Source organism: Arvicanthis niloticus, chromosome 21 (genome assembly GCF_011762505.2).
Source record: "Arvicanthis niloticus isolate mArvNil1 chromosome 21, mArvNil1.pat.X, whole genome shotgun sequence".
NCBI lineage: Eukaryota > Metazoa > Chordata > Mammalia > Rodentia > Muridae > Arvicanthis > Arvicanthis niloticus.
In genome coordinates, this window is record NC_047678.1 from 42576616 (window position 1) to 42720794 (window position 144179).

Genomic DNA, 144179 nt, shown 5'->3' on the forward strand with positions numbered 1-144179 from the left:
AGTAATGTATAGAGGGCTTACTGAGCTACAGAGTCACCTGCAGGCACCTTGTCAGGTGCACAAAGAGCTAGGCTACTTCATATCACTTTCTCCTGACCTGATGGACCCGCCCCCAGCCAAAGGAAACATCCCTTACGTAACACAGCAGCACGCCTCTATTTGTTCAATCACAGTGAGTGTCATGGTTCTGGATTCTATTTTTAAAATGCAGCCTTGGACTTACTTGCTAGCTACTGACTTCTATTTGCCTGTACTGAGGCTCACTCTTTATCGAATTTACTCACTTGATGTCCCTTAGCCAGAAAAAAAAAAAATTAAAATAATCCCATGTGAGGGGGTTGGTTTATGGTTTTAAAAAGATTTAATTTTTAAAATTGTGTGTGTGTGTGTGTGTGTGTGTGTGTGTGTGCCTACTTGCCTGTATGTGCACCGTATACATTAAGGTGATCTAAGGCCAGAAGAGGGGGTTGCTTCCCTGGAACTAGAGTTACAAGCATTTGTGGGACTGCACATGGATGCTGGAAAACAAACCCATTCTCTATAAGGACAGTATGCACTCTTAACCACTGAGCCATCCCTCGAGCCCTCTCCCCTTTAAATTTATTTATTTTAAAGACAGGGTCTCACTGTGTAGTTCTGCCTGGCCCGGAACTCTATAGATCAGGCTAGACCAACTCACAGGAATGTTTTTGCCTCCGACTCCCAAGTGTTGTTATGAAGGGCATGTACCATATCCAGCTCATGAGAATATATTTTTATGAACCCTCGGCCCTCTATGATTTCAGAATGGATTCTAGAAGCTCTCTATTCTCTGTCTCTCTCAGCCTTCCAGTGTCTAGAGTCTGGCAGGGTGGAGTGCAGGTTCCCAGTGGCCACCACCTGAAAGGAAGGGCTGGAGGGGCCACCGCCAGGCAGAGGATGCGCACCGCTGCCCTGTGTCTCAGACTGAGAATATCTCTCGCTGGGATCTCACTTCAGGATGCCGACGGCTTGCCTGGAGCCCCGTCCAGGGCAGTCCAACCCCGGCGGAATGACGCATTAATGGTCATTATTCCGATGGATGACTACCTAAGCTCCCGCGGCGTCGGGCTGACCTTCCTAACCAGTGTCCCCGCCTCCGCGCGACAGGCGAGCGGCGCATGCGTCTCCGCGAGGCCGGGCTGCGGGGGACACCGAGCCTGTGGTGGCGCGACCGCGCCCTCGGATCGTCCCAGCGGGAGGACGACGCATGCGCGGGCGGCGCGGTCTTAAGGGCGGCCGCGGCCCGGGGCCGCCCAGTCGGCCTGTCAGCCGGCTTCGAGGTGCGTTCCTGCGCTTGCGCGGCGGCGGTGATGAAAGCGATGGCGGCGGAGGAGGAGGTGGACTCGGCAGACGCCGGTGGAGGGTGAGGATCACCCGGGAAGGGGGACGGCGTGGGTCTCGTGCGCTCTGGCGACCCCGGGCGGCCAGCCGAGGGAAGGCGCGGGCGCCCGCTCTCCCGTCCCGTCGGGGCTGACAGGCCGCGCCGGGGCCGCGGGGCTGCGGGGAGGGAGAGCGGCCGCTGTTGACTGCCGTCCCGTCCCGGCGATCGGAAGCGCGGCGGAGCTCGGAACTCCGCGCCGGAACCCGGTTGTCTTCCCTGGACGCGGGAGCCGGGCGTCGCCAGGGTGGGAGAAGGCGTCGCACTCGGGGTCCCGCGGGCCGGCCGACCGTCGGCGGTGCGGGAGCGCGGGGCCTGGGGCGCTCGCGTCCCTCCTCCCGCTGCCCCGTGCGCTCCCGTGACTGGGCGGGCTGGCTTCACTAGAGGAGTCTGCACGAACAAACTTTGTAAAAGTTTGAAGGGCAGATGCCTAACGGGAAGGAAGCCCTTAAGTTGTTTTGTTTTGTTTTGTTTTGTTTTGTTTTGTTTGAAAACCCGGATCGCTCTGTGCAGCCCTGACTGTCCTGGAAATCTGTTGTAGACCAGGCTAGTTTCAGATCTGCAGAGACCCAATCCTTTTGCCTCAGCCGCCCAGTGCTGAGATCACAGGTGTAAACCACCACACCCAACTTCTTGATAGACATATTAAGTTATTCTTTTCTGTCTTGCTGGGAAAATTAAATTACTAAGCAAGTTATTTCACTGCTTCTCAAAAGGCTACTTACTTTGAATGGACAGGACTATACATCTCCTTTATAAATTAAATATTTTGACAGTCCTACTTGAGCTGTTTGGAGACATTTGCATAGGAAAGATAGCCATAGGAAAAATAGATTATGGTAATGTGAAAGCAAGTATTTTGGAAAGATGTTAGGGGAGGAATACTTTGAAACATTAGAAACTACAGTCTCCAAGTTTTAAGTGGCACTTAACAACCGGAGCTCACTGTTTTGGATCTGTTGTCGAACTTTCTAATTACATTGATCTGAAGTGCACAGTGTCACGTGGCACAGCTAGGACCTGGTAGCTTGCGTTTCCATTACACTTGTCAGGACATTTTCTGGCTCTGAGAATGCTAATTTGTGAACCCTGATATTTGGTCTTGATACTGTGAGACTCAGGAATCCAGAGCACAACGGTGAGGGTGACGTGGCTTTTGGGTGATGGCTGGAGGTCACTGAGGGCAAGACTGGCCACAGTCCCTAGACAGAGGTAGACCTCCCTGGTATTTTTGGCAGGACCCTTGAACAGTGCTGGACAACCAAGCAAGCAGAGAGAAGGCTAGGTTCCTGCTGGGTGCTTTCCCCCCCACCCCCCAGTGTGTCATGGTAATCCTGGCATCTCCCCTGTGTGTAGATCTGACCACTCCCATTTTCATTTGGAACTACCACTACCAAGTAGCAGAGCTAATTGGAACCCGCTCCATTCAGCTTAAGGCATTTCCCTGATATTTCTGCTACTTCTCAATGGGATTGGGACTCATGGGATATTTGCCTACTGTTTTGAGTTAAGTTCTTCAAGATATTTGGGCTTAGATGATGCCATCATTTGGGTCTGGTTTGAATGTTCTAAGAGGCTTCACATGTTGACATTTAATCTTCATTGGGAGGAACTGAGTGAACTTCAGTGTGATGATAGTTCATAGAGGTAAGGCTTTAGGATCAGTCAGTCAGTAGAACGGAGGGAATCCCAGTTATTGAACCCTTGTGGTTTTCTGAGAAGAGGAGGAGAATTCAGTCTATGTACAATATTCCCAGATCCCCGTGTCTTGCCATGCTATGCTACCCTGGGGTTTTACCAGGAAAAATCTGACACTAGAAGTAATCCTATTTTGTATCTCCAGAACTATGAAAACACCTCATTTCTTTACAGATGGGGAGATGATATTATTAAAGCCAGTGATTATAAGCTGTCATCTTACAACGTTTTGGAGTATATAATTCTTTCCCTCTGTGGCTCTTTGTGGAGACAAGTTTACTGGGGAGCTTTCAAAATCCCATCCCTTTCAGTTGCAATGCAGTTGAGAAAGTCAAATGCAATAACAATAGGGTAGATTGCTGTGGATTGCTTTAATGATAACCCAGAGAATTACTTACTGGTGGAGTCTAGGGGAAAGCCATCACAGAAATTCACCATTGCAGGTGGTTTGTAGGGCATGCTGGGGTTGATCTGTACTGGCAGCCCATTGCTGAATTTTCAGCAATTTTACAGCACCAGCATCCTGAAACCAGCCACAGTGGGAGTATTTACATCATAGAAAACCATCAGATTCTATTAAATAAGACCAGATTTCTCTCTGCTGCCTCAGTTGATTTGCCAGCATCCTGCTGGGTGTATGTTAAAGTCTCTGTGCCATAATGTGCTTTGGAGATGAAAGAGTGAACTTCTTTATCTTATCTCCTAAAAAAAAAAAAAAACCCTGCTAAGATCTGTACATTCCTTTCTGCTGCCACTGCTCTTCAGAATTGTGAAATTCTTCAATGCTGATTCCAGTGCCAAGGCCAGTACTTATTCACACCATATACCACACACGCACAGGCACACACTGACCTCAAGACCTCATGTGAGCACTGCGCCACTGAACTACATTCCCCAGCCCTCTTGAGTCCTCTTCAGTGTTCAATGCTGTAGAGAAACTCTTATTAGACAGCTAACTCATATTTACTCTCTTAACTGAGACCAGTAGTTAGTTTTATTAGGATCTGTTCTTTTAACTATTTTCTAAATACAAGAATTCCCTAAGAGTTTATTATAGTCTTTATTTTTTTTAATTTATGGACAGCTCTTGAACTATCTTTTCTTTAAAGGACTGAGATCTCATTCTCTTCTGAACTGGAGTATAATCGTACTGTTGGTTTTTGCCAGTTGTTTGCATCTACGTTTTTATATTTAATGTTTAGCATGTTTAGACTGTACCTTACTTATGTCTTCCTTCCTTTAAACGGTGTAAGTGCATAGCTCTTTCCTCCACTCTTCTCATTTTTTGAAGACAGTTGCATTCTTCTGGTTATCTACACTCTTATAACTGGCCTCTATCAAATCTGTTCCCTTTATTGTCTCTGGATAACAAATCAATTATCAAGTCCCCATAGAGTCTAACAACCCTGCCCTTTCTTGTCCCGCTGTCACCCCGAGCCACATAGTTGAAAATAGTCATATTCTTTCTTAGGGTTTTTGTGAGGTTGGTAACACACAGTGTACATAACTCATCTTGTTACTCCCTTTATCAAGAGGAATGCTCTTCTTCACACACAGTGGCTTTGTAGTTATGGTTTGTCCCCAGTCAGACTGCAAAGCCATTTGGCACCTGAGTGACCTCCACTTAGCTTTGAGGTTTTATTTCTTTTCTGTGCACCCAACTCGAACTCTGGAAAGCCATATTTTTATGCTTCCTAAACACATTCCTTGCTTCCCTGCAATTCATCATGGTTTGTTTCCCTTTGTTTTCTGTAACCTGAAATTGATTGTTACTTTCTTTCTCTAAGGTAATGGTATTTTGTATGTTGGTGTGGTGCATGCATATGTGTGTTTATGTGTGTATATGTTGCATGTGGAAGCCAGACGAAGAAGGATATCTAGTACCCTCCTCTGTTATTCTCTGTCGTACTCCTGAGACACAGGGTTTCTCACTTAACCTAAAGCTTGCTGTTCTGGCTAGTCAGGCTCCTGGGATCTGCTCCAGTCTTTGGTTGCAGGCATGCTAGGACATGTTTCCTCACATTGGCACTAGGATCTGAACTCAGGTCCTCATGTTTGCACAGCAGGTATTTTACCCATTGAGTGATCTCCTCAGCTCCCATGGTATTTCTTATAAAAATGTTTTGAAGTTGTAGCCTTAAACTTTGGAAACTTTCTGCCTCTACTTCCTAAATGCCAGGATCGCAAGCATGCGCCACCACAATCAGGCCAGGATCGCAGGCACGTGCCACCACAATCAGCTCTACTTCCTAAATGCCAGGATCGCAGGCATGCACCACCACAATCAGCTCTAAAGGTCTTTTGTCTCAGGATCACAGGCACACACCACCACAATCAGGCCAGGATTGCAGGCATGCACCACCACAATCAGCTCTAAAGGTCTTTTGTCTCAGGATCACAGGCACACACCACCACAATCAGGCCAGGATTGCAGGCATGCACCACCACAATCAGCTCTAAAGGTCTTTTGTCTCAGTTAGATACTGTTTAATAATATACATATTTATACATTTATTTTGTCAGCTCAGAGCAAGGCTTTTGTTTACTCAAATGTTTGACAGAGTCCAAAGAGGCTTTATAAATGGTAATCTTCAATAATTTCTTACTAAATCTTTAGCTATTATAAACATGTGCTGACATGAACACTGAGCTTACATAGTAGTTAATTATCCACACCTTAGGGGTGTGGCTTGTTTTCATAATATTCAGAAATGTTTGTATTCAAATAGGACAACAATATCCCACACCTACATTTTCCTGGGATATTGGAAACAGGATTCTACTTCTTGACCTTAGATGAACCAACCCGTGCCCCTCTGTTCCTGCAGCCCAGAATAGGTCTGCAACCACAGGCCAGCAAATGCAGTTGTCAATCCTGTGACAGAAAACAAAGCTTATAAAATCAGGGTGGGGCGCACAATCAAAACACTTGTGTGCTTCAGTACTCAAAGAGGTGAACCATACTATTTAACACGTGTCCTGAAACTTTATGTGCTTTAAAGCAGCCTTGAGTAATTGTTAAGTTTTTAGTTAAACTTAATGCTCTTGACTGAGTTACAGAAAACGTGGATAAGCTCTTTTCAGATCTGACTTAGGAGATGTTGCTGTAGATGTGACTGTAGAGCACTGAGTATGAGAGCTCACATGGAACCACTTCCGGTGTGCTTGACTCTTCTGTGAGGGATGGTGGGAAATGCCATAGAGAGGACGTATGTGTGTGTGTGTGTGTGTGTGTGTGTGTGTGTGTGTGTGTGTGTGTGTGTGTGATTGTGAGGACATGTGTGTATGTGGTGGGTGCTTGTGGGTATGCAAACTCTTGCTTTTATAAGAGAGTGTATTTCTATATAGCCTAGACTGGTATCAAAATCTCAAATTTTCTGCTTCAGCCTCCTGAGTGCTGGCATCACAGGCCTGAGTCACCCCATTCAGCTTTTAAGAGATTCTAAATTAACATATATGTGTACTAGAGGGCAGGTGCTGTCATGGATGTAATGGCCAGTGATAACCTGAATTGTTTAATTCATGTATCTAAAAATGTATTCATTACTTAAATTGTACTTACATGTGACATATTCTTTCCTTCTCTTTCACAACAATAGGGTTTTAAATTTCTGTTTCCAAGAAAGGAGGCCTTTAGTTGTGTTGCTGTCCCAATTTGGAAGTGTTTAATTCTTCTTAGATTGAAGAATTACTTTAGAGGGATGTGTATGTATATCACCTCTAATTTGTATATTTATTTTTAAAAAACCCCAAAGCTTCATGGTTTCTTTAAATAAGATATAATTCTTTGTTTAGACTACTTAACAGAGAACAATAGTAAGCCCAGTTTCTGTTCTTCATTCTATCAGTAGAGGGATGGTGGCTATTTTAAGCAAAATTGTAACATAATGAAATCCTCTTTACTTATAACCTAATTAGAAATGTTACGTCGAGTGGCCCGAAGAGTGTGTGGAAATTGGCCAGGCCTCTGTATATTTTCTTCAGGATACTTTGAAATCTCTTTCACCATTTCACAATATTTATAGATTGTGCAATTCAGGTTTAGTAACACTATAGATAGTCAAATGGCTCAGAGAACAAAACAGGAATTACCAGGAACTTAAGTTCTCATGGCATGAGGAACAAATACATTGTTAGTGATAGTTACACAAAATTAGGTAGAAAGTTCAGGGGGAAATGCAGGATAATTAAAATAAAACTTTTTTTTTGTAAATATACTCTAATATGTTAATCACAACTACTTGGCTTTCCTAAGATTTATCATTTTTAGTGTGGTTTTGTAAAACTTTCCTTATTAATTTTTTGTTTGCACTTGAGTGGTTATAGATATAGATCGAGAATCTTAATTATTTTCTTTTTAAAATGAGATGTTTCGGGACTTGTATCTTCGTTACTAAGAAGGTCAGTGCCCAGGTCACAAGGCTTTTAAAGAAAGTCTTTTGGCACACACTGGCAAGCCTTCCTGGTGTTGTGTGTGTTTACTTTGGGAAAGTTACAATCTTCACAGTGAATGGACACACTGCAAGCCTTCCCAGTGTTGTGTGTGTTTACTTTGGGAACGTTACAATCTTTGCAGTGAATGGCTTTTCTTTGTATTGCAGATGATGTTTCCATCTCTGACATCAGGCCTTGGCGATGGATTACAGTGCTTATTGATTATTGCTTAAGTAGGTCATATTTTTCTTTTTTTCCCAAAGCTGTGTGGAGACAGCTATCTCTGTCTACAGAGGGACCTTGTAGATTTTTACGTTGAATCTATGCCCTCAGAAGAATGGCTGAGTCTGACAGGCTTAGTTCCAGTCTCCACATGCTAAACCCAGGGAATGCCAGACAACTGGATGGTCTCAGAGACCTAGTGGAAAGACATAGCCTCCTTGGAGATGTAGTTAAGTTACCCTGCAGACAGAAGAGAGGATTAGCCAAGGAATGACAGAGGTAGCAGGAAAGTGTGAGGGCTCCTGAAGGGTAGACCGACATTGCTCTTCCTCTTTAACTTTCATCTGGAATTGATCACTTTTCAAATTCATTCTTCATTCCTCAGGAATGTCTCACTACCATTACTGAATCCTTGCCAGCTGCAGATGGCTGCTGAAGTTGTGTATTGCACCAAATTACTGCAGTAAGGTTTTGGTCTGCTGGCTGGCCTAAAGCTGAAAGTTCACACACCTTGTAGTTGACTCCTAGCCTCTCCACAGCATCTGTTGTCTCAGACCTGCTCTCTTTGTTCGCTTGGTGCTGCTGTTTTCAGACAGGTGCTGTGTCATTCTTCTCAGGTGCTGTTTATGGGTGCCAAGGATGGCCTGCCAGTTAGTTAGCCAGCTTCTCTCAGCAGGTTGTGCATAGGCCAGCAGCTCTGTGCGCTTTTTCATGATGTCTAAAACTTTGTTCTTTTTTTTTTTTAATGAGAATTTTTAATAGAAGTTTTCTTATCACTTTAAGCCTGCTGTTGAAGTGAGGTGAACGTACTCATACATAGTCTTTAACTTTTTGCCCTTCTACCTGTTAAGAGATGGCCTTACTTTGGGAGTCGTGTCCCTCTCCCCCTTCTTTCCTCTCTTTCTCCCTCCCTTCTTTTCTCCATTTCTTCCTTCCTCATGTTTAGCCTTTCTGTGATTATTTGGAAATTGACTCTCCTAGAGGATAAGGTAGCCTTTGTTACTTACCTGTAGGTACCCAGTACCTGTGTCCCATTGACCTATGCCACTTGTGGCTTGTCCTCACTTAGGTGGTGGGAGTTCCCTGAGGCTTTTCCAGGATGTAGTAGCTGAGAGTTGGCAAGAGCATGACCTTACTCATTTGCATTTTGTTTTTGGTGTTTTAGGTCAGGATGGCTGACAGGGTGGCTTCCTACCTGGTGTCCCACGTCTACATCACACCTTAAAGAAGCTGAAGAGAAAATGTTAAAATGTAAGGTTTTCCTCTTGTAAGTTTCTTCAGCTATTTACTAAAATAGACCTACCAAGGTGCATTGTCCTGAAATGAAGATAGGATCCTGTGCTGAGTTAGCTGCTGGCAGAGAGCCATCTTGCTCTTCTGTTTCAGCATGTGGCATGGGGTGAGGGTGGGCCAGTAATTGTCAGGTTTGGTTTTTTTTTTGTTTGTTTGTTTGGGTTTTTTAGATCCCTGTTAAACTCTAAAAGTAGTAAGGATCCCAAGGAGTGTTTATGAACTATAATTATTGAGATTTATTAGTAGAATTAAATCTGAATTGAAAATTTTTGTTAATTGTTCTGAAAATAATAGTAACAAACTATTTCGTGTTAAAGTAATATGTTTGTAAAACCATTGCCTACTTCCCAAAAAATGTAATTAGAGGAGTGGCATTGTTTTCAGGAGCACAGATCACTGCAATGAGCTGGATTCGTACCTTTGTTTCTGTGTACTCACTTGTCATTCGACTTGGAAACTGCCACTGTAACACTCAAGAATGAGAGTAGAAGGGCATAGGGGGGAAGGGGACAGGGGAGGGAGGTCTGATGGCTCAGACCATGTGTTGTGATGGCTCACACCTTGTGTTGTGATGGCTCACACCATGTGTTGTGATGGCTCACACCTTGTGTTGTGATGGCTCAGACCATGTGTTGTGATGGCTCAGACCTTGTGTTGTGATGGCTCACATCATGTGTTGTGATGGCTCACACCATGTGTTGTGATGGCTCACACCTTGTGTTGTGATGGCTCACACCTTGTGTTGTGATGGCTCACACCACATAGTACTTTTTCAGAGGACCAGAGTTCAGCCTCAGCACTCATGTCAGGTACATCACAACCACTTGTGACTTCAGCTCCAAAGGATCTGGTACTTCTGTCCTCCCTGGGCACCTGCATTCATGTGTGCACAAGTGTGCACGTTTACCCACACAATTAAAAAATAAAATATTTTTAAAAGAGTGGCAAATAAAGCTTTAATACTTTCAGAGACCCTCCTGATGTGCCCAAACCATACGCTTGAGAGCAGATTCTTAGTGTTCCAAAGTCTTATTAATAGAATGTATTCTAGACTGGAACCAGGTCTGGTCCGGACTGATGTGAAGGGTTACCAGCTCTTGGGCAAGTTACCTCGCTCAGCTTCCCCTTCCTTAACTGTGACGTGAGGGAGGGTGCTCCTTAACTGTGATGTGAGGGAGGGTGCTCCTTAGCTGTGACGTGAGGGAGGGTGCCCCTTTGCATTCCTTCTGATTGTGCTGGTCTTTAAATCCACATTCACACTGGCACAGGAGCCTGTTGTTTTCTCTTCTGAGCACTGAAATTGATCCAAACTTCTGGTATTTATTGTACAGTTTTATTCTGCTGACAGAATCTACAGGAGTCGGTAAAGCAAAGGCTTCCTCTATGCGATTGTTTGATATGTTTATCCTGACGTCTGTCTACGCTTGTTTATTGCCCTCTTTATCTTTTGTACATTTGGCAATTCCAGAGTAATTAACTATAACTGGTTCCGTTATTAGGAATGCGTAGTTAGTTCTTTATGTAGGTTTTAACTAAAAATAATGAATTTCTATTCCATGTACCTGGATAATGTTGCTATAAACAAAACTATTGGAATTTTCACTGTGGTTTGCCTAACAAAAAACTTTTGATAGGTTTATTAAAATTGCCAGATGCCCAATGGTGTGCTAATATCTGACTGAGAATTGGCCTTGCTCTGATGTCAGACATGAGCATAAGTGACTGAACATTGGGATAATCTCTCTACTAGGTGGTACAGGCAATTTTTAAGGGAATTTCTCAGACCCGTTTCAAAAACTGAAGAGATTTGGCTTCTTGCAAATCCTGGATCACCTCCTCTTCTAAGTGAGGAATTTCTTCCCAGTTAAGGGCAGGGCATCTGTTAAAACTCAAATGAATGCTGCTTTTCTGTGTACACAGTGTACATGGATGTACAATGTCACCATATACATAGAACCTAAGATTAGTTCTTGGACTAAAGGGAAGAAGTGTATGACTGTCCATATTCTGTCTGTTGCACAAGAATATGCACAGATAATTAAGGCCATTTCTAGAGTAGGTATTCAGTTGATAACTTAATATAAATCAACTTTAGTTTTATCTTTGGTCAAGTTGTGGATTTTAAAGTATTTAGTTATCTGGGATTTTGAACAGAAAGGTTTTGATCTACAGAACTGTATTATTTTTATTTTCTGGCCAATTGCTTGAACTCAGATTGCCTCATGATGAGGTGCTCGTGTCATGTCCTGTGATCTCTCTTTTCCACTAAGCTTTAAAATGGCCTAACTCTCCAGGTGTGTGTTTACTGTAGATACGATTAATCCTCCAAGTTCCTGATAACTTTCCATGATGCTTTCAAATTTGACCTCAGTCTCAGATGCTAATCTGTCAAGTGCTCTGCAAATTCAAGATGGCATTCTTTTGTTATTGTCTGCAAAGCTAGAGCCCTTAAAAGAATGGGTTCAGTGACCACTCCGTTCTTCTCCAGGTGTAGGCTGTAGTACCCTCAGGATGCTAGAGTAGAAGTCAGGAGGTCACATGACTTCCAAAGACTCTGACCGCAGATACTTGAGGCTTATCTAAAATAAGTCTTTCCCATGTAATTACAAAACATAGTTATTTAGGTTTGCCTGCTTCAGTCAGGCATAGACTATTTTAGGGGTTGGTATAATAGCTAAAATAACAGGACTAATGGTTACAGGACTTACGGTTACGCACTGGTTTTGCTCTGAGGGCACTCGAGCGGTGGAACTGAGCAGAGTCCCTGTGTCTTCACCAGGTGTCCCCTGCACTTACAAGAAGGAGCCCGTGCGCATCTCCAATGGGAACAGAATATGGACGCTGATGTTCTCTCACAACATTTCTAGTAAGACACCACTCGTCCTCCTTCATGGTTTTGGAGGAGGCCTTGGACTTTGGGCCCTGAATTTTGAAGATCTAAGCACTGATAGGCCTGTCTATGCCTTTGACCTACTGGGCTTCGGAAGAAGTAGCAGACCTAGGTTTGACAGTGACGCGGAGGAAGTGGAGAATCAGTTTGTGGAATCCATTGAAGAGTGGAGATGTGCCCTCAGGTTGGACAAAATGATCTTGCTCGGACACAACCTGGGAGGCTTCCTGGCTGCTGCTTACTCGCTGAAGTACCCGGCAAGGTGAGTGTGAGCAGCAGAAGGGAGGGCCACCCAAGTGTTCATCCATGGCTCCGTACCTGGTGGCTGTGATAAGAGCCTCACAGAGTAGACACATTCTCTTAAAAGACCCCAATGCCACAACTGGTAAACACTTTTGTAGAATGAAAAAGAATGAAATCAGATTTTCTCATTAAATACACTATATGTTGATAAGCTTGACAAAGAATATTATATTTGTTCTTCATAATTATACAAAATCTAATATATAAGCTTTTTTGAGACAGTCTCACTGCGTAGCTCTGACTGGCTTAGAACTCAGTGTGTAGACCATGATGGCCTCCAATTCACAGAGATCTGCCTGCCTCTCTTTCCCTAGTGCTGGGATTAAGGGCATGTATATCTCACTTGGCCTAATGTATAACTTTAAACCAGCAGTAAAAGCACCATGGTGTTATTGCTTAGTTTCACTGTTACAATTAAAACTTTGGCTCCACCAGGCCTTTCTAGATGTTTCACTAAGCTGTAGTTAAGTTATAATGGGAAGCAGGCTAGATCTCTGTGACTGAACAAATCTATAAGCTCTGAACTTTAGTTATTTTCATAGTACACCTTCCATGGGTTTTGACTCTATCATTCCCTAAACTTTTTCATTACAGACCTTTTAAAGAAATAATTATTCTTGAGACAGGATCTTGCTGGATACTAGGCTGACCTCTAACTCACTGTGTAACCCATGTTGACCTCAAGCTTGACCCTCCTGCCCTTTTCTCCCTGAGTGGGATTGTAGACTTACCCCATTGTACTCAGACAGAACTATTTCTCAGTCCTTGAATTAGTGGGTGTTTTGCTTTAGAATCTTTTTTACTATTTTTTCTACTGTTTCCTATGATATTGCTGTTTTATCAGGAGTCACATGTAAGTCAAAAAAAAAAAAAAAAGAAAAAGTTAGCTTTATTTTGAGTCTTCTTTATACAGAAGAGAAGCATATCAGTGTTTGTGTGTTGCTGATGTATTTTTTTTCCTTTGAACTGTGTTTTAAATCTAGAATTACAGAGCTCATGGATGTTGAGGATTGTGGGTGAGGCATGAGATGGTCATTTTCAGAGTGTCTGAACCTGCCATGAGGCCACTCTGTTGTACAGCTGCAGGCATGTGGTCTGCACAGCATTGCACGTGTGGTACAGTATGCTGTGTTTTATCTCTGCCACAGCTCCTCAGAGTGAGAATTTGGGTTTCTTTAAAAAAAATACAAATATTAAGAATGTGTCTTTCCATCTTAATGCTGTGTGTGATGTGGGGCTGCTTCAGACTGTCCACAGCAGCTGATTATGATTTGTCTCATGCTCAAGTAGGGGTGTGATTTTGACAGCTGCAGATAGTTTCTGTGAGTGTGATGTTGGAATTCTGGGGACATTGCAGAGGGCCTGAAATGCTAGGGCCTGAGAGGTGTGGGGGTTGTTGGTTGGTTATTAGTTGGTTTGTAGTTGTGCAAAAAGAAGAAACAAGAAATTGGATATCCTGACTGCAGAGATAAAAGTTGCCCCAAGGAACTCAACGCCCCTGATCAGCAGGAAGCAGTCTAACAACAACAGTGGCCCATCTGACCCCTCACTTTATCCAGGGATCTCTTTCCTTTCCTCCCTGTCCCTTTTTCTCTCTTATCTGAGTAAGGGTAGAGAAGGGTGGAAGAAAGAAGAGCTGACAAAAGTAGCGAAGGCTTTTCTCCAAGATTTGGTGTGCAGACTTCAGCCTTTGTACCAGAGTCTTCTGGTGGATTCAAAGTTCCTTAAACGTTTGACAGTGATAGTCTTGTCAACCAGACCTGTTCACAAAACAAAACAAAACCAAACAAACAAACAAACAAACAAAAAAAACAATAAAAGCCACTACACTTTCATTTCTTAGTGGGCGTTTTAGGGCTAGTCTGTGACTGCATCATACATATAGTGACAAAACTTAGTGATATTTGTGGGAAAGAGAAGAAAGCCATAGTTAAGACAACAGAACTGTTTGTAGGATTGACTCCCTTGGTCTTTTTAGCCAGCTGTCATTATGTGTGTCACGGTGTCTCTGGATGAGGCTGTAGCTCGACAGTGATCATCAAGCCACACTGTAAACTCCTAACCCTTTATGGCTGGCTGCTGATAAGAAGAGTTGGTAAAGTTTCATTTGCATAGTGAAATGCTCTGAAGAAGTAGAGCTTGGTGAATGCTTAAGGACCATCTGTGGGAGAGGAGAGCAGCGACTGACCCCATGGAGCTGTTGAGCAATGTTGTTATGAGTGTTTGTGCCTAGTGCTGGTGACGAAGCACTGTGGGAGCCGAGAACTAATGGTGGTCACAAGTGGATGCGAGGCTGTGTACACTGCCTAGGACGCCTAGATCCTCCTCTTCCTGTCAGAAGACTGTTCTCCAGTGTTGAGTACTCAAGAGTGTAGCCTAGATCCTCCCCTTCCTGTCAGAAGACTGTACTCCAGTGTTGAGTACTGAAGACTGTATTCTTTTGTACTTTTTTCTTTTTCCTTTCTAGCTTTATGCTATTTATTTGGGTTTGGGTTGGGTTTAATTTTGAGATGGGGTCTGTATATAGTTCTGGCTGTCCTGGAACTCACTCTGTAGGCCAGACTGGCTTCGAACTCACAGAGATCCACCTGCCTTGGCCTCTGAGTGCTGGGATTAAAGGCCTTTTCTTTGCCTGTTTAGGTATGACAAATACAGTCTTTTAAAAAATTTTAAGTAAAAGAGTGTAATTTTTAAAAATTTTAAGTAAAGGCGTGGGAGGGAGTAGCAGTGAACACAGCATTTCATCTGAGTGGCTGAGTGGCCCAGTCCCACCTGTTCCTGTCTGAGTCTGATATGGGCTGTCTTCATTCCTTATTTTTGAGGTACAGTTTGAAAAGAGTGAAACCCCAAGTTAAATGTGTCTACTTAAGGAGCACTCTTAGAGAAAACAAAATCTGTTTGTTTGGTTGGTTTTGGTGCTTTAGGTCAGTATAAGTGGTGCATTTCTAAGGGTCCTGTCTTGTCAGAGTCATTTCACAGCCTGACTTGTGGTAGTGGTCTGTGTCCCCCACACTCTGCCAGTTGATAAAAGCTGTGTGCTATGACTATGCACTTGCTTCCTCACGGTGAAGCCGGGTCTTCCACTGAAATACTGATGATGTGCTAGGTGGTCAGTGGTGCACACCTTTAATTCCGGCACTCTCAAGGCAGAGGCAGGAGGATTTCTGTGAGTTCCTGAGTTCCAGGATGGCCAGAGCTACATAGAGAAACTTGTCTGGAAAAAACAAATAATCAAAAAAAGGTGATGAATGAAATGTTGCAGTAGTGCATTCTGGGAGATTGGTTGTTTACTGACATTTATTGACTGCGTTTGGTTGGGGGGGGCATATTTTGCTTAAATCTTCCTCTCTAAGACCTCTGAAGAGGATTTGAGTCACAGCTGCATTTTTCTTAGATGGTATTAATCGTACACTGTCTAAAGGAATGCTTCAAAACTCATCACACCTTGTTGGTATGTCAGATACGTGCCCAGATGTGCTGTGCACAGGAGGGAACATGACTCAGGACCGTGCATGCATGAGGCTTTGGTCTATCGGGAATGGCTCAGCAGCTGGGATGAGTGCTCTGGTGAGGAGGTGGGGAGCGCTGTGAGAACCTGATCTTCTCGGGTCCAGTGATGGTCTAAAGAAACATATCTCTTGAGCTGAGATCTAAAAGAGGAAACTGGGGCTGGAGATTATTATAGGCAATGAGGCCTACAGCACCAAGGCCCTGTGCTAGGCAGGCACCTGGGCTGTTTAGGACACAGACGAGAAGTTGGGAACTGGTTGATAGATGACTCCAAATGAAACCACAGCTCCTGTTCCTTCCCACACAGCAATCGCAGTTTTCTCAGTGTTTTACTACAGTGTGCTGAGTGGAAATGCCTCCTATAATTTCATTAGTAGATTATTATTCAGTGTCACAAATCGTAGAACTGCTTGCTGCTTGCAGAGTCTTGAGCTGCTTTCCCATATGGAGAGCAAAGCAAGCCGATGTTGGTAGCCAAGATACTTGCCCCTTCCTCTCAGCTGGATTTTCCTTTTATATTTCCTTCCTTTGCAAAGAAATATCTGTGTTCTAGGTATTTGCCATACTAAAGCACGTATGATGAAAACTTAGAAGGTGGTTCATGACCTATTTACTGTGGTACAAACCTGCTGTCCCAGCACTTGGGGACAGAGGCAGGGAGGACAAAACTTGGAGGTCACTTTGGAACACTCAGATCCTCTCTCAGAAAAGAAGCAGCAAGAAGAGAATCCATCCTAGGTTATGGCAGAGAGGGTTATAACTTGTCTCTACTAATAAGAGATTGGGGATAATATTATCTCTCGTTCCCACTGCCCTTGCCTGACTGCTTCCTGACAGTGCAGAGCTGGGCTAGCAGCCCCTGGATGCTCTTAAAAACAGCTTTTGTACTTGCCCTGGAACTGGAAGTGCTTTGGTGATTTCAGGCCCTGCCTTTCTCTCCAGTGGTGTGGCACTAACAGGAAATGCCAGGCTGCCTGCAGTCTGAGAATGCTCCTCTGTATAGACTGGAGGTCTTCCTGCTCATCTTCCTTGTTCCTTCCTTGCTTGAAGGAGGCCTTAGGGATTTCCTGGTACATTTTAGTTCTGGGGTTGATCTGGTTATGTCATTCCAACTGGCAGCTAACTGAGTCTTATAAAAGTCAAGTGTGTATAGTCATCTGCTCATTTAGACAAAGCACCATCCACCCCAGTCTGTCACTGAGGATGGGACCCATTGCTTCGCCTTTAAAGGTGTAAGCTGTTTATTGCTGCAGACTCAGGCAAACTCTGGTGACTCCTGTTGAGAAGAATGCCTGTGTCAAGACTGACAGGCTGTCCTCTTATTTCTGCTCTTCTGACTCTGTGCTGTTCCTGTAGTTTAGTCGCTCTCTGGTTCTTGAGAAAGATGTCTAACAGGATGGCTCCGTATGCCATCTCCTCAGATGCATTCCTTCCGTACATGTGAGCCGACAGTCCTGTCAGGGTGGGGCTAGCATACTAGCTCATGTCTGTTATCTTAGCTCTCAGGAGGCAGAAAGGCAGGGGAGCACTACAAATCTGTAACATAGTGTCTCCAAAAGAAAATAACTAAGATAAAAATGTAAAACCCTTCCGTGTATCCTCTGTGGAGCAGATAATGCTATGACAGCTGTGCTTAGTGGATACTTAACCTTGGTGGCCACCAAGTGCTTTGCATGGTCTGTTGTATTCAAAAGGCTTACAATGAAAACCAAGGAAATTATTTTGTGAGGTCTTTTACGTGTAGCTAAAGTGGATGCAATCTAGCTGCATTTCTGATGTTGGAGGCTTTGGAAATTTATTTTCAAACTTTTTGCTATATATCTCATGAAGAATTTATGTATGTGTGGGCAATGCTCATGCTTGTGTTTTCAGTTCCAAATAATACATTTTATTGGAAATAAATCACATTGGCTTTCGACCCTCTGTAGCGACTCAAGTTCTATGAGAAGCAGCGTGACCCAGGGCCGTCTGGGGGACCACTGCACCCCTCACTAGACTAAGACTGTACTGTGAGAAGCAGCGTGACCCAGGGCCATCCGGGGGACTACTGCACCCCTCACTAGACTAAGACTGTACTGTCAAACATTTGCATATTTTTACTTAGGGCCAACACCAGACCTGCATCTGCCACTTTTGCCACCTTGGGTCCCAAAGGCAGGCTTGTACACCACTGGGTCAATTTACTACTTTTCAAAAACAACAACAAAAAAGAGGTTCTTCTTCCTAGTTTAAAATACTTTGCACAGTATATTAAGCTGACATTTTCCAGAGGGATGATATTTTGAAAATTAAGCAAGGCAAGTAAAACCAACTTACCTCAAGCACAGTGGGGTGTTTAGATAGAGTTCATTTTCTTTGTTTAGGAGGTATGTCAGTAATGAATATTGCCAGCTGCTTCCTTCCATGACTGCTCTGTTTTCAATAAGGTGGCCATTCTATCAATTCTACCCCTACCTCAGGCATGTCTTTCCCACTCCCTGAATTTAAAGGAGTCTTCCATTTTGTTTTGAGGAAAAAAAATATGTATTTCTGATCTTTTTCTTATACATTAAAAATATTTTTTAACTCTTAGGGTTGAAAACACACTAAGTAAGCACATCTGTCCTGTGTCATTTAACTCTCTCACATCTGTAGTTCTGTCCCCAGATGGTCTCAGGGCTACAGTCTAGAGGACAGTGTTGAGTTGGCAAACTAAAGTGCACTGTTGAACTGCTGTGGTGCTTTCAGGACTGAAGCCTGCCCTGGAGGTGGTTGTCCTTTGTGCGCACACTAGAGTGGGAAAGGAGGTTCAGCCTTACTCTGCACCAACAACCATTGCACACTGGTTCACGTCTGCTGTCTCAGCATCCTTCCATCTGTAATGAGAAGCTAGACTGAGTTTTCTCCATGGTCCTGAGCTCTGTTCTCTGGGACTGTGTTTTAAAGCTTTTTGTTTGAAAAACAAATACTAAATAAGACTTATTACTCATCCTTACATGTGCTGACAAAAATAATAAAGCATTTTTATGTAAGGCATAAAACCATGTAGACAGTTTTCAGTTGCTTTGCCACTGTTTTAGTTATGACTGGGAAGGCCATCAGAAACGTCGTCATCTCATTCCCGGGGTTAGCCTGGCATTGGGTGACTGCATTGCTTACAGTTGAAAATGCCTTTGTGTTAGGGGTGGTGTTTGTTCTTTGATGATAGTCTTTATGATGAATGGAAGAAATTACACCAGTCACATGGTAGCAATTCACAGTTCTGAGTTTTATTAGGATAAGTTTCATAAGACAGAATTACACCCATTAATGGTATAATGAGTCTGTTTGTATGAAATTGGAATGAAGAGGTTGGCTAGTAAGGAAGTTGTCTGGGAATGGATTAGGAAGAAAGTGTATGGCTAGTATATTATGATGTCACGGCTATATGGAAGAGGGCGTGTGGCTAGTGTATCATGATGTCACAGGTGTATAGAAGAGAGTGTGTGGCTAGTATATCATGATGTCACGGGTGTATGGAAGAGAGCATGTAGCTAGTGTATCATGATGTCACGGGTATATGGAAGAGAGCGTGTGGCTAGTGTATCATGATGTCACAGGTGTATGGAAGAGAGCGTGTGGCTAGTATATCATGATGTCACAGGTGTATGGAAGAGAGCATGTGGCTAGTGTATCATGGGGTCACGGGTGTATGGAAGAGAATGTGTGGCTAGTTTATCATGATGTCACGGGTGTATGGAAGAGAGCATATGGCTAGTGTATCATGGGGTCACGGGTATATGGAAGAGAGTGTGTGGCTAGTATATCATGATGTCACAGGTGTATGGAAGAGGGCGTGTGGCTAGTGTATCATGATGTCACAGGTGTATGGAAGAGAGCGTGTGGCTAGTGTATCATGATGTCACAGGTATATGAAAGAGAGCATGTAGCTAGTGTATCATGGGGTCACGGGTGTATGGAAGAGAATGTGTGGCTAGTTTATCATGATGTCACGGGTGTATGGAAGAGAGTGTATGGCTAGTGTATCATGGGGTCACGGGTATATGGAAGAGAGTGTGTGGCTAGTATATCATGATGTCACAGGTGTATGGAAGAGGGCGTGTGGCTAGTGTATCATGATGTCACAGGTGTATGGAAGAGAGCGTGTGGCTAGTGTATCATGATGTCACAGGTATATGGAAGAGAGCATGTAGCTAGTGTATCATGGGGTCACGGGTGTATGGAAGAGAGCGTATGGCTAGTGTATCATGGGGTCACGGGTGTATGGAAGAGAGCGTATGGCTAGTGTATCATGGGGTCACGGGTGGAGTAGATAGACATGTTCTCTTTACCAATTCCATTCTCCTAAACTAAAACATATTTTCTTAGCCCAGGTTATATTATTGTCATAGTTGTGGGGAAATCCTACTTGCCTTACAATTTTAGAATTTTCATATGAAATTAACTGCCATGGTATTTGAGGCCATTTCCTGAGTTTAAAGTTGATCTCTCATCTTTCCTGTCAGCTTTGAGATGTGTAGAGCCATTGCATTCTCATGAGAGGTTTGTGGTGGGTGTCACCTGCAGAGTACTCCTTCTTCCTCTCCTTTCTCTTTTCAGGAAACATAGTTACATATTTTATTTTGGTGTCTCTTTTGCCATCAAAGTTTACATATAAGCAAAGCCTTCTTTTTAACACAAACCCTTCAGATCCTGCCGGTCTTAAGAGTTGACACAGCAAAAGCATGACTTGGCCTGATTGACAGCTTGTCTTCCTTTAAGGGTTCAGTCTACCCTGAGTCTGTTTACTGTCAGCCCTGTACAGATAGAGAGTGAATTTGCCAAGTGAACGTACATCTGTTTTTTCCTTTACAGAGTTAGTCACCTCATTTTAGTAGAGCCTTGGGGTTTTCCTGAGCGACCAGACCTTGCCGATCAAGAGAGACCAATTCCAGTCTGGATCAGAGCCCTAGGGGCGGCACTGACTCCCTTTAACCCCTTGGCTGGCCTCAGGATTGCAGGACCTTTTGGTGAGTGTGCACGTCTGGGGATAAAACAGTGTTCATAGACACTAGAGGAGTTAGTGCTTTCTCCACTTAGGCTCGAACAGGGCTGCACCCCCCACCAGAGTCATTGTCAGCTCAAACTGCCTCCCTGACATCACAGAGCAACAGTGTCCTATACTGTAGAGCCTGTGTGCCTGGCTGCCCAAGTGGGTCACTGTTACTTCCTATTAGCGCAAGAGAGTCTGGCTCCACTTGTCAGCTCAGGAAACCATCAAGATTCAAAATACAGTGTTTACTGAACACCTATTGCCTCTCTGCTGTGCTAAGTGGAAGCAGTGTGAAGTTGGGGTCATCCGTGTTTCCTGTTCACCATTGTTAGTTGGAGTCCTAACAGAGCAAAGCTCTTCCTTGACTTCATGTCAAGCTGAATAACAGCATGGAGCCGGTCACTGTCCCTGAGAGGGAGCTTTTGTATTATAAAACATTACAGATAATTAGCAGTAGAGACAGAGGCAAATGGATACTAATGAGAGTTCAGCAGAAGATCCCAAAACCTATGGTGGACTGTGGAGCTGACTCATGTCCCTGTCCTCAGATTTCTTCTTTCCTCCTCTATGTCAGCATGATGGAAAGGAAAACCACCCTTTGCATGAACACTGTGGGACTCCGGATTATTTATTTACTCGGAGTAGTTACTTATTTTGAGTGTTAGTGTTTAGACTCTCAGCTCCAGTGTCTTCCCCACAGCCACAGGCATTTCCTTCTCTTATGGACTGAGAAGATGAAGATCTGAGCTCCCACTTTGTCTCCATACAACATGTATAAGTTGGGAGTGTTTTTAGCAATACATAACTGAATACCTGATAAATGTCTTAAACCAAGGGTCCCCTTACTAATTCCCTAGTGCAAAGTCTGGGGTAGAAGAGGCCGTAGCATGTCTGGTAACTTTCTTGGTGATCCTGATTCCTGTTTCTGTGCCTCTGATGATGGTAATTCTCAGCTTGACACAGGGTCTCACTATGTAGCCCCAACTGTTCTGGAACCCAAAATGTAGATCAGGTCAACCTCAAATTCACAGAAATCCACCTATCTGTGTCTTCTGAGTAGTAGGATTAAAGGTGTATATCACCATCCTGGCCTATGTCTGTGATCGTGTTAATAGTCTGGAGTCCTAGAACAAACACTTGGGCCTACAAGAGGCCTCTGCTCTTCTTCCTGTTTCTCTGAGGCCTTGTTCCCATCAGTGTGAGTTTCCTAAACACAAGTTCCGAGTTTATTTTATCTTAGAGGGAAAAAAAATTATATATTCCGTATATATCCTAGTGTGCTTGCTTAGACTTTAACATATTGTTATTATGTTATCATGGAGGGAAAAAGAATACAAGCTAGTGAGATGATTTTACGTATAAGGTGCTGTATTCAGTGACCTCACTTAAAGATGTATCTTACAATAACAGGTCTAGAAAATTAACACATTTTGAGCTTGTAAAGCACAGCCTTCAATTCTTTCATCTCTTCTCAGGGAACTTAAAAGCAATGCCCAAGTTGTATACTTTTTCCATCCTAATATATATGTTTAAGACGTGTATAGATATATGTACATAGTGCTTACTGTATAAACAAACACTATTTCTTATTTTGTGAGTAAATCATAACTTAGAAGATATGTTTGTATTTCTGTCAATAGGGTTAAGTCTAGTGCAGCGTTTGAGGCCTGATTTCAAGCGAAAGTACTCCTCTATGTTTGAAGATGACACGGTGACAGAGTACATCTACCACTGTAATGTACAAACCCCAAGGTAAGGGCTATGCTTCTGAATCTTTTTTTTTTTCTCATTTTTATTAGTTCTTTGAAAACTTTGTACAAACTATTTTGATCATATTTCCTTTGCCCCAACTATCCCAAAGCTGTCATGCTTCCCACTTACCCAGCTTCGTACAAGGTAAGAGTAGATAGAGAGCCAGATCTGAAGATATGGGCACTGGAGAGCAAAGGCCTGGGGTTCCTAGGAGGAACCTCAAGCAGAGAGTATGATTCAGGGGGACTTTTGCTTCTTAGGGAGCTTGGAGCCAGCAAGCACGGTGACTCCTAAGCTCAGTTTAAGGCTCTGCCTCAGTGGTTGTAGCCTGCATCACTGACAAGTACTGAGACAGTCCTAGCTTAGCCAGGCCAGGGATGGTGCTGTGATGCTGCAGCCCTGCTTCCCTAGAGGCAGACCCAGGGCAAGGCCAGAGGCACACAGCTGCTCCTGTGCTCACTGGTGGGCGGACCTGCAGCAGCAGTCTGTCAGCCAGGCAGACTCACTGCAGGAGTAGACGGGCTGCAGACTGGGTCTTAAGAGCCTGCAGTTTTGTCAGTGGCTGGCTGGTCACTTAGATCTCTGTGTTCATCGACTTGTTCAGCAGCCTCCGGTGCCCGTGCAGAGCATCCATTATTCCAGCTTCAGTTCTTAGTTTAAATTAGAAGAAAACTGATTTGGTTACATTATACTACAGCCCTGTTTACCTAACAGCAGTAATGTGTGCATCCCCCATACATTATCTAGTAAATAGTTTAAAGTTTAAACAGGTTCTTTTTTTAATCCTGGGAAAGCCAAGTCTGAGTCTGTTTTAACAGGTCAGACTGTAGTGAAGATTCACCCCAAGGTCACTCAGTGTGGCTCTCTCCTCTTTGTAGTGGTGAGACAGCTTTCAAAAACATGACGATTCCTTACGGGTGGGCCAAGCGGCCAATGCTTCAGCGGATAGGTGGCTTGCACCCTGACATTCCAGTTTCAGTGATCTTTGGTGCCCGATCCTGCATAGATGGCAACTCTGGCACCAGCATCCAGTCACTGCGACCGAAGTCATATGTGAAGACAATAGTGAGTATGGAGCTGGCTTTGGTTTTCATTCAGGGAAGTGTGTTTGATTACTCCCTTGAGGTTTCCAGTCTGGGCTCCACTCACAGCCCCATTCAGAGACCTAATGTCATTGGGCTTTGGGCAGGGTTTGAGCCATGCACACTTTGACGTCCCAGTAGTGAATCGCCTTTCTGAGGCCTTCCCGGTCTCCCTAGAGACACTGAAAGACTGGCTCAGAATCAGATAGGCTCACATTCACTTCCAGTGCAGTACACGCAGTTGTGGTTTTTACTGGGCCCTTCAGTTTAGAGTGTATTTCTGTTGGCTCTTGCATAGTGGAATTGATTAAGATTCAGGAGATTTTCCTGTTTATCTCAAAGCCTTTTGATAGAAATCCTGTCATTTTCAGATGGGTCTGGACTGTTCTTTTAAGAGTTCAGTGGCTCTCTGCTTCTGAGGATGGCTGTGTTTTAGTACTGCTGTCTCACCTGCCATGGCGGCTCTTCCTTTCCCAGGCTATCCTCGGGGCAGGGCATTATGTGTATGCAGATCAGCCAGAAGAGTTCAACCAGAAGGTCAAGGAGATCTGCCACACAGTGGACTGAGCCGTGCAGGAGCACTGTGACTGACGTGGTTCTTGAACAACACCCACAACCACAGGAAGAGTGAGAAGTACAACCCAAGAACCAGGAAGTCTCCTGGACTGGACTCTGCAGTTTTCCACATTTAAACCAATTAGTGCCTTCTAGAAGAATGGCTTTCCTTTCTCCTACACAAAATTAAAATACACAAGAGTCTCCCAATTTAATAGTAGCCTTAAATAAAGGCCGTCCTTCTGATGTACTGAAAAATTGTGATTTTTCAGCTGAGACTTTTCTTGTTTTCACCTAACTGCTTTGTTAGGTGCTTTTCGTACTGCAGTCTGTGTGCCGGTTTGACTAGTGACTTCTGGGCCTGTGGTGGTAGACGCTGTGAAGCTACACTGTATTTTCTTTGCATGTATTTACCATCTCTAACAACTAACGTAGTTAACCCAAGTCTTTTTATGTAAAACGATTTCAACTTAGAGTACTTCATTTTTGAGATGGAGTTTAGAATATTTCATTTTGAAATGGAATGAAAGGATCGGTTTTGATGTAAAAGATGGGAGTCGATCACTAGCGTTAGCTTTCCTTGTCTTCCTGTTTTATGATCAAGGCTGCAAAGCTGTGTTCAGCATTTTAAATGTGTTCCATGGTGACATACAGCTTACATCAGCACAGTTCCTGGGAACCTTCTGTGTGTAATCCATAGGGTTCTATGAGAACATATGCGTAGACTCGGCAATTCAAGTACTGAGAAGCCTGAACTGGAGGCCTGTCCCTTTTCCTTCCCACTGTTCCCAGGAACCAGGATCTAGTGAATGAACAACAGGTCTCCTCACTTACAGGGATTTTTGACTGTTGCCTCTCCGTAAACTAAGTCACACTGTGTTCTCACAAACAGCCAACTAATATGGTGCTTAATTACATTTTACCACTAACACTTAAAAATATGTGGTGCTGTTATGTCTCCTGGTACCGGAAATGAGGTAGAACTAGTGTTTATTTTCTATTGAATATTATGTTAATCTAATCACTTATATACTTGAAGTAAAATTATGAAAAAATCTATAATGTTGTTTGAACTGTTTGGCAGAAACCATTGAATTTGTAACTTCTGACAATTTTAAAATGAGAAAATGTGAAAGTATGAAGAAGCTCCATGTAGCGGCTGGATGCTGAGAAAGCCTTCTGCACAGAGAACAAAGAACAGAGAGCATTGTTACCAACATTGCTTGTCCAGGAGAAACGCAGATTGCACAAATAAAAACTAGACCTCGCAAGTCATGACTTGATGATTAGGGCTATTACGTTTCTAGTGGCTAGTCAGTGATTTTTTTTTTTTTTTGAAAATGTAAAATTATATCACAATTAACTGCCAGGAAGATTAGCTCCACACTCTAGGAGAGTGTGTAAGTCATATTGAAGCAGGACAAGCAGCTTCCCAGGGACCCTTCATCTGACTCATTAAATGCATTAGGTCAGTACAGAAAGCCACCGTGGGACTAAAGTGCTTGCTTTCGCCATCTTGAGAATAAAAATAGCCTTTTCCCTTTATAGTTAGTGTTGCGATGGCCAGATTCACACTTGAGAGTGATGTGAAGTTTGGGCAGGACTCTTGTTTGGCATTCACCAGCCTCGGTCAGTCTTTGTTCACTGAAGAAAAAAGATTCTGCACAAGAAACTGGTCCACCCAAAGAAACTGACTTCCTACTGACTTGCTTTGCTTTGTTGGGAACATGTTGTGAAGCTTCTTAAACATTAAATTTTCCTTGGTGTATGTGATTCTTGTAAAGGTTGAAGTAATGAAATTTATAATCTGCGAATTTTTGAGAACAGTGCTTGCTAAATATCTTTTCGTGTAAAAGGTCTCTTAACTATCTTTGGTCTTTGCTAAGTTATTTTACAGAATAAACTCAACAGTGCTAGCACCAGTGGGTGAGCTGTGTGTTTTCTTGAGTCTTTGGCAAGGACCCATCTGTGGGAATGGCTACGGCAGTCCCATGATCCAGTGAGTGTTCCATAAACACTGGTTCCTTCCGAAGGATGGCTGCTCTGTCCGGTGTGAGTTTTGTGGCAGCCGTGCACGGCTTCATCGCAGCCATGCTTCCTGTCATCTTCACGATAGGGCTCGGCTCACGCTGTCAGAACTCTTTATTCACGGGTGTCTTTGATTGAACAGCCATGCCGGGTCCCAGCACACTTGTACCAAGTATAGGAGGCCTGGAGAGTAGTGGGGAGAAGGGGAGATAGACTCGCTAACAGCTACAAGCAGCAAATCCAGAGAGTCCATAAAGGAGGCATCTCACTGATGGGGAAACGGTACAAGTACTGATGGGGGAAGTGGTATAAGTGTGGATGGTCATGTGAGAAGTAAAGCCAGAAGTATTGCCCTGTGTACAGGAGTAAACTGTGAATGCATCAACAACCCCAGCAGAGGGGTGAAGCAACTAAGCACTGTGACGTTAAGTCTGGAACTAAACATGGTGGTCCAGCTATATCACAATCATTGAATTAATTTCCTGTTGCTGGGACAAAGTATGGGACAGAAGCAGCTGGAAGAAGGAATTGCATCCTTAGCTTTGTAGTAGGGAGGCATGGTGACATTTAGGTATCAGGGGTGGCAGGAGCAGCAGGCTACTTTTTCACTGGACGACCAGGAAGCTTTGGGCAGGAATCTGGGCCGACTCTCATCTCTTACCCCTGGACCCTCATTTGCCAGCCTAGACCCCAAGTTCAAATGCTTGCATGACCTTGCAAAACAGCTACCAGCTGGGGACCAAGATGACATCTGTATCAATAACAGCCATACACTGGACTATTACAGTCTTACAAATGAGGTAGTAGATCTGCAATGTTTTGATTTTCCAAAACATATTTTGGAAACCAGAAAAATGCAGAGTATCCCATGTATATGTATGCAGGCACACAGAAATATGTGGACGCATACAGAATAGTGTGTGCCTGAAGTTTTTTAAAGTTATGCTTAACACACATATGCTCATAGATATGCATAGATAGTTTTTGGAAGGAAAACTTGAGTTTGTTAACAGTGGTGAGCTTTGAAGAGGGACGCTTCTGTTTATACATATAAATGTTGGGGCCTTGTATACTCATTGCATCTTAATGAAAGCCACAGAAAATACAGGGAAGAAATCTTGGTTACTATAAGGTAGGTGAGAAAGCAACTGTAGGATTGGACTGGCTGCACTGACTTCTGTGTGGCCATGTAGATCCACACTGGGGCCGAGGGTCAGACTCAGTGTGTGGAAAACTGTATGCCACTTATTAGAACTTGAGCTATAAAGTCTAATTGGAAGCACAGAAACTTAATTTTTTAAAACAGGATCTTGTTATATCACCCAGGCTAAACTCAAACTCATGATCCCTCTGCCTCTACCTCCCAGATGTTGGGATTGTAAGCATGTGCTAACACACCTGGCCCTCTTTCTTGACTTAAACTTGTTGAAAGGGCCGCTGGCACTAGAATATACATTTCTCTATTTTGTAATTTATTTCTTGAGCTAGGGATGTAGCATACGTTAGGTAGAATACTTGCCTACCGTATTCATATTTCCAGCACCACATCAAATCAGACACCATGGCAGATGTCAATACTCCCGGCACTCAGGAGGTGGAGGGAGGAGGATCAGAATTTCAGGATCATTCTTAGCTGTGTAGTAAGTCTGAGATCAGCCAGGGCTGCATGAGAACATGTCTCAGAAAATAAAAACCACATTTCTTTCTGTGCCACATGTAAGCTAGCGTATCTTTCATGCTTTTTTTTTTTTTTTTACCTAAAAATTCTCCTTAATAGTTTTTTTTTTTTTTTTAATGTTACATTAATTTAGAACTGGCTGAGTTTATTTTCCCAGTTTCATGCAGTGGCCTGGCTTTATGGTCACTTAAATTTTAAATCTGGGAGCTAAGTTAATTTAAGAATTTTCTTATCCTTTTTTTTTTCCTAAGTGATTTAGATCAGTTTTATCACTGAAGGCTCTTAATCCTTAAAGACTTGTGTATTCACTTAGGAGTTACAATGTTTCCATGAAGTGCCTATTAATTGAAGATTTAGAATAAATCAGGCCTACGTTTTTTTCTTTGGATATATTGTATTCATTTTTTCAGGAAGAGTCCCTTGGCTGGCAGGATAAGAAGGCAGAACAGTTGTTGTCACATTGTCTGATCCTGGGTGTGAAAGGTCAGACGAGCAGTCTGTTTCTTCCATAGAGGGAGGAAGGGGGGTGGGGAGTTACAGTGCTCATGATGAAACTGTTTGCCAGTTTTCGCAGATGTTACAGCAACAAAAACAAGTGGGTGTTGAGTCTAGGATGCCAGATACCAGTGACTAAAGTTATTTCCCTCTCAGGTACTAACCAGCTCAACACCATTCTGCTGCCTAAAGTCCCAGTGAATCATTCACAGATACCTACCTGTTCAAGACTTGACAGTGCTGGTGAGGCTAGGGCATGTGGAGAGTTAGCCAGGACAACATGAAAGCGTTACATTCTGATTAACTATAGGAGATAGCTGGGGGATAACTGTCCGGCCCCTGTGTGGCCCTTCCATATTACAGTGTTTCGGTGGCAGCTGATACCAGAGTCTCTCATTCCCTGGTAGAAGTCTGTGCAGGTGTGGAGACTATGCCTACTCTCAGAGCAAGTGTGAACTCAGGCACCTCAGAGTCCTCATAGCTGTCTGCTACAGATGCAAAGCCAGGGTGCTGCTCCCAAGAGGGTGTCATTCTGAAGCTGGTGGGCAATGCCTGGGAACCTGCATTGTAGCAGGCATACTCCCCAGGCCATGGGACATGGGAATACTCTCATTTCAGTCAGACAGTTCATTTGGCTAAACTCAAAAGTGGAGTTTTTCAGCATGTTCATCCTTAGCCCAGTACCCCACGGACATAGGTAGGAATTTTATCAAGACCCCAGACTTCCCTCATGCTCTATGACCCCACTTCATTTCACTGTGAGCTTCCCCTTACTGTGTCCTTTGGCTCCTGAAGTCAGAAGGGTTTCTGGTTTATGTCTAGAGTTTGGGGCTCCTCCTTGCTTCACAGAGTTGTGGATAAAAGGTGTGTGTAAAAATGCCCTTCTCTGTTCCAAGTGTTGGCCCTTCCCTGAATGCCTTGCTTTGTCCATTTTCCAGTATGTGTCTTTTCCTGATTCTGTTATGGGTGGGTGGTTTGGTCCCAGTAGGGATCTCATTTACTGTCTTGGAAGACAAATTCCTGAGTCTTGCTTTGCTAGTGTCCCATAAGTCCTAACTGAGACATACATATTGAAAAACATGCTTGTCCCCTGTGTCTGCACTTACCTCCTGCCAGCCTGCTGTGACACAGCTGTCCAGCTGTGGCTACTCCAACTACGCTCTAGGCATGGAACCAAGAACTAGCCAGCACAGGGAGAATTGTGGGTTTGCCCTGCTTTTTGAGAATAGGTTGATGTTACTGGTGGTTTTCGGTCCTTGTCGTGTCTGGAAACCACCATTTCTGTTTCATCCCAAAGCAGCATCCATTTGAGGCTTTGTCCTCTCATACCTCCACAGGCATCTGTTGGCCTGATGTCCATGGAGTTCCGTTCACCTTGGCATGACCTGTGGCCAGAGCTCTGTCTCATTGTTATCTGACAGTCCTTGTACTGTGGGTTAAAATATGCAAACAAAGGCAAATGAAATCTTGGAAAACGCTAAATTCTTGCAAATGGGGGGAAATCTGGATGCTCCTAACAACTTTAGATTACAAGGTACCTCAATGCTTTACTTAAAACCCCAGAGGTGACTGCGATCGTGAACATGGCAGGAAGTCAGCAATGTTGACCAATGAGTGTTTTTTAAAATTTCTGCATTGCTGATGAAAAAAAAAAATTAAGACAGTCAGGACAACATGAGAGTAAAGGGACATGGAAGAGAAACAATCTGGAATGTAGCTTACATTTCTGACCGAGTCAGAACTTCCACACAGCTGACAAGATCACAATTGACTACAGAGATCTCAGAGTTATGCTAAACCAGCAAATCATGTTGACTGGGGCTGGAACAGATATACAAACCTTGTGTTTATCAGAGTCAATGGCTTCTTTACCCCCAATGTGAACAATGTGCCTCACAGTTCATTTCCAAAACAGAATTATCTGAGAGAGGTAGTAAGCCAGCTCATATATTTTTATTTAATTTTTGAACTTTGCACAGTCTTTGAACCTAATTGTAAAGTATGCATCCTCTGAGTATTTTAAGCCACAAGTCCTATAGACACCACAGGATCGTATAGACCAGACTCTCATAGGGGCCCTTCCCCCATATTCTGAAGGATGATCTGTCTCATTACTATTTCATGAGTCTAGGTCTGCTTCACTCTGAAATTCTTTTCTGTAGTAAAACCAAGTTCCCAGTTTGACGTGAGTTGTAGTCTCTGACGGGGAGAGTCCTCAGGCTACAGGTAGCTGCCATTTTACCAGTCCCAGTTCCCTGAACCCTTCCCCTCACTCACAAAACCAAGAGATGACACTCCTGAAAGGATTCCTCCACACCTAAACCAAAAGGGACTGGTGCCAGGTTTCCTTGATGCTTAGAAGTGGGTGAAGTGGGATCTGTAATCTGAGAGTCAGCACCTTGTGACCCACTAACTGCCACCTCATCATTCCTTTCTGACCTACGGCTCCAGAAGCCAGTCATTAAGTCATCCACATACCACATGCAGACCTGTCCATCAGCTTTGGCCCATAGACTGAATCTGGGAACTGAGGAAGTAAGAAGAAAGGAACTTCAGGGCCCAGTGTAGGCTCAACAGCCATCCAGTAAGAACCTGTATCCATAGTGAGCCAGGAGACCTCACGCCAGCCTGTGATGACCTGTATTCTCCTTGCACTTCTGAAATGCTTTTTAATCTGCATGGTGGGTTAGAATCCCTTTGCTAAGGACATGGGGCTCTTGACTGGGAAACAGTGGAGAAAACACTGGTTGCTTTCAGATGTGCGTTTTTGAAGTTTACACCACAACTGCCCCTATCAGGAGGGGTACACATAATAGCAGCGTCCTCAGAATGACCTCAGAATGAGAGAAGCCTAGAATACATGGCTGGGATGTGAGGAGTGGTCAGGTCATCCGAGATGATGAGGGACCATCCTCACGATGAAGGAAAGGGTACCATATCGACCTCTCTTCTTACCATCCATCTTGAGAACTCATAAATTTTGGATTTCATCCTAGGCATAACATGCATTTGTGGATAAAGTAAGATAGGAGACCTCCTCCTCCAGACAGCACCTCCATATCTCAGATGGAGATGAAACCCACAGCACATAGCTAGGGTCTGGGAAACGAAAATCTTCTCACTCCCTTTATAATTCCTTCCTGTGTAGTATCACCAGATATTACAGATAACAGGGTCAGGTTGGTGTGCCGTGGGTTACAGCGGGCAGGAAATTACGGACATGACAAAGCTTCACGGTTGAGCCAAGTTTTGATCAAGATCTTACAGAACTGCCAGTACCATGGCAAGATGGAACTCATGGCAAGAATGAGTGCAGAGGCGCTGCATTCAAAACCATAACGACAGCACAGCCAGTACTGCAGTCTATGCCACAGACTTAACTCAAGAGCGTGAATAAGATGTGGACGCTTTCCTGCAGGATCGCAGCCTATTTACAAGCAAACAGCTGCCCCTAATTCCCTTATGTCCTTTCCCGTCAGCTACAAGACAAATGTCACTGTGGATGAGCTAAGATTGCATCTGACCTGGCGATTACCAAAACTGAGGCAAGAGGTGTCATCAAGACAGAAGGAGCTGGTGATTAGACTCTACTCACAGTGAGTCATGGGAGACTCACCTCCAAACCTCCCACGTTGTTTCCTTTAACCCTTGGAGCAACCTGGAGGGAAAGGTAAGCTTATTTCAGTAGAGGACCCAGAGGCAGAGCATTTGTTGGGAGCAGATGTTGGTGGAGGTGGGTGGGGTCAGATGGTCTTTCCTGGGCCAGCTCCTGCCGGAGCTCACCTGCAGATGTAATCTGGAAGACAACAAACATCAAGGAAACTGCCTCCCTGACAGAGGCAGAAGGTGAAAAGCAACCGACAACAGACAATGTTAATTCCAAAGACTGGAGGAGAGAGACTACTGATCCAAATTATCACGGCCATATTAATTAATTAAAGTTAGCTCTTTCTTATTTGTGTAAGCTGGCTGCCTCCCTCTAAAGGTGGGGTTCAAGAGGTCAGCATTGGACCTGAGGAAGATAAACTCAGGAAAAGGAGCTTTCAAGTTGGAGGGGGTTGAGAAACAAATAGGTAAGGTCACAGAAGCAGACCACAAGCACAAGTTAGTCATGACGAGTTGGTCATAGAGTAGTTAGAACAACCTTTTGAAACAAAGATAGGGTTGCAAGATGGTCATAGTGTTTTGAAACAAAGACGTGGCTTTCTGAACAGGCAGTACCGAACCATTTGTAGTTAAGTTTACAGCTGAGGCAGAGCCCAATCCTTGAGACAGAGGTTTAATCATAAACAGGAATGAACCTAGTCTGTCTTTACTATAAGATGACTTTTAAGCCTAAGATGGAAGCAGGCTGGTTCATCAACAAGTGACAAGAGTACTGGCAGCCCTTTGGTGGTAGACATTCAGAATAGAGAGGCTGCACATGTTTTTTAATTTAAGTGGGACATAGAAACCCATCCATTTTAAAAACAAATTACTTTGAGTGGCAAGCAGTAATAGTAGAGGGACTCTCCCAGTGAGACTACCACCTAGTAAGGACGCCAGGGTCTTTGATTAGAGCTGATGGAACTCTCTAGAGATTTCCAAAAAGGACAGGCCACACGCTTTTAGCAGTCGGAATGGGAAGCCGGGCAGTTCATCTATAAAACAGGGATTATCTACAAAGTTCATCTTTAAAACAGGGATCATCTACAAAGTTTGAAATTCTTTTCAAGGAGGACAATTTGAACTTAGAATTTCACACGGAGTTTTCTACATGTGATAATTTGAAACCGAACTGTCCACCACAGGTTCATGTCTTAAGTGCTTAGTCTCCAGTGGGTAGTGTGATTTGGGGGTGCCGTGGAACTGCTGTGAGGGGACCTAGCTGGCAGACATGGGTCATGATTGTAGCCAGGCTTCTATGCTTTCTGTTCATCATGTGAGAAGTTCTGTCTCGCACTTGCGCTGCCATGGAGAAGGATGGTCCACCCAGCCATTCCCCTCAGTGGCAGATTGAAGGAACCAAAATAAGCCTTTCCTCCCATTAACTGTCTATGAAAAGTGTTTGGTTACAAAGCAAAATAACTAATACATAAGAGGGGAACCAAAGACATATAAAAACTCAGTGTGGCAATGAGGTGCACCAGCTGAGTGTGGAGCCCTCCTGAGAGTGCTTCAGTGGTATAGGCATGCACGGGTCATATGCCTAGGAAGCCGACCCCAAACCATAAAAGACATTGTATTACAGTTCATCTCTGGCCATGTAAATGGTACCCCTGTCTCCTTATTGTGCAGTGTACAATCTGTGTGCTGGTCTTAAGACTACCATGACAAAAAGAAAGAAAAGGAAGGAGAAGGAGGAGAAGGAGGAGAAGGAGGAGGAGGAGGAGAAGAAGGAGAAGGAAGGAGAAGGAGAAAATGAGGAGGAGGAGGAGGAGGAGGAGGAAGAGGAGGAGGAGAAGGAGAAGGAGGAGGAGGGAGGAGAAGGAGAAGAAGGAAGGAGAAAGGAGGAGAAAGGAGAAGGATAAAGGAGAAGGAGAAAAGGAGAAGGAGAAGACTTTATACTTTATAATCTAGAATGTTCTACCTGAGAATAGGGTTAACCTGGGATCCAGAAAAGATCCTGATTGTAAACAAGCCTCAGAAAAGAAAGTGGGAGGAATACTTACTTCCTGGACAATCAGGCTTCTGTGGTCATCAGAAGATTACAGGGTCTTGTGATGTCCTATTTTCCAGAAGGGGAGGGACGTGGGCCCACCATCTGGTGATCTGCCTCTCTGGAATTTGTCCACCTTATCTCATGGTACTTAGCCAAGTCAGTATTACATCACAAGCCCTCCTGGGGCAAAGGAAGAATGGTCCATTTAAGAATGGACCTGGCAAATAGGCCTTGTCTGCTTAAAACTCCATTCCTGTGTTCCCTCAGCTGCTGGGAGTGCAAATCCGCGATAAAGTCAGTTAACCTTTGACCACTGTCTCACCTTAGGCTACTTCAACAGATCAAGGACTGAACAAAAGGTAGATGAGAATTGACTTCTGCACCAACTATCAGCATTAGATAAGTCAGAAACCCCGGTCCCCAGATGTGCCTAAACTATTGGCAGAGACTGTCTACGGAGGGTCTACTCCAGGCAGGGGGATCTTGTTCAGCGAAGGCTCAGAAGCAGAATCCTCTGCACGTGAACCAGGAGATAAAAGGAGACAAAGCTGGATAAATACAGACTTGGAAACACAAAGGGACAGGCCAGGGAGAGCCCAAAGAGGTGCCAACCAGAGACAGAAAAGGTGTTTCCGGGGCCAGGGCTGGGGAGATGACTCAGTAAAATGCTTACCATACACTTCTGAGGGCCTGAGTTCAATTCCTTACCCCCACCCCCACCCCCACCACCCATAAAACCCATCTTCTGGGAATAGGATCAGAGACATTCAGATGCCTAGAGCACGTTGGTCAGCTAGCCTAGTTTGTTTAGTGGGCTCTGCATTCAGTGAGAGATCCTGTCTCAAAAAGATAAGGTGAAGAGGAGCCAGAGAGATGGTTCAGAGGTTAAGAAATTCATTGCTCTTACAGAAGACTCAGATTTAGTTTCCAGCACCCCACATGATGACTCACTCACAGGAAGAGGAGGAGGAAGAGGAAGAAGAAGAGGAGGAGGGGTTGGAGGGGGAGGAAGAGAAGCAGAAGGAGGAGGAAGAGGAAGAGGAGGAGGAGGAGAAGGAGGAAGAGGAGAAGGAAGGAGGAGGAGGAGGAGGAAGAGGAGAGAAGGAGAAAGAAGGAGAAGGAGAAGAAGAAGGAGAAGGAGAAGGAGGAGAAGGAGAAGGAGGGAGAAGGAGGGAGAAGGAAGGAGAAGGAGAGAAGGAGAGAAGGAGAAGGAGAAGGAGAAAGAAGAAGAAGAAGAAGAAGAAGAAGAAGAAGAAGAAGAAGAAGAAGAAGAAGAAGAAGAAGAAGAAGAAGAAGAAGAAGAAGAAACAGCAGCAGCCTTCCCATGGCTCTTAGAGTTGTCTTAGTAATCCTATTCTGGGAGACCAAGGGAGACCCCAGATTATAGGGTTCCATGTAGGAGCATGACCTGGCCCCAACCTCATAAATTAGACTCCCCTGGGATGCAGGAGAACATCTCCTGGGTGTTGTGGATTTGCAGTCTGAGCTGAGAGCATTGCCCTTGGATCCACCAGAGACTTCTGTCCTAGAGCAAAGTTGCTGTGGCTGCCCTGAGCTGCATCCAGAGCTGCATCCAGAGCTGCATCCAGAGCTGCATCCAGAGCTGCATCCAGCCCTCTGCCTGGCTCTGAGGAAAACCAGGCGTTCAGATGTTAAGGATAGTTCCCACCCCACACTCTTGATGCAAAGTTAATGTCTTCTCCAGCCTTGTGGGGAACCTTGGTGGGGGTAAACATGATTTGAGTGTGTGTGTGTGTGTGTGTGTGTGTGTGTGAGAGAGAGAGAGAGAGAGAGAGAGAGAGAGAGAGAGAGAGAGAGAGAGAGAGAGCGCTCAGTGGGTAAAGACGACCAGCATGGTGGAAGGAGAGAGCTGACCCCCACAAGCTGTCCTCTGACTTCTGCATGTGCCCCGTGGCGCAACACACCCACAATAACCACCAACTACTGAACAAAAGTATACTAAAAAGTATTAAAAGTTGTCCTACCTGTCTCTTTTCTTTCGCATTAGGTAAAATGAGATTCGTCACCTCCGTCTGTTCTTGAACCCACTGTGTATCACAAGCTGGCCTCGAGTTCTCAATCCTCCTGCCTCTCTCTGCCTTTTCCTGTGCCAGGATTACAAAGTATGCCGCCCATGCCAGCCTACTCTACTCTCTTGACTTCATTTAGTGTTGATGTTGGTAGAAATCTGATGTACCATGCCATGCGATTCTCAGAGGCAGTTGGTAAAGAGGACTGTCTGCTTCTTATCTTCATGCTTTCAATTCCATCCACAAGGCCACTGTGAGGGGAGAGAGAGGATGAAGGGTGAGGTAGCATCCAGGTAGAACTATAAGAAAATAAGTTGATATAAGAAGTGAGGACTGTAACTGTTTGAGAAGCATACACGCCTAGAATATTGTAAAGTTCAGTACCGACCACAAAAATATATAGACGCACAGATGGGAGTACATTTTATGCTACAATGTCAAAGGAAAGAGGATTACGCTTTGAATTCATCCAGATGAATGTTTAATACATATCAAGGCTTTTGGTAAAATCCTTCGGTATCCTGCCTGGACCCAGAAGTTTTCTTCTTTGAGAGACTTTAATTGCAAATCCAACCTCCTTGTTGGTTGGTAGTCCTATAAACATTAAGTAAACTGAATGCATATTTTTTTAAAACTTCCTGAAAAGTATTTTTAAAAAAACACTTTATGTGGTAGTTTGAATATGCTTGGCCCATGGAAAGTGGGGCCTTATTGGAGGAAGTGTAGCCATGCTAGAGGAAGTATGTCCCTTGGTGGGCTTTGGAGGTCTCTTCCTCTGCTCAAGCTCCGCCCAGCATGGAAGAGAGAGTTTCCTCCTGGCTTCCTTTGAATCAAGACATAGAACTCTCAGCTCTTTCTCCAGCCCCATGTCTGCCTGTGTGCTGCCAGGCTTTCTGCCATGATGATACTGGACTGAACCTCTGAAACTGTAAGCCAGCCTCAATTAAACATTGTTCTTTCTAAGAGTCGCCTTGGTCATGGCGTCTGTTCACAGCAATGGGAGTCACCTTGGTCATGGTGTCTCTGCACAGCAGTGGAAACCCTAAGACATTTTAGATCTGACATTTAAAAGCTGGAAAGCATCTCTCTTACTCTCAGAGGAGAAAAAAAAACAAAAATAATTGAAAAACAGTAGCTTTTCTTGACCTCGATGGGGAACTGAGGTCATAGGGTAAACAGCGCCCACCAAAATCTGGAGAGAAAAGCAGCCCCAGTGTTAGGCTGGAGCCCCTGATCATCCCTGACAAAGGTAGGAAACTCCCTCTGCCCTCCTCCTGCTCAACCCGGCCCTCAGAGAAAACACTGGGCTAAAATGTCATCACTCCGTGTCTCCCTGTTTCCAGCAACCCACCTAAGAGTGCCCACCCAGGGGCTCAGTTTTTGACCTTGTATGGACACAATCCTCACTCCTAGCTCGCATGTCATCACTCCTTGGCTAAGATCCACAAAACTCCCTTGATTTAACCCAGATGTGGGACTTCTCTGACTTCCACCTGTGAGATCCATGAACTCACCCAAGACCTGCCTTCAGATAAAGCTGTCTTTATCTACTTTTAATCTGGTCTAATCTGGCCTATACCTGCATCACTGGGAGGGGAAAATCGGATCACGAAGAATCACCCTTAAACTGGCTGGCATTAGGCCCTGAGTTTGATCCCCAGCGCTGCCAAATAGATAAATAAAATGCAGGCTGGGGAGACAGCATCTATGCCATAGGAGCTGTGGTGAGATGGGTGGTTTGTCCAGCTTCGGAATGATGGGTTTTGAGATCTATCTTCACACAGGCCCTTGGGAGGCAGGTGATCTAAAGCTGAGGTTGAAAGGGTGGGCTGAATGTAAAGACTTGGGAAGTGGTCTGGGAGCGGAGGCCAGTGACAGAAGGCTTGCCTACTGTGTTGTAAGCCTTTGGGTTCAAACCCCAGCACAACCAAAATAAAAAAAAAACAGATCTGTTGAGAAGAGGGAGACAGTTACAAATCAGGCAGTGAGGCTGTCAGTAAGGGAAGTGGGTGGAGGGAATCCAGACCTAGGCTAGAGCCTTGGGAAGCTCACACATCCCACAGGCAGCTTTGCAAAATGTCGACTCACACAGACAGGACTGGGCCATTCCTTCCTGAGAATCAGGGAAGAGGGACTCTTAGGCATAGGATTTTGAGAGTGGAAATGCTTTCCATGATTTGAAGGAGAAATGTCCCACAGGCACATATTACACTTGAGCACTTGGTCCCTAGCTGGTAGCACTGTTTGGGAAGGTTGTGAAACTCTTAGGAGACAGAGCCTCACTGATGGAAAAGTATCACCAGGGGTGGGCCAGGAGGCTTTGTAGCCTGGTCCACTTTCCACTCCTCCTGGCTTCTGGAGTGTGAATGCAATGTGACCAGCCAGCTTCCTGCTCCTGCCACCATGCCTACCATGCCTGTTGCCTTCTCTCCCCAGCCATGATGGACTGTATTCCTCTAGAGCACTAAGTCAATATAAGCCCTTTCTTTCTTAGGTTCCTTTTGTCAGGTATTCTATCACAGTGACTGGAAAGAAATCCAGACTCTTGCTAAGACAGTTTTAACACACGGCAGAAGGTAATCCATGCAAAGCTGAGCACGTGTCAGATGCCCACTCCTCATAGAATAAAGGCTGTATAATAAAGAGCACAATGTAGCTCCAACAATTCTGCTAAAAAAGAAAAATAGGCTTGGAACAAATTTGTGATCGAGGAAAAACATTCATTCTAGGTCGGGTCCAAGGATGAAGCCACAGGTGTGCACTAAGATAAAGTAAGGCCATGTGAGACTGTTGCTTCGAACTTATAATGAGCTTATAGAATAAACACTGCTTTGAACTGACTGTCAACATTCTTCTGTAACTCCCTTTTGTGTAATATTTTATCTGTGACATAATTTTCTAAAGAACTTTTGTCTAAGAAGGTATAAGAAATGCCAGGGAGATGAGATAAAGTGTGGCATCTGAGGCTCAGCCCCATCCACCAAGAGTGTGTGGTTTGTGTGTGTGTCTATACATACATGTGTATGTATATATGTATGTGTGTAAATATGCATGAACATTTGTGTGTCTTATAAGACGGTTGGGCCAGACTAGAATGTATGTGTGTATAAATGTGTGTGTGTGTGTGTGTGTGTGTGTGTGTGTGTATGCATCTGGTCTGTGTAAATGATTTTCTTTTTCTTCTTTTCTTTTCTCTCTGGTTCACAAAGAGTTAACAAGCTTTAAACCACCTTCAAACCTGGCCAACAAGAGGTCCTTGAACCAGAGAGAAGGGAGCCCTAATAATTAAGCTTTTTTTTTTTTTTTTTAAATCTCCTTGCTAACAAAAATAGTTTATTACCAGAAGCCATTGGCTTTTGGCCTTAGAACAGTAAAGTTATAGACAGAAGAATTGCCAAAGATAAATAAACTTTGGCCTCAACCACTGACCCCATATCCCTTGCTGCCTTCCTCAAAGAACTGGTTGCCAGGCTAGTCTCTGACACACATCAATGTGACAATGAAGATCACTACTGCTGGGATTTTTTTAAAAGCTATTTAAGAAGAAAAGCCCCAGGAAGAGCTGCACTTGCAGCTGGATGTCTGAACACTTTCCAGAGAAATCAGAGTAAAATGCTCACTGGCACCTTCCTGTGCTCTACCCTTTTCCCTGAAGCCTTGATTCGTGGTTTCTATATTGATCTTTGTTGTTTGGCTCATTTAAAAGGAAAAGATAGAAACTACTTGTTTGGCTCATTTAAAAGGAAAAGATAGAAACTACTGTCCACTTACCAAAAACTTCATAAGCCAAAGTAAGAGGCCCAGAATCAATGACAGAGAAATGTTTGTCAAAGATTTAACAGACACCCATAGAGATGGCTCTGTGGTTAAGAGCACTGGCTGCTCTTACGGAGGATGCAGGTTCGATTCCCAGCACCCACATGTGCATGTATGTGGAGTGCTTACATATACTCTCACACACATAAGCGCTAAAATTAAATAAATAAATAAAAGATTAAAGTTGTAACAGATGAAAGGGTGCCTAGTAACTGCTGAACAGGTCCCCACTGCTCAGGTAAGCAGGGTTATGCCAAAGCTCACAGCCAGTATGGGGACAGACCATCAACACAATTAACACAGCTGGGGAAGGATGTTCAGATTTCCAAAAGAAGCAAAGAAATGAAGCCTTCACACAGCAGACCCACGTGTGGCCACCGTGGTGGCTACTGTACTCTTCCATCCTCTTTGCAAGGCAACTTAGCAACTTATCAAGAAACTCCAAAAACGTGAGCCCGTGCCCTTTTACCCAGGAACCTCCATTCTAAGAAGCTGCCAGAGAAAATAGTCGCATGGGGGTCAAAGGTTCACACAGTCGTGTTTGTCTCTGTGCCCCAAAGATAATGAAGGAACAGAATATGCTAAATGTTGGCAAGTTAGGCTTTGCCTAAATAACTCACAAAATATGAAAATGCATGCTGAGGACCCATTAAAATTACACTCAGGATTTTTAATGGTATTGTAAAATATTCCTGATGTCAGGGCAGAAAAAGGATATGAATTTGCATAAATCACAAAAAGAAATACACAAAATATTAAGAGATCGACATGTGGGTGGTGGCTGGCGTCCTGATCGGAAAATGCAGATGTCTTTTTTTTTTTTTTTTACAGCTCAAACCTCAATAACAAACACACTCATTTTGTATTATTGACTTTAAAAAACAGTTTTCTTGAGCTTAAAAACCCTTTGTGACTCCAAAATTAAATCAACTCTGAAAAGTTAATTAACTTGAACAATGTGTTGAAATAATTAAATTGATAAGAAAAGTCATTGAATTTTTAAAAAGCACTAAGATTACTATGACTGTTCTGTATGCAGAGAAAAGTATTAGTTTTAATGAGAGGAAAAGCAATGGGGGTGGAGAATTAACCCATGTAGAACCTGTGTGAGTGTGTGTGTGTATGAGTATGTAAGTGTATGTGTTTGTGAGTATATGAATGTGAGTGAGTGTGTGCGAGTGAGTGTGAGTGTGTGTGAGTGTGAAAGAATATGTGTAAGTATGAGTATGTAAGTGAGTTTACATGAGTGTGTGAGTTAGTGTGGGAGTGCATGTGAGTGTATCTGAGTGTATCTGAGTGTGTGTGAGTGTGTGTATACAGAGAGATAGAGACAGATGGACAGAGACAAAGACAGAGGAGGATTTTTTAAAGATGTATTTATTTTCATTTTATGAGTGTTTGCATATATTCATGTGCACTATGTGTGTATGGTGCCTGCAGAGGTCACAAGAGGGCATCCGATCTGCTAAAACTGGACACACAGGTGGTTGTGAGCCACCATGTGGGTTCTGGGAACCAAACTTGGGTCCTCTGTAAGAGTAGCCAGTATTCTAAAGAGCTTTTAAAAAACCATCTTTCCAGCCCCAGACAAGGGTCAGGGCATCTTCAGGAAGTGGTGTTCACTCCCACAGTCAGCATCATCACTGATTGCTTGAATAGGGGAGTCTTCATCTCAAACCCGCCTTCCTGGCTGTGTCCAGGGTGCTGCAGAGGAGGCTGTTGTGCTAGGGTCTCAGAATGGAGCTTAGTTCTCACGTTGTGCTACTTTGTAGGGTTCATGACTCCCTTGCAAATGCCCTATTTTTTTTTTTTTTTTTTTTTTTTTTTACCAAAACACATGTTGAGGACCAGCTTTGGCCTGTCCACCACAGGGCTGCAGAGAGGCTGGGCCTGTGGTGTTGGTGTTGGCAGATAAATCAGATACCCTTGGTTCTACCCTTGTGCCTCCGAGATGGTCAGTACCTTGCCAGCTCCCAGGATTTGTTCCTCCTCATTCTCATGACCACTTCTACCCCCAGGTCTGGGGCAGAGCAGCCAAACAGTCACTCCCTGCTATCTCCAGAACTTCTACTGTGACAGCTAAACTTTCCTCCTATGAGAGAAAGGTCTGAGGAGACTGGAGCTGTGGTGTGAAGAGCCTGGCTCAGGGGAAGCCAGAACTGAACAGGAGCCCTGAGGGAGCCCACGCCATATTAGCAAGGACTCTTGAGTAAACAACTTGCCTTTGCCTTGGTTTCCTCATCTGTCAGGAAGAAAGGATGACCCTGGCATCACTGCCTCCTCTTAGGGATATCAAGAGATGGAATAGGAGAATCCTATAGATATGCCTTGAACACACCACCCAGGGCAGACTCTGCGTTCAATCAGTGAGAATCGAGGGATCCTGTTACTTCTAATATGCCCAGGGTTTATGGTTCCCCCAGAGCAGAATCCTCTCATATTCTAAGTGTCAAAGGTCAAAGTGCTATTGGTTCTACTAAAATGTGCAAACGTGTGAGAAAGAATTATTCAAGTGATGCGGACACGCACATGTGTGAGTGAGTGTGCATGTGTGTGCTCCCAGGACGGATAACCCTGTGGGAGATCGTGGGAGGTGACCCACCCAGAAGTGTCAGTTCAGCCTGGATGGAGGAACACTTTCTTCACCTGTCATCTGTGGTCTGGGAGACAGAACAGGCTAGATTCAGGAAGACCATGCTTAACAGTGGGGTGAGAGGCTAGAGAAGCAAGGATAGAGGGGCTCCCTTTACTCACCCTTCCAGATGGCCAGAGACACAGTGGAGGGTGTCTCTGTCAGCCACTGTCACCCTCTCTGTCCACTTCCTCTTTCTCTCGTATGTCAAGTTAATGGCAAACATAATTCTGAGCCTACTTAGGGGATGAAGGCAAGCGGTGGAGCATGCCATCTGTGGACTCTGAATCCCTGAGAAATGGGGTGGAGCATGCCATCTGTGGACTCTGAATCCCTGAGAAATGAGAAGCGGCTGGGTCTGGAATATGCAGACTCAGGATGCTGAGAAGATCCGAGTGAGTAAGGAACCTGGATGGATACTCCAGGTAGGAATGGATTGGATAAAGAACCTTGGGCCTTAATAGCTCAGAATTCCGCTCTGGCACTGCAGGGAGTCCTCAGCAACTCGGAGATGGCCCCTCTTGGTGGAGCCATCTTGTCTCTGGAAAGCTCCAGCTTCCAGGTTAGCAAGCTCAGATCAGCCCAGCTTTGGCTCAGCAGAGGGAACAAGGATTGTTCCAAACCCTTCTCCTTGTTAGCCAGGTTGTTGTAGTCTCTCTCCCACTCCCCACCCCCCATCCCTGGATCCCTGGGTCCTTCTCATCCACACACCCAGGGCAAAAGTAAAATCCTCCCCACTGACCCTCTCCCGCTGTGTGTGGGGTCGTTATGAAGGCTGGGCTGGGGAGGATGCAGGCTGGAGAAGAGCTGGGGCTGGGGCTGGGGTTCAGCCTTGCAGGGGAACACAAAGCAGTGTGCTGCTTCCTGTTTCCAAAAGGCTGCATATTAATGAGGATGCTATTTTGCTTTACCTATTCTGGGATGAATTCCCCAAAATAGTGGAAGAGGAGGAAAGCTCTCCTCCTGCTCTCTCCTCCCGCTCTCCACTCCGGCCTGCACCCAGGCAGCTCTTCTCACTGAAAGTGCTGTGTGGCAGCTGGGGGGAGGAGCCAAAGAAGGTGTTAATTCACACACATCAAAGATGCACACTTTCATCTGACTGCAGAAAGAGAACAAGGGAACTCACACAGCTTTCATATGATCAATTAACTTACTTCCTTCTCAGAGGGGTTTGAAAAGAAGAAAGAAAAAAAAAAATCACCAGGGTTAAGAAAACCTTCCCAGTAGCTTCTACAACTCAAAGGCCTTTCTCTGTCATATTGGCAGGCTGGGCTTCCTGTGGCCATAGTGGTGTCTGCTGGGCTTTAGGAAGGTTCCTGAAACTCTTGGTGGTCAGTCAGCAGATGTCAGAGCCAGACCGTGCTTGGGCCTGAGCTCCTGAGCCCCTAGCAGGAGTGGGAGAGAGTGGTAGGTTGGGGGTGGACAGAAGGGGCCAGTTCAGGCCAGGTCTCCTGTCTATCCTTCTGCTGTCACTGCTGGAGTAGTGCAGGGGCTGTGCAGCTCTGGAGGACATTGATACTGCAAATGATTGACCTTGAATTTGAACACAGATCCTGCTGCTGACAACCAAGTGATGCTTTGGGTCTGGGAACCGGAAGTAGTCCTGGAGAGCCTTATTATTTACATAAAGGTATTTCAGCAGGGCCAGAAAGATGGCTCAGTGGGTAAAGGCTCTTAGTTATGCCAATCAACAAAGATCCTGGGTCTGCTTGACTCCTGGGCTCCTCTGTCAGTCTTGGAATTCAGGTGGTGGGTGTGAGTCCCTTCCTCCCTCCTGTCCCGTGGAGTGGATCTTTGTGTTGAAGGATCCTTACCCTCCTTACCCTGTCAGTGTGAAATCTTGGCATCTGTGCTCAGCCATCTTGGGCTGTGTGGGTGGTGACATTGTTTTCTGGCTTTAAAGAGACAGAAACCCCTCCAAGGCAAGGCAGATCCTCTCTGAGTGCTCCCTCCAAGGCAAGGCGGGTCCTCTCCGAGTGCCCCCGTGCCTCTCCTGCCTACAAATGTGACTCTTTTTGGATGCTCTAAGCTGAGAGGCCAGTTGCTTGCTTTGAAGATGTGGACACTGCTCAAAAGATTTCTGAGGGTCTGGAGAGATGGCTCAGTGGTTAAGAGCACCAACTGTTCTTCCAGAGGTCCTGAGTTCAATTCCCAGCAACCACATGGTGGCTCACAACCATCTGTAATGGGATCTGATGACCTCTTCTGGTGTGTCTGAAGACAGCTACAGTGTACTCATCTACATAAAATAAATAAATCTTAAAAAAGAAAAAAGATAGAAAAGAAAATATTTTTGAGCTGGGCAAGGTGGTATACACCTCTAATTCCAGCATCCAAGAGGCAGAGGCTGGTTGGATAACTGTGAGTCCAAGGCAACCAGAGCTTCACAGTGAGACCCTGTGTTAAACAACCATTTTTGAAAATCTTCTTGTTTTCCTTCTAAACCCACTTAGCTTGTGAGTACCCATAGTCTACCCATTGCTTATTGAGCATGTACTATGTGTCACGCATTCTGCTAAGGGCTTGACAGGCATTAATTACTTAATGTTCGTAGCAGTGTGTGAGCCAGGAACCATTACCACCATTTAAACATTCTAGCAGAGTGAGAACCTGTTTCAAAAAACAAAACAAAACAAAATATTTTTAGCATGTACCACTATCTTAGCAAGCATCCTGACAAGGTGAGGGTAACGGATACACAGGTCTTGCCCACCTGTGAGCTGTCTTTGCTCCCAGTCCTTGGATTCCTAGTGATATTTATTCATGGGCTCCTCTGGGCCTGTCCCGCTGCTGGATTCATGAAAGCTCTCCCTTTGGAGGCAGCACAGCCATTGTATGGAATTGCTACACTCCCTCTGGGTCACATTGCTCAAGTCTAGCTTTATCTGGTCTGTCTTTTCCCAAGGGCAAACTGCCTTAGATTTGTCCCCTCCATATGCATTTCGCTGTGCTTAAGGGGTTGTGGAGAACCGAGGCCTCAGTGGGAGACGGTAACGGCTTGCTTGACTGAAGCTGAGGAGACACAGACCTCACCAAGGACTATGGATTCAGAGAAATGGCTGAGGAGAAGGGTGTGCTGTCACCTGGGCGCTTCTCACTGGTGTGCTGAGTTGGCGAGCATTTGCATGTCCGCCATATTGGCCATTTTAGATCTTGATCAGTGGAAGAGCTTTTAAAAGCTTTCAGATGAAAAGAAGGACATGGTGCCTGGCAGCAAAAGCAGAGGAAGAGAATCCACAGGTTTTCGGACTTGTCTCGGCCATTTCTAATGCAAGCCTCCTCACCCACTGAACAAGAATATGTCAGTCAGTCAAGACTGAGCCAAGGATGGGTGGCCAGTGTGAGGGGACAGCAGAGTCAGGCCAGCCTGCAGAGCCGATGGGAGAGGGAGACACCACAGGCAGCTGGCCTTGTATCTCCACAAGCCACTGAAGCTCCTGATCACCCCACACCCTACACCCTACATCTTCCTTGTTGGCAGCTCCAGGGGAAAGGTGAGCCAGGTCAGAACATATCACTCCACCTGTGACTCAGCTGCTGCCACCTGAGCAGAGTCCAGGGCAGTCCTGCCTGACATCCAGAGCAATCTGGGGTGTGTGTGTGTGTGTGTGAGTGACTGTGTGTGTGGTGTTAATGGGTCTATGTGCGTGGTTTGTGGGGTGTCTGTGTGTGTGGTATGGGTATATGTGTGTTTATATGGTGGGGGATTTTGTAGTAGTGGTGTATGTATATGTTTGTTAGTGTGTAGGGGTTGTGTGTGGGATATACGTATGTGTATGGTATGTATGTACATGTGTGGGTATGTGTGACATGTGGGATGTGTGTTTATGGTATGTATGCATATGGTATATGTGTGTGTGTGGTATGTGTGTGTATGTGTTATGTGAGTGGTGTGTGTAGGTGTGTGTGTATCGTGACACCTGCTGTCTTTTAAAGCCTGTAGTGCCCCCTGTTGTCTACATGCAGAGTTCATGATTACTGAACAAATCAAAACATGGGCCCCCTTGTATGTAAGATCTGGGCCAGAGATCATTAGACACAGACCCACTGTAAGGAGCATGGATGCCTGAGTTCAGAGAGCAAGGCAGCATAGGGGCCTGTCTGCACCACAGAGCAACGCTGCACTGAAGGAGGCAGGTCTCCACCACCGTTGTGGTTCACTGCCATGTTAAAATGGAGGCGAACAGACTTCTGCCCTCATATTTTCACAAATTCTCAAGGTTCTGGGCGGCTTTCATATTAAGAAAAAAGGGAGCCAGGCATTGTGGCATAAGCTTGTCCTCCCAGGACTTGAGAGACAGAGGCAGGAGGGTCAGAAGTGCTAGGCCATCTTCAGCTACATAGTGAGTTCAAGGCTAGCTTGGGCTACAAGAGCTGCCCCCCCCCCCTTACAAAGGCACGCATGCTCATGTACGCACAAACACGCGCGCGCGCGCACACACACACACACACACACACACACACACGTGCATGCACACACTCATGCACGCGCACGCACACACTACAGAAATGGGGGTAATGAGCTGGGCTGAGAGGTGCCACAGGAGGCCCAGAATGTGAGCCAGGCTTCCAATCCCACTGTGTGGCCTCTCTGGCCTTTCAACCACTCCAATGTTCAATTTCTTTATCTGCAAAATAAGACTCATAACACCTACCCAGAGGTTCATGTACCATTACGAGGCCAGGTCTCTACTACACAGGACCTGCTGTTGATTAACAACTTCAAAACATTTAGACAAACATTTGCTGTTAAATACTGCTGTGGCAGGCTGTGAGCCACACCTGGAGGAAACTGAGGAACAATGTGGACTGGGATTTTGGCTTCCCTCAGAGTTCAGGCGTGTAGCAAAAGAGACAAGGGAGGAAAGGCGACAGCTTCTGAGTGTCAGGACACTAGAGCAGAGTGTGACTCAGTGACCAATGAGAGGGCCCTGTTGATCTACCTTGTGACTCAGTGACTGACCAATGACAGGCCCCTGTGCATGACTCAGTGACCAATGAAAGGGCACTGCAGACCCACCACGTGACTGACAGTGACCAATGAGAGGCCCCTGCAGACCGGCCACCAGGCAATGTTTTTATCATCGCTTTAAAGTTAATCTGTACACGCGACAAGCCTTCAGCCGTGGTTGACCTTTGCTTGCCCTCCTCGAATATTCACTGGTTTTCAGAGATGACTCCTTTTCATTCGTGGAACCTCTCAAGGGTTTCCCCAGTCGCTGGTTTATCTTTTCTTTTCATTTTCACTTTTCCTTTTTTTTTTTTAATTTTACAAATGTTTTATGTTCCAACATCAGATTAGTGAGTCTTTTCCTTTAAGAGTTGTGCTTTATGTGTTTTTAAATCATTATAAAGATATTATGTATTGTATAGTTATTTTATTATATATATATATATATATATGATTTGGGCTCCGTTACCTGTCCCTCAATATGCTAGGGTTTGAACCCAAGGCTTTGCACGTGCCACACACTCGCTCTGTCCGTGAGCGACACCCCTGTTGGCTTTGCTTTTCGTTAAGAAATCTTTCCCATCCAGTGGTTATTCATTTCTGCTAATCACGTTTTCCGAGAAGCTCTAAGTGTCCTTGTAAATAGACCTGGCAGCAATGAAGATATTCTAACGACAATTCTAACGACACCGTCAGACTACTGAAACAATGGATCCCCCCCCCCCACCACCACCACTAGTGAGAATTTTCCCAGGAATCTCATGCTGGGAGGAGAGTGTGCTATCTTGTCCCCTGGAGACACTTCACACAGTGACAGGCAGGTCTGTGTGGGTGGGACTGCACCATGACCAGGTGAGCTGACCTGATTTGGGACCCTGTTTGTAAATCCCGTAAGCTCTACGACATCCTCCCACCCCACTGCCCACAGCTCTTTCAAATCGTTTGCTCTACATCCTCTCTCAAGGCTCTGCCTTGTGTCTGTTTTTACTTTACATAATGGGATTTTTCTGTAAATCTCATTCTGGCTCCAGCTCCTGTTTTTCCCACTCTGCATCTTGTGTCCTGGACTCTGTTTTATTTCCCCGTGTTGCGTGTCATTCAGACGGCACCATCTCAGCTTCCCCATCTACATCCTAGGGAAGCACACCAATGTAGCTTCCCAGGATAAAACCACAAAGTGAACCCCTGGTGCTTTGTGGGTATTTGTGTGGGCAGTCAGGGACAGTGGCTTCTGAATACAGCTTAATGCCACCAGGAGCTTCCCCAGAGGCTTGGCTCCGGCTTACACCCTACAGCAGTGCATGGGTCCCATTCCCTCGCACTTCTCCTGTTGTCCTCTGGAGGGTAGGCATCTGAAAGTGGAGTCCTTAGGAAGACCAACAGAGTCAACTAACCTGGACCCCTCTGGCCTCTCTGAGACGGATCCACCAAACAAAGAGTGAGCATGGGCTGGACCTAGGCCCCACATATATGTAACAGATGGGTAGCTTGATCTTCATACAGGTCTCATAACAACTGGAGCTGGGCGTATCCTGGGATCGGTTGCCTACCTGTGGATCTCATTCCCCTAACTGGACCACCTTGTCTGGCCTCAGTAAGAGAGGATGCTCCTAGTCCTGAAATGACTGTGGTGTGTGTGTGTGCGTGTGTGTGTGTGTGTGTGTGTGTTATGTGGTATGTGTGTGTGTGTGGTGTGGTGTGTGTGTGTGTGTGTGTGGTGTGGTGTGTGTGGTGTGTGGTGTGGTGTGTGTGTGTGGTGTGTGTGGTGTGTGTGTGTGGTATGTGGTGTGTGTGTGTGGTGTGTGTATGTGTGTGGTGGTGTGTGTGTGTGTGGTGTGTGGTGTGTGTGTGTGTATGTGATATGGGGGGCTCCCCCTTCTCAGAGGAGAAGTGGGGTGGGAACTGGGAATGGAGTTGTGGGGAGGGACTGGGAGGAGAGGGGGCTGGTGTTGAGATGTCAAGTAAAATAAATAAATTAATTTTTTTAAAAAGAAAGAAAGAAGATCCCAGTGTCTACTTTTGTCCATGCACTTGACTGGTTGGCCTCTTCCTCTGCACATTGCCTCATGACTACCTTGTACTTACTTCCTGTTGGAAATGGTTAATTTGATAGATTTACCTATTGAGAACAGAAACAGTCATCCTTGGGTTTTTTGATTCCATAAATGCCTTCTCCCAGGAGGTTTGTACTTTTCCCTGTAGCCTTTACTAAAGCAAGCTGGTGCCCATGTGCACTCATGCGCATGCACACACCATGTAAATGTTAGCTGAAAACACGCATTTCCTCCCTCTGGTTGGCTTGTTCCGCCCCCATCAGGTCAGTGTCTGAGTGAAGGCTAGAATGCTGCAGGCTGTTGGCGCCCATTCTGCTTTCCTGGAGAACTTCCTTTGCCTTGGCCTACGTGAGAAGTGCTATTTAAACCCCTCCTCTGCCTGGCATCCCGGAGAGTGTGTCTCTGAGTACAAGCTCCATGGTAGTTCCCAGAATTCCCTGCAAGGTTACAGAATTAAGGTTCACCTAACAAGGTACCTTGTTTGATTGATAACAAAACATTCATTAGCTTGACCCCCTTCCTCAGGTCACTTCCCCAGGACCCAAAATATTACTTTCACTAACCAAATAAACCGCTTGTTCTGATATCCTAGTGTCAGGATCAGCTTCAGGGGAAGCCACACCTAGACAACTAGAGGCAGGGAATGCATGGATGCTTTCTTGCTTTTGTGCATGTTATTGTAAATCCAGAAGTCAAATAAAATAAAACCCTTACAAGAAGGTGATGTGATACCATCTTAATAGACAACTTGGTTGGGCTTGAAATCACCTAGGAGACAGACCTCTGGGTGTGCATGTGGCATTTCCAGAAAAGTTTAACTGAGAAGGGAATACCCTCCCTGGATGTGGATGGTGCCACCGCATGAGCTGGGCCTCCCTTCCTCCCCCACTGAATAGAGAGAGAAAAAGGAGAAAGGACACCAAGTGTCAGCATTCACTTCTCTCTCTGCTTTCTGGTTCTGTTCAGATGTGAGGCATCCCGGTCACACCCTTCGACTGCCATGAATCCTGGTTAGCCTTTCATCAGCTTGGCATAAGCTAGAGTTATCTGAGAACTGAAGCTGAGAAAATGTCTCCATTGAATTGCCTGTTGGTAAGCCTGTGAGACCAATTCCTGGTTAATGATTCACAAGGGAGGGCCCAGCTCACTGTGGGTGTTGCCACTGATGGGCTGGCAGTCCTGAGAGCTATATGAAAGCAGGTGGAGCAAGCCATGGAGAGCAGCATTCCTCCATGGCCTCTGCTTCAGTTCCTGCCTTGGGTTTTGATTGTGACCCTGAGTATGTAAGCAAACAAACTATTTCCTTTCTAAGTTGCTTTTGGTCATGGTGTTTGTTACAGCAATGGAAACCTAACTAGGACACAGGTCTCCTCATAGTGGTGAATTGTGAACATTAAAACCATGAGCTAAAATGAGTTTTCCTTTCCTTTGAGTCTCTTCTGTCTAGTATTTAGTCACGGCAATGAGAAGCATAATGGTCCATACAGGTGCGTCCATTTCAAAGGGCCATGTCATAGTAGTAACGCAGGGATTCAGAAATAAAAAGAGCATGGCTGAACTGCCTGGGGGACGGGAGACTTTAACAGCCCAGCACAGGTCTGAAGGAGACCCTGAGACTTGCATTTTTTTTTAACCAAACATGTTTTTTTTTTTTTTAAAGATTTTTATCTTTATTTTGTATATCTGTGCCTGTGCCTGTGTGTGCTGGTACCCCCAGAAGCTCGAAGTGGTGCCAGATTCCCTGGAGTTGGAATTAACAGGCAGCTGTGAGCCACCTGATGTAGATTCTGAGACCTAAACTCCGATCATCCAGAAGGGCAGAAACACCCTTAACCAGCAAGACATCTCTCCAAACCAGAAACACCCTGGACCAGTGACCCATCTCTCCAAACCAGAAACACCCTTGACCAGTGAGTCGTCTCTCCAAACAAGATATCTGCTTTTTTTTTTTTTTCCAAGGGCTTGAAAAAGGCACAGCTTGGACACCCCATATCTGAAAGTCCAAAAGGGTCCAAAGCTGATAAACACTACCCTGGTATCATAAGTGGAAAATTCCATCCCCGATCTCATGAGACAAGTCAAGATGCAAACACATTCAGAATATGAGACAAAGCCGCTTGTAGGCCACATGCACAGGTTACATCTGAAACACGAATGAGTGGATAGACTTGAGGCTCATCCCCAAATACCTCCTTATACAAATGTTTCAGTGCTGGGGCTGGAGAAACAGCTCAGCAGCTAAACACACTGGCTGTTCTTCCAGAACACCAAAGTTTGGGTCCCAGAACCCACGAAGCAGCTCACAGCTGTTTTTAACTCTCGTTTCTGGGAATCTGATGTTTTCTTCTGGTCTGTGTGGGCACTGCATGCACACAGTTCACACACAAACATGGAAGCAAAACACTCATACACATTAAACAAAACAAACAGACCCTCCAGGGCCCTGACAGATGGCTCAGCAGTTAAGAATACTGGCTGCTCTTCCAGAAGACTGGGGTTCAATTCCCAGCACCCATGTGGCAGCTCACAACCATCTATAACTCTAAACACCCTCTGTTGACCTCCAACAGTCACAAGACACACATATGACACACAGACATACATTCAGACAAAAACACAGATACAAAAATATAAAATATTCACATATATTAGCTTAAAACAGAAATTAATATTTCACATAGCAAGTGAAGGTCAGAAATCACATGGTTGCCCAATCCATTTTCAGGCTCCTGTGTAACTTCCTCCGCTACTGTTAGTGATGAAACTGCAGAGTGGTTGACTGTGGTGAGGCCGTGTGACCCTGTACAGATGACAGAAAGAAAAGAATTCAACACACACTCACACACACGGATACACATACTCACACACTCACACACATACACTCACACACACTCACACACACTCACACACAGATACACACACAGTGAAAGGGAAATCTGAGGAGCACTTGTCGTCCATGTCCACACAGACTCTCTGTGTAATATTTTACTATAGTTTTGTAAGATGTTCCATTTAAGGGGACTGTGTGTGCACAGCATATCCATGCCTTTCTCCACAATCGCAGAACAGTTATCTCAGAATTAAAAGTTTAAGCTTTAAAAAGGGTTGGAACATGACTGTTCACAATAGCTCTATTCACAATTACCTTAGTAAAAGCACCTCTGGGCCCGTAAAGCAGACGCATGGATAAGGAATCTCGGTATGCTTGCACAGTTCACACTGAGAGTGGGGAGAGAGCACAGCTACACACACTGTGAAGGAATCTCACGTGTGTGATAGTGGGTGAAAGCCAGGCACAAGAGTGTGCCTGTGAACACCAAGCAGTAGGCCCAGCAGCTGGAAGGCTGACAGTAGTTGCTACCTGTGCACAGGCACTTTGGAGCCCTGGTTAGGTGCCCCCTTAGTCTTGCTTAAGAGAGGTGTGTCCTGGTCAGGAACTTTATCAAGTGCACTGTGATGGTGTGAGCACTTTTGTACACAGGGGCTCAATAAAAGCTTTGTATGTGTGTATGTACGTTCACGTGTGCACCAGTGTGAGTACACTTATGTGTGTGTGCTCAGTATTGAGGGTCTCCATCTTGTTTATTCACTTTCATCGATGGGTTTGTGTGTGTGTGTGTGCATTATATGTGTGTGGGTGCCCTTAAGGTTAGAAGAGGGTATCAGATTCCTGAACTGGCATTTCAGGATGTTGTGAGTGCCAAAGTCAGGCCCTCTGAAAGAGTAACACACGCTCCTACCACTGAGCCATTTCTTCAGCACTCCACTTTATTTTTGAGACAGGGGCTCTCACAGAATCAAAACTCACCCACTTGGCTAGTCTGGCTGACCAGCAAACCTCAGGGACACTCTTGTCTCTGCGTGCCCAGAAGTGGAACTTCATGCATGGACTACCACCCCTACTTTTTTGTTTTTTAGGTGGATCTGGGATATCAGACACGTTCCATCTTGCTGGCTGAGCCTTGAGCCCAGCTCTGTAAGTCTTTCTCAAAGTGTCTAGTGCATGTATAGTTCTGAGTATTACAGACTGGGCTCCCAAGGCACTTCACATGCAGTGTGTCCTTTGTTTTGTTTTGTTTTTTGTTTGTTTGTTTGTTTGAGCTTGAGACTTCTGATATTGTGCAATCGAGAAAGCTGAAGGTGTGAGGCATTTTATAGGGTTACCCAGCTGCCTTGATTGAAACCTGGAAATCATGGACAAATGGTCTTTATTACCTTGAGGTTGGGTCTAAGCCATTAGCAGCACTCACAAAAATGGGCCTGTCCATTCTGCAGCAGGCAGAGCATGGGGTGCTGCCACACATACCTTCAAATCCGATTCAGTGTTGTCAGAGAGGGAGGAGCACCCCTGCACGAAGCAAGAGTGTTGCCTGGGTCTAACTGCTCCGCTGACACCAGATATGATTATCTTGTTCACACCAAGCGAGGCTCTGGCCCGAGCTAAAGACCCCTGCAGGGAACTCTTGCGGAATCCAAGCCCTTTGTCTTTTATTGAAAGCCAGGGATGGGCCTTGGTAACTGATGAACTGTTAATTGCTAAACACTGTAATTAAGTGGGGAGGCCTCCCTTTAAACCACCAGGATTGTGGAAGTGTGAAAAGGCCCATGATTAATGAACTTGCTAACCGTCTGTCCCGTTAATGGCGTTCTTTTATGTCTTGGGCGGGAGCTTGCACAATGATGGCAAACTAGTGCAGTGGAGGTATGGGGCCCTTCCTCTCTGGGTCTCATCTCTGTCCTGGAGTCCCACTCTGCTTGATGGCAGAAAGTCCAGCTCCAGTTAGCTATAGGTTTTATTCTTTCCCCATGTCTGTAGAAAAGAGGATGTTCAGGATCCAGGTCTCAGTGGTGCTTAGTGGGGCATCTGGTTCCCGTTGCCTCTGCTCATACTTGCCTTCTGATGGGTTTGCTGGCATCCTGCCAATCTGTCTTTGTACTTTACAGTATCTTGCCACTTCCTCCATTGCCTTAGGGGGCAAAGGGCACAGGATGCATGCCCCCCCCACCAATACCCTTTCTCTGGGCCAGTATATGTAGCTTGCCCTGTCAACAACTGTTCTGGCCCATGGGAGATGCCCACTTTCCATGGGAGGAAGAAGGCAAGTCAATCTTTTTCCCTAGGGTTGCCATGGCTAACAGCTGGTTTGGATAGTATATAAAGACCATTCCTTTGCTTTACAGTGAGCAATTGTGTTTCCCCTACACATGGCAGCAGCCTTGAAAGGCCTGGATGCTCCAGTGGGGACTGTACGGTCCCTTGGCTCTCCTTTCTTGCTACCTTATATTTTTATAGGTGGTAGGGAGGTGCTTACAGAACACACATGGAAGCACTCCTTCATAGCACCCCCCCCCCATCTCAGTCCCAGCTGCTAGGGACCTGCCCCAAGCCAGTGCTGTATCCCAGGAGGCAGAGCATGGTGGGATGTCTCTGAGGAGTGAGTCATCACTGCAGGGATGTGCAGAGCCCTCAGCTGCTTCCTCCCTGCCTCTTCCTCCCCTAGCAACACCTCTGCCCCAAAGCTGCTTGTTTGTCCCCGGGCCTTCCCACTACTTTGACTCATCCTCAAAGAATAAGGTGCCTCAAATAGTGGACTGAGAGCCCAAATGTTGGGTGGCTTTGGGGCCAAATTAGATAGCAGCCATGCTCTGTTTCCCCAGCAGCCTCTCCACTTTATGGTCTCCCAGGTATTAGCGCCATCTTCTGTCAAAGCAGGCAAGGCTTAGGTGTTGTCCCACACCCAGCTGCAGCGCTGCTGCAAGGGAATGAACAGAGTGTTTCTATATGAGCTTCTAGGCAGAGTGGAGCAAGCTGTAAAACCTGCTGGGTCCGACTTCACTGACCAGTTGCCTGGGGTGGGGAACACACAGCGACTTCTGCAGGACTTGAGTTCATTGTCATCAATATCAAGTTGCCCTTGTCTCACACCATCAGGATATAGCTGCCAATCAAAATTTGTTTTACATATATTCATTTTATTTTATGTGCATGAGGGTTTTGCCTATGTGTATGCCAAAGCACCATATGCATGCCTGACCTCATGGAGGTCAGAAGACGGTGTCAGATCACCTGAAACTGGAGTTAGAGACGGTCGTGAGCCACCATGTGGGTGCTGGGAACTGAATCCCGGTCCTCTAGAAGAGTAACAAGTGCTCTTAACAGCTGAGCCGTCTCTTCAACCCTTAACTGCCAATTTTTATGGAGTGTCACCTACTCATTACTCTCTAATATCTAGATACTAGAATGATACAATTTTTTTTTTCATAAAAGGGTACATAGTAACTATTGTAGGCTTTGTGGGTCTGTATCACAGCCCTGCAGCTTTGCAGAGGCAGCACAGACATGAATGCATGCCATTGTGATCCAATAAAATGTTATTTATAAAGACAAAGAACTGGGTTTGTCCCTGGGCCCTGCCATCTGCCCTTATTCTACACAGTAATCTCTTGCTTAACGCAATGTAAAGTAGTCTGTCTGAGCTCGCACAATGGATCTATTTGTCAACAACAGTATATATTGGCCAAAATCCTTCATTTCAATGTAACACAATTCATCCAACTTTTATCTGAGATTGTGGTTTGTGGCTTTCAGATGATGTGATGATCTTTTTCTCTTCTCTCTTCTTTTTATTTTTTTTTTCTGATTAGCTCCTGATTTCTGTTGGCCTTCATGCTGTGAGGTCTTGGATCTTTCCACTCGTCTGTGATATGAGGTGCAGCTTGCTTCTTTTCCCTGTAGTGAGCTATTTTTCTCACCCCAGCAACCAACCAAACCTTTCCTCCCAGGCCTGTAGCTAACAGAACCTTTCATTCTAGAAAAATAATCTGTTGGAAGGTTTGCTTCAGCAACCCGTGCTGCGGAGGCTTCCTGTCCGTCCACCTGTCTGGGCATGCCCCTGCCGTCTCACCTCCGTTCCCTCGAGCATCAAGCCTTACCTCAACAGCCACTCCTCCCAAATGACTTGCCTGATCCCTTTTCCCTATTACTTCACACAACTGAGGATTTTGTTACTTAGTTTCCCTGTCTTTTTCTTTGCCCACTTCCTCTCCCCCTACAGGATGTGAGTTTCACGGTAAACTCCATTACTGGACAGCCTCCATTTTCTTGGCGCCTGGCACACAGCGTTTCCAGGAGGGCTGGGGATGTAGTTCACTTGCTAGAGTTCATGAAGTCCTGCGTAAACCTGGGTGTTAGGATGCACACCCTGAAATCCCAGTATTAGAGAGAGAGGTGGATGTAGGATTGAAAGTGCAAGGTCATCCTTGGCCACATGGGCTCAGGACCAGCCTGGCATGCAGGAGACATATCTTTTTTTAAAAATCCTAGAAAAATAGACAGACCCAGGTGAGTTTGTTGCACCTGTGTTTGTTCGTAGTTCAATCTGAGAGCCCTCGTTAGCTCCCTTAAAATATCTGATTGACTTTCATGTGAAAGCGAGTGCCACAGATTAAATATATGTTGTGCTAAGAAGTTTCCCGATTTACCACAGCCTGTGCACTGCCAGAAAAGCATTCTGCATGTTAATTACGATGGATGGCTGGGGGTTTCTTAAGTCTCCTTGTTCTCCTGTTAACTTTCTAATGCATGCAGGGACGGGAACAAGGGAGCAATGCAGAAAAGCTGTGAAGATCAGTGTCACTTTGGGTGGCTTGTGGAGTCCCAGTGAGCTCTGCTGACAGGCCAGGCCGTGTTGGCAGCAAGCTGTCTGTGAAGGCTGTGAAGGAACGGGAACACAGGGAGGCTGCGAGGGAGGAGGCTCTGACTTCTGGCGTCACTAGGAGCTGTGCCCTTTTGGCTAAGACTAAAATTTCATCTAGGGAACAGTTAAGCAAGAGGCAGGCAGGGGTGAGGAGAGATCAGATCCCAGAATACAAATGCACAAGATGAACCGGAATACTGAGAATGTGGAAAATTCTGACCTTGCTCCCCATTTGAGCGCCAGAGGAGCCAAGGCAGTGTAGCAAGACTGTGGGGGCGCCACCTACTTTGGCTTCAGGTAAAAGATGCTAGGACCACACCCCTCGCACACAATGGGCTCAGACTCAGAGGTAGCCAGGTGACATGAATAAAGCACGGTCTTTAGACGCTGGTTAAAATCCTGACTCAGAACTTGCTTTGACAGATCACTCCCCGAGACTCTATTTCCTCATCTGTCAAGTGAACTCACGGTCATTGCTTAGTGTAGAAGCTATGGGTGACCCCCCCACACACACACAAATGGCCACCCTACTGGATGTGTCACTTGCTGCTATGATGTAAGAGTCTATGGCTGAGACTCTGGGCACTGCCCCTCACCTCCACCTCTCCACTCCCCGCTCTTGTCTTGGCTCACAGCTGGTGCCTTGGAGGCAGGGAAGATATTGGTGACACTACTTCTGAACATTTGCACAATTTGTAAACTTTGCTTAGGAAATCCCCCCCTTCCTTTGCCCCACCCCACCCCACCCCCGCCCCCCAGTTTCAGAGTAACACTGTTGTTTGTCTGGAACTCCCTGGACCATAGTTTGTGAATTATGCAGGATCACACAGAATCATGCAGCTGGGTGACTCTCAAAGCAGCAAGCAGATGTCTGCCTATAACCACTGCAATCCCTCTCCCTCCCTTGATGCCCTACCTGGAATAGGATTATCGATATGCCTTTCCCAGCTCTGACCACCAGGGGGAGACCTCCTCTTGTGTCCATTTCCATAATACTGACAAGGCTCCTTGGCTTCCCACCCTGTCAGACCTTCCAAACCTGGAGCTAAGGTCCAGTTTCTTTCTCTTTCCATTGGTCAAGGTTTTAGGTACATGCAAGAAGCCATTATGGCCAAGAGCAGGGCAAGGTCTCCTTCTAGGCGGGGGAACAAGGGTCCTAGTGTCCTTGGCTGTGTGATGGCTAGTGTGACAGTTACGTAGTTGTGGTTCAGTGGTAGGTAACATGTTCCACAGAGGTGACCTGGCTCACCAAGGCAACACGCTCCACAGAGTCTACGAGCTACAGCGATAACATACACTCACAGAGGCATTATGCTTCACAGAGGTGGCATCTGAATCGAGGCTCAGTTCTGCCCAGCCTTCTGGTGTCAAGCATGCCTTGCAGCACCTACCTTCAAGCCACTGAATTAGTTCCAAGACCTTGCTGAAAGCAGCCTAGCTCTTGTGCTCTGCCACTCCTCAGAAAAGGGCCTCTTAAGCCCCTGTACTTTTCCATGGTAGTCTATTGCTTGTTCAAGTCCAGTAGATAAAGATAACATTTTGAGAGGGAGAGAGAGCATCGTTTATGGTCCTGGGTTTCTCGTGTGTCTCCCGTTTAGTAATTTGTTCCATTTCTTAATGACTCAAGTTGTTCATCAGACTGTGACTGAGGGATGGAGCGAGTCATCCCCAGGGATTCGAGGCGGAGGCGGGGGCGTGGCGGGGGCGTGGCGGGGGCGTGGCGTGGGTGTGGCCTATATATCAGGACCGGGAAAACGGTGAGCTCCACCTCCCACGCCTTTCCACAGCCACATCACCAGGTTGGTGCAGCTCCTGTTTCTGAATCCAGGCAGAGGAAAAGGAGCCGGCTGGGGTGGTCATTCAGAGAAGCATGGTGTATTCTCTGAAGCTGTGTGAAACACTCTGCTGTTACTTGGACTGGATGCTGGGAGAGGAAATGTGATCGGCTCTCTGGTATCCTCACATGGCCTCTGTTCACCCCACACTGAGAGAGACAAGACTTTGGGGTCAGGCTATTTGGGTCAAATCCTGGACACTATGCTCTGTCTCTGTGACTCTGGCAGTATCACTTCACCCCCAGAGCTGGAAAAGATGCCCCCAGCATGGAACCTCTTGTCTCTGTCTTCACTCTAGTGCCTGCTCTCCTGAATCTGTTGCTTTTAATTCCACACACAAGAGTGGGAAGGCTTGGGGGGAAAAAAACACCTTAATAAAGAAAGAGAGGGATCTGTGACTCTAGACAAGGAGAGACTAGAGTCTTGGGAAGGCTGGACCCAGGACCCCAGATGGACCCTCAAAGTCCAAGGGTGCTTTGCTGTCTCCCCTAGGTCTTGCTCAGCTTCAAGGCACAATCATTAGTGTGGGCAAGCAGACTCCAGCCCAGTCCTCAGGGCACAGGCCATGGGATTGGCTAGATTCGGGGCCGTGGGTGGGGGGCAACATTCACAGATCTGGCATTTATGACAGACGGCACAGTTAGCACCTTGTGGGCATTTACCAGGTGAAGTGAAATCACTGTGCCTACCTTGTAAGTAGATAAACTTGGGATGAAGATAATTGTCTCAGTGGCCCAGCTGGTGTGGAGTGGAAACGCCTTCTTCCAGAATCTTCTCGGAACGCTGTCACACTGCCTTTGCCAGCCCCAGTTCTGATGGTGTGGGTGGATGCGGCTGACGGTTCCATGGTGATGGCTGTCCTCTCCTGACACACAGCGGCTTAGAGATCGTTCTCAAGGCTATCAGCCCATTGGACGCCTGCAGCACCCTGAGGCAAAGTCAGATCTGAACAAGGGTTAACTTCATGGATTGGGGGGGGGGGGGGGGGGGGGAGAAAAATTAAGACTTAATATCTTAATTCTTTTTCATTTCTAGAGATGGACACTTGGGCTCTGTATATGTCAGGCAAGTAAGTGCTCTTCCACTGAGTCATGCCCCAGTCTCAAGAATGAGCTTCTTAAAGCTTAATATCAGAGCTTAATTAAGGCTTAATACCCTTCTGCAGAGGACCCTAAGCTGTCCACATCAGCCTGCAACTCCAACGCTGGGGAATCCAGCACCCTCTTCTGGCCTCTTCAGGTACTGCATTCCTATGTACTTACTCATACATATACATGTAATGAAAACTAAAAATGAAACATTTAAATAAAGTATAATACACAAGCAGAGAAGTGTTCCCATTGTAGGTACACAGCTTCCTGGGTATCCATAAGGTCTGCTGCCTGAAGCACTTTTACTAAAAGAAACCTGGGATTTAGGGAATGTGACCTCTCCAGGTCGGCTCAGGTATTAAGCAGCAAGGACAGTCTGCACCTCATAATGTCCACACTTTGAAAGGATCCCTCCTTTTCATGTGTGTGATGTGTATGTATATGCCTTTCCACCTGTGTGTGTGCATGTATGTGCACATATGTGCACGTGCATGTGGAACCCTGGGCTGGTGTCAGGGGTCATTAATATATATCTCTCTTCTTGTTCTTTGAGGCAGGGTCTCTCAGTCAAACCCAGGGCTTTGTTGACAGAGCTGGTCTATAGAGAGAGCTTGCTCTGGGGATCCCCTGCCTCCATCCTCAGAGGCTGGAATTACAGGTGGGCTACCACACCAACCAGCATTTACATGGGCTCTGGGGATGCAGATTCTTGTTGTGACAGCTGTGCAAGCGCCTGGGTTTTCCATTCTTAAGGTTTGGACTTTTGAGAACAATCTGCTTCAATGGAGGATAGCAGCACTTTTCATCTGACTAGCTTCATTACCACAAATAGCTCCAGGAGAGCGAAGCTGGGTGCTGGGTGGCTTACGTCACTCTTCTGTATTAAAGCTCTTTATCTGGGGGATGAGAGTTTCTTCTGTGGAGTAGTTGTTACAGCCTCAGAAGAGAGGCTAGGGGATGTGTCTCAGTTGGGAGAATCGTATGCATGAGTCCTGGATTCCACCCTGTACGCCGCATAAGCTGGCTGTAGGGGCATGCACTGAACCTATAACCCAAGCTCGAGGGGGACAGAGGCAGGAGGATTAGGAGTTCAAGGCCATCCTGGGCTACATAGCAAGTTGGAGACCAGCCTGGACTACATGGGATCTTATCCCAAATACAATAACAGAACAAAAATGGTAGTAGGGTAAACCCCATGGTGTGCAGATTTAGAAAGACTGGAAGAAGGCACGCGGTATAAATTGTTCCTTCCTGAGGCATTGACTTTAGCAGCCATTTATACCAACCCTTTGTGGAATCAACAAAGCCTTCTTAAAAGCCTCTTGAGCCTCGATTACAAGTCTTTTTTTTTTTTCTTTTTTAAGTTTTAAACTGTGAAATGGCCTTTATAATCCACATTCTAAAAGAAGGAAACTATGCCTGTTAATGTTGGTTAAATGAAGGAAGATGGGGTGCCTCCCATTTGTGGTTACTGAAGAGACCCTGCATCTAGGAGGCTCTCTCTCAGGGTGGAGAGAGAAGGGGCCTTTCCTTGATGTTGGGAGACCTGCTCATCTGGATGATCTCATGAGGGGGGTCCTGAGCGAGGACAGGGTGAAGCACGCACCGAAGCCCCTTCCAGTTCTTCAGGAGTTTAATTTAGGATAGAGTGAAGGCTGCCCACCTGGGTCATCTTTCCCTTCAAAGACAAGCTGAGGACTTTCCCGACAGGCTTTGGAGCCGGTGCAACAAAAACCCAATCGATGGACCAATATCTGTCACAGAGACAGACTGTATTTCCAGCTGGGGTTGTTGGGGAAGGAGAGACTGGGAAGAGGTCTGTCTGACATGAGGGACTGCGGGGAGATCCACCCTAAGTATGGGAGAGCTGGACCCATAGCCCTGTGCATAGCCAGACCAGACAACCCTCCTCCCCAATCATCACCACAGGGCTTCTGCAGCTTGTTTAAATTAACGGTGGCTAGGGACGCTGTTCTCTGACCCAAGCAGGCTAGGAGAGAAATGGCTGTTCCGGAAAATCAGGCAGGTCACCCTGCCTCTGCTTCTGGCCTTAGGAGATCCAGCCTTGGCAAAAGAGGAGTGTACAGAGAAGGGTTGCCTGTTACAGCATTTTGCTTTGAGAGGGAACTTTCTGGCAAAATTTCAAAAACAGTTTTATTCACCAGTTAACTCTGTGCTGCATGCTGTTCCCCAAAGGCTGTAACCACCCTGAGCAGGCAACTCACTCATCTCTCCGCTCAAATACTAAAGAGCGCCCCCTTGTGTAGGCAAGGGAACGTACGGAGAATGGGTGTACTTTGAGGGACAATTGGCTGAATGATCTCGTGAGTTTGATGAAACTGGTCCCAATCTCTGAATTCTGGACAATTCATACACAAGTTCAGCAGATCTGGTGACACCCACGTCCCCACCATGATGGCCTGTAGCGGGAAACTGTGAGCCAAAATAACCCCTCCCTTAAGTCGGATTTGTTGGGTATTTTGTCTCAGCCCTAGGCCAAGGGTTTGAAGAGGCGGTGTGCAAGATGTGTCTAGGACTTGCTCAAGCATCTGGGATGATACATGGGTCTTAGCAGTCCCAGACATGACCTGGGCAGGGTGATGGCCCAAGGATTTATCAAAGTCCCACTTTAGTGTGGTCAGTCCTGCTGCTTGGCTCGTTTTGCCTGTATGGCTACCCAAGACTTACGGTGCTTCTCCTTCTAGAAGAGATGAGAAACACTCCCCTGGGATAAATATTCTCCCAGTCAAATTCCAGCAACCTTTTACAATATATTTTTTTTTCTCTTTGCTTCTCCCATAAAGGACTATGACTCAAGAAGTCAAGGGCCCACATTGCCTAGTGAATTAGAGCAGATGTCAAACAGCGTGACACAGATTACTGAGGAAAAAAAAAAAAAATCCCCCCGCAGATGCTGTAAAAAGATCCCTTGATATCAAAGTCCTCTTCTCTCTCTCTCTCTCTCCCTTTCCACTTAAAAAGTATTAATTTTATTTACATGTGTGCACGCACTTGGAGGTGCCTGTGGAGGCCAAGTGAGGGTCGGCATTATTGAGCTGCCCAGCCATCATGGGTGCTGAGAACCAAGCCGGGACCTCTGCAAAATCAACAAGTGCTCCTAACTACTGAACTATTTCTCCATACCCTCCTTCACGTTTTATACCCAGGCTGGCTCTTTGGTTCAGGCTAACCTGGAGCTCTTGACCCTCTGGCTTTGGCGTTAGAACAGTGCTGCTGGGATTATAGACTGTGTATCTTCATGCCCACCCCACTCTTTCCAGGAGCCTGTGGTACCATGATTCAAAAAAAAAAAAAAAAAAAAAAAGGACAGAAACTTGCCAAGACTGGGTGACTTGCTCCTGCAGATCTGTGGATGCGTGCCTTGATTTGGGTTTTTATTGCTGCAATGAAACACCATGACCAAGAAGCAAGTTGGGGAGGAAAGGGTTTATTCAGCTTACACTTCCACATTGCTGTTCATCACCAAAGGAAGTCAGGACTGGAATTCACACAGGGCAGGAACTTGGAGGCAGGAGCTGATGCAGAGGCCATGGAGGGTGTTGCTTACTGGCTTGCTTCCCCTGGCTTGCTCAGCTTGCTTTCTTATAGAACCCAGAACTACCAGCCCAGGGATGGCACCACCCACACAATGGGCCCTCCCACTCTTGATCACTAATTGAGAAAATGCCTTAGAGCTGGATCTCATGGAGGCATTTCCTCAAGGGAGGCTCCTTTCTCTGTGATAACTCCAGCTTGTGTTGACACACAAAATCATCCAGTACAATGAAGAAAATTACCTGTTGGATTTCAGTCCTTGCTGAAACTCATAGGTAACCCATAGCTGGGTAACACTCTAGTCTTTCCTCCCTGCTTGGAGTTGGAGGGAGAATCTGCAGCAGAAAGAGAAGGGGCTTTGTATTGGGAACACTTACAGATGGTCCCAGAGGAGCGTGCCCAGAGAATATACCAAATCTACAGCAAGGCCAGGCCAGGTGCTGGGAGCAGAGTGATGGAATCCTCACTGCCTTACGGTCCTAAAACAAGACCAGCAGAAAGGTTTGTTGTTTGGATCGTTGTGAGGATTCAGAGGCAAGTCAGGGTCGGGAATCCTGTCCTTCATACAAGCTCTTGTGTAATGTCAAGGATCTGTGGGCCAGTTTACACGGTGTGGAGTTAAACACAATCTCATTGTACATTACCAAAGCAGAGAGACCGGAACGGTCTCACCCGAAGAACCACGGCTCAGACCTCCCAAGGAAAGTCATCTCCACTCATCCTAGACATATTTATTTATTGGATACCTACTATAAGCCAGACCCACCTCCAACTCCTAGAGATTCAGACGGAACAAAATAGCCCCGACCCTGTGGGAATTTGTGGTGGGGGGTTCTGTGATAATTGAGTCAGGCACACAGGTCACTAGTAGAGAGTAGTCAAGGTGGTAGTACACATCACCAGAGCCCAGAGAAACCTGCTTAGCCTGGGTGTGAGCTTCTGGAGTATGCATGGGCAGTAGAGGGCACTCAGCTCAACCTTAAGGGAGGAGTTGGCCAGACGAAGACGAAGACGGCCTGGTGGTGGGAGGAGGGAGGCAGAACCAAGGGAAGTGAGATATTTTTGAGCCTAAGAAAAAATGTCAAGTCTCCTAGTTAAGTGGATCCTGAGGCCTACAGAGGCATGGTAGGCAGGTGGCCATGACACCATCCTCTTAGGGTTCACCCTGTGATCAGAGTTACTCCATGGAGGTTTGCAGAGGGAGAGTTGTACTGGACAGATTATGATGGGTAAGTGGGAGCCATCTTGACTTAGTAGCTGAGGGAAGCTGGGACTTTGGTCCTCAGCTGCATCTCAGTGTTTTCTGTCATTAACAGGTGTGGGCTTGGAACCTGAGTGAGATCAAAACCCAACCTGATTGTACTCCAACCTCAACCTGGTGAGACCCTATACAGAGATTCCCAGCTCAGTGGTGACTGGACTCTGGCCCTACAGACCCTTGAGATAACCAGTGGGTGTTGCTTTAAACTGTGGGCTGTGGCGGTTTGTGTTACGACATGAAAGATGAGCTCTGGAGGTGAGCTTGGTCAGATAAGGGCTGAGACATAAAAGGTAAACGGACAGAGTGGGTTTGATGAGCTTTGGGGAAGAGGGGGGCATTGGAGGATCCATTGCTGGGAGACGCCAGGCTTAGGTTAGTGGAGACAGGATGAGGGGCATAGTGAGATTGGTAGAAAGGTTGAAAGCAGTGCTAGCCTGGCCAGTGGGAGGACAGGGGCAAGATCAGATGCCAAGTTCAGGAGGTGAGATTGGTAGGTCTGGGGACTAAATGGGTGCTATCTTTGCCAGGGGCAAGAAAGAAGGGGAGACGTGACTCTTCATTAAGTGGCAAAAGTTCCACCCTTCACCAAACGACCCGTGTGCCTGACTCCGTTATCACACAACCCCCACCACAAGTCCCCACAGGGTCAGAGCTATTTTGTTCTGTTGGACAGAACTGGCTCCCTAATGCTGGGTCTGAAGTTAGGCACACGTTTCCTCCCAGCCTGGCCCACAGCTCCTCATGGGGAAGGGCCACAGTTACACAGTAAGATCTAAACAAAGCACCACGTAACTTCTTGTCCCAACCTCTCTATGGTCTACCGTCTTTAGCTTCTTCCCGGCAGCTAAGGGTGGCCGTCCACACAACTAAGCCTGTCTGGTAGGAAGCGAGTTCTGCCCGTGCCTTTGGGTCATGTCACTAAATGAAGAGTGACACCTCCCCTTCTTATTTGCTCCTGGCAGAGATAGCTGTGTTCAGGAAGCTATCTTTGAGAGGAGAATGAATTAGTGGAGACAGGATGAGGTGGAGGGGCGCGGTGGGTTTGGTAGAAAGATTGAAAGTGATGCTAGCCTGGCCAGTGGGAAGACTGGGCAAGGTCAGATGCCAAGTTCAGGAGGTGAGAACTTGGAAGTTCTCTTTGAGGAACTATCTTTGAGAGGTGACAGGAGGAGCCAAGGTTTTGCTGGGCACTTTGCTCTAAGTATGGCTTCAAAGCCTGTGGTGCGACATTACTGAAATCCTCACTGAGGCTCGCCCATTACTCCTGTCCTGTGGTCCCCTCCCCTTGCTTGTGGTTGGAGGGATGACTGCAAAGCATGGCCTTCTCCACTGTGCAGAGGCAGTGAGAAGGTGCCAATGCGTGTGGGGCCCTGGGTAGAGTAACCCCGTGCTCTCTGTCATCAGCCTGGCGTGGAACCCGAGCAAGCTCCACAAACATGCTGACCCGCATATTTCCCTCACAACCCCACCCCAGCCTCAGTCCCCACGGCAATGTACACGTGCCAAGCCCATAAATATCTTATTTTGTGTTCCTGCCAGCCCCCACTAATAGGGCTAATGCTTCCGGAGGAGCAGCCCAAGGCTGCATTAGGCACAGATGTTGGATTGATTTAAAACAAAGAGCCTGACCACCAAGCTCTCTCCATGGTTTCTCTTCCGGCCACTTTGCTTACAGGGTTATCTCTAAAATGCAATTAAGGCATTTAAAAGTACATTTTCAGGAAGATGCAGAATTGATGAGCAGAGCTGGTCCTATGGGTACCTCCGGATCATTCCAGTCCAGGGGAAGGGAGCTGGTCCTACCCTGAGTGTTCGCATCCACAAGAAGTTTTGGGTCTTCAAGATGGGGAGCTGCTTTAGGAGGGTAGGTGGGAGGGTCTGTCTGTTTGTAGCCAGCTCTCCTCCTTGTGTCTGGATCCCTCTGAGAGACCCCTGGGAGGGGACATTCTTGTTTCCTGAATGTAGAGAGTCTAGCACCAAGAACAATGAGCTGGGGCTCCTGTTGAGTCTGCCACTGCTGGGTTTCACCTTGACAGAGCCCTCTACCAGAAGCCCAGGTGTGGCTGTCCCAATGGGCACTGTGGGCTAGCATGCTGGATCCAGGACCATGCTTCTCAGGCTCCTAAAACCCCAGTATTCCCCTCTCTCTTCCTGCAGTGTCAGCTCCGAAGGTCCTTCCATATCAGTAGAGTGATCCCCACTTGGGTAGGGGCAAGAGGAAGGGGCAGCTGGAGAAGCCACATTTTGTCATCCACATACTCAAGTGACCGTCATACAGACACATAAAGAAAATAAAAGACGGGCACTTTTCTCTGGGAAACCTGACAGGTACCCATGATTCTCCCTTCACCCTTCATACATCTGGACCTTTGTCCCGTTTCAGATCACACATAGGGATGACACCATCCTCTCACCCTCTCCCTCACACCCTGGCACTGTTCAGCCCATCCCTGAGACTGGATGAAATTACTGCCTACTGCTTTTCCATGTTGGCTCTGACTGTCTCTGTTACCCACACGGGTCTAAGACACCGTCATCTTGTCTTGGATGCTACCTTCTCTACACTCGTGTCCTGTCTGGGTCCCCCCAGTCCTCTCAGCCATTCACATCATGTTAGGGAAGGTGACAACAGCAGACTGGATTATGTTCTATGTCTGCTTGCTGACCCCACCGTCATCGCACTGCTATCCTGACATGGACTGGGAGACCTTGAAGGGTTCAGAGTCCACCTGCCTTCAATTGCGTTCGATGTGAGCTTCCCTTCCCTCTGTGACCTCATGGCTGCATGCGGCAACCAGCACTGAATCTTTACGCATGCTGAATCCTCTGCCTGGAATGCTTTTCCCTGTGAGCTCTGACTTAGCTCTTTGAAGACAACTTCCTGAAGGTCTCACTTCCAGAGATGAACTCTCAGGATGTCCTAAACACAATTTTAGTTCTGATTCATGCTTATTCCTGCCATCAACAATGAGTAAGGGTGACATCTGGGTCGGATGACCACTGGATCCTTGTTTCATACAGTATCTGGTCACCACAGATGCTAAATCAAAGCCCATTCTGTGAGTGCAGATGTGAGTAATACGGTCCTATGACGCTTGGGGTCGGGTCAGTGTCAGCTCACCAGAAAGATGATGGCTCTTAACAGGAGCAGGGGTGGGGGTACAGACATAAGCAGCACTGCAAGGAGACCTTTGACCACTTCAGCTAGATCCCTGATTTATTCATGGAGGAAGAATTTTGTATTTCTCCCTTCGTAGGAAAACCAAATTCAAAACCGTTTGATTGATCGCAAGACCACAGTTTGAGCAGCAGACTGTTCTAGTTTCACGCCCCTGGCTTTGACACTTACCAGTCTTCCTGAGTCTTCATCTCCTGCTATGTTATCAGAAATGGAACTGTAAGGGGTAAGGAGGCCCTAACAAGCAGCTTGCTCTCAGGGTTGCTGGAGACACTGAGGAGATGTGGGGCAGGGACTCCTTAGGGACAGCAGGAGAAAGCTGGGCATCTGGGGTGGGGGTGGGGGTGCTGGGTGGAGGCTGGGAAGCTGCCTGATTCACCCTGACTTGAGGTCAGAAGTGAGAAAGCCATTTGTCATAGTGCCCTGCTTTTGGATTCCTAGTCTCCTGGCTACTCCTTCATCTCAGAGCCCCAACTTGTTTCTTGGGTCTTGTGTTGACTCCCACCTGCCATTTGTAGGGCTGGCAAGGCAGAAGGTTTTAAAATAGGGTTATGTCATTGCTAGAGGGTTTGGCTGGGATTTTTTCCCCCCCACTAACTATACAACTGGGCTTTCAGTAGAATGATTCATGGGCATGCATTTACAGCTGAAGTTGTAGATCTGTTTTTAGAAATTATTATCAGGCATTAAACAAAAAACAGGCCTTATTAATAATTCACCAGGAAAAGATACGGTGCAAGATCTTACAATAATAATCGTTAATGCTGGAATAAGTATTCTGCTTTTTAAAAAATTCCTTCACCCTAACTCCATGATCTGTAACCTGAAATAAAGCAGAACTAAGAAGGGATATTTATCATCTGAGCTGGGCTTGGTTCCATTTCTAGGGTCCCTCCAAATTCAGGACAGATTCTTGGTGTGAGCATTGAGAAGCAGAATAGAAGCATTTGAAGGTGAAATGAAATGCAAAGATGAAGCTGCCAAGGAAAAGCCAGCCCCTGCCTTCCAGGCCTCGTCTTAGCTCCAGTGTCACGGCTCCAGAAACCCATGGATGCATCTGACCCCGTTGGCACTGTGCCCACACCTGGTAGGCAACACTACACCGTGGATGGTGCTGTAGACAGTTTCTACTTGTCTTTATCTCCAGGGTTTCACCAAGCATCGAGTAGACTTGGGAGGTAGCAGGAACATAGTGTTCCCATCCAGAGGCACCTCCACCAACAAGGGAAGGGAAGGGTCAGAGGGTACCTCTGCTTCCTTGACTCTCCACAGGGTTGTACTGACTGTGCTCAACACATCTCCCCAACATCTCTGCCTCCCTAATTGCTCATTGGTGTATCCTTCGGCACATTCCTCTCTTCCTTTCCTAGCTTCTCCACAGATAACCCAACTGTACCCGAGTCTCATCTCTGGGTTTTGCGGGGACAGTGGAGTGGGACTAAGGATGAAGAAATAAGCAAAAATGTGTTAAGCAGCCAGCAGGTTCCTGGGACATGTACAAGGAACCTGGGGACCCATAGCCGCATTGACAGGATGCTGCCTAGGAACCTCCCTCCCTGGAGAAGAGAGAGGCTGAGCCTTTACCCACCAGCTTCTGTTCCTAACTGGTTGAAGGTTGACCCACCCATAGCCCCGAGTCCTTCTGCCATCTGCATCCATTCCTAGGACCAAATCCCCATGTTGGAGCACGTTCCTAAGCATGAGGGATAGACACACGTTGGTAGAGCTGAGAAGGTATCAGCATGTTGGGTATATCTCTTGTGCTGCTATGAATTTAGGCAGCCCGACATGAGAACATGGATGAGTGAGTCAGAAGAGGTGGAGGGGGAGGGATGACAAGCAGAGTGAAGGTGCAGTCTGGGTAGGATTTGTTAGGCCCATGTCCCCTGCAGGGGAAGCTATGGCTATAGCTGGACACTGAGTACCAGAGTGGGGACACGGGCAGCTTTCGTTAACTAGTATCTCCCTGAACAGTGACTGAGGCCCCGTGTCTTTGTTTCTCTTCCTCCTTGAGATGTCCTTTAGACTAGAGCTCTCCTGCCTCATTGAACTCATTCCTATTGCCGTTATAAAACACTCCCCAGAAGCAACACAGGAGGAAGGGGTTTACAGTTTCAGGCTACAGTCTGCTTCTGAGGGGTCAGTTAAGGCAGGAAATCCAGCAGCTTGTGGCACATCCACAGTCAAGAGCAGGGAGAAGACACCATACTGCCTGCTTGCTCAGTACTCAGCTATTTCTACTCTTATATACATGGGCTGGGTCCTAGACTGTAGAATTGGGAGATTCTAGGTTGTGACAGTTGACAAAGCTAACCACCATATCCCACACCTTTCTAGAGCCTTCTGCCCAGAGCCTCAATGCCCAGGGTGCTGCAGAGCTTCCACAGTTAAGTTATCTCTCTCTCTCTCTCTCTCTCTCTCTCTCTCTCCCACCCCCAAAGACATTTCCTGTTCTTCAGACCTGATATTCAGAGAAAGGCCATCTATAGGATGGAAGCTGGGTTGGTGACCTCGCCAAACTCTATTCTGAGGGGCGTGGCTCACCCAAAAGAGAGTATCTTGCAAAGAACTGGTACAGTAAAATACATAAACATAAAAGGTCGTTTAGTGTGGGTATGTGTGTCCGTATGTACACCAGCACACACACATGTGTGTGCAGGCACAAGGGCAAGCCTAGGTGTTATTCCTCAGGAGCTGTCCATCTTGGGTTTTTTGCTTTTTTGTTTTTGAGACAGGATCCCTCACTGGGACCTGAGGCTGACTGATTGGCTCCATTCCCTAGTGCTGAGATTACAAGTGCACATTACCACACAAGGCTTTTTACTTGGGTCTATGGATCAAACTCAGGATCTTCTGCTCGTATGGCTGGCACAGCAAGCACTTCACCCACAGAGTCTCCCCAGCCCCCAAAGTTCTTCTTGAAGGAAAGGCAGCACGCCATTGTGTGAGTTGGGATGACTATGGATTCTGAAACAAAGAACCTTCAGCTAAAAGCTCAGTGGTCGTCCCTCCCACAAAACCACTTAATATTGGGGTACACTTGGGCAACTTACTCAGCCTCTCTATGCCTCAGTTTTCTCCTTTACAGAATAAAATAAAAGACTAGAGTCATAGGGTGAGAACAGAGCAAATTAATACCATCAAAGGGCATTGACTGCTCCTGGAACACAGTTAAAACCCATAAATGTCAGTGGACCACATTGGTCTCCACGGTGATCAGCACTGGGTCACTCTCTGAGTTCGGGCTGCATGATAACAAACGTCAATGACATGAAATCTAATGGGTGGAATCTTGAGGAGGTCTGCTCTGGCCCTGAGGGTTCTGGGTAATGAGGATGATGCAATCATGAGCAGTGCTTCAGGGCCTCTTCTTTCTTTGAGGCTGAGTTGATAACTCACTCAGCTTTGTCTATCCTATCTTCAGTGTCACAGTGGGAAAGTACCCAGCTTCCCTTTTCCCTGTTATCTAGGTAGCTAAAGAGACGTCTTCAGTTCAGCCTACTTCCCAGGAAATGTACTTAAATTCCTACCAAAGCTCAGATATGGATTCAGTGAGTCATTCCTTAGTATTCCTCAAACATTCCACCTGAGGTGGACTCCACGTGGAAAAAGGCCCCATTTTGGATTCTCTCGATGTTCACCTTCTGTACATAAATGATGGTAACAGGTGTTACATTCTCTTAAGGTTCTGATACCGATTTATTTATTTATTTATTTATTTATTTATTTATTTAATCAAATTGACAGAATTTGGAATCACCTGGGAGTCAAGTCTCTGGGCACATTTGTGAGGGATTATTTAAGAGTGTTTAGATCTGGGCACACCTGTGAGTGATTATTCTGATTGTTTAGGTCTGGGCATACCTGTGAGGGATTGTCTTGATTAGGTTAATCAAGACAATCAAGGAGAGAGGCACTACTCTCTGGGCTGGTGTGGCAGACAACACAGGACTGGAAATTAGCTGCATCCTGAGTGCAGAGGCACGGGCTTAAGTTCCCACTGCCAGGACTTCATGCGTGATGAACCCTGTCCTGGAACTGTGAGCCTCAAGTTGCTTTTGTTGGGGTGTTTTCATCTAAGCACCAAAGAAGAAACTAAGACAATGTCCTAGGAAAGGATGAGTTAGCCTGCAGGCGCCTCCAGGGTCCACACTTTGAGGCCCCGGCTCTTTTGATTCCATGGGTGAAAAGAAAAGTAAAAAATGAAAAGAAAAAGAAAGGGAAAGAAAGGGAAGGGGAGGGGAGGGGAGGGGAAGGAAGGGGAAGAAAGAAAACCTCATCAGAAACACACCTGCTCCCCCCTGATCTTGAATCTCAACTTCTCAACTGTGAAGGGAGAAGTGACTTGTTCAAGCCCCCTGACAGCTGGAATAGACTCAGCCCAGCCGATAGGTATGTCAGTATCTCCTATTAATGTTCCTCAACCTCCCATTGCCCTCCCTCAGGGTAGCATTTTTCCTGTCCTTTTGAAGTCAGCATGGCCATCTAATTTGATTTGATCTGTGACACACGAACAGAAGGGACATCTGTGGACTGTGGCTCCAAAGCTGAATCACTCATCAGGATTGGGGGCAGTGCCGAGAAGATTCATCTCATATTTCTGTGAAACCACTCAGCCCAATTCCAGGCCTTCTGCCATTAACTTCCCAACACGACGGCTTTGCAGTTCACAAAGAGGACTATGTCGCCAGAAGAATGAGAAAATGAAAATGAGAAAGGCCGCCCTTTCCTCACTTGACGCTAAAATATACCACAAGCTGCCCATTGTCAAAGCGGTGTGGCAATAGGAAAGGAGGAGGTGAGTCAAAGACAGGGGCTAGATATACATCCCAGAATTCACTGCAGCGTAACATACAGAGCCGTTAGTATCTGGATGGGTTGAGAGAATGATGCGTCGATAAAAATAAAATGACATTGCTTGTTATCCATTAGAAAGGAGATAAAGTTGGACCCTACATGATAGAAAATAAATGTCTGATGTACTAAAGACTTAAATATGAGAGGCAAATGATAAACCTTCCATCACACAATACTCTAGTGTGAGCAGACTCTAAAAGGCTATCACGTCTGAACCTCTGTCTTCTGATTTCCCGGGGCGCCCTCCTCAGTGGTGGTTGGTGGGTGGGACCAACAGGGAACTGGATTTCTGTTACCTGTCCAATGTAAGCAAAAGACAGAGCTCCCTGCCAGCAGGGGACATGAGCTAGCTCCCTCCCCAGCCTGACCCCATCTCCCACTGCCACACACTCAACTACCCCATGTGGGTGTACTGTTGGGATAGACGATGAACTACTTCCCTTCCTCCACCCAAAAAAGGCATAAAGTACCCCTCCTCCAGTGCGACTGCACCCCACAAAGCCCCACATTTTCCTAAATCAGTGCCCGGGGAGGCAGAGTTTATCACATGAGCTTGTGATGGACATTTCATATCCAAACCATAATACCTTTCCTGGGTAACATCAAAAAGGGTCAAGTTGATCCTCCATGCCACCCAGAAGTATGTGACTTAGTGAGGTGGGGTTGGGCAAGCCAGCACTGTCTGTGTTTTACCCCCCTCCCTTTCCCCTCCCCTTCCCCCCCCCCAATGTCAATAAGATGAACAGAGAGCAAGACTACCATAGACTACTGGTATCATAGGCAGAAGGAGCAGAGGGACACAGAGCTAGGTAGCACTCTTACCTGGGTCTACTGGGCCCCATAGGGTGCTAGATTTACACACTCAGTTGAGGCAGGGGGACAGTGCAAGGCAGCACCAACTTTTACCAGAATGCACTCAGCCTTCCTGCTCTGGGGAGGTGGGACTTTTGTTGAGGTGGTGTCAGTGGAAGCCAGCAAGAACTCCATACCTGTTACACTACATGTGGGGACTGCTTGTAAAGGTGAGAGATAACAGGGCCCATCTTGTAATAAAGATGCATGAACAACCAAAATACAACTAAAGTTATCACGCCAAGAGCCAAGTGGTTGCAACTTGAATGTGAAAAAGCCAAAAATTAAAACATCAACACTGAGATTAACTCAAGTTGGGATCGTGCGGTAAGACTTTTAAAAAAGCCATCAGACAAATTGTCATGAAACAAATTAAAAAGAAACAAAACAAAACAAAACAAAAAAACAGCCAAACCAGAAAATCTCAGCCAAGAAATAGAAGGTATACCAAAACCCAGGATTCATAAAACCCCAAAACACAATCTATGAAATAAAAACTAAAACTAAGAGGTCCAGGAGAAAATTTAAGTAAGGATAGTTCACGTTGGTTTGACTCGATGGAAAGCCCAGGGATGTAAGGGATTCTGTTGGATGTGTGTTACATCTACAGGTAACACCACACACTTAATAGTGAAAACCCAGAAGAAAAACAACAGAAGTCTCTTCTGACCACTGCTATTCAGCACGGTACCGGAGGTGCCTAGCTCAGGAGACAAGGCAAGAAACTAGTCATAAAAAGAAAAGGCAGAATGTGTCTCTGTTTGTAGATATGAACTAATGTGTAGGAAATATAGAAAGTCAAGTGTTTCTCCCCAGCCACAGACTTAGCAAAGGTCATTGAAGACATTTGCATTGGCCCAAGCAGTGGGAAAACTTGTTCTAAGGAGCAGATGTTTCAGCAGCAGAGAACATAAAGCCCCACCCCCAGAGACTCGCCCTTATTACAGAATGACCTGTCATCCTCTGACAGGTCCAGCATAGGGGACTTCCCTTCCTCACTCCCCACCAGTCCCGGCCAGCACATTGTGAGAAGAGTGCATCTCACTTTGGTTTCACCTGTGTATCCTTAATGACTCCTGAAGTCTCTGTTTCCTGGCGGGGCCGTGGAAAGATGGAAAGACCAAGCTTCTGGGTTCTATTTATGCCTCTTCGAAGTGCATACGGTCAATACTGCTTCAGTTTTCACATATGACAATCAACTCTAACTAGATGGTGGACCAAGAGCGATCTCTAGACTCCGTGACAGAGGCTGTGTTAGAGGAGAGACAAGAAGTGATGGCTGCCATCTAAATTCCCACCACCAACACGTTTTCTGCCATCAGAATCCATATTTGCCACTGTGCCTTTCACACACAAGTGCACGCACGCGCGCACACACAGAGGCATGCAAACACTCATACATGCATACATGCACACACACGCACGTGCACACACACATACATGCACACACACATACACTCATACAGGCACACATGCACACACGCTCATGCTCTTGCACGAATGCACGCAGGCGCGCGTGCACACACAGAGAGAGAGAGACGGGACAGGGAGAAAGAGAGAGAGAGAGAGAGAGAGAAAGAGAGAGATTTCACAACACATTTTAGACTGCTAGAAAATTTCAAAAGTATCAATTAATCTTTCCAAAGTAATTACACTGTTGAATTAGTCTACATCTAGATCAGATGAGAACTTCTTTTTATATTTGCATTTACTTTTATTATATGTGAATGGGCGTTTTGCCTACATGTATGTCTGTGCACCATGTGTGTGCAGAGCTCAAGGGGACCAGAAGAAGGTCTTGGGTCCTCTGGAACTCGAGTTCCAAGAGGTTGTGATTTGCCATGCAGGTGCTGGGAATTGAACTCAGGTCCTCTGCAAGAGTAGCCAGTGCTCTTAACCCCTGAGCCACCTCTCCAAGTCCATGGTAATAAGCATTTATGCATAGACAGACCTGACAGGAAAAGCCTTGCTATCACTGTAATCCTTTAATGCCACCTGCAGAGTCTCTTCACCCAACACAGAAGAAGGCAAATTCAAGGCCATCCTGAGGGATTTATTGAGACTATTATTACTTTTTTCCCCTAAGAACTATAGATAGTTTATTTAAATCAGAAAAGAACTTCTAAGAACAGAGCAGGCTGCTGGCTGAAGAAGCCCCACGGCTGGTGAGAAATTGGACTCAAGATAAAAAGTAAAAGGAGGGGTAGGTTGGTGGGGTGTCATGCCTTAGGCTAAGGGTTCAATTCCACCTCTAGCTGCTCCCCCATTAGCATCTGACTACCCTGAGTTGTATAAGTTACTTGCTGACATATCGATAGGTAGCCTTGGTCCCCTGAAATGGCTCAGGTTGGCAGCAATATGACAGGTACAGTGGAAGCAGCCTTCACAGTAGGGGAGGGAGGACAGGTTGAGTTTCTCTCCAGCGCTCCCCATTACTCACACAGGTGAGCAAAATGTGACCAAGCAGGGTGCACTGTGTGTCCTAAGACACTGCAAAGGGAGAGAGTCTCCACGGGGCATGTCAGACAGGAATTAGCACAATGGTGCTCTGGCAGGGCCAGGGCTGACTGACTCCTGCACTCCAAGCACTAGGCCTCAGTGCTAGGCAGGCAGGATGCTCTCACATAGTGACCCTAGTCAGATGATGATGCACACTCTTATCTCTGCTTCCCACAGAACCCCTGTGTGGACTCCTGAGTAAGTCAGGGTTCCCAAGAGAAGCAGAGCTTACATGGAGGGGGACAGGGCTATTAAAGTGGCTTACAGGCTGTGGTCTAGCTAGTACAACAATGGCTGTCTACTTAACAGGATGTCCCAGAATCCAGTAGTTGTTCAGTCCACGAGGCTGGATATCTCAGCTGGTCTTCAGTATACACTGGAATCTCACAGAAGTAGGCTCGAATGCCAGTGAAAGACAACTTTCCAGGGAGAAAGAGGGCAAGCAGGCAAAGAGAGGAAGCTTCCTCCTTCCACAAAGCGTGGCCACATTTAAGGTGGATCTTCCCACTTAAAAGAATCGTATTAAAGGTGGGTCTTCCCACTTAAATGGTTTAACTAAATGATTTAATTAAGAAAAATCCCTCACAGGTGTAACCAGCTTCTTGGATTTTAGTTAATTCCAGATGTAGTCAAGAATCTTGACAACCAAGAATAGCTGGCACAACCCCAACTGGGCGTGGCCTCCATCCACTGCGCCTGTCAAAACCAATTCAGTTTTGCATTCCCAGGGAGATGCCAGGCATTGATCCTGCAGAGGGCGCTGTCTGCAGCACAGACTGTTGACACCAGGGACCAAGGTAGCGTTAGTGACTGTGCGTCCACATTTAAAGGGTGTTGGATAAGGGACATCTATGGTCACTACTTACTCTCCATGTCCATGCTAAAGCCCCAAGGAAGCCTTTCAAGAAAGACCTTCAGATGCTAACTGCTAACTCAAGTAAGCTATCCAGTGACCTATGATGCAGTAACTCCTCTGGACTGCCTCTTCTGGGGGCATTGGCTGCATAAATGATAGCAGGAGTCATTTGGAGACACTGATCTTGGAAGAAGTAAGCTCCAGGCATACACATCCCCAAATCCACCGTAGAGAGACCCACAGGGCAGGATACCGAAGCAATGAGTGACTACATGCCCCATGGTCAATCTTAGCAATCAGAATTAACAGCCAGCTTGAGAAGCACCAATGACTTCCTGTCAGCTGATTCAACAGTAAGACTCCCTCCCACCAGGCCCAGGACAAATGACAGGCTTGGAAACTCAGGCTACAGGAAACTCAGGCTACAGGCCGAAGGAGATTACCATTGAGACAGGGAGGGTGAGGAGCAGTCTCAATGTCTCTCTGGCACAAGAACTAGGTGAAACTTGCAAGGCAATATTTTTGAGAAAAAGACACAGAGTGGCTAGTGTGTCTTTCCAGTTCCCAGCAGACACTCCAGACAAGCCCTTGATGTAACCCATTTCCCTAGAAGGTAAAAATGACCACTGTATTTTTGTGCAGGGTCCTCCAGACCATCTGCCATCTTGGATTTCCTTTAAGGAAACATGGCTTTCTTGGAAGTCGATCAAATAAACAGGATTGGAACCCTCTTTTATGCTTTTGTTTGGGGGGAGGGCTACCTGTTACTCTAGTCTAACCAATGTGTTCTTAAAGTCCACAGGCCTGGGTTTAAAGTCATATATAAAAGCTCTCAGTTTACCCAGTAATGAACTTAAATTCATCCATTTGATTCCACATTCACTGAGGGCCTACTAGGTGTCTGTTGCTGCGCCCATAGCCTTGAGGGTTCATTAATAAGAATTGTATGGAAACAGTAGGCAGCTCTATGCTCAGATAGAACCAAAACAGAACTCAGAGACCGGTTAACAGAGCTTGCACGCTGGTAAGAATTGTCTGATCATAGCGGTCTTGGAGCTGAGTCAGAGCGAGACTGATGAGGTGGTGTTAAAGAGAACATGGGCCTTTGTGAGGCTGTAAAACCAGCATTCCAGCAAAACCCCTTGAGCCAGAAAGAAGGCAGGGCGGAGGTAGTAGGTTGGATTTTATTGAGCTGAAAGAACAAGAAATAATCTTGGGAACCTTATGTGCATGAGACCAGATACAATCTGAGATGTGTTGAAGGCAGGGTAGGGTGGGAGTAGAGTGGGGGAGCTGTGGGGGGTGTTGGTGAGTGGGGGTGAGTGTGGGGTGGGGGAAGTGGGGGTGGGAGTGTGGAGTGTGATGGGGGTGGGGAGTGTAGGTGGAGTGGGGGGGAGTGGGATGGAGTGGGGGCATGGGGGTGAGAGTGGATGTGAAGTGAGGGTGGAGGCGGGGTGCGGTGGGGTGATGGCGTGGCGGTGGGCCCCACAATGTTATTAACAGTTTTCATTCATGTTTAATTTTCTTTTCTTCCCTTTTCTTTCTTTTCCTTCCTCAGTTCTTCCCTTTTCTCTAATTTATTTAATGAAGCATTCCCCCGGCATAACTGAAGTAAATTTGACAGGTCAGCTGTGTGTAGTCAGAGCGTTCAGCACTGTGACTGGACATTATGAAACGAGCACACGCACACGCACACGCACACGCACACGCACACACGCCCATCCCCCACTCACTGCTGCCTCAGCTCCATTCGCTCTTTTGTCTTATGTCTTGTTACTAATTGCTGTCTACTAGATGGCATGCCTGTGCTCACCTCTCAATTCAAAGACTGTTTTCAAATGCAGTTAAACCAAAAGCTAAGGTAGACCAAGCAACAAAGAGGGCAAGCTAGCTGTGCCACAGGCCCGTTTCTCCCGATCCCTTCCCTGCAGCTCTCTGTCTTCACTTTGGTGGTGTTAGTCCAAGAGACGTTGTGTCTGGTTAGACAAATGAACCTTCAAAATTACCGTGGTTCATGGGTCCACATGTCTTGATTGATTGATTGTGAAATGTGCTGGTATATGCACACGTATACAGGCACATAGGTGTCTGTGCCTGTGTGTGGATGCAGAGGTCAGAAGATGAAGAGATGGAGTGCCCTGCTTTATCTCTTTCTTTTCTCCTTCCTCTTAACACAGGCTCTCTCACCGCAGCTAGGCTGGAGGCCAGGGAGCCCCAGCAATCCTGTCTCTCTTCACCCCCACCCAGCACAGGTTACAGGCAGGCACAACCACATATAGATTTTTTTTTCCGTAGTTTCTCAGGATTAGAACTCAGGTCCTTAGGTTTGTACACAGCATTCTTATCCACGAACCATCTTCCCAGTCTCTTATGATTCTGACCATTTCCCCTCTTTTCAGAGTGTGATGGACAGTTTTGTGTCAACTTAACACAAATGGACAGTTTTGTGTCAACTTAACACAAGCTAAACTCAACCGAGAAAGTGGCTACTAAGATCAGGCTGTGGGCAAGCCTGTAAAGCATTTTCCTAATTAGTGATTAATGGGGGAGGGCCCAGTCCATTGTTTGGTGGGGCTATATCCAGGTCCTGGATTCTATAGGCTGAGTCAGCCAGTAAACAAAACCCCTCCATGGTGTTGGCTTCAGCTCCTGACTCTAGGTTCCTGTGTAGTTTGAGTTCCTGTCCTGACTTCTGCAATGATAAACAGTGATGTGGAAGTGCAAACCAAATACACCCTTTCCTCCCCAGGGAGTTTTGGTCATGGTGTTTCATCATGGCAACGATAACTCTAAGTAGACAGTCATGAGATTCTTTTCTTTAGGTGGTTGCTTGGCATTAAGAATGAAAATAATTAGGAAACCAGGAAAGCACCCCAAACAGTGACTGAAATGACTTCATTGTTATTATTTTAAGAAATGTCCTTCTCAGTTCTGACAGGCACGGTGGCTTACACAGAAGTCCTAGTGCTTGGGACACTGAGACAGGAGGATTCTTATGTACTTGAGGCTAACTAGGATATCCAGCCTGGGATAAAGTTGTGTGTGTGTGTGTGTGTGTGTGTGTGTGTGTGTAGCACATACGCCATGGTATGCAGTAAAAACACTGCAGAAGAAAAAAGTGCAAACAAAATCATTATGGCTGCTTTAAAAAAAATCAAACAGAAATAAACTGCTGTTCCCAAGGGTTAAATCCATCAGTGTGGCTGAGGGAGACCAGAACTCTGTGTGCCATATCCTGGTACCTGAGGATTTGGGAGCCACACACCCTGGCTAATGCTTTTGTGTCAGGAACCATTAGTGAGCTACATAATCCATGCTGTAGGCTGAGTTGATGGTGTCTGTCTCTTGTAATGAAGCAGAACAGAGAATACAGTATAGGACACACAGCGAGGGTGAGCATGGGTGTGTGCATATGTGTGTATGTAAGTAAGCATGTGTGTCTGTGTGTGCATGCTTGTGTAGGTTGTTTCTCTGTGTTTATCTACGTATGTGTGGTATGGTGGGTAGCAGGTAATGCGTTTCTCTTATGGGTTGTAGCTATGGTGTCGAGGTCAGCTCAATGCCTGGAAATGGGCTGATGGAATGTCCACACCTGAAGGAATGTTTCGAGAGGCTTCTGCTGTAGAGGGGCAGTCGGAATTAGCGACCTCTGAGGCTCCTTCTGTCTTTAAAAATCTCTAACCTCGGCTAGACAGCAGGCTGGCCAATAGGATGTGGCTACCCAGGTTTTAAAACATAGGCCATACAAATTGCTGATCAAGATTCCGATCCTATAATAAGCCCTGCAGTGGCTCAGGGCTTCTCTCCCACGTGTCTTGAGATGATCACAGGATATGAAAGTAATTTTCCAAAGCTCGGTCCCGTTCAGGTTCTCCTTCTGCTCGGTGATTTGTGACTTTTTGCTGGCAGGATGTGAGGTGTGGGTTGGCAGGACAATCTACCTCAATGTCACTTTGCCCAGACCCTTCAACAGCAGCGTGGGATCCAGGGAGCTGATAGCTAGTCAGCGGAGAGTCTGCAGAACTGGTGTGGTCCTTTCGTTGGAGGAGGGCATCCAGATGTGTTGGAGGAATCGCCGGGGTTAACTTCTCTCCCTTCTGTCTGGGCTTTTCCCTCTTTCAGGGATGGCAGCTGCATTAGTGATCTAGGTACAGTGCTAACTTCTCTTGCTACTGTCACCAAATACCCAACAAGAAAGAACATAGAGGAAGGAGAATTTGTTTTGGCTCTTGGTTACCGGTGCAGTCTTTGGTTGAGGAAGCAAGATGGTATGCACCTCCCCAGTGGCAGCAGTGACCCTTCACCTTCCTGTGTCTTGAGAAATTAAGAAGGGGAGCTGGGGTAGGAAGCAAGGCTGAGCTAGGAAACCGGAAGTCTCACCCACCTTCTACTCCCTCCAGGGAGATCCCCCTTCTAAAAGTTCTAAACCTAAAACAGAGCCACCAGCTGGGGACTGAGCGTTCAAACACAGGAGCCTATGTCACAGTCAGGGATCACCTGCGTGGTCCTTCCTTCTCACGGTGAGTGGTACAAATGTCTTGCTTGCTCTACTGAAGTCAGAACTTCAGTCCGTCCATTCCTGTCCTGTTTCACTTTGGGCAAAGCAACCCTCACTCCCTGCACGACCAGATGTACTCTCATCCCTGAATTTCCACTCTTCAAAACCCACAATGCTCCTTGGGCCAGACTTTCATAAGGACAAATGAAATCATGTCCTTTTCCTCCCAAAGAATCATAGCTGCAAACTAATGCTGAAACAGATAATTTAATTCTATCTAAAATTATAGCTCACCGTCCGGTACAGGACTCATTCCGAATTAATAGACTTTTAAAAAACCCTCTTCTTTCTTTAATCTGTCATTTCTTTCTTCCACCTCACCTCCAAACTCTTTGCAACTGGGGACCAAACCCAGGTCCTTGTTACACGAGGCACGTGCAGATTGCTGAGATACACCCCTAACCTTCTTCCTTTTGATCACTGACTTTTCCTTCATCCCCAATCCGATTACTCCAACCCCACCCACCCCAGTTCTTCCTTTCCTGTCTAAAGAGGAACAGATCTTGGAATAAAGCCCCAAGTTCATTTCTCATGTAGCCACAGTGAACTCGTTCTCAGGCACCTCCCTGGGGGCCTTGGGGCCACTGGAATGGCACTCTCACTTTCGAGTCATGTCTGCTTTCAGAATGAATCTTCTGCTTGTACTCCTAAGGATCCCACGAAATCAAATCAAAGGTGATAAGGTACTTGGTCTGTTACTTCTTCCCCCAGGTTCCATTTAGCACCTGGCCCTGGAAGTTAGCAAGGAGAGACTCATCCAGGATCAATAACCCCATCATCTCACAAAATTACAGTATTATGTACTGCAAACGAGCCATAAATCAACTTCAAGCTTCCCTTGTGGGAGGAAGTAGTGTTCGTGAGAGACAGAGGCCCTGAAAATGGTTCCAGAGAATCAGAGGGCCAGCCCTGCCCCCCAACAGCCATTCTGGGAGCTGGGAAGGCAGCAGACTTGCGGGGAGAAGGTCTGGTTCACAGAGAGGAGGGACAGGTCTGTGGTCCTCGGGGCTTAAGGGCAGTGTGAGCAAAATGGGGCAGAACCTGAGTCTCCACAGTCTGTCCCGCTGTGGAACTGCTGTCCCAGCATGCACTGGCAGCCTTGCAGGTCTTCTAGTTTGTTTTTGATTTCTGTTTCTGCTCAGTTCATTTCACACACAGCCTTGCCTTGGGGGTGTTTATGGAAGTTGTAGGCTTGAGAGTCACAGGGTTATCAGGTCAAGAGTTATCCCAGTGCCTTGGCTAAACTCCCTGAGGAGGTCGCCCTGCCGTGAGATGTACCGATGTTATCCTCTGCATGTGTCTTGGGTGGCCTCTTTTCGGCCAGACCCGAGTGTAATTGCTGAAGGGCACAGACCACACCCTTTACCTTGATACTCTCCCCTTGGTCTTAACATAGTGCCGAACCTATAACTACTAAGATTAAGAACTAAATATATCCCCTAGTTTTCTGATTCCCAAGACAGAAATGGAAAAAAAAAAAAAAAAAAACCCAGGTTACATAATTCTAATTATCTAGGTTCTTATTTGCCACTAAATTCTGAAAGGAGTTTATTTTGAAGTGTACTTACGTAATAGACACTGGAAAGCATAAGGAAAATATCTTCAATATAGCTTGTCAAAAAGTATTCTCAGTAAGCTGAACCACCTACCTGTAAGTCCATTCTCTCCTCAGTAAGTGGGAATAATGACAGATGGCTTTACCTTGGGCTTGGGTATAACAGCCCTGCAGTGGGTATCAAAAATCAACATAGTGGGACCAGAGAGATGGCTCAGTGATTAAGAGCACCAACTGCCCTTCTAGAAGTTCAATTCCCAGCACCCATAAGGCAGTTAACAAACATCTGTAACTTCAGTCTCAGAGGATCCAACACCCTCTTCTGGCCTCCATGGGCACCAGCCATACACATGATACCCAGGCACATATGCAAGCAAAACACGCATACACATGAAATAAAACCTCCGGTAAAGTTTTAAATCAGCCTAGTGCTGGGATGTAGCTCATTGGTGACTCAGTTGCAGAGAAGTTGTTTTGCATGAGAGAAGCTTGGGTTATAGCCCCAGCAGATGGATAGATAAACAAACAAATGAGTGTGTGTGTGTGTGTATCTCTTTAAAACAGAAAGGTGGGGCTGGAAAGGTGGCTCAGAAGGTAAAGGCATCTGCTGCCAAGCCTGATGGCTTAAAATCTCTGGGGTTCACATCGTGGAAAGAGAGAATTCACTCCTACAGGTTGTCCTCTGACCGCCATACACACTCCATGGTACATGCACACAAGTGAATACAATTTTTAAAACTTTAAAATTTCCAGCTGTCATGTGAGCATGTTTCAACACAGACCTGCTAAGAATCATAGTTACAGCGAGAACCCCACTGGGTTTTGACCAGAACCCTTGCAGACAGCCTTACCTTTCCCTAATGTTTTTAATGTTTTTCTTTTATTCGGGATAGAGTCTCTCTATGTATGCTGACTGACTGCCCTGGAACTCACTGTGTACAACAGGCTGGCCTTGAACTCACAGAAACCTGCCTACCCCTGCGTCCCAGGGATTGGGATCAAAGGTGTGTGCCACCTTCCTGGCCTCCACCAGCTCTAATGTTCTTTTTCTGCTCTCTCGGTCACCGTGCCTTTGTACACTGCTTGCTTGTATGCCAGCCTGGAGAGACTATTTCCAGCCTGCCTCCCACCAGAACTCATAGGCCATGTGATGATGTTTCTAAGCATGTCTCAGACTTTATTAACCATGGGGGTACACGACTTACACATGGAGACGAGCTGTATGGGTCTGATTGTTGATGGTCATAGTCAACTTGAATGGATGTAGCATTGCTAAGGAGACATGATCTGAGACATGTCTGTGAAGCTGTTTCTAGAGAGGTTTAACTGAGGAGAGAACACTCAACCGAGTAGAGGAGTCTCTATCCCATGATCTTGGGTCTTTGAATAAAAAGGAAACCATAGACAAGATTGCTCAACCCTGTCTACTTCCGTAATTCAGATGTAACCAGCTGCCCCAGTGTGTTATGCCCCACCCCCTGCCATGGTGACCATTCAGCTACCCCAGTGACACACCACTGCTCTGCCTCCCCTGCCTGGTGACCACACCTTCAGACTGTGAGCCATAAGAAACCTCTTCTTCCTTAAGTTGCTTTTCTCAGGCTTAGTGATTCTTGTCTTTGTCTGAAGCCAGATCTAAAGGCCACAGAGTGAGGGGGACATGTCTCCGCTGCCCACTTTCTCTTTGTCTCTGCTCTTTCTACTCCTTCTAGAACAGTGTTTCCCAACTTGTGGGTCAAGACCCCTCTGCCGGTTGAGCAACCCTTTCATAGGAGTCGCCTAAGACCATCAGAAAACACGGATATTTACATTATGACTCTTAACAGTAGCAAAATTACAGTTACAAAGTAACAACAAAAATAATTTTATGGTTTGGAGGTCACCACAACGTGAGGAACTGTATTAAAGGGTCTCAGCATCAGGAGGGGTGAGAACCACTGCTCTGGAATCTCCTTCTTAGTTGTAAATGCCCAGAGCTCCTTCACCAAGCAGCCACCAGAACTGGACCACCCATGCAGGAGTGCTGCAAGCCGAGCAGGTCTCCCTGAGTGGAAACATTTCCAGACAACACATCATTAGTTAGTATCTTAGTTACATTTTCTCAGTGCTGTGACTAAACAAGAAGCAACTTAGAGAGGAATGAGTTACTTTTCCACAAGGCTTGAGAGCACAATTTATCATGGAGGGGAGGGTGCAGCTGTAGGGTCTCTCACTGCAAGAGTGCAAGGAGCTGCTCACTCACATTTGAGGAGACAACTGGGAAACAGAGGGAGAACTACCCAAAGTCTGCTGGCCTTCTGTTTTCCTCTCTTTGAGGACCGAAGCTCACGGGATGATGTCATCCATCATCCATAGGGTAGGTCTTCCTTCCTCGGGCAATCATCTCTGAAAATGCCTGCACTTATATTCCCAGCAGTGTATCTCCTAGGTGATTCAACATGTGATCAAGTTAGCCATGACGATTAACCATGACATGCAGTAAGCAGCAGAGAAAGCCTGGCGTGGGCATCAAAACCCCTGGAGGAAGTATGTACCTTTGTGAGCAGAGGCTGCCTTTCCATTCTGGGTGACCCTCAGGCCTGTCCATATGCCCGTCAGTACATCTTCTCCTCTATTCTCAAGCCTTCACTCAGAGGATTGCTGGTAAGGAGACATTTGCGGAGACATGACCTAGGAACTCTAGGGACCCACATGAAGTCAGCGCCTGTGTGACAATGTTCAAGCTCCATGAACTTAAGGAGCCTGGTACTTTGTCTCACTGTGATGAGTCAACAGCCTCCTTGTGCTTCCAGGAACCAAGGAGGCGGAGAGACTGCTGAGCTGCTTGAGGCTCTCCTGGGGCCAGTTTTTGCCTTGTCACTTTGCCTGGTGCCATGTACTGTATAAAAACACCATGCATTCACACCCCCTGTGGTCTCCTGGGAGCATGTTCGGCTTTGGGGCACTGTCAAGATCAGAAAAGCAAACACACGTTTCCCCAAATCTCAGTTTTCTTGAAAGCTCAGACGTTAACATCAGTAACAAATATCGTCAGTCATTTTCCCCAAAGCAGCACACCTATTTCATGAAGCCGCAGGAAATGTCTGCCTGTAGTCCCGGCACACAGGGGGCTGAGGTGGGATGCGTGAGGCTGTGTGCATTCTAGTCTGTACACTCTGGTTTTTTTGTTTTTGTTTTTTTTTAAATGCCAGGAGTGTTATGTTCCTGACACCAAGACTTACAACCACTGCCACAGAGCACACAAGTGTCTCCAGATTGAAAAAAGTAAGTTATTGTTTTTTCTCCAGTGCCTTTCTGAGGGAGTGGCCCTCAGACCATAATTCCTTACCTCAGAGAAGCTCTCCTTCATCATCAAACTTCCCTTGAAACTGAGGAGAGGAACTTCTCAGTGAGGGTTCTAGCAAGCTTCCCGAATCTTTCCTACAAAAGATAGTGTGTGTGTACACACATGTGTGCATGTGTGTGCATGTATGTGGGTATGTAAATGTTTGTATTGTGTATATGTGTGTGGGGTATGTTTATGTATGTATGTGTGTGTAAATGTATGTATGTTGTGGGTGTGTCACAAATGTGTGCATGGGTGAATGTGACTGCATGTGTGTGGTGTATATATATGTATTGTATATGTGTATATAGATGTGTGTGTATGTGCATGCATGTATGCACATATGTGCATGGGGTGTGTGTATGTGTACATGTGGGTATGTAAATAAGTGCATGAGTATGTGTGCATGTATGTATATGTGAAGGGGTGTATGTGTGTATGTGGATATGTATGCTGTTTGTGTATGAATATAAATGTGTGTATGCATGTCTGTGTGTGGATGTGTATATATACATATATATACGTGCATATATATATGATGTATGTATGTATGTAAATATACATATGTCTATGTTTATATGCATAGGTATGTGTATGTCGTATGTATGTGTGTCTGTATGTTCGTGTGTATGTGGAGGCCAAAGATCTACCTCATGCACTGTCTACTTTGCCTTTTGAGGCAGGGTCACTAACCTCCAATTTGCTAAGCAGGCTAAATTGTCTGGCCATTAAGCTTCAGGGATCTTGGTGTCTCTGCCTCCACAGCACAGAACATATCCACCACACCCAGTTCTTTTACAGGGGTTCTGTGGCTCACAGTCAAGGCCTTATGCTCAAACAGCAAGCACTGTTTCCTGAGCCATCTCCCAGTCCTGAAATGAACAATGCACTCCTAACACAGGCAGAAAGACGCGATCTTAAAGAGATAATTCCTCAGGTTTATTAAAACATGATTCTCACTGTGGAGAGGCAGGCTCAGACATGTCCACCGCCACAGGAGCCATTTGGGTTGGAAGCAGGGGACCTACCACAGCTACATCAGGAACTCAGGGTTTGTTACAAAATGAACATGCCATGATTGTCCACTCCATCTGCAGACTCCTCCTCCTTAGCCTGAGAAGGTGCCTGGCCATCCCTTCCTCCACCCTCTCTCTTCCTCTCCTGTGAGTTCCTCAGTGAGTGGTCACTCAGGGAAGCACCACGTTTACACTGCCCTGCCCTCGGCGATGGCTGATTGGTGATCACAGTACATCTCTGGGTCTAGAACACAGGATCCAGAGGGCCATGTTAGCATCATTTCAGTCAGCTAAAGGGACAGCTCATAAATCTATAGTGACTGGACTGACATTATTTCCTGCCACTCCCACACACGAAGAAGTAAGTGATGTCAGGCTGTACCAAAGATGAGAATGAAGGTGATTCAAGGAGAGATGCCAAGATGGAAAATGTGGTGCTGTGGGCATCCTAGACCTGGGTGGCTCTTCCCCACCACCCAGGGAAGACTCCTTTCTTTCCAGGGCTCAGCTGCTCTGCTCTTCCTTGTGTGTGTTTCCTGCTCCTCATATCCCAGACCCCTTACAGACTATTGTTTGTGTGCTTAAGTCTGCCATCCAGCACCTGATTTCTCCTTTAGCGGCCACAGCATGGCACATCAGGAGACAGTAGTGTCCTGTGCTATATGGGAAACAGAGGTCTCTGGATTTGGGGATGTCAATGGGTGAGTTATACTCAGTCTGAGCAGAGCATGATGTTGTGTGCCTCTGTGTGTGTGTGTGTTTGTTTGTTTATTTGTATTTCAGTGCACTTGCATGTGAGAGTATGATAGTTATTGTGTGTGCATTTATGTGTGTATACATATGTGTGCATGCTGTTGTATGTGTCTGTGCATGTGTGAATATGTGGGTACATGTGTGTGTCTGTGCAGGCTTCTATGTTACAACCTGACTGGCTCCCACAAACCTCTCCTGGCTAGAAAATGTTACCCTGGTTACCCTAGAAAGCTACAACTTTCAAAGGACTCACAATCTTCCCTGTACTTCTGAAATGCGGGCTAAGAGGAGGCAGAGTGAAGACTGGTTTTCCTGATAGCCTGTTCTTTGGAAACAAGCTGCCTTCTGACTCAGCATCTCCACTGAGATGTGCAAAGGTATTTAGCAGGCCTCTAACCGGGTGGCTCATGGCTCTCTATAATAATAGAATTCAGAGACTGTATGAACATGCATGAAGGAAAAAGCAGCAACACCTTTATTTTCACTGACATTGAACCGAAATCTAGCCTTTAATTATCCACATAGGTAAGAAACCAGGGTTATTTACACCAGAGATTAGAAATTATAGACACTTCCACATCACTGAAGTGTGGAGGTCTTGTAAAGTTATTTGTATTCTTTGTGTTTCAGATTTACAGTAACTATTTTTTTCCACATTCATCAGATTATCAAAAATCAGTCTTTCAGTAACTACATTTCTAATTGATGTATTCCATTATATGAACTCAAAAACATTATTCTAAGAACTGATCAGTAGAATGTATGCAGGGATTCTATAATTTTTTTTTAAAAAAGCAAGAAAGAACTCTTCATTTAATATATTTTGTTTATTTGAGACCAGGTGTCATTATGTAGCCATGACTGGTTTGGTCTGGAATTTGCTATGCAGAACAGGGTGACTTTGAACTCAGGGATTCACCTATTCTCCCTCCAGAGTACTGAGAGTAGAGGCATGCTCCACCATGCTCAAATTTATTTGTCTTTTTGAAAGAAGGGCTAATATACACCAAAAGCACACACACACACACACACACACACACACACACACACACACACATACAACACACTATTGAATGGTCCTCTACACCTACATCTTCAATTTAGACAGGCTGGGTGTCCATAAGGACTTTCCCCACATGACTGCTGCTAGAGAGCATGAGGGGCTGAAATAGCTCCATGATGACCCTGTCACCCATGGTTAAGTGGTGTTGGCTTTGGTGTCAAAACAGCAGGGGGCCCCTTGAAGTCTCACAGGGGCCTCTGACCTCCCGCTCCAAGCCATTTGGCTTTGGAAACACTGGATGCTGCCAGTCTGCAGGCTGGAGCCTGACAATGAGGACAGCTACTCTTCTTATTTAAGCAACCAGGGCTGTCAGATTCTAGGAGAAAGGACAGAAAACACAGCCCCCCCCCCCCCCCCCCGTCTCCTGCTGGGAGAAGTGTCAGTCTGCAGCTATTTCTTCCTGATTTGCACTCATCATACCTCAGGGGAGTGTGATTGCCTCGGGACTGTTTATTTTATAAGATAAAACTTTTAACATTTCTTAAATGAAATCTTCATCATTGATAAATTAATGGTATTTTGGAAACACAGTTTTATTAGAGGGGTAGAGAAAACTAGCAGACACTCTGCATTGGCCTCAGCTGGAGTCAGGGCCAACTTGACTGGGAGTTAGTGGCTCACCTGTGGGTGTGCCTAGGGGTCATTTCTAGAGGGGTTTAACTAAGCAGAGACCTCCACCTTGAATGTGGGTGGCACCACCCTGTGCGCTGGAGCCTGGGCTGAATAAAGCAGGGAGGGCTGAGACCAGCTCTCTGTTTCTTCCTCTGTGGTTCTATGAGGAGTTTTCATCACTGTGTACTTAGCCAGCTGCTGCACCCTCAAACTGTGGGCCACAGCCAAACCTTCCCTTATTTACTCTATGGATCTTCTTACAGCAGTGGAAAAAGGACCCAATACAGCCTGTATGTTCTGTGGCCTTCCACACCCCAACTCCTCAGAAGGCTGCAGGTTGACAAAATACAGATTCCAGGTAGAGGGCAGAGGAACAACCTTTAAATCACATTTTCAAAAAAGAATCTGTTTAGTTAAAAATACATGGGCATGCACTTCTCACCTTGGCATTAACTCTCTCAAGGGTAAAAATGTTTCCTGTCACTGAAGACAAAAGGTCCTGGGTGGTTGTTGGTGGTGTTGTTATTGATGTTGTTGCTCTGTTTGTTTGTTTTTGTCATTGAAAATCTTGTGGTGGCAATGTTTGAAAAAAATCATATTGATGGATGTATCCTTGGGAGGTTATTTTACTATTATCTCTAATTTTAGGTATGCTTGAAAGTTTCCAGAAATATGATAACATCAATCTCGTCTTGGCAGCAGTCTAGGGGGACTGGCAAGTGTACAAATATATCCCAGAAGAACATGTGGGTAAGCTAGGCCTCATACAACTATCACAGATACTCATTGAAAAGGAATTGGAAATTCAAAATGATTATATATATATATATATATATATATATATATATATATATATATATGGTAAACTATCAAGACTGAGTTGGCAGAGGACTTTAGAAATGGTTCAGCAGGCCAAGTGCCTGCCAGTAAGCATGAGGGCCGGGGCTTGGGGTTCCCAGTACCCCTGACATGGCAGCCTACCTATAGTCCCAGAGCTGTGGAGGTAGCTGTACCATCCTCAGTGGAAGCTGGCTAGCCAGGCAGCTCTGAAGAAAGTGGGAATAGGGGAACATGCCTCAGCATATAAAAGCTCTCTATGACAACCCTATTCAGTATATGAAAGGGGAAACACTGACAGCATTTCTTCTAAAATCAGATGTGAGCCAAGGTTGTCCATTTTCTCCACTGTCCCTCAGCATAATTCTTGAAGTCTTAGAGGAATAAGGAAAGTAACTATTGTGGAATAGGAAAGGAGGTCAGGTCATCCTATTCAAAGAAGATACAGTGTTACACTTAAAACCCACAAAGAGTCTACCAGAATTCTTAGATTGGAGAATACGTCAAGTAATGTAGCAGGAAACAAAGTAAACATACAAAACCCAATAGCTTTCCCACATGTCAGTAATTAACATCCTCATCAATGTTCCAATGTTGTTCTTCACAAGAATCATAAAAATGGTCCTAAAATCCAGATGGAAATGCAGAAGACCCTGAATAGAGGAAGCAATGCCAAACATCCCTCCATCCCTCTAGCAGAGGCATAGAAACAAGAACCTGCACAGTACTCACATACAGAGAGAGAGAGAGAGAGAGAGAGAGAGAGAGAGAGAGAGAGAGAGGAGAGAGAGAGAAGAGAAGAGAAGAGAAGAGAAGAGAAGAGAAGAGAAGAGAAGAGAAGAGAAGAGAGCAACGGAATAAAGATAGAGAATTCCGAAACAAGGCTGTGCAGCTCCCCGAATGTTAGCAAGGAGCCCAGACATGCACTGGAGGAAAACCACAGATGCAGCTGGGAAAACCTGACAACCATCAATGGAGGAGTGAGGCTCAGTTCCTATATTTCACCTCATGAAAAGAATTGATTCAATCAGAGAGTCTAATGTAAGAATTCTCAGGAAATTCAAAAGCTGTCAGAAGGGCTGGAGAGATGAATTAATGAATAAAGCACTTGCCACCAAGCCTGATGACTTGAGTTGGGTTCTTAGTAGCTACCTGGTAGAAAAGAACCTATTCCTGCAAGCTTTCCTCTCAGGAGTGCAGACACACACTCACACACACATACACACACACACACACACACACACACACACACACACACACACACACAAATAAATAAGTAAATTTAACACTGCTAGAGGAAGAAACATTTTGAGATATAAATTTAGGGAAGAACTTTCTCCAAAGACTCTAAAGCTCAGGCAGTAGTAGCAAGATTGGAGTGGAATGGTCCAGAGACCTCTGCACTGCAGAGAATCCTATGAAACACAGTGAAGACACAGCTGCCAGAGTGGGGAGCCTTTGCCAACTACAGATGTGGCAGGGGATTAACAGCTACAATCTCTACAGAACCTAAAGCACAAACACCAGACTTGCTGTGCTGGCATATGCCTTCATTTCCAGCACTTAGGAGGCAAAAACAGGCAGACCTCTGTGGGTTCAAGACCAGAGTGGTCTATATACATATCAAGGTCTGGGTCAGTAAGGGAAACATATTGAGATCCTGTTCACAACACACACACACACACACACACTTAAACACCAAAAGTCACCCAAACAATAAATGAGTAAATTAATCCAACTGAAAAAAAAAAGACGTTCAAATCCTCAGTCATCAGGGGAAGGAAAGTCAGAGCTCCAATGAGGTTCCCTCTCTCCTCAGTCAGAACAGCTGCCTTCAGGGAAACAAGAGAAGATAAATGTTGGCCAGGATGACAGGGACGAGGAACATCTTAACACTGCTGGTGGGAATACGAGCTCATGTGGTCACTTTGAATATCACTGTGAAGATTCTGAATGAATGAATGGAGCAAAGAAAGAAAGGAGGGAGGAAGGAAAGAACAAAAGAAGCAAAGAAAGAAAAGAGGAAAAAAAGAAAATGCAGCTACTGTATGAACCAACCACATCATTCCTAGGTAGATCTGACCAAATCTAAACCAATGTGCTAAAGATACACAAAGAATCACGCCTTCCAAGGCATTATTCACAACAGCTGAGATAAGGAATCAGCCCTGGACACCTTCAACAGGCAACTGGGTGAAGAAAATGACAGATGCGGTGGATGCAGCTTAGCCAGTGAAGCACTTGCCTAGAACGCGCAACACAGGGTTTAATCACCAGTGCCACATAAATTTGGCACAGCACAGCGCTAACCAGCACTTGAGAGGTAGAGGCAGGAGAATCAGGAACATGAAGTTATCTTTGGCTGCACAGGGAGTCTGCAGCCAGACTGAGCTACATGAGACCCTGTTTCAACAAGAGATGAAGGAGGGAGGGAGGGGAAAGAGAGGGAGGGAGGAAAGGCTTATATACAAAGAGAAGTTTAATTTATGCCTAGAAGAACAAAATTATATCATTTTCAGGAAAATGGATGGAACCTGGAGATAATCATCTTGAATAACATAAAGCCGACTTAGCCATATATTACAATATTTTCTCTCATATGCAGAATATGTATTTCAATACATATATGCATGTACACACACAAGCATGTATGATATTCAAGTAGAAGGGGACACTGTCAGGACATAACAGAGTCTAAAAGGAATGAGAACAGGACAGAATAATTGGGATGGAAATGAAAGATAAATATCCTGTTTTCTATTGTGTGGAATCTACAGTTACGTATAGATGCTCTGAGCTAAGGTTTATATTGCTATGATAGAATGTCATGACCAAAAGCACCTGGAGGAAGAAAGGGTCATTTCATCCTGTAACTCTCAGGTCACAATCCATCAGAAAAGCACACCCAGGAAGCTGGAGGCAGGGATGAATGCAGAGGTCATGGGAGAACATGGCTTACCAGCTTCCTCCTCAAGGCTTGCTTCGCTTTCTTACATAACGAAGAACCACCAGCCCAGGCAGTGGTACCAGCGACAGTGTGCTGGGCCTCCCGCATCAATCACTGACTAAGAAAATGCCTTATAGACTTGTCTACAAGCCAGTCTAATGGAGGAGGCTTTTTCTCAGTTAAAATTCCCTCTTCCCAGATCCGTCTAGGTTTGTGTCAAGTTAACAGAAAACGAACCACCACTTGTGAGTGTGTGTGAGAGTGTGTGTGAGAGTGTGTGTGTGTGAGAGAGAGAGAGAGTGTGTAAAACAAAGGGGGGATACTTTGAGGGGTACCTGTGGGAGGTAGATAGGGTAGAGAGGGGAGGGAGGGTGAGTAGGGATAGGATATGTGAATGTAACTGCTGTACTGGAAGCATCATTGTGTTAACTAAAAACTTAATTAAAGAAAATTTAGCCAGGCGTGGTGGCACATGCCTTTAATCCTAGCACTCGGGAGGTAGAGGCAGGCAGATCTCTGTGAGTTCAAGGCCAGGTCTATAGAAAGAGTTCCAGGACAGCCAGGGCTACACAGAGAAACCCAAAAATGGAAAGGAAAGGAAAGGAAAGGAAAGGAAAGGAAAGGAAAGGAAAGGAAAGGAAAGGAAAGGAAAGGAAAGGAAAGATATGTAATACATTTTAAATTAAGGGTGGAGCTGAACAAAGGAGGAAGGAGTTCTATACCATCAAAAGTGCTTTTCCTTTTGCGAAAATAAGTAGAAATTTAAATCTCAGGGGTTCAGGTTACCAGGAAATGAAACAGAGCTGAAGAGAGAACGGTCAGTTGGAAGACAAAGGGGCAATCCTGAAGCAGGTGATAGAAATACAGAAGGAAGCAGAAGAAGGTCAGTTTACATCCGATTTCTATTCTGGAGACTCACGAGAGGCAGGAGCAGAGAAAGCATTTTTAAAAATTAATGACAGAGAGTTTTTCAGTGCTGATGCTGATGTGAACTAAATCATAAGATCCGAAGAACACAAAATCCATACGCAACTACGGAAGACCTGGCAGAATTCCAGAGAGAAAACAAAAATTAAAAGCAAGCAACGAGAAGTGAGCCACTGAAAGGAGCAAATTTCAGCAGCAAGAACAACAGAAACAGTAACCAACCAAATGCTAAGAAGGTAACTTTCAAGTTACTGGAAGACAAGAAGACAATGGCATATTACCGTCAAAGCATTTAGAAAAAACAATTATTCACAATGATCTTAAACTATTTTAACCATCAAACAAACAAACAAAAAAATACGAGGGATATATTTCTGGAGTTCTGTGTCTCTTAGGAAGTCAGCCCAGAAGGAAAGCAGCCACTCCGTTGCCTGGGCTCAAGGAATAGAAATGGCACCTCCAGCCAGCCATCTGATGTGGCTGAGTGGGGCCACAGCTCTGGGGGTGCCAGCTATATTGTAGACGGTGATGGTGGTCTGTTTTTATGTGTTTTGTTGTTGTGTGGTGTGTGTCGTGTTCAATAAATGTCACTTTCCACAGACGGAAATAAAGCATTTGGAGAAGGAAGCACCTTGCCTAATCTGCATGAGAATGTTCTGTGCAGCAATCAGAACAAATGTGCGAGGGGAATTAAACAAACACGGATGGCATACGACAGACAGAAGCAATCATTAGTGACATAAAGGAAACACGGATGGGAAAATCATGGGTAACACCGAGCATATAAGAAGAGGTGAAAACATCCTAAGGTATTTCTGTTGTCCTGGAGTACAGAGATCTTTAAAGTTGGAGGAAAAAACTCTGTCTTCTTGTGAAGCATTTTGAAACGGTAGGAGCTTGAGGTGTAGACCGTGCCTGCACCTGCTTCTCACGACTTAAAGAGCACAGGATGAAAAGTGAAGGCAAGAGACAGGAGGAGCTTTCCACCTGCTCCTGCATCTGCTGGGGCTCCCACCTCCCCCAGGCCTCCTTGTTTCTACCCCTGAACCACTCCCACAGAGCCCGTTTAGCTTCCAGAACACCCCAACAGCTCTGAAGGCACTTTCCAGGGTCTCTGGCTGCCTGGGGCTGCAAGGTCGGCCAACTTCAGCCCAACCCTCAGGAGCTGTAGCACAGTGAGCCAGGTCCCTTCACAAAGCTTGAGTAGCCTCAAAACCCAGGCTGTTCAGCAGAGATACAGAAGTAAGCATGCACCTGTCACTTATTTAAAACTCAAAAACACTAAGAAATTACTATATAGTGCTCAGAGGTACACTCATCCTGTTCAAAGTATATAAAGAACTGACTGACAAAATTTATGACAGTAACTGTTGCAAGGGACAGAGGGGGCAATGTGGGTAGGGAGAGGGAGCGCTTTAACTGTCTTTGTGACTTTCGATGGGGACACAGAATGATGAGTGCATTGTATTTGTATTGTTCTCTATGTTTTGGGCAGACTTGGAAGGTTGGTAGTTAATCAAGGCAGATGTGAGAGTTTAGATCAGACAGCACTCATATACCAAGCAGTGTAAATCAATGTACTGACACCTGCACGCAGCATAATGGAATGGGTGACCATCAAAGACTGAGGGGGGAAACATCTAAACACTGTCAGAGAGAAACTGAGGAGCAAAAACAAACAGCATTCAGATTAAATGGGATACAACTATAGGTTCATAATTTTAAAATTCTTGAAAATGAATGAATGTATGCATATACATCATATACATATATATTCCAACAGCTTTGTAACTAAAATTATTAGCAATTAAGAAGTACACACAGGCCTTCCTGTCTGGGCCTGAGCACTGAGCAGATCCCGGGCGGCAGCTCTGCACCCAATCACACAGAACCCAGAGGAAGTGGGGCTCCCAGGAGCTCTAACCCGGGCAGTATCTTAGGTAAGGAGACAGCAACACCTGCCCCAAACAGGGAGTAACTGGGACCCACTAGGACCCAGGAATTCACTCCTGGCCCAGAACACTGGTTTCTTCCTGTATATGCCTGAGTGCTGAGCAGATCTTGGGCCTCAGCTCTAACCCTAGTAGCAACACCCACCCCACACAGTTCTGACACAACCAAGATAATAGGAAAGAAAGGCCCCAGTCAGAGACAGGGCAGGTAGCACTAAGGAGATCCAGATGGTGAAAAGCAAGCACAAGAACATAAGTACCAGCAACCCAGGGTACTTGGCATCATCAGAACCTAGTTCTCCCACACTAGAAAGTCCTGAATTCCCCATATCACCAGGAAAGCAAGATTCAGATTTAAAATCACTTCTAATGATGATGATAGAGGACTTTAAGAAGGACATAAATAACACTCTCAAAGAAATTGAGGAGAACACAGGTAAACAGGTAGAAGCCCTTAAGAGGAAACACAAAAATCCCTTAAAGAATTACAAGAGAACACAACCAAACAGGTGAAGGAATTGAACAAAATCATCCAGGACATAAAAATGGAAGTAGAAACAATAAAGAAATCACAAAGGGAGACTACTCTGGAGATAGAAAACCCAGAAAAAAAATCAGGAGTCATAGACGTAAGCATCACCAACAGAATACAAGAGATAGAAGAGAGAATCTTAGGTGCAGAAGATACCATAGAAAATATTGACACAACTGTCAAAGAAAATGCAAAAAGTTCTTAACACAAAACATCCAGGAAATCCAGGACACAATGAGAAGACCAAACCTAAGGATAATTGGTATAGAAGAGAGTGAAGATTCCCAACTTAAAAGGCCAATAAATATCTTCAACAAAATTATAGAAGAAAACTTCCCTAACCTAAAGAATGAGATGCCCATAAACATACAAGAAGCCTACAGAACACCAAATAGACTAGACAGAAAAGAAATATCTCCCATCACATAATAATCAAAACACCAAATGCATAAAACAAAGAAAGAATATTAAATACAGTAAGGGAAAAAGGCCAAGTAACATATAAAGGCAGACCTATCAGAATTACACCAGACTTCTCACCAGATACTATAAAAGCGAGAAGATCCTGGACAGATGTCATACAGTCCCTAAGAGAACACAAATGCCAGCCCAGGCTACTATACCCAGCAAAACTCTCAATTACCATAGATGGAGAAACCAAGATATTCCATGACAAAACCAAATTTACACAATATCTTTCTACAAACCCAGCACTACAAGGATAATAGTGGGAAAGCTCCAATACAAGGAGGGAAATTATACCCTAGAAAGAGCAAGAAAGTAATCCTCTTCGAACAAATCCAAAAGAAGATAGCCATACAAACAATGCCATCACTAATAACAAAAACAACAGGAAGCAGCAATCTCCTCTTCTTAATATCTCTTAACATCAATGGACTCAATTCCCCAATTAAAAAACATAGGCTAATGAACTGGATAAGTAAACAGGACTCAACATTTTGCTGCATACAGGAAACCCACCTCAGTGACAAAGACAGACACTACCTTAGAGTATAAGGCTGGAAAACAAATTTTCAAGCAAATGGTCCTAAGAAACAAGCTAGAGTAGCCATTCTAAAACCTCCAGCCTGAGAACACAAAGGGAGGGACTCATGGATCCACTTGTATAGGTAGTTGAGGGTGGCCTTGTCAGGCATCAGTGAAAGTGGAGGGCCTTGGTGCCTGAAAGTTTGGATTCCCTAGTGTTGGGGAATTCAAGAGCAGGGAGGTGGGAATGGGAGGATGATGGGAGCACACCCTCATAGTAATAGGAGGAGGGGGATGCAATAAGGGTTTTTTTTGGGGGGGGAAATGGGAGAGGAGATAACATTGAAATATAAATAAAGAAAATATCCAATTTAAAAAAACAGATAATGGGTCTGGCAATTGTAGTTGAGCAGTTGAGACTTTCTGTCAACAATTTATTATGGGGATTTTGTATAATCCTCAAGAATAAAGTATTGTAGAAGAGGCTCATGGAACTTTAAAAAGATTGGTGAGATATACTGTTGCTGAGACAAAGAATGATGCTGACCTGTGAGCTTGCTGAGTGCCCTGACGGGGTGACTGGGAAGCTGTATTGGACATATGTTCCTGACCCACCTTTGCTTGACTATATCCCAGATAGGACAAGCTGCCTTGCCTCAAGTTTTTAGACCTTGTGGGATAGAGAATCGAAAAGAGAAACTATGTCTTTTGTATTCTTCTTAAAGGTGCCCAGCTATTAAGGACTCAATCATGTTCTGGTCTAGAAATCAATCCAATATGGGAAATGACAGTCTACTTTTGGAAGACTGGATCTGGACTTTGTCTGAGATATATTTGGAAGCTAGCTGTAGCTCTCTATGATGTTAGGATAGCAAGAGATAATGTTGGGACAGGATCTGGATTTCAAACAAGGGTTAGTGCATTTTTTACGGCTCTTTTAATTGTCAAGCTAAAATTGTTTTTGTCTCTTCTACAGCATTTTTTGTAAGTTGCATTGACTGTATAATTTCCAATTATGTTAGTGTGTTGAAACCTGGCATGTCTATTACAGGGGTCTATCAACCAGCTTTCATCTCACTGCCCTGAGTATTAGAAAACCTTGATTCTCTGAAAAAAGCTTGAAAGTGCTAGAAGTGAGTTAGGCTTTAAGCAGAAGCAAGAGAGTAGCAGGCTTGATTATTGCTGGTATAACAGCTTTAATTCCATTAATTGCTAGCACCACTGCTTTTGCAGTAGCATTGACACAAGGAGTTAAGACAACTATTTTTGTTAACCATCTAGCAAAAAAAAAAAAAATGTTACTAATGTATTGAGTATACAAAAGGATTTATATAGGTATCTGGAACAATGAATGCTGCTCTATAACCCATTCAAATTATCTAAAGGAGGTTCAGGGTTCAAGGTTAGGAGCCATCCCAAGTGTCATGACAAATATTATTGGAGTAGTGTTACTTTTGAAATTCACAATGATTGTCATTATAATTAGAAAAAAGACACCTGTAGGATATTTGGCATAATCCTAACACCTCTCTGGGTGTGTTAACTTTGCATAATGAGATTATAAATTTAAAGAATGCTGCTCTGTTGACCTTTGATGCTGCAGATAATCCTGATAAAATTATCCATGGCCTGAGCTCAATATTTCCATTTTGGACAAACCTCAGGGTTGATCAGGCTAGCCCTTCTTGTCCTGGGAATACTTTTATTCCTGCCCATCATGTTAAAGCTTATCTTTAACAACATCAACATGCTGGCAGCCAAAGTACATGGCTTAAACCTAAAAATGGACCCCCAGACAGAGTTATTACATTAACAGGCTGGCAAGCCAAGGACAGGTAAGATTCTGCACAGAGCCTTACCAACCTAAGACAGAAGTACACTGCCTTTGATAATATATATTCCATGATGGGTAAGAAAGGCATTCTTGTCAGAACAACCTAAGACATACTCAGTCTTGTTAACGAAATAAAAAGTGGGGAGAGGTGGAGAGCCTTTGGGGCTGCTTCACAAGAAGCTGACATGGGTCAAGGACAAGGAAAAGGGCTGCTTGACAGGAATATGACATTGGCCAAGGACAAGGAAGTAAGCTTCAAGCAGGAATCTGACATTAGACTAGAACAAAAAAGTAATTTCAGGTAGGAGTCTAAATCATAGGCTACAACAAAGAGGTAATCTCAGGCAGGAATCTAAATATTAGGCTAGAACAAGGAAGTAGGCTCCAGACATGAAAATGACCTTGGGCTAGGATAGGAAAGTAGGCTCAGATACTTTGGTCATCCTGATAAGCCTTTAGAAGCAGTGATCACAGGAGTGTTCATGTAACTGGGTTTAATGCCTTGCTTTTCTTTGACTATTTGTGTTTATTGTATTGCTTATTCCTCGACTATTTGCATCTATTGTATTGCTAGACCCTCAACCTAGAACTAACCTTAATACATGCATGTATCAATGCAAAATGGTATAAAAGCATAAAGGAAGAGGGGGTATAGGATAGGGAGTTCTAGGGAGGGAAAATGGGGAAAGGGGATGACATCTGTACTGTAAATAAATAAAATATCCAATAATAAAAAAAAAGACGTACACACAGGACTAGACTGGCAGTAAGTGTCACATGAGTCAGTGGTGAAGAGAATATTAAAAGTCAGAGAAACATTCTTTGGAGGTTTAGAAATGTGGCTGGTGTGTATCTGCAGCTGCAGCATCAGGAGCTGGGAGGAAGATGGTCACAAGTTCAAGGCCAGCCTAGGCTACAGTGAGTTCAAGGTCAACATAAGGCTGTTCAGTGAGATCCTACGGGGACTGTGGGCACAGCTCAGTGGTAAGTGCTTGCCTAGTGTTTGAATGAGAGGGGAGGCAGGGAGAAAGAAAAGAGAGTCAGGAAGGAAGGGAGGGAGGGAGGAAGAGGAGAGGGGAGGTAGAAAGGGAAGGGAGGGAGGGAGGAGGGAAGAAAAACTGGGTAAAGGAAGACCTTCAAGGTCACTGACTCTTTCTCTTATCTTAGCTTGTTATTGAGCCCTTCCCGTGAGTTTTTTTTTTTTTTTTTTTTTCTTTTTCTTTGTGAATTCTTTTTTGGCAAAGCATATTTTTTTTAGAAAGCATATTTAGGGTTACCCAGGACATCTTTTCGTTGTTGATTTCTAGTTTAATTTCAAGCTGGTTAGTTAAATCATCTATTAACTAAACCTTTATATAACTGGGATCTTTTATAGTTCAGGAAATGATGCTGCTGACACATGTGTACGTGTTGATTAGTATATGTTAATTACATGTTAATTATGTATGAAAGTGGGCTTGGTGATAAAGTTTTATACACGTATGTAATGGGTTTGGCCATATCCATCGCTCATCTCTGTCCTCTTCCCAGTCTCCTTGGTTCTATTTTAGGGGATATTTCTTGTACTCTTGTAAAGAATATTCCTGTAATGCCAGCAAAGCCAGAGTGGCTGGTGATGTCTCTGCATTTTTCCTGGTCCGTGGACTCTGTCCACCAGGAGAAAAGAGTTGAAGTTTCCTATTATAAGATGATTTGCTGACTTCTCTTCAGCTGTCTATCCTTCCGGGAGGTCTGTTATTTGGTGGGTATAGATTTAAGTTTTAGTATTTATTGGTGATTTGATCGTTTTAAAATTATGAGCTCTCTCCAGGTATCCCTGGTAAAAATCCTAGAACAGAATCGTACTTTGTCTTAAGAATTTAGAGACTACTGCTTTTTGTGATTAAGGTCTGCTGGCCAGTACCTTCCCCAGCCTTTAACATTGAACCCCTCTGTGCGTGTGTTGTTAAAGCGTGTGTCTTACAGATGGCACGCAGGTGAACGATGCTTTCTGAGTCCTAGCCTCAGGATTACATTTTAACTGGAATGCTGTTAACATTCAGTGCGATCGTTTCTGTTGTTGGACCCGAGCTGCCGTCTCGACGTTGGTTTCTGTTCGTTCCATCTGGTCTTTCTTCCATATTTTTCTCCTTTCTGACTTCTGGGATGAGAACTCTTTGAACATTCTGTTATATTGGCTTATTAGCCATACTTGTTTCTTTCAAGTGTTTTCTTTTTTTTTTTTTTTTTTTGAGTTCATAAAGTATTTCTTTAACCTAGTCCACTCTATGGTTTAACGCTTTGAATTATTACATAGTGCTGCAAAGTGCCAATGCCTGGTACGTTAAACACTCACCCCCACAGACCTTGATGTTCCCTTTTATCCCATGCTATTGTCTTACTGTCCATCTCACCTCTACACAGGCTGTACCCACACAGCACATTTAGTGTTTTACTTTACACAGTAAATAAAAATGAGGGAACCCCCAGATCTTTCCTATTTCCTTTGATGACTTTTCTTGTTGACCAAACCACTGACAAAAAGCAACTTAACTGACGTTATTCTTGCTCACAGTCCAAGGATACATAGTCCACCATGCAGGGAGGGCGTGGCACCAGCCAGGAAGCGGGGAGAGAGAATGATGGAAGCCAGCCTGATTCTCCTGTTCCCTTTTGACTTAGCCTGGGAGTCCAACCCATCAGGGAGTGGCCCCTACATTTGTGGTGGGTCTTCTCTTCTTGGTTAGACCTCCTTGGGAATCCCTTTGCAGATATACCCAGAAATGTATCTTCTAGGTGACCCAAAGCAGTCGAACCAGCAGTGAAGATTGGCCATGATGGGCGTGCAGCCTTCCCCCCTGCCAGGGTTCCTATTCCTCAGGGTAGACTCACAGCCTCTCATCCCCGTCCCTCTCAGAAGCACCACCCACAACACACTTCTGCCATGCAAGCAGGCTGCTTAAAATTTGTCTTCTTTTATAACCCAGAAAAGGTCTTTATTTTGCTTTTGCTTTGAGTGTAAAGCATGGTGGGTTTGCGGGATCCCCTCCCCCTCATCAGCAGCGTGACTGTATTCCTCTTGTCTCTTGGTTTGCACAGCTCTGCCCCTCTCTACATAATGTGTTTTTTTTTTTTTTTTCCTCTCTGGTTGTTTTTAGAAATTTCTGTCAGTCATGAGCTATCACTGTGTCCTCAGATTGACAGAAAACTTGTTTTCCGTGTCTAATCTACTATTGATCTATTCCAGTCAGACATTTTATTTTTCATCTACAGAAGTCTTGATTTTAATATTCTTCATCTTAATGCTTATGTATTTCAGCCTCCACTGAGCTCTCACATATCTTTCTTCCTCTTTCTTCTTCTTCCTCCTCCTCTTCTTCCTCTTTTTTCTTTGAGACGGGTTCCCCTCTATGTAGTCCTGGCTGTTCAGGAGCTATGTAGACCAGGCTGGCTCACAGAGATCCACTTGCCTCTGCCTCCCAAGACCTGGAATGAAAGAAATGCCCCACCACACCCAGCTCGAACGTATTTCTAATGCGTTTTTAAAGATCTTCTGTGCTAATTCTATTCTCCCTCTGTCCCTCCCCTTCATGCATGCTTGTGTGTATATGTCTGTGTCTGTGTGTCTGTGTCTCCACTGCCTAAATTTTCTCCGAGTATTGGATCACACTGTAATGGTTTTGTCCCCATCTGTTCAGTACAGACTGGATACTATACATGTGAATTTCATGGCTCAAGTGCTGGGTTTTATTATAAACCTTTAAAGGGGCAAAGACTCATCCATCCATGGTAGGCATGCTTGAAGATCTGTTTGATTCCTTGGAGATTTCCTGTTGAGTCTTTAAACTTTCTTAGGTTGAGTCCTGAGTCTTGCTTATAGGTTCAGCTTTGCCTCACTTTCCGGATGTGACTCGGTCAGGGTCTCCACTGAAGGGCTGAGAGTCAGGCTCTCTCTATTTGAAAGTTGGCAGCTACACAAGAGTTCTGTGAACTATTCATGCATTAGATCCCTACTTCACAGCTTCTTAAAGTGTGGGTTGTGACTCCACATGAGGCCACATTGCTCAAGAGGGTCTTGAAAAATTGGGCAACATTAAAAGGTTTCTGAACTGCAGTAACCAAAACTTGCTTCAAAATCGAATGTAATAAACCCATATTGTTTCTGCTGAGCTCACCCATGATGTATGACATGACTCCACTGCAGACTTGGCTCTGAACACAGGACATGAAAGTTCACCATGCATATGTTGTCACACCCAGTACCAACAAACGCAGCCTGAAACACCTCGGATCAGATTCTAGACTATTCTCTGTTGTGAACTGTAGTGTTTATATTGCACATGCAAAGTTTTCTGCTCGTATAGAAACATAAGGATTCAGTTAAGGAAAACAAAAACTTATCATTTTTCCCTCCTGTCATTCCTCAGCATATGAACATCACATTGGCTTGGGTTAGGACATTAGATGCTTTCTATTTGAGTGGCTGGTGAGTTTCATAAAAAAAGATTCAGTAAATTTTTCTTGGGATTAGGACAGACTTTTTGACAATTTTCTGAGCTAAGAATATTTCTGCTTTTGTTCATTTTTATTTTGCGTATATCAGTGTTTGCCTGCATGATGTATGTGATTCATGGATATGCCCGGTGCCTGCCGAGGCCAGAGAAGGATGTCAGATCTCCTGAAACTGGAGTGACAGACAGCTATGAGCTATGGGCGCTGGGTACTAAACTTGGGTCCTGTAAAAGAGTAACAAGTACTCTTACAGCTGACCTGTCTCTCCAAACCAACTTCTGCTGTTCTCATGAAAAGAGAAATTCTCAGCATTGATGATATAAAAGCAAAATATTGATCAATTCTGAGAAACATTGAAGATATCCTACATCCTGCACATTAAATATTTAGGTAGGAATTTGATTCTTCGTGTGAAAATAAATGAACCCATTCATCTTGTTATTACAAAATTTGTCTTTATATGTATAACCAGAAGTTATATTAAAATTAGTTCATGACTTATTAGTATGACTTATTTTACTTATATATGTAGCTTATAAGGCTGCATGCCCAGGGTCACAGAAAATTTTCTCAGGAGAAAGGGGGTCATGTGAAGAGGTTTAAGAATCCACACCTGTAGAGTGAAAAATTATAAAGACCATTTTATAAAATATATGCAGGCTTTTTCTTTACCCCTAGACCTGAACAAAAGAATGCAGGTTCCAGAAAGCAGAACTGAATGTAACATTTAGGCCTTCACTGCCCCAGGATACATTCTGGGAAGAGTACATTATCCCTGAGTCAGAGGACACTTGCTGGATTAACATTCCTCAAGCCTCAGGGAAGAGAACCCACCTGTGGGTGGGGAAGGCCCAAAGCAGGAAGACACATTCCTGACCACAAAAAAAAGATGCAAGTCATCTAAGTGGGGCTGGGAAGCTAGTAACCATGACAGGGCAAGTGACAGGGCACCAACTGAGAAATAGTTGAGCAAGTGACATGACAAGACCACATTTTTGAGAGGAATGGGTATACAGAGTGTTTTCCACATGACCCTGATTCACTTAGGTTGCGTTCCTCTGGAATTCTCAGCTATTTTTATTGTTATATTTCCTTAGCAACCTTTCACCCCCTCCTTACTCTCCAGGTTTGTGGTTTCCACCTTTAAAAACCCTCCTCAGACTGACTGACTTTGTCAGTTCAACTCCTTCGTGAGTGAACCGAATTGACCTTGGCTAGCCAACTCTCCCTAATAAACCTCTGCTGATTACATCCAGGTACGGTGTCTTGCGATTTTTGAGTGGCCATGATTTCCAGAGACTTGAGTAAGGGTCTCCCGTGTTTGGGGGTCTTCACACCCTAACTGGGCTTTAGAATTCAAAGTGGAGTCACAGAATCCTTGTGTAATTTCCTGGGGACATGTCCTTAAACAGCCCTGGTTTGCTTTCTGAATTACCAGCTCTGTTTCCACTTCAGAAAGACACTTGGTCTGCTTGGCTTACCTTCCTAGCGGAAAAGACCTTCACACAGTCAGGCTGATCCTTCACACAGTCAGGCTGATCATGCATTCCCCTTTGCTCCTCTTTCTTAGGGATCAGTGTGGAACAACATCTGAACTCTTTTCTGAGAATAACCCCTGTTGTGTAGCCCAGGGTGGCCTTGGGTCTGTAATCTTCCTGCTTTTGCCTCCCCAGTGCTAGGATTTCAGATCCCTGTATCTGGCCTGGAAATGTTTGCTATCATAGATTCTGTTTATTTTTCTAGCTAACAGTGAGACATAAGCCTGATCCTGGTTACTCCATCATGGATAAAAATGAAATCTCTACCAGGCGTGTCCAGATGTTTCATTTAATGTGTGTGTTTATATGTCTCTGTGTGTCTGCCATGTGGGTACACATATGTTTGGAGGCCAGAAGAGAGTGCTGGATCCCCAGAAGCCGGAATTCAAGCAGTTATGATTCTGGGAACTGAACTCAGGCCCTCTGGAAGGGCACCAGAGTGCTGAGTCATGTGGGCATCAATGTGCTGAGGCATGTGGGATATCAGTGTGCTGAGTCATGTGGGGCACCAAAGTGCTGAATCATGTGGGTATCAGTGTACTGAGTTATGTGGGGCACCAGAGTGCTAAGTCATGTGGGGCACCAGAGTACTGGGTCATGTCTCCAGTCCAACATATCCAGATTCTAGACAATGGAATGTGATGTTGTCATCTACAAATTTCACACCCGAGAACCACAATTTAAAAAAAAAATCACCAAAAATCTGATAATGCTTTAAATTAATGTATTTGTGTTGTGCTGCATACATGTGATCTCCTGTGACAGACTGGACACATCTGGGTGAGCACCTTTTTTCAGATTTATTTATTCTATATTATATTCATGAGTGTTCTATCTGCATGTATGTGCACCACATGAATGTTTGGTGCCAAGGAGGTCAAAAGAAGGGATCAGGAACCCTGGAACTGTTGTAGAAAATTTTAATCCCAGTCCAAGGTTTCTACCCCGCCTTTAACCATTTAGTTCCCAGATAAAAGACACACACAACTTTATATTTACAATAATCTTTAATCAGCACAAGAGCTGGGCAGATTTATCTCCTCTCTATGCTGTTAGAATCTGCTTTCTTACCCATAACCCTGAGTTATTACTTCCTATGCTTCATCTGGGCTGCTCTTAACTCTAGTTGGCCGGCCCCCAGGGCCATGTTTTTACAACTCATCTAATCCATGGCGGCTTCTCTCTCCCCCTTTTGGGTGCTGTGAGCCATCATGAGGGTGCTGGAAACTTAACCTGGATCTTTAACTGCAGAGCCATCTCTGCTATGACTATTCGTTTAACACCCACAGCATTTAACATAACTTCGGTTACATGGTTAAAATATTTCTGAGTAAAATATTAACATTCATTTGCCGAATTGTTGCCCATGAAGAATTCATGCACTCCTGTTTTCAGGACTCCGCACCAAGCACACGGAAGTCTGCGGTTCGTGGGACCATCATTCCTAAAAATTCCATCTGATTAAAATTTAAGATGGGCTGAAATGTATTCTCAAGAAGCACAGAATTAGATTCACTGTGCACACGAGTCTCAGTGTGCTTAAAACAAGTCACACAGGGAATAGTCTTTAAATCAGTGTGATGGGGTCTCACAGGAGGAGAGAGGAGGGGATGAGGAAAGGGTTGTGTCGATGGAGGAAGCGCAAACCAAGTCAAGACTCACTGCTAATTCCATAGACAGGCTCCCTGGGGGAATCTGGAAAAGAAGGTTTCAGGAAAAAACCAAGGCCGTGTGTATCACATATTTCTTTATAGAGTCTTCAGAACAAAACTTTATCCGTTTCAGAGGGACCTGGTGTGAACCCAGCACCAGCCCCATTCACAAAGTTCTCCCGTGTGTTTTGAGCTTTTTTCTTTGTCTAGGAGTTACAGGTACTGTGTGGGTTGGTCTTTTAAATGCCCTTTTCTTTGTACATTTTTTTAAGTCATTCTTTGAATTTTGCTTCTGTATAGGGCGGGTGTGGCAATTGAGTGTGTGGAATGGGTAGCGGGCAGTGGCCGGGCTAGGGCAGTTGATTTCCTTCTTCGGGTACTAGTTACTAACTAACACAGTATGACTACAGAGATCTGTGTGGTGCGTGGCCTGATCTCAGCACCTGTGTACAGCCAGGATGATCACATTGGGAACTGGCGATCCCCTCTCCCTGTGTTACTCTGTGTTTACAGCCTCTGAACGCCTGTCCTTTATTTTTCGTAAGACGTACAACAGGTTACTGTGAAAATCACCACCTCCCCGTGCTGTAGAAATGTGAAGCTCATCCCTTCTGACTCAAAACCTCTTTTCTATTGAAGAAATTGCCCCTAGATCTTCTCTGAAACTCCAGTCAATTTCCCAGCCCCAGCCACCATCCTCACTCCACTCTGGAGCAGTCATTTGTACAGTTAGCCCCCTGTTCTCTGTGCATGCCTGGAAGGAAGGCACCCCCCCCACAACTGCTCCCCTACCTCTCCCGACCCCCATCCCCTGTCATTTCTTCTGATTTTGATGGCTCCCTGCTCCTCTGATATCTATTTTTTTAATGTTTTGACTTAACTGTCCGCCATGGTTATTCAATTTAATAACATCACATAATTTCTCCCCCAAAAGATTCTTCTCTGCCAGAGAATGTTGGTTTCCCTCAACCATTTCCCCCTCCCACCCTCTGTCTACTCTCCAGCTCTGAGGTCAGAGTCCCGGGCTTTCTTGGCTTATGTTGCTTTCTAGCTTTGGCAGAAGCCACACCTTTGGGAAGCACTGAGTGATGTAGGAAAAGCAGTAAGAGGAACCGTCTCGGGGCACCAAGGCTGGCTTTCTGGGCTCCTCCTTTCCTGGCCCCTTGTCTGCAATCTGACCACATCTCTCTGACTCTTTTGTGACGTGACACCTGCTGTTGATAACTTCCAGACTCCTTCGCTGTCCCAGATGTCTTGAGACAACCGCAGCCACAGATGTAACCAGTTCTTGTGTTTGATTTTCTCTGCTCTATGTATTCAGAATATTTCTCTTTCTGGTTGAGCACTTTCCCACAAAGAACGTATCTCAAATTGTAGATTATTGGGTTGGAGATGCAGTTCACAAGTGGATCATGCCTAGCATGTGTGAGGCCATGGGTTCAATCCCAAGCATTGCCCCCCTCCCCCAAGAAAAAGAGGAAAACCGTAGGTTGTTGTGATGGTTAGTATTGTCAGCTTGACAGATTCTAGAATCACTTGGGAGATGGGGCTCTGGGCATGCCTAGGGGCAATTTTCTTGATTACTTGTGTGGGACCATTCCCTAGGCAGGGGATCCTGAACTGTATAAACTAGAGATGGGAGTTGAGCACAACGTTAACTCATTCCTTTTTCCTTCCTGATTGTGGATGTGATATGCAGCTGCTTCAAGATCCTGCTGCCTTGACTTCCGGCCATGATGGACCGCACCCTTGAGCGGTGGCTGGAATAATCCATGTCCCCTTTGAGCTGCTCTTGTCACAGCAACAGGAAAAGACACTGATGTGTGTCACTTACACTAACATCTGAACACTAGCCCCTCAGCGCACCCCAGGGAACAACAAAGAGCTTCTCACCACTACAGACCCTCTAACCCAGAGCTACGCTTGGCTGCTGGAGCTGCCCAAATTATATTTGTAGAATGAACGTATGAAATGGAATTAAGGAGCTGTGAAATCAAATTTATGGACAAGAAGGTAACTGGAAGGTATTTTCCCATGGCAGCTTGCATTCATAAGTCTGTAGAAGTGAATTGTGAATCAGTCCTTTATGATGCAAAGAAAGAGTCTGGGTGTGTGGAGACTGCACACTAGGGTCCGAGTGTGTGGAGACTGCACACTGGGGTCTGAGTGTGTAGAGACTGCGCACTGGGGTCTGAGTGTGTAGAGACTGCACACTGGGGTCTGAGTGTGTGGAGACCACAGGCTCAGTTCAGCTTGCCTATTTCCTTTTTCTTCTTTTTCAAATCTGAGTTTAATGGAAAGCAAACTTTCTCATTTCCCATTTCAGCACACTGAATTATTCATCCAGAATGTTCTGCTGGTATTTCCTCCCTTGTCAGAGTTCTGCACTTCCAGAAACACTCTACCCAGAGCTGCAATCAGAACAATTAGCAACCCATTACAGGACTCAACCTGCCCACACCCTTGGGTTCCCAGGCCTGAGTCGTGTGGCTGGCGAGCCAATCTAGAGTCTGCTTATTCTACAGAGGTTGAGGCCTGTGTGCATTTCTGACTCCACAGAAACCAAACTGCCTTCTCATCTTCATCACTGGGGGCAGATAACTGGATAACGTTGATGCTGAGTTCAGGATTCCCCTAATATCATCCTTGGCCCATTATCTGGAGTGTCCAATCTTGTGATGACTTGACATGACATTGTCATCTATAAATGAGCCAGGCATCATTCATAGCTCTCCTGAGTACTTCTGCCCCACTGGTTGACTTCTCTGCTTGCTGACCCTTTTGACCTCAGTCTCCTTAGCTCCAGAGCAGGAAAGACAGTCTTTGCCTACCTGCCCCAGTATCCTTGTTGGCCCATGAGGCACACCTTGAGCCTGAGCTCTGTTCACCACTAGGCTTGGCAAATAGTAGACAGTTCCTACAGAGGTCGTTTCTTCTGGGAGTGTGCTAACCATTCCACTGCCTGTTACCCAGTCCCACCCCTGGAAGGGAGAATCCATTCCATATCCCCGCTGTCAGGTCTCCTTCACATCCGACCTCAAATCTGTCCCTACGGATGCATGTCTACAATAGGCCTGAGCTCTCAAAGAAGGAGGAGTCATATACAGTTCTCCTTCCATCACAGATCTCTTTGGGTTTTGTCACCTTGGGGACACTTTGGGTCTGACCTTGAATTTATGAACCACTCTTTGTGGTACTGGCCAGGGACTCTGCAAAGTAGGAATTCTCCCCTGTCAGCAACTCCCTGTTGTGCTAGCCACCAGGGGGTGCTAGGAAAAACAGAAGGCCAAGCAGGAAGCAGGGTGCTCCTGGGCAGACTCTACCAGCCCAGGGATGGCCCCACTCACAATGGGCCCTCCCCCCAATTTGATCACTAACTGAGAAAATGCCTTACAGCTGGATCTCATGATTTCCTCAAGGGAGGCTCCTTCTCCAGCTTGTGTCAAGTTGACACACAAAACCAGCCAGTACAAGAGCCAAATCCCAGTCACCCCCGGAGCACCTCCAATGCATATTCTACAGTGTTACTTTTAACGGTGAGTTTGTGAGACTACAAGCTCTGTCCCACCTGGCAGGGTCTTTGGCCAGTCAAATGTGACCCAAGGTGGATCCTATGCTATGAGAACTTCACCCTGACTGCCAGTCCCTAGGGCCTCTGCAGCCTCCAAGTTCAGAACCTGCTGCCTGGGATCACATTAGCAGCTGGCTGCTGCTGGCTGAGACTCCGGGAAGATAATCTATCCGGAAGCATGAGAGTCGATTACTAAATCAATAAACACTGCTGCCTCTTGGTTCCCTGCTTCTCAGCAGACAATACCCCAGTCAGCAGCCTCTGGCTTTCACACAAAGGAGGAGAATGTGCTTATGGGGCATCACCCACAGGCCAGCCAGGGAGGGGGGGTGCCATGGCAAGGAGGCACCTTTCTCCACCTTTGTTTTTTAGGCTTTAAGTTATGTACAGGGGTCCTACACCTCAGCCTGCCTGTCAGGTATCACCTTAGAGGAAGACCTATCTGGAATGCCACATCTCAGGTGTGGCTTCTCCCCTGTGCAAGGGAATGCCATTTACAGAAAAGAGAATTATTCACAACAAGGCAGTCCAAATTCGAGTGTCTACTCTGATGTTTAATAATAGCAGGGGCTGGCTTTGCAGATGTGGCTGTCCCCTATCCAGGCTTGCTTGCAGCCAAGGTTAATTCTACCCTGTTCTCTGACACGGCAGCCAATGGTAGGCCATTGGGTCTTGTCTCCTTTGAGTTGTTTGCAGAGAAAGTTCCAAAGACAGCAGAAAACTTTCATGCTCTGAGCACTGGAAAGAAAGAATGTTGATAGGAGGGCTTCCCCCTTTTACAAAATTATTCCAGGATTCGTGTGCCAGAGTGGTGACATCACACACTATCAAGGCACTGGCAGCAGGTCCATCCATGGGGAGAAATATGGGGACGAGAACTCCATCCTGAAGTAAACAAATCCTGGCATCGTGTCCGTGAACACCAAAGGCATCCAGCTTTTCATCTGCCCTGCCAGGACTGGGTTGGCTGCATGGCCAGGGTAGTCTTTGGGAAGGTGAGAGAAGGCATGAGTGTCATGGAAGCCATAGAGCATCTGGAGTCCAAGAATGGCAAGACCATCATTGCCAACCAGGGACAACTCAAATACTTTTGACTCGTGGGCATCCTACCCAGTAGACCATTCATTCTGTGGCTTAGGAGAGCGTCCCCACTCCATCTGCTCACAGTACACTGTAACCTCGGCTCTCACTGACGTTCTCTGGGTTCCATGTTTTCCTCATTACCCTGCAAGTCTAGCTGGATTGTAGAGTTTATGATAATGAATACAAATAGGAAGAGAGAATAGTAGTGTGGGGGGGTGAAACCTGCTTGGGGTTGATGTGTTAGTCCATCTGGATGTCATGACGTTCTCTGCATGTGTCTCCGTCTTACACCAGATAAAACAGAGACACAGGAAAGCTAGGTGTAGAGTTGTGTGTGGAATCCCAGCTCTCAGAAAGCTGAGGCAGGGGGATTGTGAGTTTGAGGGAAGCCTGGGCTATAGAGTGAGAGTCTGTCTCAAAAACAAAATAAAAACTAGACTAAACAGAGAACATTAAACGTCCAGCACAGAGGACAGATGACAGAAAGTAATGCAAACCTGGGGCCTTACTGTCTATCTTAAAGTATCCCCTGAAATACCTTTCTGCTCTTAGTCTCCTAAGTACTGTGTTAAATAGTACATCTAGAATGAGGGCGTGCAGGGACTCCTGGGAGCAGATTTCCAGCCAGATCCACCCTCCAGATTCTGAACTCCTCACACTCTGCTGACTTTCTGTGTACATGGAGCCTGGAGTCTTTAGATGTGGTCGTCATGCGGTGGTTGTGAGCACATCACCACAGAAATGCAAGAAGCAAACTATTTATTAAAATTTTTTTAGAAACCATTTTTATTTTGCTGTGGGCATTTGCCGGCATGTATATCTGTGTACTGCGTGTGTGCCTGGTGCCCACAGAGGACAGAAGTTAGGCATCAGCTCCCCTGGAATTGGAGTTACAACTAGTTATGAGCTGAGAGTTGAGCCAGGGCTCTGAGCGCTCTCTCTAGACCTATATTATTTGTTCTTCAAGAAACACACAAGAGGTGAGATCCCACCTCCTTCCCGAAAGTGTGCTGAGTTTGCGGCATCTCTGACAACACCTTGTCTTTTTAGAAGTTTCCAGTTCTGACTGATGCTGGTCTCAGCTGATATGTCTTGAGAGGAGCCTATCCAAGTCTGTGGAACTCGACAGGGACATCTCCAAACCTCGTAGGCTTGACATGGCTTTGTATAGTTCTTTCTTCCAAAGCTATCCTGCACCCTCCAGGTAATGCCGGAGGGATGAGGAGTCCCCACCTCCTGTCTCTCCACCTCTCCTTCCTCCCTCACCAAACCTAATTCTCAAAAGGGTTTTGTAAGATAGTATCTACAAACAATGGCCCACGTTACCCTGACTGCGCTCTGGTGTGTTGCTTGCATTATTCTTCCCAGTAGATTTGTCAGGGTGTCTTGGGGTAGGGCAGTTCTAACACGGGGAGGGCACAAAAGCATTTTCAAGAGCTCCAGAGGAAAGGTGTCCATGCGAGGTGGGAGGGGGCATTGCAGGTAGAGGAGATGTGTTCATGCACAGCTGGAATGAACAAGCACAGTAGGTGCTTTCCAGGGGAAGGGCCCAGGAAATCTGAAACATCCTGGTACACTTTGAATGGGAGGAGGAACTAACACAAGGTTCAGGCCTTCTGTTTCCTAGAAGCAAGCTCCAGAGAGCACCTCAGGGCAGTACCTTCTCAAGGAAAAAGTGCTTTGAGGAGATGGTAACTAGGATAGACAAGGGCCAAGAGAAGACACAGAATTTGGTCCACGCAGGACCTGGATTTCTGAGTGAATCTAGGCTTAAGACTAAGAACTTCCAGCTGCAGGGGCTGCAAGGGTCAGGCACCTGCTGGCGGTCTGTGCAGTCTGGAACACTCTTCTGACCTTCGTTGGTCCCTGTATTCATGCTTGTGACAGCTGAGCTAACTGTCAGAAGTCAGGTCCTCCTGGCTTCTGCTCTGACTGCTGATCATTCAGGCCTGAGCTCCCTAAAACCTCATAAGCATTCATGATAGACAGGAGGATTCCATTCCCAGATTGGGGGCAGTGGGAGGAGGAACCTTACCTGGCTGACAGTGAGGCAGACCACCCATCTAGCACTGGGAAGACACGCAGATACGGGAGTCTGGGGGGAGCCTTGTGACTGCTCAGCCAATCTCGGGGGCATGCCCTCTGCCCATCTCTAGCCATGACCACTTATAGCCTCTTGAGTTGGATTCCAAAAGCATGATGTGTTCTGTGATGCTTTTCTCCAGTCAGTGCTGTTCACATCTGAACCCCGAGATGTGACGGTCTTTAGGAGCCATTGTTATTTCTGGTGACTTTTGCTCCTGTCAGTATATCTATAGAGTTTTTGACAAGCCTCGAAATCACAGATTGGTTTGAGAAACCAGTACAATGATGGGGAGAAGGAGGGACAGACTTGTAAACTCTTGGGTCCCCAAGGCTTTTAGACAGGACAGTGTCCAACCCACTTTACTTAGTAAGCAAATGGAGGAACTGAGCTTCTCACACACAAAAGACATGGAAGGCTGGGAAGAAGGCTATGTGGGTGAATGCTTTTGCTGTACAGGAATGACCTGAGTTCAGACCCCCCACTCCCCACGCCGCCCAGGGCCCAACCCACCCTCAAAAGCACTTTGTATTCTGCAGTACCCAGCTAGATGAAAAGGATGAACTGGTACTCAGTAGGTTGGAGTCAGTCAGCCTGAGTGTCTTCTCCCTCAGGAACTTGCTGAGAAGGTAGAAGAAGTAAGGTCACCTTGTACACCCCCATAACCAAGATAGAAGCAGCCACCTCCCCATCTGTACACAGCAGAAAGCTCACGGGCTCCCTTCTTTGTCCACCCTTCCCATTCGTGTGTCTCCATCACTGTGAAGGGCCCGCCCTGTGGCACAGAGCCTGAGGTACCCAGGCACATCTGCCCTCCCAGGAAATAAAGAAAGAGGGTTAAGAATGAAGCGCTTTCAAGTTCCAGCCAAGGTGTGGGCTGTAATGGGGCTGTCTCTGCCAGGAGGTAATGGCTGAAGAGCAAGCAGACCACACTAGATGGAAATTCTGCCGCATTCTGGAGTCCATTTGGTCTTATTGCTTGTTCAGCTTCTTGATGCATTAATGATAAAACAGCAGAGTGAATATGTATTAAAAAATGCAATTAATCAATACTGCACTTCTTCCATTTGGCGATCACTAAGTGGCAGATAAGAGTCTGGTTGCTCCACCAGAGCAAAGCTATCAGTGTCCAGGGCTCTCCCGGCAGAGTGAGGGTCCACGGGACAGAGACTCAGGAAGGAAGTGGGTAGCCTCAAGGCCTTGTGGCCAAGTACTCAGGTAAATAAGTTCAACATCTTCTAGAAGGAACCAAACGCTGGGGCTGGGTCGGCCACTACTCCTCATCCTTGCCCACTGCTATCATTTCCCTCTCGTCTGTGAAATGGAGACCTGACGTTAGCCCCGCCTCCAGCCCTGAATGACTCTCCCCACTCAGTACCAGACTACTTCTTGCCGCCCATCCTAACTCTTGAAGAGGCTTAATCAATGTGGGTGTCATTGCAAGACCTGAGCAGGTAATACACTTCCCCTGGCCACCCCAGCACTGACATGGTGAGTGTGCTGTTGTTTCAGGCTTTATCAGTTCCATTTGCTCCCCCCCCTGTTGAAATCCTAAACTAACCAGTCTGCAGCAAGCACGGCTCCCCTGGTTCTGAGGAAAGCCACGGACAAGGACTTCAAGGTGGAGTCTCATATCATCCTTTTGGGGATAAAGAAACTCAAGCTCAGGGAGATGGTGTCATTTGTGCAGTCAGGACTGTGGCAGAGTTCCATTGTCCTATCCTTGGGTTCGTATCTCTAACCATGTCTGACCTAGGTATTGTGGAGTCTCCTTGAATCTTGCACATATTTGTTCATATTTGATCCGGAGCCAGGTTGAGACCTGTGGTGGGCAGGAAGAAGAATTCCACCTACCTACCTGCCAACAAGAGCCCCAGGTAACAGCTTAGAATCACAGGTATCCCTCCAAAGACTCTGAGTAGGTGACCACCAGTGTCAGCCCCAAGACACTCTAGCATGTTCCGGAAGCGAGCTTCTCCCCCTTCGTGAGTAATTTACCCTGAGATTCATTTCAAACACAGGCTGCACTGGGAACATCTTGGCTCCCTGAAATTTCTGGTAAATTCATCTTCCTTGGTGGCCCTCCCTCGGCAGAGCTTCCCACAGCTCTGGCTCCCAGAGCCCTCTGGCACGGTTGCTTTTACCCTGCTCTTGGCCAGCTGCTTCCCTGTTCCAGAAACAAAGCGCATTATAGATGGTGCTTTCATGGCCAGACAGTTCTCAGGTCAATACAAAGTGTTCTGAAGGAAAACAACCACGTCAGTAGCCCTACTGTGTTGGTTACAATGGCAGATACTTGGTAGCTACTCAACAAAGCCTTCCTACCGAATGTATACCAAAATGAAAAGAGTGGCCCCAGAGTCTCTCTGACAAAGGCAGGTCCTCCTCAGTTCCTCCCTCCTTCCTTCCCAAGATGCTTTTAACCTTAGGTTTTCTGGCCCGGGTCCCAAAAGGACTCTCCAGTTCCATTGCTCCCAACAGGAAAGTTAGGGAAGAAGATAGGACCTTAGTCTCCACTGTTAGCAACAAGAGTGGGTGACAGCCACTCAAACCTGAAGATACCCATCCCTAGCCCTACTATGCACCCATCCCAAGCCCTACTATGCCCACCATATTGACCTCCTGAAATCCACAAGGTGATCTGCCGGGCACAGCCAAGATCACATCTGAGGCTAAACTATTGCTGGTCTGATGGAAAAGGCCAGAAAGGAGTTCGAGTTTTCCTTTGGCTTTGTGAGAAGCCAGTACTCAAGGCCTCAGCAGTGCCCCAAGCTGAGGTTTTCTCTCCTGGGATCCCATCTACCTACAGGGTGTATCTCCAGCTTCCCTGGAGGGAGGAGCCTCAGCAGGCTGCCAGGCCCTGCTCGCCCCCACCCAAGTGCATTTGTAGAGGAAGGCCTTCTGTCAGGTAGCCATTTGTCTTCCCACACAGCCTGCACAGCATTTTGCTCTAAAGCCTCGGCAACCTTCCAGGGGAGCGTTGCTTTTAACTTTATTATGGTGGCTGGGCAACTCGGGAAATCTGAATTCCATTGACACATTTATGATTCTCCTGCCTCTCTGCTAGTAAAGAAAATCTATCTCATTGACAGCTGCCAGCTCTTCCAGAGCTCAGGGCTTCATAAAGGGCAGAGGTGCCGTCATGGTGGACCATAGAGGACAGACTCTCCTGCAAAACCATGCCTATGATGGGTGTCTTTGTCTTTAGATTCCTTTCCTCTGAGTTTCTCACAGCAGTGGTGACAGGCTGGAGAAGATGGGGCCCTTGCACCTATTGTTTGTGATGCTTTGGTCATTGCTTTAGGCTTCTATCAAAGACACTTTCTCCACAGGCCCCAAGACTTTCAGGGCAGGAGCGATACAATTATCCCGAGAAAAGGAAGACATAGGTGGAAAAATAGGTGGTTGTGCTTTGCAAAAAGAAAACTGTTCGACATAAATATGGAGATAATTAATCAGCCATAGAACTTTCCATTTTGTTGGCTAGTCAACAGTGCTAGTCAACCGTGTCCTGGTTTCACATGTGTGTTCTTACATGAAGGATGAACACGTTAATACACGGGGAGACATAACCCTGCAAAGTCAGGAGGCCATGTCAGCCAGTGTCTGAGAAAACAAACTCCAGGCCAAGCGTTCAACTCAGGGAATTTTATAAGAAGAAGAAAGAGCTTCAAGGGAGACAGGGGAGGCCAGGGGACAGTGTGGAGCTGCAACGGAAGACACCACCACTCTTTATGCTGAAGGGCCAAAAGGGGAGGGGATGCCTAGCAGCCATCAGACAGGACTTGGAGCCACTGTGACAGGGCCCATAGAGAGGAGGGACCTTTCCCAAGGACACAGCATAACCAGACAACAGCCAAAGCAAAGGCCTGACCTCTTTCTCTGCTCCTCCAGGCTCTGACCAGGGTGTCAACAGCTGGCTCCTGGGACTCTAGAGTGTGGGACTCCACCCTGCAAAGACTGAAGGAAAGGAAAGGCAGGGACTGGGGGATCACAGACTGTGGCCCTGGCCACTGGTTAGTAGGGACAGTGTTGAGTGAAGAGGAGCTCTCAGGAGGACACAGGTGCTGATTACAGGACAAAGGAGCAGGAATCATGAGAGCTCTTCCGGGTCCAATCTTGGAACAACTTGGCTTTCTGACTGACAGGAAATGAAGGCTGAGATGGAAAGGCCTATCGGTTAACTTTGCTCACCCATCTACTCCCCAAGACTAGACTCTGCACTTTGCCTCCAAGAGGCTGAGACCTTGATCACAGTGCACAGACAAGGTTAGACTGTCGTAGCATGCAGCAAGGAGAGAGGTTTCTGCTGTGACATGACAAACAGGCCCCAACAGCTCAGGGACCTACAACAACCATGGGTTTTGTTCCTACAAGATGCTGGTTGGCTGTGGTCCGACTGATCTTGGCTGGACTTGACTGAATCAATGAACACTGAAGGTCAGGCTCCAGGTTGGGACCAGGTCTACCCTCCACCTCTTTAAACCAGATCCAAGATGAAAGCCAGTGGCTTTGTGAGCAGTTTTCTTATGCTAGAGAGTGAAACTCAGAAAGGACTACAAATTGACTATGTTTTTTTAAATTATTATTTTTATCTTTTTTATATGTTACACGTGTGTGTCTGGTACCCGAGCATAGCAGAAAAGGGTGGGAGGTCCCCTGAAACTGGAGTAAGGATGGTTGTAAGCTGACATGTGGGTGCTGGGAAATGAACCCAGGTCCCTACAGAGCAGCCAGTGACCTTAACTGCTATGCTTTCTCCCCAGTCCCTGATTGCTTTTCTTGTTGCTGTGGCAAAGGTCCTGATGGAAGGAACTTGAGGATTCATTTGGGTTCACAACTGAAGAGGGGACAACCCATCTGCTGTGGTGCAGAAGGGGTGGCAGAGTGTATTTATTGGCAAGGCCTATGGCTAGGCTCCTCACATCTCCACAGATCAGGAGGGCAGAGAGAGGGGAGTGATTAGCTTAGTCAGCGTTCTCCTCTTCTCCTTTTTAGTCAACCCAGGACTCCAGGCTGATGGTGATTATGGTTAATCCTCTTCAGATCTCAATGCCATCACAGACACACCCACAAGGCCCAGGTATCTCTTAAGCCAATGAACAGAAACCAACCACCACAAGTCTGCTTCCTGCCATCCTGACACTTGCATACATCGCTTTCCAGACGTGTCTGTTTCACAGTCCCCAGGCTGCATGGAGCTAAGGATGACAGCCAGAGGTGACCCAACACAAAGTCATCTATCAACCTACTCACAGCATTAAGAGGGGCTTGTTTCTTTGCTTGCTTGCTTGCTTGCAATTCCCCACAACCCCCGGACTTCGGCCACTCTAGTGTGAACTCCGCAGATGACAATGTCATTTCACAATGTCACCTGCATAGCAACAGACTGGCAAATAGGTGCCATGCCACCTCAGACCTCAGCTCAGGGTGGCTCACAGTAGTATCCACCATCCTGTCTTCCTTGGCCAAAGTAAATCATAGGATTGACTCTAAAGCTAGAAGTCAACCTGTAGGAAACTGGCTTTGCATATGACTGAGTATGGACTCTTCCCCTCAGGTTCATGAGCATGAGGTGACTTGGTCCCTAGCTGGTGGCACTATTGTGGAAGGTTGTGGAAACTTCAGGAAGCTGGGCCTGGTTGGTGGAAGTGAGTGACTAGGGCTATTCCTTAGAGGAGCATCTTTTCCTCAGTTTTATTTTGGGCCCTGTGATGGTTTGTATATGCTTGGCCCAGGGAATAGCACAATTAGAAGGTATGGCCCTTTTGAGTAGGTGTGTCACTGTGGTCATGGGCTTAAGACCCTCATCCTAGCTGCCTGTTAGCAGCCTTCAGATGAAGATGTAGAACTCTTAGCTCCTCCTGCACCATGCCTGCCTGGACACTGCCATGTTCCCACCTTGATGATACTGGACTGAACCTCTGAACCTGTAAGCCAGCCCCAATTAAATGTTATCCTTATATGAGTTGCCTTGGTCATGGTGTCTGTTCACAGCAGTAAAACCCAAACTAAGACACTCCCTTTGCCCAGAGTGAGCCACACCCTTTCTGTGCCTGTTCTTCTTAGGATGGAGCCCACAGCAACAGAGCAAGCCAAGAATGGGTTGGAGTCTCTAAAACCACGAGCCAAACACCATCCCCAATGGTTCCTAGGTATGCAGCTATGTAACGGGTAACTGGTGATGACAGACTGATACATGTCACATGAAGGAAGTTGGGGGAGCAGCCGTTTTAGACAGACAGGTGTTCTCCCAGGACTCACATGAGCCTTCCACGGTGACGTGACAGACAGCCACATGGCTCAAGGCACAGAGTGATTTGTCTTTGAGCTTTCTGTGACTTCTGCGTTCTGGGCCTGTTCCCTCATCTAGAGAATATAGTACATGTATGTAGACCTCTTGGTGTGACTGAGGTGACAGGAGGGGAATACTGAGTTAGGTGACAGCACCCAGCAAGACTCTAACAGGTGCTGGTGGGCATGTTGTTAGGAAGATTCCCTTGGAAACTTCCCCTTGGAGTCACCACATGCAGCAAGAGAAGGGAGAGGAATTTCAGAAGATCCCGTGGCAGCTTGTGAAGAACCCTTCAGAGGCTGAGCCCACCCTGAGCTCTGGGGACAGACAGCCTGCAATCAGACTCTGCTCACTGCAGACAGTCTGATGGAGGTAGAGGCAGACTTCCTTACCCAGCTACTTGCTCAGGTTTCCCCGCAGCCTGTTCACACTAAGGTCCGTTTTCTGGAGACAGCCTCAGTGCCAGGAACTGCCACTCTGCAGTTGGAGGCTCTAAATATAGGCGGACGCTTAGTCTTTTCATTTAAAGAAAGATACAAATCCCTCCAAAAATACACCGTCCTCAATCACTTTTTATTCTTGGGTCTGCCCAAGTCGAGCCTTAGTCTATGGGAAAGGAAAAGTCAAAGATAAAGGAAAGGGGGTAGGAGAGACAGTTCAGTGGGCTAAGTGCTTGGCTAGTAAGCATGAGGGTCTAAGCTTGATCCCCAGGAAGAGAGCAGGGAAGGGAGGAAAATGGGAAAGGGTGGGAGGAAAGAGGGAGAGAGAGAGAGAGAGAGAGAGAGAGAGAGAGAGAGAGAGAGAGAGGAAGAGAGAGAGATGCTGGCATAAGCTTGTAATTTTATCATCTGGGGTGCAGAGAGAAGCCAATTCCTGGGGCTCACTGACAAGCCAGATTAGGCAGATTGGTGAGTGTCAAACCAATGAGAACCCCTCAAAACCAAACCAAACCAAACTAAAAAAAAAAAAAACAAAAACAAAAAAAACAAAAACAAACAAACAAACACAACAAAAAAACAAAACAAAACAAAAAAAAAAACGATAGAAGACAGTTTAAGAAATGGCCGCCAGAGTTGTCCTCTGGCTCCCACAGATACACATATACCTGCACACACATATAATCAATAAGAATAATCACAGCTATTACTATTTCTAGAGATGCTCATGGCTGGGGCTGGAGGGCAGGTATATATTTTCTATATATATTTTCTATACATATATATTTTACATATGAGCCAACCATTAAAGTACATTCATCAGAGTTGGTAGGAGTGGGAATGATTTCAAACAGGCATGTGGTGGCCCAGAATCCTTATCTGCAAACCAGGTGACCATGAGGGTCGAGTGGAATCCCAGTGGTTCTGAGAGCATTCTCTGAGCGTGTCCATGGCTTGGTGAGTCGCCGGCACAACTGATTCTCTCTTTGTAGCCAAGGCCAAAACCTTCGTTTCCACATGGAAAACTATCTTCTTTAGGGATGTCCAGTGGGCTGAAGACACAACTGTGCAGGATATACTACTGGCCAGATGTGCGTTGTGGTTAATCAGGATATAACTGCAGGCCAGACAGCCTGTGGCACCGGTCAGTTGGTACTTAGCTGGAGTGTGGGCAGTGTTTGGTCATGGGACTGAGTCAGAAGGATGGCCAGTGTCTCACTGCCATTTCCCGATGCACAAAATCAGTGGCTTTCAGGGACCTGAAATAGAAAGCACCAATGTTGCTGCACGGTGCTAAGCAGTAGGTACCAGGTTTAAAGGTGACCGAGTGCCTGGAATAGACACATTCTATGCAATAGCCCTGCTGATGGTCACATTTCCAGGACCAACAGGTCTATCAAGTGCCCCAGCTCTTGTGTTGGAGACCCACTGGCTCTTGATCTCCAGGCTGGGAAACCTCTACTATAAACTGGGTTGGCTGGGTGAGGTGCCACTCTCCACAGGAGGCTGGACGGATTATGTAATCTGTCAGTCTCTGCCACAATGACAAGCAAAGGACAGGGGCAAGGAGCCCACACTGCCCACCAGTGGTGAATAAAAATTCCCCTCACATTGCCCAGAGCAGCACGAAAGGTCAGATCTAAATCCTTCTTTGCTGTGGCAACAGGGGAGCTTTGAGCCTTTCTGAACGTCATCCCTAAAGAACTAGCTGAAGTGGCTGTCAGCCTTCTGGGGAGGACACTGAGGCTACATCTCAGGCCTCCTCTCCTCTTCAAGGTAGAGGTAGAGGACATGTCTCAGGCCTCCTGTCTCATGCTCTGAAGCCAGTGTCTTTCCTTTGACTTATGTCTCATACACACAGACAGACACACACACCACATACACAGATGCACCACATATACACATAGAGACACACAGTACACACCACACACATACATACACACATACACCACATACACAGATGCACTACATATACATACAGAGACATACACACTACACACAGAGAGACACCCCCACACACAAACACATAAACACACACCACATATACACAGACACAAACATACACAGACATACACACCCATGCCACATATACATATATGCAATATATACACACATACACACACATACCACACACACAGATACACCCCCCCACATAGACACACACCCACACACACAGACACAGAGACACAGATTCAACATACACATACACACACAGAGACACACAGAGACACACACACACACACACACACACACACACACACACACGCGCGCGCGCGCGCGCACACACACACTCTTTCTTCAGCTCTCATTTCTCCAGTCACAATGAGCTGTGCTGTAAGCCTCCTGCCTCTTTAAGGTGACTTGGCATTTCTCTGTGTGGATCCATTTTGCTTGCATTATGAATTAACTGGCAGAGGCATACCTTCTTTTTCTGGTTTCTGGACTCTCTCTGGAGTCATAGTGGCCTCTCCCCAGTTCACCTTGTCTGTGATCTCCGTCCAGATCATCTTCAGCTGTCATTTCCACACTTGCCCCTCCCTGCCCCCACTGCTTTTATGCCACCACGGGTTTCACCCTGTCCATCACCTGTAAGGTTTCTGGGGTGCTTTAAATATTTTAAGATATTCTTGATGTAATAGATATGCACATTTATTGCACAAAACACATAGGTAGGAAAATACAGATACCATCCTTAATCCAATGTCTTGTCTCTGGTTATAGAGTGTGGAGAATATCAGGATATGAGGATGGCACTGAGGGACAGCTCCCAGTTTATTAGACAAGGTCTTGGAATGAAACTCAGGTATCCTCAAACTCAAAATCCTCCTGCCTCATCCTCCTGAGAGCTGAGATTACAGGTGCATACCAGCAAGCCTGCCTAATGGTGCCTTTATAAACCAAATGAGCCAGTCTCTCCAAGTCACTGCAAATCTGGCCAGTCCCCCTTAAATTGTCATCAGGCAACCACCTTTCTCCAGTGTCCCCAGGAAATGCCACACCAATGTCTTCTCTAAAGGCTGCAGATATTGACGTACTGAGAGGCCAGCAGTGTGGTCCCAAGTCCAGTTCTCGGCCCCGAGCCTGGGAACTCAGACAGCCTGGGCATGCCTGTCCTGTGTGGGTCCACACAACACAGGTGCCTGAAACTGCTGGGTTTTCCAGGTAAGAGCTGGGTTTGGCTGGCAGCCTGCATCATGGGAGTTTTATTTGTTCCCTTGTCTTTCTCTTCTTTCTTCTTTCACAACTAGTGGGTGAAAAGGTTCAAGGCAGGCACCTGTAGTCAGGCAGTGCAACAAGTCTACACTCCTGTCCCCTGGACGCGACCCACCAGTACAGGGACTGCCTCCCAGTCCACCCTGGCTAAAGTCCAGCAGGCTGTAGCCTGACTCCTGTTAGAAAGAAGAGCTGATGGCTCATGTTTAAATGTGTCTTCACCCAGCTTCAGCTCAGCCACAAATAAGTGGAAGACACGCGCCCTTGCTAGGGAAGTCACAGCGCCTGCTAGGAAAGCTGCCTACCACCCTGCACTCACCAGCTGCTGAAGCTGCTTGCCCTCTCAGCCCTGGCAACCTAATGTAGAGTGGGAAACTCTCACGGCCACACTTGCCTGCAAGGTCCTGCATCGGATAAGCTTTAACACAGGACACCGTGCAGAGAAGATCCATGCCTGGCTTTTGTTAAGAAGCAAATATAGCTACAGGGGGAAAGATGGGACCCAGGTGACACATAAGAATGTCCCTGTCAGTATTCAAAAGAGGGAGCGTGGGTCCTGAGCTCAGCGGCAGAACTGTCCTCTGCACTCGATCAGCTGCCTGGGACACAGGACTTTGCAAGGTCAGAGAAGCTGCTTTCAGTATTCCGAGTCTCTGGTGCTCTTATTAAGTGAGTACCAGTGAGAGAGACACAATAGCTTCAGAGTTCACTGAACTCCCACCCCAGGAGGTCACCCCATCCTAGAGTGTTCCCCTAAGTGAACACTTGCAATATGTGTGTGTGTGTGTGCATACCAGAGGGGTGCATGTGTAAGTGTGTGTATATATATGTATGTGCATGTATGCATATCAGAGGGGTGCATGTGTAAGTGTGTGTGTGTGTGCATACCAGAGGGGTGCATGTGTAAGTGTGTGTGTATATATGTATGTGCATGTATGCATATCAGAGAGGTGCATGTGTAAGTGTGTGTATATATGTGTGTGCATGTACGCATATCAGAGGGGTGCATGTGTAAGTGTGTGTGTGTGCATGTTAGAGGGGTGCATGTGTAAGTGTGTGTGTGTGCATGTTAGAGGGGTGCATGTGTAAGTGTGTGTGTGTATGTGTGCATGTTGGAGGGGTGTATATGTGTGTGTGTGTGTGTGTGTGTGTGTGCGCTCGCGCACGTTTGTTGTTAGAGATTGAGCCTGGAGCCTTGCATATGCTATAGGAGAGCTCTACCACTGAGCTATACTACCAGACCTCTTAACTTTTTGTTTTGAAACAGGACTTCATTGAGTTGCCCAGGCTAGCCTTGAACCTATGATCCTCCTGCCTCGACCTCAGAAAAAGCTGAGATTACAGGCACATATTTGGTTTTTTTCTGTGCTATAAATAGAACCCAGGACTGTACCACTGTGTTGCAGCCACCATCCTATGTGTTTAAAGAGATAGGGGCCAAGGACTTTAAGATCACCTTAGAAAGACAAAAACCTCTCCTCTAGTATTTGGATACAATGCTTGGTCCTATCAGGTCAACACAGGAACGTAACTGCTCTGAGTACCTGTGTCCATTATCTGTGTATCTTGACTGCTGCCTTTTCTTCCCTCCTCATGGATTATTTCTCTGCATTTGGAGAGAAGAGACTGTTTGTTTTGTACATCTCTTTCCATTCTAGAATTTTCCAGCATGGTAATTTACAACAAATAGACACTAAATGTTTGTTGTCCCATAGATAGTTATTAATTTGGCCCTCTATGTTTTTAGCTTTTATTCCTCCTCCTGCTAAAAAATTAATATAGCCCATGAGGAAACATCAGTCACATCTCAAGATCTAAGTATGCAATAACAGTTTAAATGTAAATATCAGAAAACAGTTTCTCTTCAAGAACATCTTTATCCAGGGCGAGGGGAGTAGCTTGATTGGTGAAGTGCTTGTGTGCACACAGAGCCCTGGGTTCCATTCCCAGCTCTGCACAAACCAGCCATGGTGGTGCACACTCATAATCCCATCACTCAGGAGGTGGAGGCAGGGGGATCAGAAATGCAAAGTCATTCAAATCCATACGGGGAGTTTGAGGCCTTCCTGGGCTACAGGAGACCTCGGAGCGGGGAGGAAAGGAGGAACAAAGACAGAGAACACGTCTGTCTGTCCTATGTCTATCTGTCCTCTGGCTCAGGCTGTCAAGGCCATCTGTAACAATCTGATCTTTGAGAGAATTCAAGGCAGATTCAACACTCTGGGCGGTCTTTCTCTGCAGAGTGTGCAAACTGCTTTTTCAATGCCCTCCCTCTAAAGACTTAATCCTGATCATAATAAAAATAATTTATCAGATTAGACACTAATAAATCCCGTCTGAACAACTTGATATTATCATGCTTAATTTCAAATTTAATTATTTTGGTGTTTAATTACTAAGCAGTTAATGATTTTGTTGTAATTGTGCATCTCTTTAACGTAAGAAAGGTTAAAACCCCCCTGATCCTGGCTGTTGTGAGACAGAACCGTCTCCGTCTTATCCCTGAGAATCCACCTTTCTCTTTATTGTGAGGGTGTATGCTTTGCTGTCCCCCCTCCTTAGTGCCTCACGTTCATGTTCCTGTCTCTTCTTTGTGCTTCTGAAACCAATATCCAAACCCCCTGTTCTCCTGTTAGTGTGTCCAGCACCTTTTTGTTGAAAAATGTGTCCTTAATCATCTCTCTGCTCCTGGCCTCTTCCCAGAGGCAGTGCTTGTGCGTGAGTGGCACTTATTGGAAGTGGCAGCTGTATGGTTTTTGAGAGCCACCTTGCCCATGTCACCAAACACCAGACAGAGCAGCCGCCAGAAGTGAGCAGCCAGGTCTCAGCTCTGTCCCACTGAGACATGGTATGCTAATCTTACCTCTTTAAACTGAGGGGTCCTTGGGAAGGTGCCAGGGTGGGCAATACGTGGATTCCCTGGGGATGTGAGACAGGGCTGTTTGTCCCCTGGCACAGAGGTATGTCAATGTTGTCACAGCTGGTAGAACGTCACCAGAGCAGGTTGACACAGTCTCTTCCCTGTGTGCAGAAACATTGTTTAGTTTAGGTCATGGACCCTCCACCATCACAGGAATCTCTGTCTTATCCTTTGTTTAAAAATAACAGACTAAGAAAATATCCTGCTCTAACAACAGAAAGAGAAGCAAGCAAAAATTCACAGCTTTTCTTGAACCTGTAAGAGAACCCCAAATCTAAGGAGAGATAAGGACCCCTCAGGGCATAAGCATGTGCTTGCCAGATCCAGTTGGTCAGTAAAAATTCTATAACTTAGGAGGACTCACTGAAGACTGAGTGGAGACAGAGTGAGCTCCTGGGGACCAGGTTCAGGGGCTTTGTGTCCTTGTAAACTCGTATGTTGAAATCCATCCTCTGAGGGGGGTGGCATTTGGACGTGAAGTCTCAGGGAACTGGTTAGACATCTGGGAGGACCTTCCTGATTGGCATTAGTGCTATAAAACAAGGAATTGAGGGCAGCTGCTTTCAGAATACCACAGTTTGGGGAAGAGAGTGAGAAGTGCTCTCTACCCTTGAGAAAGACACAGAAATATACCCCAGGCTAAAACAACTAAAGGTCTCCTGTAGCCGGGAGGCACACAGACTCACCGAGGCCTTACTCTGGACATGTGTGGACACGGTACCTCCCTCTGGATGTGGATGTTGTATCAGAACTGAGAAGAACCCTCAAGCTTCATGCTAGGACTAGGCATCAGGTAACCAGAGACAGCATCCATTATGAGGACAGGCTCAAGAAAGACCCTGGTGACATCTCCTCTCAGACCTCAGGAACAGTGGAAATATCTGAATCAAAGGTGAAAATACACAGAGCAAACCCCTCTGAAAGCAAACACTGGACAACTGGGAAATGGACAGACAGAGGAAAAGCTGGACAGCTGGTGAGTGGGAGACATGGAGGGATCACCCCTGCATCTCATGAACTCCTATGACATTCTGGGAAAAACAGATCTTGCAGGGACAAGAAGCATCCTGTTTCCAGAAGCTGGCATATGGTGAGGAGAGTAGGGGCCCAGATGATGGCCCTGTCCTTCATCTTGACAGTGGTTCTGTGACTATCTTTTTCCCTCTGGGCTTGCAGAAGTGTCCACTAAACACAGAGAACCAATCTGTGCACTGCCCCTTAACACGGAACACATGGAAATGAGAATCATGAAACCAGCCAGTCTGTATAGTATGACCACTGTGCCAATCACTCTTCTCAGATCTGTGCCAAAATACCCAGAGACTCAGCAAACCAGGCCTGCCCTCGAGCCTAACAATCTGGAATATACCTGTAATCCCAGCTCCCAGGAGGGTGGATACAGGAGAATCCCTGAGGCTTGCTGGCTTCAAGCTTAGTAGAGAAAACATGAGCTCCAAGTTTAGGGAGAGACCCTGCCTCAAAGTAAGATATGGAGAGTGCTGGAGGAGGATACTGACATCCTGTTCTGGATTTTACAAACACACAGGAAGGGAGGAAGGGAGGAAGGGAGGAGGGGAGGAGGGGAAGAGGGGAGGGGAGGGAAGGAGAGGAGGAAGAGGCAGAGGAAGAGGAGAAGGATTCGGAAGAGTCTGTGTGTACAGAGAGTAGACACAATATTAACTGTCTTCCATTAACTGACCATAGCTTCAAAACAATGAATTTGCTTTCTTGTTCTACAAAGGAGGCCAGAACTCTCCTACCTTTGTTCACTTCTGCTCTACTCCTCCTCCTCCTCGCCCCCAGGAGACAACCCTAAGCCTGCTCGATAGAGAAACAAAAATGAGCAGGCGTCATAGGTAGGTTTCCAATGCTGTGCAGAGACACCATGACCAAGGCGACTCTCATAAAGAACATTCAATTGCAGCTGACTTACAGGTTCAGAGGTTCAGTCCATTATCATCATAGCAGGCGGCACGGCAGTGTCCAGGCAGGCACAATACTGGAGAAGGAGCTGAGAGTTCTACATCTTGTTCCAAAGGCAAACAGGAGAAAACTGGCTTCCAGGTAGTTAGGAGGAAGCTTTCTCAAAGCCCAAACCCACAGAGATACACTTCCTCCAACAAGACCACACCTACTCCAGCAAGGCCACACCTCCTAATACTGTCACTCCCTGGGCCAAGCATATTCAAACCACCACCGCAAGTGTTTACATGGCTTTTCTTGGGGAGAAAGAAATGTCTAATTACCCCAGATAGGGTCCTAACTACAGAACAAAGAAATAATTCTATTCAAGAACGCTTTAGTGAACCAGGGAGTTTATTGGGGTCACTTATAGGAGTGTGGGTGACTCAAAGATGGAAGCACCCTTGAGAACCTTACGTTAGATGGGGTGGTGACTCCTGGAAGCTATACATCACAGGCTTCTTGCAGGAGGGGCAGAGCTCTGCCCATTAGAGGATCTTCTTACTCCAGCAGTGGTTACTGTTTATATGATCTTGAAAAGGTGCCCAGAGAATCTTCGAGCTTCAGGACCTTCCTGAGACTTGTGAGTTTTATTTGCTACCAACTCCTAAAAGTTGTTTTTCTGATGGCTGCACACACACACACACACACACACACACACACACGCACACGAGCACACACACACATACATGTACACAATTTTTTTAAAGAAGAAAAAAAGTACTGATAAAATATCAAGGCAAGTGGCAAATGGGTCAGGAAAGAGGTGGGAGTGTGCACATGGCTGAGGAGTGTGGAAATGGCTGGCAGGGGCTGTGAGGGAGACCACCTGCTCATGTGAAGAGGCCACCCAGCTTCGGCTGGCACTCTGCATTCTGCTGAGTCATGGGCAAGGCAGGCCTTGGATATTAGCATAGCAGAAGGCAGATGGTTGCAACTAAGAAGGAGCTGAATAGCACAGCCTGGCCACTACTTTGGGTTCTGTCCTTCTGCTTCTGTCTGCAGATGGCCTATGAGGGCTACCTACCCTGGAGGACGGATGGGGCATTGAGAAGAGAACACTAGAGCCTGAAACCTGAAGCCTGAAGCCTGAAGCCTGAAGCCTGAAGCCTGAAGCCTGAAGCCTGAAGCCTGAAGCCTGAAGCCTGAAGCCTGAAGCCTGAAGCCTGCAGCCTGGATTGGGCTAAGATTTTATTGGATTAGCCTGGGCTTGGCTGGAGTGGGCTGAGTGTAGCACCGCAGCCACACAGGAGAGAGAGCTCATTAAAGAAAGCACACACAATTACTATTATTTTTTAAGTGCAGTTGGGCTCACACAGGCCCCACTTTCATTTGGCCAGGAGCCCTGTCCTTGAATGTGAGCTCCGAGGAGAGGCAAGCAGACTCCCACAGCTGGATAAGTTATGCTTCTAGCTCTGAGCCTGGGATAACGAGGCCTTGGATGAACTACCAGGATGCTGAGACTTCTATGTTCTATGAAACTTTCCCTTTCCAAGGGTTCTACAAGCATCCCCTCATCATGTCAGAGAAGGTTTCTTTCTTCCTAACCCTGGACAATGTGCTTCTGGATTCTCGTTTAAATCAGTGTTTGTTTGTTTGTTTGTTTGTTTCTCAAATAAATTTATATTTAAAAAAATCTAAGTAATTCGTTTTACAAGAATTTTACACAGATCATTTGACAATTTTGCAGACCATTTGACATGCTGGTTTTAGTCTTTTCCCTAATGCTTTAAAACAAGCAGCAAGCAAGGTTGGAAATGAGGTGTCGACAAGAGCCCTTGGTACCTAAAACTCACACAGCTCTCCCTTCAGAGACAAAATCACTGTGTCCTTAAAATGAGGAGCCCCTGTGTCAGACAGCAGCAATCCAGGCATGGGGCCACAGAGTAAGACCGCAGCTGTTGGTGATGGAGAACCAAGACATCAAACTTCATTAGAACTTTTTCTTACTTGCAGAAGGGGCAAGGACTTTGTTCTGAGAAGAGAATTGCTGCACAGTCCCTGGGCAAACATGCTGTGTTCCCTTACATACATCCTCAAGATCCTTAAAGTCTGTCTTCAAACTGTATGCATTTAGTCTTGGAGAGGTGGCTCAGCAGTAAGAGCACTGGTTGCTCTTCTAGAGGACCAATTCCCAGCACCCACTGGGTAGCACCCAACCATCTTTAACTCCAGTTCCAGGAGATATGGTGCTCTCTTCTGGCCTCTATGGGTACTGCATGCACATGATGCACACATATAGAGAGAGGGAGAGGGGGAGGGGGAGGGGGAGAGGGGAGGCGGAGGGGAAGAGGGAGGGGGAGAGAGTCAAACAGTACACATAGAATAAAAAATAAATGAATTATTAAAAACCAAACAAAACCCCACCTGTTCCACTAGAGGCTCACACCTTTGAGTGTGTCTATCAGGGTATTTCCAGAGCAGAGGGACCATGAACTGATCTGTGTGTGGGTAGCACCGTCTCAGGGACTGGGGGCCCAGACTGAATGAAAGGAAAAGGAGACGGCCAGGAGAGCAACAACACAGCCTTTTCTGTGCTTCCTGACCCCCAAACCCCGCTGTGAGAATCGGCGTTGTAGCCACATGTTCCGCCAACACCACCATGGATCTGGTCTCCACTCTGCCTTCCTTGTCCTGGGTCCTCTCAGACCATGAGCGAAGATACCTCAGCCAGGCTTGTCGCAGTCTCGGAAAGGCAACTGACTATTTGTGCCACCAGTGAACGTTTAATTCATTCCAGCAGATTAAAGACACACTCTCTTGTCTTGTTTTGTTTTTCATACAGATAAAATCTTGGTCCAAGAAATGCCTGGTTATTTGTATGGTGGAGATAGAGATATCTTACTTGACATGCCCGCCATTTACCTTAGTCAACAAGGCGGCATTGCTACCAGAGAAAAGCCAAGGGGCTGGAGAAAGGAACGGAGAAAATAATTTCCAGTCATGGCTGGGCCAGGCACAGTCTTTTCTTTTCTTTTTTTTTTTTTTTTTTTTTTTTGTCTTTTCGAGACAGGGTTTCTCTGTGTAGCCCTGGCTGTCCTGGAACTCACTCTGTAGACCAGGCTGGCCTCGAACTCAGAAATCCACCTGCCTCTGCCTCCCAAGTGCTGGGATTAAAGGCGTGCGCCACCACCGCCGGCTCGGCACAGTGTTTTCAAATTTAAATCTGGAGGACTGAAAATGTCCCTCAGTGGGCAAGAGCGCTGCGGGGCTGCTTACAGAGTTCTAAGCTCGGAATGTGAAACTCACTCCTTTAATTGTCTCTGTTTTGAGTTGCTGAAGTGACTGATCTGTGGTGATCTGTGGCCCTTTGGGTGTGGCCCACCTCCATAGAGAGCTCTAAGAATCTCCTCATTATTCTGAAACACTTAAATCCACACACACACACACACACACACACACACACAAATATGCCTTAATGTGGCTTAACCCCTTTTAAAAAAAAATACCCCCTCTTGATACTTGTTTAGAAGAATCTGTTTTGTTTTACATGCAGAAGTGTTTTTGCCTGCATGTATTTCTGTGTACCGTGTGCACACCTTGCCAGCAGAGGCTAGAAGAGGAATAGGGTGACCTAGAACTGCAGTTACAGATGGTTGTGACTTGCCATATTGGTACAAGGGACAGAACCTATGTCCTCTAAAGCAGTGATGGAAAGCCAAAATTCTAAGAAAACTCCCCAGCACAGGGATTATGTCCAGCCCAGGCTGTTCACATAGCATCTTGAGAACATTTACATCTTAAGAACTATGTAAAAAATGTTTTGATCCAAGGAGCCTTTAACTCTTGATGCCCCAGGATCTCCTTCTCCAAACTGGGCCAGATTCAAGCACCTGCAGTTAATACAGATTCCCAGGTGAGCGCTACCCCTTGATCTTGGACTTTCCAGCCTCCAGAACTTGGAGCAATACCTTTCTGTTGTTCTTAAGTTACCCAATGCATGGTGCTTTGCTATATAGCAGCCTATGCAGACTGAGACACCAGGTGACTCTGTACCAGCAGAAGTCATGCCTGGGAGGTGGCAGCCAAAGTTGGCTCAAAGACGTGCATTCTAAGTTCACAGTTAACTCTCTTTATATATAATTGCTATCAAAATTCATGTATTACAAAAAGGGATATAAATTTTATAACAGGGTTCTAAAAAAAAAAAAAGTAAAGAGAATATTCATTTGCCAAGGCGTTGATGCTTTAAAAAAAATTGTAGATGCCTCTGCAGACTTGATGGGGAGGTGGGTAGCACTCCCCTCATGTGAGGTGTATTACCTAGACAGTCAGATTCCCCAGATGGCCCTGTCCTTGGTACACAGGGGCCGTGTGCACTGCAGTTTACTGTCCCCTTGATTCTTCTGGTGTCCCTCCTGCTTAGTCCCTTTCAGCAGTCACACAAACCCCTCTCCTCTATATGAATACCACCTTGAAATTCTAGGCCAATCCTTGTCCTGAGGCTGGCCTCTTTCTTGAAGGAATTCTGACAAATCCAACATTCACACTTCCGTGAATGCAGAAGAAAAGAGGCCTGGGTTTGCAGCTAACTGCAGGTTAGTGCATTTCTCCATGACGGATAAAGAAACCTTGTTTGAGCAGATGTTAACCAGGGCTGTCAGGCCAGAGCTTGGGCCTGAGCAGGCAGCTCAGACAAGCTAGGCCGAGCCCCATCCACAGTAGGCAATTAAAGAAGCAAGGGATGGCTACAGGCAGAAGGGGGAGGGGTGTCGTCAGTGTGTCTGTGCTGGGACGAAGGACAAAGGGATCATTTGGCTGCTCGATACTCTAAGTCTATCTTAGAAGTCCTGACGTGAAATTCGTTTAAATAAGACGCAAGAGGTTTCTGGAGCTAAGCAGTCCAGGTCATCCAGCCTTTTCTTGCAGGTTGTCTAACAAGTTGTCAGAACTGTGTGAAATCTGTTTCTGGGAGACAAGAACCCCCTCTGGCTGGCACCAGGCCTCAGCCTTCCCCTTCCCCCAGCATGAGACCCCCTGAGAACATTCCAATTCCTTGGGGACCCATTATTTCACTAGCTTGGTAGCCAAAAGAGAAATACAATTGATTCTCTTTAGACTCTCTTGGCTTCTTCCCGGATGGTCACACGGGACTTCTGGGGACTGTAAAATGACTTTTCTTCACGTATATGACCCTTACTTCCTGTGCCTCCACCTGGCTTCTCATTCTTCCCCCTGCACCCCCCTTCCCCCGCCAGCTCACCAGGTGCCTGTCACACATTGGAGACAAAGAAGAAATCAAGAAGTCTGCATTGTCCTTATTTCAAAAATTGGGTTTAATAATTCATCTAAAAGGGAATTTTTAGCAACAAGCCTTGAATATAAAAAGGGAACAGGCCTTCTCTAAACGGGCGTCTGTTCCTGTAGTTGCGATGCTGAGTGGGGAGAAGAAAAAAAATGTCAGTTGGGTCCACGTGTATCTCTCATATTTGCTGAGGACACCATGGTCCCCAGACTACTAGCAAAAGTGATTTTTAAAGCAACTTTTGCAGGGAAGGGAATTTAAGCCACACCCTGAAAGTCTCCTTTGTTGCTGCCGAAATCCACCTAAGGTCATTTCAACAAACAAGCGTGCAGAAACATCTACAGATTGTAAGTCTGTTTCCTGCCCGGACCCCCACCCACCATCACCAGGAATACCAAACCACTGCTGCTTTTCGAGGCAGACGGCAGCAGGTGAGGGGTCTGTGGGTCTCCACAGGCACACACAAAGCTGTTTAGAATGTCACAGGAATCAGTCACTCCCCCAGCCGAGCTGCTGAAGCATGACAGGCTGCCTTTAAATACCTGTCACTCCAACTTGCTGATACTGGAGGAGGAGGGGAAGCGCTTAGAATGAGAAGGAAGAAAATTAACAGAAACCTCTAATTGCCCAGGTTGCCCGCCATGAAGAGTGCTTCGGTCGATCTGCAACAGGGTGCGCCTGCAACCCTGTCAGATCCTCAGATCCGAGGACTGGAAAGCTGCCAAGAAGCATCGAACACCTCTTTCATTTGATAGACTGTGTCTGCCTCCTGCCTGAGGAGACTTGCTCAGAGATTAGCATCTCCAAGTCCCTTTCCTCCCTGCTTTCCTGTGGTTTTTGCAGAGTCTCACTGAATCCAGGAGCATCTTGAACAAACTGAATTTCCTAAATGCTTCAAATATCTGCAATCATGTGAAGTCTCTTGAGATCTGGCAGGTTGCTATTCAGGCAAAATTTTCCCCCTCAGAAATGTAACCTGTTTATCATTTAAAAGTCTCTAGAGCAAGGAAACCCAGAATGAGGAGAAGAAGTCAGCACGAACACTCTATCCCAGAGGTGTGTGGGCCCAGCTCAACTTTCCGGAGAATAATTTGACCCTTTAAAAGTGTGACTTTCTGGGCTGAGAATGTAATTCAGTTGGTAGTGAATTGCCTAACATTCACAAAGCCCTGGGTTCAATGCCCAGCCAAGGCATGGTAGTGTACTCTGTAGCTCCAGCATTCAGAAGGTGCAGAGAGGATCTGAAATTCAAGGTCAGCCTCGGGCTGCTCTTCTGGCTTGCTTTCTATTGCTGCAATACAACACCAAGCCCAAAAGCAGCTTGGGAAGAAAGGGTTTATTCAGTCTTACAGCTTACAGTCCTCCATGAAGGGAAGTCAGGGCAGGCATTCAAAGCAGGAACCTGAAGCAGAGGGCATAGCAGAATGCTGCTTACCAGCTAGCTCCCCATGGCTTCCTCAGGCTTAGTTTCTTATGTAACAGGACCACCTGCCTTGGGTAGCTCCACCCACAGTGGGCGGGGCCAAACCTAGATCTATCATCAGTCAAGAAAATGCCTTGCAGACTTGCTTCTCAATTGAAGCTCCCTCTTCTGAAAGGACAGCTAGTCATTTGACAGACAGACAAACAAAACCTAACCAAGACAGCTGCATAGTGAGTTCTGAGGCCAGCCTGGACTTACGTGAGACTTTTTCTCAAAAGAAAAAGAAAAGGAAAGTGAAGGGAAGGGAGAGGAGGGGAGGAAAGGGGAGGCGAGAGCAGAGCAGAGCAGAGCAGAGCAGAGCAGAGCAGAGCAGAGCAGAGCAGAGCAGAGCAGAGCAGAGCAGAGCAGAGCAGAGCAGAGCAGAGCAGAGCAGAGCAGAGCAGAGCAGAGCAGAGCAGATCTGCTCTTTGCCCTGGCAAAGCTATTGCTGCCTGTTTGTCCTTGGGGAAGAGTCGAGGGTTCAGAATTTACAAAATCGAAAGTTGGGAAGCAACTGAGAAGTGAAAATCCGAGATTAGTGATTAATTCAATCTCAGTGAACTCCAGCAATGAAGTACTGCACAGTCGTTGAAACGGCTACAGATTGCTAGACGACTGTGGAACTGTTCGTGTCGTCGAGTTATAAAACACCACAGGACAATGCATTATGATAGATTTTAGTTCTTTTAGTAAATTTGAATTTATTAGGTGGATATACTTAGGAAGGCTACTGGGAACATTTTCTGGACCATATTTGGAGGAAGCTGGGATTAGGTGGCTTCTGAGCTTCTGTCTAATGTAACATATCGCTCACTGGGAGGAAGACACTGAAGAGCACTGTGCACGAGAATCTGATGAAGCATCAAAGCCTTTGTGTTCTCACTTGGAACGATGGCTCAGATCAGCTTGATTTGACAAAGAGGCACTGGACAGTCCACTTCACCAGGCCAAAGCTAATGACTTCGGTGCATCCTGTGCCTCTGGGTTTTAGGTGACCAGAACGGTGGCATCTGCAATGGAGGGGCACAGCACTGATCCCCTCAACCAGTAACTTTCACACAAGAGCCCCCAGCCTTTGCACTGAAGCAAAGGGATTGATGGAATTGGGGTATAAACTCTGGAGCCAAACTGTCTGGTTCCAAATTCTCCTGATAGCTGGGCCACTTAACCCCTCTGAGCCTCCCTTCCTTCTCCGGAAATGGAAGATAATAGCACCAACTGGTGGCTGCTGAGGTCACCTGAGTGGTGTCTTGAGCCTGAGGTGCAGCAGCCCTGCTGGCTTGGCTAGAAGCTGTCCGTCTCTCCTGTGGCTTAGCAGAGGCGCCCGAAGCCCTTTGGCTAGGAGAAGAGGGGAGAGGGCACGCAGAACCTTGTGAAATGCTAACGTACTCAGTCCTGGATGTGTGGTGGGGACCTCTAATGCAGGCTGGAACACCCCCCCCACACACATGCACACCTAGCTACACTGTCACCCACCTGGCTCCCAGGCCCATCTTTTGTCCTCCAGGCTGGTTTTAAGTGCTTTCTGTTATTACCCAACAACCATGCAGGCTGAAGAAAGGAAGTTGAGCAATGCGAGGGGTTTAGACAGGGTACACACACACACACACACACACACACACACACACACACTATGCTGAGGCCAACAACCATCTGGTTTCCTGTGTATCTGCAGGTCCCACCTGGGAACTAAAGTGACATCTGAGATTGAAGGGGAAAGAGAAAGCCAACGGGAGACTGAGCAAACACAACATCCCTGGATTGTCACCAGCTTTCAGCTGGTCACCCTCTGCCTCAGTCTCTGTCTGTGCTGGGAATGTAGTCCAGAGCCTCTGCTAGACTACCCTCCAGAGCTACAGCACTCACCAATGATGGCCATACCATTGTATACCAAGCCTTCACCACACTGCCAGCATTGAGTCAAGCAGTTTTCTACCCATTATTTCAAATTATTTTTGTTCATTCTAATTGTGTATGTCTGTGTATGCATCTGTGTGTGTCTATGTGTGTGCATCTGTGTCTCTGTGTGTATGTGTGTGTACATATATGTATCTATGTATATGCATTTGTCTCTCTGTGTATATATCTCTGTGTATGTGTCTCTGTGTGTGTCTGTATGTGTGCCTACGTATGTGTTTCTCTGTGTGTCTGTGTGTGCATTCGTGTCTCTGTATGTATGTATGTGTGTATATATATGTGTGTGTGTCTGTGTGCGTGCATCTGTGTCTTTGTGTGTATGTCTGGTCTGTGTTTATGTGACTCTGTGTATGTTTGTGTGTCTGTATATGTGTATCTCTGTGTGTCTCTGTGTGTGCATCCATGTCTCTGTGTGTGTATGTGTGTATATATGTGTGTGTTTCTGTATGTGTGCATCTGTATCTCTGTGTATATTTCTGTGTGTCTGTGTACATGTGTCTGTGTGTCTGTATGTATGCCTATGTGTGTGTCTATGTGTGTGCATCCATTTCTCTGTGTGTATGTGTGTGTATATATATGTATATCTCTGTATGTGTGTATTTGTATCTCTCTGTGTTAGTAAATACATTTGAGCATAGTGCCTGAGTAGGCCAGAGGTGTCCCATAACTGGAGTGGGAGTTACAAGCTGTTGAGAGCTGCCATGTGGGTGCTGGGAAATAAACCCAGGGTCTCCTCCAGGAGCCGCAGGTACTCTGAACTGGGGAGCCATCTTTCTATCCCCTCTATTTATCTTCTGATCTCCATTTTATAGATAAAAAAAACCTGATACTCAGAGACAGTAAGTTTCCTGTCCAAGTTGTATTAGGTAAAACAATGGCTCCCCAAAGATGTTTTCTTGTCATTGTGACAGCTGCCTGTATGAAGCCAAGAGAGAGAAGAAAGGGCTGGGACCCAGGAATTACAAAAGATACTTTGTAACCTGGAAGCAGAGAGAGGAGAGAGAGAGAGAGAGAGAGAGAGAGAGAGAGAGAGAGAGAGAGAGAGAGAGAGGAAAGGGCTGGGACCCAGGAATTACAAAAGATACTTTGTAACCTACTTCCTACACAACCCCTATAACCTACTTCCCCGAGCTAGATCTCGCAAAGCTTCACCAGCTCTGGAAACAATACTACCAATTAGAATCCCAGTGTTCCACCGGTGAGCCTGTGGGGACATTTCATAATCAAATCATGACAATATCCTTATCTGTGATGTCTTATCTCGTTGTCAAGGCAACCAGATTGGGACCCACCTTGAGAGGCACTCTGGGTATCTCTGTGAGATGTTTGCAGAATGGTTGAGCTGACCCCAGGATTCATTGCACTCTGCTTCCTGCCTAGGGACATAATGTGACCAGCTGCTTTCTGTCCAGGCTGCCATGTCTTCCCTACATCTATAGGCTGTACCCCCCAACTCCCAAATGTCAAGATCCAAAGCAAGCCTTCTCTTCCTCATGTTGTTCTTGCTAGTCATATTATCAGATAATAAAAGTTACTAATGTAATATCCCAACTGCCAAACCTCATGACAATCACCCTAAGGACGTGACTAGAGTTCTTCAGATGGGGAGAGAACCCTGGGTTAGCTCATGGATGTTGCATAATCACACGGTCTTTATAAGAGAAGGAAGCAGGCAGGGGAGTCAGAAGTCAGAGAGATAGACCAGCTGGCACCTCTGGTAGCTGGAAGCAGCCAGGAAACAGGGTCTCCCTCAGGACATTTGGGGAAGTAGAGGCTTGTCAACCCACATTAGCCTCTGACCTCTACAGTTGTAGGAGGGTAGCTCCGAGTTAACATAAGTTACCAAGCTTGTGGTGATTTATTCCATCCACGGGATGAAAATGTGATGTAATTGCACGCATGTCAGATGGTAAAGAGGGGGATTCGAACCCTGTTCCCCATGACACAGAGACTGCAGTCTTATTTCCATGTTATTTGACCTTGGAGCTTTGATTTAGGGCTTTAAAACTATGGCTTTTACATTACACTAAACCTGACACCATGAAACAAGATGTAGAACCTGAAAGGTTTTTTGTAAGGTTTGAAAATGAGATGCAAAAGAGTTCCAAGGGGATGCAGGCATCCAACCAGGCATCTGCATGTGCTGAGCTGATGCAGGGATGCAGGTGATGCAGGGATGAAGGAGAGAGGGTTGCTTAGAGCCACAGTTCAACAGATGGGAGCAGGAAGCTGGACCACTCTGTGCAACAGCATAAAGCTGCACCACACACATACCCTGCACCTTCTGAAGGAAGAATCCAAATTGTTTAAAGGCAGAAAAATGAACGGAATATTAATAAAGACAACAAAGGGTGATGAGTGAGGACACCACCCTAACCAAGAGACTGCAGAAAGATAAGACTCTCTCTCACACACAAATGCAGCAAGCCATGCCGGGCGATTTCTAGTCAACAGAGAACTATGACAACAGGTAAGGATATCTGCAATGATTTTAAAAAATCAGGGGCCAGTGGTGGCTCAGTGGGTACAAGCCTGATGACCCAAGTGGATCCCCAGGACCCACATGGTGGAAGAAGAGAGCCAACTCCTGAAAGTTACCCTTTGACCTCCATGCTCTCGCCATGTCAAGGGCATGCACCACATGCACATACTCAGAATAAAGAAATAAAATGTAATATCCCTCAAATTTTTAAAATTTAGATATATATACATTTGCATGAGCCAGTGCACATGTGTATGTGTGTGCACATGTGTGTGTGTGTGTGTGTGTGTGTATGTCTTGGAAATTAACAAGAGAATAGGTAAAGAAGTATGTGTATGTGCGCATGCGTGTACATGTGTGTGCATGCACACACATGTGTGTATATGTGTACATGTGTGTGTAAGTGCATGTGTATTTGTGTGTGTCTTGGAAATTAACAAGAGGCTGTTTGAAACCTTACAGGCAATAGGTAAAGGTGTGTGTGTGTGTGTGTGTGTGTGTGTGTGTGTGTAAGCGCATGTGTGTTTGTATGTGTCTTGGAAATTAACAACAGACAGTTCAAAGCCTTACAGAGAATAGGTAAAGGAGAGGTGTTGTCAATTCACAGACAAGATTTTCAAACATTAGTGACCAGGTAATACAATTAAAACAATGGACTTAATATATTGCGCCCTCATAGAAAGAGAGAAAAAATTAGAAAGACAGTGAGCAGTGAGGCTGACAAGGTTGTAGGGAGGGGAGGTTTTCTGTGCTGCTTCAGAAGAGGGTGAACCTGGCAGATAGTTGTTCAGAGACTCTCTCTTCTTCCTGGAAACACAGCTCCGAGACCTGTGGGCTGAACCTTTAAAGAGGTGTGAGCGAGCGGTATGAGTGAACATGTTCACAACTACAGCTTTGTTTGTCTGTTTGTAAGGTTTAGTTTTCTTCATGTGTGTCTGTGTGGGCGTACACAACCTGGGGTCCCCCTATACCTGAAATAGTCAAACAAGAAGAGACCTCACTTTCCCAACAAGTCAAGCCAAACTGGGGAAGTGGATCCCCAGGGACAGCGGGCTTCGCTAAAGTCTAAGAGCGGGAAGCACTGAAGCCAGGTATAACACATCCGGAAACGGCCTCTGAGTGAACCCACCTTAAAAAATCAAGTGCCATTTCAAGTTACTGGGAAAATTGAATGAGATTTTTTTTTTCAAGCTTAGAAAATGAAAACAAAGATTACAGAGATGTGTTTTGTCTTAGGTTTTACAAAATTTTGTCTTCAGTGAGACCTCTTTGCTGTTCGCCGTGTTCTGAGCCAGGGCTAATGTACTAAAACCGGTACAAATGAAGACTTGCGCTCTCAGACACAGGATAAACCGCACTGTGCCTTCCTCTGGTTACTTGACATCTTTTCTTGGCTTACATACACAAGGTTTTTTTTTTTTAGTTTTTGCTAACTGCATGTGGCTTTAGCAATCTCCAGCTTAACATTTACCATCTCCGTGAAATCCTGCCTCTGCACACTGCAGTTTCTCTTTGGCATTGATCTGGACTGTGTTTGCTTTGTGAGCTGGGACAGGAACATCTCAGCAGGAACCTACTTTGTAAAGGGTCTGCCAGAACCATCTGATCATTTACTTCTGCTCACAGGCAGCCTTACCTCCCGGAGGAGGTGAGGAGGCAATGGGAGGAGGAGGCAAGTGGTACTCGGATGGCAGAAACACACTCTGCAGTGGTCGGAATTGATTGTCACCTGAATGGATCTAGAATCACTCAGGAGACAGACCTCTGGACATGACTGTAAGAAAGCTTGTAGGCTGGGTTAGTGGGGGTGAGAAGACGCCCTCCCCCACCAAATGTGAGCAGCAGCAGCCCAAGTAACAGGGATTCAGATTGTACAAAAAGGAGGACACCAGCTGAACACCAGCGTTCCTCTCCTTGTTTCCCCACAGAGGACGCAGTGTGACTGTCTGCCTCACCCTCCTGCCACCGTGCTTTCCTCTTCATGAGGGAGAGGACCCTCAAACTGTATGCCCAGACACAGTGTGCCCTTCCTTCCTACGTTAGCTTTGTCATGACAAACAAGTAACTGGTAAGTTCCTTATTAACCTCGCTCCCCAGTTAGGATGACTGAGGCTCACAGAAATCAGACAGCTTGCTCGTCCCCGTAAGTACGATGGCTTGACCATGGTGCGCTGAGAGGGAGAACAGAGAGGTGGGTAATGTTGAAATGCAAAGGTCCTGAAGGGATAGTGGGGCTGACAGGGAAGCGGAGGCACGTGCCAGCTCTGATGTTGGTCATAGTTTGTAAGCACACAGTTCTGTCAAGAAAAGTGTTCTTCATCGCACACAGAATCTTTTCTCCTCTTGGTTCTTTATCCTTGAGAAAACAGGAAGTGTGAATTTGTCACCGGATGGTGGCTGTGTGCCTCTGTCTCTGCACGGTCTCCTTGGGCTTTACTGTTCCTCCCATCCCTGGTCTTGCAGCTGCCCTGCTGTGACCACCTACAGCTCCCCCCTTACCCTCAGTCTAAACTGCAACTGTCATGGCTGTACCCACCTGCAATCAAATCTCAGTCTCCAAAGGTAAGTCTCCAAGAGAGCGACAAGAGCTCTGAGAATCAGAGGCTCATTGGAAAGACCTCACAGCTCCATCGCCTTTCTCAGCAGTGTCCAGTGTAAGTACTGAGCAAAGGATAAGCTCCCGGAAGAGTGGTTCTCAACCTGTGGGCTGTGACCCTTTCACAGGGGTCACCTAAGATCATTGGAAAACAAAGATATTTTTACCTTACAATTCATAACAGTAGCTAAATTGCAATTATAAAGTAGCGATGAATATAATATTGTGATTATGGGGCACCACAACATGAGGAGCTGTATTAAAGGGTCACAGCATTAGGACGGTGGGAACCACTGTCCTAGAGGCCCCCAGGGCTGGTGATGCACAGCTGGCTAACAAGCTTCTTGGTACTTGAATGATTTACCATGATAATGATGGAGGAGCTGAACTTGGACAGGGGACAGTGAGGAAACCAGAGGTTAGCAGAGGCTTGACGCTGTCCCTCCCTCAGGCTGGGATGAGCAAGGGGAAAGGAGGTGACGTCACCTGAGCCCTGGTTTGTGTGTCACTTGGGAGAATGGAAACTACAGCATTGCCTGATCAATAAGACCTGGGCCAACAGGCTTCAGGAGACCCAAGCTGCAGCAAAGTGAGACAGAAGCAGTGTGTTCTGAACCCAGTAGGCAGCCAGTTATCCCTTAGAGACTCTTACCAGTGCCTTGGGAGTTTAGGAGACAGGCTATGGGAACACTGAATATGGAGTCGTAATGGAAAAATGAGGTAGAACACGGAGCAATGGAGCCTAGGACACCACAACTCCAGGAAGGACACAGAAGCCTCCTGCCTTCATCGCACCCTTACCACGCCGCCTCTTCAGGGTCTGCCTGGAGCCGACAAAGAAGCCTTCCACAACTCAGCATTTGCTCTTTCCCTCTCCTGTCTCCTGTGGCCCTCCACACAACTGCCAGGTCCCTCTTCCTCTGACCAAAGGAAGTGCCAGCATTCAAACTTCCACCATAGAGTGCCAGGCTGTCTATGCTAAGCATAGAGACGCAAATGTAAGCCTTACTATTCGTGTGTGTGTGTGTGTGTGTGTGTGTGTGTGTGTGTGTGTGTGTGCGCAATCACTGGCACATTCATGAGTGTGCACACATCCATACCTCCACATGAAGGTCAGAGGTCAGTCTTGGCTATCTTCCTCAACCATCCTCTACCTTACTGTTCTTTTTTTTTTTTAAG

General features: G+C 46.0%; 1 protein-coding gene and 1 long non-coding RNA gene across 4 annotated transcripts; both read left to right on the forward strand.

Moving 5' to 3' along the window:
* Positions 1–832: 832 nt before the first annotated feature.
* Positions 833–26068, forward strand: Abhd5 (abhydrolase domain containing 5, lysophosphatidic acid acyltransferase). Of its 3 annotated transcripts, none has more exons than XM_034484238.2 (7): positions 833–1384; positions 8919–9004; positions 11826–12198; positions 20583–20737; positions 22401–22512; positions 23391–23577; positions 24072–26068. In XM_034484238.2, the coding sequence occupies exons 1-7, from the start codon at positions 1140–1142 to the stop codon at positions 24159–24161; spliced, it is 1248 nt and encodes a 415-aa protein (XP_034340129.1). In that variant the 5' UTR covers positions 833–1139; the 3' UTR covers positions 24162–26068. The 3 variants fall into 3 exon arrangements, with proteins under 3 accessions (XP_034340129.1, XP_034340131.1, XP_076773942.1); XM_076917827.1 differs by lacking the exon at positions 833–1384 and adding an exon at positions 1626–1646; XM_034484240.2 differs by lacking the exon at positions 23391–23577 and having other exon boundaries at positions 1227–1384.
* A 5574-nt stretch (positions 26069–31642) lies between these two features.
* On the forward strand, positions 31643–53441 carry LOC143435353 (uncharacterized). Its single transcript, XR_013105584.1, has 3 exons — positions 31643–32020; positions 50441–50566; positions 51135–53441. It is a non-coding gene; the product is annotated as an uncharacterized LOC143435353 (long non-coding RNA).
* Positions 53442–144179: the final 90738 nt, after the last annotated feature.

Coding starts and splice junctions, on each gene's coding strand:
- Abhd5 (XM_034484238.2), top strand. CDS start 1,140: ATGCGTCTCCGCGAGGCCGGGCTGCGGGGGACACCGAGCCTGTGGTGG. Junction 20,738..22,400: donor CAGGATTGCAGGACCTTTTG/GTGAGTGTGCAC, acceptor TTCTGTCAATAG/GGTTAAGTCTAGTGCAGCGT. Junction 23,578..24,071: donor AGTCATATGTGAAGACAATA/GTGAGTATGGAG, acceptor TTCCTTTCCCAG/GCTATCCTCGGGGCAGGGCA.